Below are 137,500 nucleotides of genomic sequence, written 5' to 3'. Positions count from 1 at the left end.
GCCTGGGGTCATAAAAGTGATTCCAGAATGACATCTTCTTGCATCATCTAGGATATACAAAAAATCATCAAAGTTGACCATTACCTGCCCATATCCCGGTTGTCCTTGAGGAGCATACGACTGCTGGCCTGGCACCCCCACCTGAGCTGGGGGAGGTTGTTGTCCAGGGTAACCTCCTTGACTTGGCTGTTGTCCAGGGTAACCTCCTTGACTTGGCTGTTGTCCAGGGTAACCACTAGGCTGGGCAGGATAACTTCCTTGACCTGGGTATCCACTGGAAGGTTGTTGTCCTGGGTAACCACCTTGACCTGTATAACCTCCCTGCTGTTGCCCTGGTTGTGTACCTATACAATAAAGTTAATTCAAAACCATATGTTAACTTACGTACATTAACTTTGATGCTAACCTCAACAGTTTACTTGATACATGTAAATACCCATGGTGACGCTACATATATACGTAACCAATTTTCTCAATTGCTAATGTATATTTGTTAAGAAAAATATCAATCTTGAGTTGAAACTAGTCTTACTGCACATCAAATTTTACATATATATTAATTCAATCTGTACATTTACACCTTTAAAATGCTATCAATGAATATAGACCATCGATATCTTGTTTCAAAAGGTGCAGCTCTCAGATCTGGCTCAAAGTATTGTAGAAGTGGTATTTTTAGCGGTACAAAATCTTTTTAGCAATTTTTCAATAAATTATGAGTATAAATATTTATCGAGAACTAATTTTAGCAACTTTATAATTCTAAGAAAGATCTTTGCTAAACATTCTGCTTATACAGTGTGTCTGATATTCATTGAGTGAAAATTCTGCTTCGTCGTGTCATTCTATATATGTACCGTCATATATTCCAGCAGTTTCTTAATTTCTGTAAAATATCTGCACATAAATCACACAGAGAAAGAGAAAACTCACATATTAACATTTGTGAGAAATACAGCTAACCAATTAAAAAATTCATTAATCATTTAAAACTTGCATGGAATATAACTCACTTATCAAAACTTGTATTGAAAATAGCTAGAAAACTCACCAAAGTAAAAAAAGAAAAACTCATCAATCAAAACTTACACTGGGTATAACATCCCCCCCCCCCCCCCCAAAAAAAAAACCAACCCCTGCAAACCTCACTAATCAAAAGTCTAGTAGAAAACCACTAGAAAACTCGACTTGCAATGAGTATATAACACCAAGAAAAAAAATTCACTTCACCTATCAAAACTCTAGTGGGGTATACCTAACAGTATAATCAATAGAAAACTCAAAACTTGTGGGGAATATAACTTAAAACAAGAGGCCCATGGGCCTCATCACTCACCTTAGTTCTGCCATTGTTCAAGGTCAAACACCATACAAAATATGAAAGCCCCACCTTAAATAGTTCAGGAGATATTAAATATGTCAGGTATTTTTTAAAAGTAGGTCAACCCACATAGGTCGAATAGTATTTTAGGTAGGGCTTTCATATTTTGTATAGATTCTTTATGGCAAGACCTTGTGACGCAATGGTATTCGATTGGATCCATACACTTTAAGGTCAAAGGTCTTGCCATAAAGAAATTTATATACAAAATATGAAAAATCAAACTTTAAAAAGTTCAGGACATATTGTATAGGTCAAAATTTGATTAAACGTAGGTCAAACTTCCAGGTCAAGGTCACAAGATCATACACCATTGAACCACATGAAAGGTCTTGTCATATTGGCATAAGGAATGTATATACAAAATCATCTTCACTAGCCAAGGGTGACATGGCGTTTCTCTTTCATCATGTATCGTCACCCTTGGCTAGTGAAGATGATCGATACAAAATATGAAAGCCCTAACTTAGATAGTTCAAGAGATATTTTAAAAGAATTTTCCTATATATACATGTATATATATTAAAATACAAAACTTTGATCCCTACATTTCCTTAGAATCAGCTGATACTGCATAACAATCCAATGTTAGATTACCGAACGAATAAAGGTGAAAAAGCTAGAGGGAAGATCTTGCAGGAATTTGAAATGGTGTCAATTAATTAGCTCATCTTACCCCTGGAAACCATGATTTGAACAAACTTTAATTTACTCTGTCAGAAAGCTTTCATGTAATTTACACTCTGACTCTGTGGTTTTTGAGAAAAAGACTGTCAACAATTTTCCTAAATATATCTGAATGTAAAACTTTGATCACCTATTGTGGCCCCACCCTATCATCCCTGGATAACATGATTTTAACAAACATGAATCTAACACTACGTAAGGAGACTCACGTGGAAAATGATTACCTCGAATTTCTTTTGACTCCCATGGAGTATACATTGTAGCTAGATGACTCTTGTGGAGTATAACTAATGACGATCAATTCATGTTGTGTTACAATTACAACATTTAGTATTGTGAAGTTAACAAAAACAACAAAACACAATATCAACAGAATTATCTATCAAACTGAATTTATTGTTGAGATACTTGAAGACTATCTCTTAAATAAATATCAATTTCAAATTTCACAATGTAATATAAAATGCATTGAATGACATGTAAAATGATAAGCAGACTATTTCAGAGAAAGATAGTAAAATACATACAAATTTACTATTTTAAAATATACCTGAGATAAACTATTGCACTTGCTCAGGTCCAAATTTCTCAATGCAATTTTTTCTTCATACCTTGACTATGTGTATTATTCATGCATGTAAGCTCACAACATTACTATACACTGATAATGCTGTCACAACATGTTCGTTGTGAATAGGTCTCTGTGAAATAAATAGTATACCATGCATCCATCCACCCAAATGAACGAAGCATTAATACACATATACATTTTAGATAATTAATACATTGTATGAAAGCTGATAAAGACATGCTGCTATACATTTAAATTCATTCATATTGCAATTTAAATAATAACTATACCTTGCATCTTGATAAATAAATATCTACATCTATTGATGCTGAAGTTAAACATTAAAACATTTTAATTAATTTTTTCTGTATCTTTAAGATCTGTGTTTATCTGAATTTAAAAAGAAATTACGAACTATTTAACAATGAAAATGTTATAACTGCAGCTGGTTGATGAATATAAAATCATACCAGTAAATTCTAACAATTTTTTTTTATTTTTGATGTCACATCAATAAGAATTTAATATCAAATACAACTGTATATGGAACCAGTTTCATCTGACAATCATTAACCACTTGATGAAAAATGTACTGGTAACTTTTACAAAAATCAAAACAAAGTCTTTCAAAACTATCCACAGATAAACACAATCATAAATGACTACAGTGTAAATTTCATATTTAGATACGAAAGTACAACAGATATATCACAATAATTAAAAGTAACAACAGTGTTGTGTGGACTTTGTAGGAACACAAGGCAGCAGATAAAGTCTGTCACTCCCCACATACATGTATAGCATAAAGTCAATAACTAGGATAGCCTGCAACAGAAACAGAAACAACAGTTACAACACTACCAGCCAGTTTCTGGTTTCTATAGCAACCTCAATGAATTTTTTAAATTTAATTAAGGGATTGAATTCCCATGGCTCTAACTCCAAGCTATTGGAACTGGGTTTCTGTTTCTTCATTTGCCTAGCTGCTACGTATAGCATTGCACAGAAAATTCTATTCTAAGTCACTTGACCACATTATTTTCCTACATTCGGCATGCATGGTAATTGGTTATGATCCCTTTGCCAAAGAGTTAATGCGGGAATATAATACCTCATTCATTTGCTTATTCACTGGATTAACCTTGTGCACTAGATTCAGAGATTCTATTTCTTTTGAAGGTCAAATATAACAGGTAAAGGTCACTGGGAGGAAGATTCCGAAATTCATTGCATACAAGATTGTGAATGTATACAATATTTGGTTCAGATTTCAATGGCATTTGCAAGGATGCTATCTTACACTCATCTAGTTTTGTATTGGTTTCCAAGGCTACATGTCAAAGGTCAAATGAAGTTTAACTTAAATAATCCTTTAGTAAAATACAGTTAAGTTTACTACTACATACAAATCTATTTCATGCATATGGCATCTAATTTCACTCATACTCACCATACTTTTTTATCTCACACAAAAGAATTATGAATTGTTGGCTTCCAAAGTCAAAGGTCAAGGGAGAGTACTTTTGAGAGTATGTTACAAGGAGATACCATTGTAGAAGGAGCCATTATATTCTATTTAGGTGTACATTAATGTTCTCTACAGAAGTTACCTATTCTATTTACAACGATTCTATTTTCACATGTACTACAAAACACACTAATTGAAAATGATTTAATTTTTCAATTTTCGCATCATATGTTTTATAACTACAGTTTAAAAATAGTCAGTGAAGGGACTCGTGGGAAATTGTCAGTGAAGGGACTCGTGGTAAATAGTCAGTGAAGGGACTCGTGGTAAATAGTCAGTGAAGGGACTCGTGGTAAATAGTCAGTGAAGGGACTCATGGTAAATAGTCAGTGAAGGGACTCGTGGGAAATAGTCAGTGAAGGGACTCGTGGTAAATAGTCAGTGAAGGGACTCGTGGGAAATAGTCAGTGAAGAGACTCGTGGTAAATAGTCAGTGAAGGGACTCGTGGTAAATAGTCAGTGAAGGGACTCATGGTAAATAGTCAGTGAAGGGACTCGTGGTAAATAGTCAGTGAAGGGACTCATGGTAATTAGTCAGTGAAGGGACTCGTGGGAAATTGTCAGTGAAGGGACTCGTGGTAAATAGTCAGTGAAAGGACTCATGGGAAATAGTCAGTGAAGAGACTCGTGGGAAATTGTCAGTGAAGGGACTCGTGGGAAATTGTCAGTGAAGGGACTCGTGGTAAATAGTCAGTGAAGGGACTCGTGGGAAATAGTCAGTGAAGGGACTCGTGGGAAATTGTCAGTGAAGGGACTCGTGGTAAATAGTCAGTGAAGAGACTCGTGGTAAATAGTCAGTGAAGGGACTCGTGGTAAATAGTCAGTGAAGGGACTCGTGGGAAATAGTCAGTGAAGGGACTCGTGGTAAATAGTCAGTGAAGGGACTCGTGGTAAATAGTCAGTGAAGAGACTCGTGGTAAATAGTCAGTGAAGGGACTCGTGGTAAATAGTCAGTGAAGGGACTCATGGTAATTAGTCAGTGAAGGGACTCGTGGGAAATAGTCAGTGAAGGGACTCGTGGTAAATAGTCAGTGAAGGGACTCGTGGTAATTAGTCAGTGAAGGGACTCGTGGGAAATTGTCAGTGAAGGGACTCGTGGGAAATTGTCAGTGAAGGGACTCGTGGTAAATAGTCAGTGAAAGGACTCATGGGAAATAGTCAGTGAAGGAACTCGTGGGAAATTGTCAGTGAAGGGACTCGTGGGAAATAGTTAGTGAAGGGACTCGTGGGAAATAGTCAGTGAAGGGACTCGTGGGAAATTGTCAGTGAAGGGACTCGTGGGAAATTGTCAGTGAAGGGACTCGTGGGAAATAGTCAGTGAAGGGACTCGTGGGAAATTGTCAGTGAAGGGACTCGTGGGAAATTGTCAGTGAAGGGACTCGTGGTAAATAGTCAGTGAAGGGACTCGTGGGAAATAGTCAGTGAAGGGACTCGTGGGAAATTGTCAGTGAAGGGACTCGTGGTAAATAGTCAGTGAAGGGACTCGTGGGAAATAGTCAGTGAAGGGACTCGTGGGAAATTGTCAGTGAAGGGACTCGTGGTAAATAGTCAGTGAAGGGACTCGTGGTAATTAGTCAGTGAAGGGACTCGTGGTAAATAGTCAGTGAAGGGACTCGTGGTAATTAGTCAGTGAAGGGACTCGTGGGAAATTGTCAGTGAAGGGACTTGTGGTAAATAGTCAGTGAAAGGACTCATGGGAAATAGTCAGTGAAGGAACTCGTGGGAAATTGTCAGTGAAGGGACTCGTGGTAAATAGTTAGTGAAGGGACTCGTGGGAAATAGTCAGTGAAGGGACTCGTGGTAAATAGTCAGTGAAGGGACTCGTGGTAAATAGTTAGTGAAGGGACTCGTGGGAAATAGTCAGTGAAGGGACTCGTGGGAAATTGTCAGTGAAGGGACTCGTGGTAAATTGTCAGTGAAGGGACTCGTGGTAAATTGTCAGTGAAGGGACTCGTGGTAAATAGTCAGTGAAGGGACTCGTGGGAAATAGTCAGTGAAGGGACTCGTGGGAAATAGTCAGTGAAGGGACTCGTGGGAAATAGTCAGTGAAGGGACTCGTGGGAAATTGTCAATGAAGGGACTCGTGGGAAATAGTCAGTGAAGGGACTCGTGGTAATTAGTCAGTGAAGGGACTCATGGGAAATAGTCAATGAAGGGACTCGTGGTAAATAGTCAGTGAAGGGACTCGTGGGAACATTTAGATTTCTACTATGTATATACTGTAGATTCCTTATTTTATGCAAGTAGTTATTATTACGAAATGACTCATGGACGTCAAATTGCGAGAAAATGAATTCGCTAGTGCTCTGTTGATCAAGTTTTTGCATGTATTTTAGCAATATAAAAATAAAAGTGAGAAATATTTTTTCACAAGTGATGTTTCTCGCGAAATTACGCGATAATAAATTCCTTGCGTAAATTTAGGAATTTAGAGTACTGTATATAATTAAAATCTTTGACAGTTGTGAATCTACTACAGCTACAAAACAAATCATCTGAAAAACTAAATTCATGCAGATATTCATATTGTATAAAATGATTATTTATTGATATCTATTGTGTTTATAACTCATAAAATGTGATGGCAGAGTTAATTCAGATACACACATAAGTTAAGGCCAGTTACAGTCCTTTCCATGCAAATAAGTCTCTAAGAAACTCAGGGCCAATATTTTTTCTTTTAAAATCAATATGTTCTTAAGTGCACTACATCACATCATACGATGACATCATACGGACTGCAAAATATGAAATTTACACTGAATCGACCTAGCATATAAGACGTCATGCCCTCAGAATTTTTTGGCGATTCTTTCATAAGGTCATGTGGAATTAAATATGGTGGAATTAAATATGCATCAATGTTATTGCAGCTCCAATCCCATCCATCGTCCTGTTCGATGGTTATTTTAAGAAAATTATATCAGTCTGCGCACTTTGTTGATTGTTTCACTTGAAATATTTTAATCATTATTTATGCGATGAACTGATAGAACTTGTACAGCGATATTGTGTAGATAATTCTTTTTATTCTCATGCTAATATTATCAATTAATTCATCTAGTCCTCCGCCCAAGTCATTTTGTTGACATAAGTCTATTTTCCTTTGTAGTGAGCAATACATGACATCATAGTCAAAACTACACAGTGCATATGTCACATATAACCCTATAATTAAATGCTTAGAACATGTACAGGGGAAGTTTTAATGGATATTACACATCTCAATAATCTTATTTGCATAGAATTACTATAATTATCCTTAACTCACATGCGTACATAAAAAAAAAAGAATCATTCCACACTGATCTTTACATTATATTTACACGTGATACATGTATATCATAAAGTGTCCTTGCATTATTATTTTTTTCTCGGTCCTATGTGAGCCAGCAACATGGAATATATTCCTGACATTTTGAATGTACCAATAGTAGATTAGACTGGCATTGTAAATATTGAGATTTCAAAGCGATTGTTATTTTGGCCTTGTGATGTCCTTCACAGCAATCACATTTGAAAGATTTCTCTTCTGACAATTGTATTGGAATGTAAATACAACAAGAACAGTTATGATTGACTGCTTAGTAAGTGAAGTACATGAATTTGCTCATTAGGAATTTTAAAAAGGCATGCACTAGTACTAAGATTTTAATTTGTCAGAATTTACAAGTACTTACTTCCGGGGTACTGGCCTGGAGGAGGTACACCTCCTGTAACAGAAAATGTCGGTATTAGTCTTTTATAGGAAAATAAAATTATCTGCAGTACAGACACTGAAATGCAACAGGTTACTCCAGACAACACTAGCGCCTAATGCTTTCTATCAGCTTGTGTGACATCTCTATCAGCATAGAACCTGTTACAAACAACACTTACAGTCAAACCTCCTTGTGTCGACATTTCTGAGACTGGTTAAAAACCTTGACTCATTCCTGATGTCATTATTTCCCTATGACTTCATAATTTGTTACCAAGTATCACAAAACTATAATTCCATTCAATGAAGTGTTTCTATTCTTACACGTACTTCCATAAATATACCTGAATCTATACCTAAAAAAAATAAATAAATATACCTGAAACCTACATGTATGTTGTCATCATTACAACAATCGACATCTAATATGTCTGATAAACATTCTATAAAAACAAATGTGTTGTTAATATATGTATAATCATACATCTTTGCAATAAGCATGCATTGTGCACCTGATTCCTGGTACACTTGTAGAAATTGACAGTAATTCATGTACATGCATATGGCTTGCACTCTGTTTCTAATCCTACATGTATATGATAAATGTATTTTTGATGGCAATTTTAACTGAAACTAATCATTCCAAAGTGTAAGTGTATTTACTAGACAATAACTGTACAAAAACATGTTAGTATGATGTAAGCTGATTATTCTTCATTAAGGTGACATGATGGTCATCACTAATAAAGTTGATCAAAATTACCTGCTGGATAAGAACCACCTGGTGCCTGTGGATAGGCTGGCTGAGGTGCAGCAGGATATCCTGGGGCACCACCTGATGGAGCGAAACCGCCGGCTGAATATCCTGCAGGTGGTGGCACACCTGTACCGGGTGGCGGCATGCCTCCCATCGGATAGCCTGCTCCTCCAGCTGGGTAACCTGCACCAGCAGGGGGCATTGCACCGTGACCTGAGGGATACCCCCCAGCAGGTACCGCACCTGGGTATCCCATCCCACCAGCAGGTACCCCTCCTGGGTATCCCATACCTCCAGCAGGTACCGCTCCTGGGTAATTCTACAATAATTTTGGTCATTTCTGAAAATAACATAATCGTGGTTTCATCATTATTCATTGAAAACCAGTTTTGATTGTTTTCATGGTTAAGCAAGACCATGAAACCAAGTGGTCAATGAATTAGATTCTTCATTTCAGAGGAAAAATTCAAGGGAAGGTGTCTACGAATTTACATCCCAATAAAATTTTATTTGTTGGCAAAACTTTGATGCTAAGCAACAATTAATAGAACCACAGTCCATTACTTAAGAGATACATGCATTAAAGAATATCCTTAATATGTGTCTACTTTACTAAATAGGCTAGAGGTCAAGTTCCACATTTGTTCATGCATGAATTTTCAAATAAAAGTACAGTGCTGCTTTGGGCGGGTGTTTTCAAATGAAATGTACAGTGCAGTACAAATGACATTCATTCATTGTTGTAGTAAGATTTACTTACAGATCCATGGGCAGATGGCATTCCCATACCATGTGGCATCTTTCCCTAAAACATTAGTAAAAAGCATAAAACAGGTGTACAGAAGAGATGAAATAAAATATGTAGTGAGTAAATGACCATTTGCGGCAAATCAGGTAGCAAAAATTTACATGTGACCATGATTCAGGGCTCGAAATTAACATATGCCCGTCAGTCTGTGACTGGTTAAAAGTCTGGCGGACTGACATACATTTGTTTTAGTCAGTCCGATGGAACTGGTTAATTTTCTAAAGCATCATTTTGGAAAATATACTTATGAAATTTTATACACACATTTGGCATGCTTCGATATGTAGATATCAGACGAATCTGATTTGTAAATATAAATCCCACATTAAGTATTACAATATTGTCTGGGGCATATTGAGTTAAATTTCATTTTAATAACATTTAACGAAATATGTTTAATTATTTCTGGAAAACTCTGTCAGACTGGTAATTTTTCTGCGGACTGGTTGAAATTATACCCCATCAGTTCGGCTGGACTGGTGACACAAATAGATAGCTTCAAGCCCTGATGATTTATTTTCTGAAGTGAAATTCGCCTACTTTCTTCATCTGCTTCTTCATTTTCTTCCTCATCTTTCTTTCTGATTTGGGCAGGTGCTTGAATTCTTCATCCGAGCTGGAGCTGCTGCTACTACTACTGCTACTGCTGCTGCTGTGTCCATGCTTATGCTTCTTATGCTTGCCCATATTTATGCAGGTATCAGGAATCTCTACATTAAGTTCAACAAATACATTTGTATTACTATACTTGTGAACTTTCTAATTAAAAATGCCGTCTGTTGTAATTGTCAACATTGTATAAGTTAACTTTTCACATTTTTTATTTTTACTTTTCCAGGACCACTCAAGGTTTTTTAAGCCAATGGGTGAAAGGGATTTCAGGGAAATACTCCCTTCCATAGGAAAATAATTGGGAAATAAATTAAGAAAACACGTTGGGTTGTAGAAAAAATTTCTCATTGACAAAGAACCACTGAACTGGGGGTGGGGTGTGAGTGTGTGAAAACCTCTTATTCATTCAATAGGCTCATAAAATTGTTTCTTAAAAGGTGACAGCCAGCAAAAAAGTAATAAAGATTGAATTATGATTCAAGCTTTTTTCAGCATATTTCTATTTGTGAAACAACATACTGTCACAATCATTGGGGGAGGGAGAGAGGTCAGAAAATGACAAAGAAGGGAAAAGGGGGTGGTGCCCATAGGTTCTTGCTTAATATTTTTTCAAAATAAGTTAAAATGATCTTAAATTACATAAACATTTGTAAGAGTTATGTGAAACAGGATTTCCTGTTCTCTGTAATTCCTGCTTCCCTTTACAAAATACTACATACAGTATTTCCGTTGTCTCTTCTGATTTCCGTTTCGCATTTTAGCTAAACCGTTTTAAAACTGTGCAACAGCTTTCTAAGTTACTCATTGTAAACACAGGCACTCCCCATCTTTTAAACAAACAAATACTAGTAATCATTAAAGTTGATATTTATGCATGTCTGTATTTGTTTAGGTAATAAAAACTATGAACAGTGATAAAAAGGTTATTTACAAATTAAAATTGGGAACGCCTACGATCACTCAACGACTCCAACATATCATTTAACCATTACCACCTTATCAACTAAAGTGCGGTTTGATAGTGTATCATTTTCATGATTTGGGAGGACTTGAGTGGACACGCCTCAGTAGTCATGGAATACACGGATCAAGTGGCGCGACTCACACTTTGACCACTATGACAAATTGCACATCATTGTAAATAAAAATAGGCACCTAAAATTGACAGCACTCATATTTGTAATTTATATCTTCACATGACGATATGGGTAATCTAAGAGAATACGCACCGTTATGGGTCTACCTTCGTCCTGAGCTATCCAAAACAGGAAATAAATATCTGGAACTCTTCTGCGCAAGTAAGTTAAAAAAGGTGTTGATGGGATAAACAGTGAGATAGGCCTACACGTACAACGTTACAACAACTGAACAAGACGTACGGTACTCGAGCGTCTGTAGCAGTACCCTGTGTTTTCTGGTAATGACTAAGTGCTTTTCATAACGCAGACGCAGAGCTCTCAAAGCTCACTGTTGTCTGCATTAGTGAATGTTATTTTCTTTTTTTTAAAAAGTTCGACGGTGCAGCGTTACAAGGCGAGCACAGCGACATACAATTTTTGTACTACTAGGTCTATTTAGTATTTACTAAGCATTTTTACAAAGGATTTTCCCCTCAGTTATTATATGAATAAAACTCCCGTTTCTCTTATCACACGTAACATTAATGTACCGTATGCTTGTGTTACCATTTGTAAGTCATTGGTCATGTTGATCACAGGGTTTTGACACAATCTGAGCAAACTTGTGTACATAGTATGATAGTATTATATATACTATATATACCAGTTGTTCAGATTGTGTCAAAACCCTGTGATGTTGATAGGAAAATAAAGATTCTGATCGTATGTTTTGCTGTCCTCTTCCTCATTGTAAACTGTTGTTGCTCCTCAGGGTGCCCACTAATCTCAGCGAGATTCGTCGAGGCTGGATATTTGTACTGAAGCCTCTCCAGCCTCGACGAATCTCGCTGAGATTAGGGGTCCACATATTGGATTTAAGATAAATCTTCTAATTTCATAAAAGCTTGGATCCACATGGAGTGGGTTCCCAAAAGAATTTTTTTCCAGGGAATGTCCATACTTTGAACATGTTGAACTAGGCCTAACATCTTACAACTGGAAATGAATAGAAAGAAGCAGACATATTTATTTTCTTTCAATCGCAGGGTGGGGGTGATTCCCCTCATTTCCCTGACTAAATATTTAGTAAAATAGAGAGTTTGGTATTCAAAATATTATTGTACATATCCACCACTTTTCATCCATTATATCAATTTCCTCTGGTATGTTATTCCTCCTTAAATAGAAACAAAATGACTACAATATATAATGAAGATCATGCAATAAGAAAATAAATCTCCGAAAATCTCTATTTACAAGCAAAGTGGTGATATCTTTAAATTTCTCATATAGCATTGATGTACAGGTTTATAATGTTGGGAAGAGAATACCATAATTGTACAGAATCTGTCACACAATCATAAACTGTTTCAGCAATCACATCTACAGAAAATAAATGTAGATTCAAGTTTGTTATTTGTAGGACTTTTGATAATGATCCACTGAGGAGATCCACTCAAAATTTAAGCGTGAAATTAATAAAGCTCCTCATGATCATCAGTCCAAAATACTATGATCCACATTTTGATTTAGAGATAATAGATCACAAGCATGATGAAGTGCTATTTTTACACATTATGTCATGAAAAGTTCCATGGGGTCTCTGTTTCCCAAGCTCTAAATAAAAAGACTTGAAGTACATATCATATTTGTAACAAATGTAAAACTAGCATTTCCACTGCCTCATTTGAAATGGTGACATCATAATAATTAAGATTTACTTTGTATTATTTTAAACAGAGTGACTCTTCTAAGTTTTAATTTGCAATTATTATTTCCATCCCAGAATGTAAAAGGGCAGAAACTAGTAATCACTGCACATAAGGTTTTTTTGTAATATATGTTCCATTCACCACACAATCAGTCGTACTACGCTCACTATACACACAATTATAAAAGTGGATTTTAAAGGGGCATTAGCTGTGAAAGTGATGGCAAGCAATTTTTTTTTCAAATCCTCCGAGTCCCAATGACATGGGATAGATACACTGTACATTAATGACTGATAAAACAGTTAGAAGAGAAACTTAATAATACTACATTAGATAACCACTTTTAGTGTAAAGAAATATAATAGGGAAGAATTATAGACTTGCAAGCCAATAAATATTTAATCACAAAAATTACATAATTATGTGCCTGCTTTGAGGGTAAAAAGTGTTTGATTAATCATTAGATACTGGTTTTATTACTAAAATATATAAGATAGGGGCACTTTTCATTGAATTCAATTTTTGGCATCTCCACTCCCCATAATGGGGAGCGGAGTGGACCGAAAACCCTTGGCTAGCGAAGATGAATTTTTGGTGACAAAATAACAGCCATGCCCCTTTAAAAGATAATCATTTAAAGGGACTGATTCACGATTTTCCCCAAAATTTTCTTTTTCACTTTTAATGATCAAAATCTATTGTTTAATTGTTTAAAAGAGTTCACATAAAAATTAAGGTTATACATTATCACAGAAGCTCATTTTAGAGAGTTTATTATTTGTTTTGTAAACAGAGATTACGGTATGTTATTGTTTACAAAATTTTCAAAAGAAATGGATATCGATCTGAATTTATTATATCTTTCACATTTCAAGCATTCTTCGGATAAAATGTTTCATCTAAAAGTTAGAATGTGCGACTATGCAAAATTAAGATGCTTTATATTACAAAATCTATTGCTTTTATTCTTGCATTCAGAAGGTCAAATGTTTGGCTGTCCATATTAAATGAGTTATATTTTTAATGTTTACCATCAGAAATGAAAAATATTTTTATCAAAAATCGTGAACCAGTCCCTTTAATTTGTTCCAAACTCTTACAGGACAGATTGCGATGGTGAGAATTCTCAGTAATGGCGACATAGTGCCTGATGATGATCCCAGAGCCCAACAGGCAGCCGGTAACAGGGGGAGTAACTCTGCAAGACCAAGACAGGTTCAAGTCATTTTAGTCATTGAGGCTTGGCTTTGATTTTCAAACAAATGCCTACACAGAAAATCTCTCATAATTAATGTCTGGAAATTCTTGATAATTAAACACTGGTCAGTAGTTGCAATTCTGTTCAGGCATCTTGGTGACTAACCTTCTATACGGCAACTGTACAGCTTGAACATCCTTGAACTTTCTGATTCAGAGTAACTCTAATTAGTAAAATTCTCTGCTCTAGATACATGATGTACAAGAATTTCTGAATTATTTTGATGGGCTGTTTGGGGATTCGGTGTATAGATATCGGTCCCAATCTCACAGCACAAGCTGAATTTCACTGAGATTATATGACTATATACCATTGGAACAGCTGAATCTCACTGAGATTTCCATTAGGGCAACTGTATCTCACTGAGATCACTTTATAGTGAGTGAACAAGAGACACAAACAGAATCCTTCATTAGTAGGAGTGTGGGATAGGGAAACTCCACAGGGAAAGAGGTCGCAGTCTAGGACAAGGCTTTGCCGAGTCAACAGTGAATCTTGTTCCAGAGGTGAAATTTCCCTAACCCACACGAGTAAATAATGAAGGATTACTTTTCTCTCATTTTATCCACAGTTTAGTGCATTAATTAAGGAGCTTTGAGAAAATTCAAAATTATCAAAATCCTCATTTGAATGTATAAACTAATTACACAGTATGAAAAAGCATATTTTAAAATGGTTTACACTGTAAATGCAAACTACAAAACCCAAGGTTGTCTGCCAGAAAGCTATATCAAATTGAAATTTTGAAGAAAACAATACAAAATATTTTACTTTAATGTGTAAGGCCTAATGTAAATCATAGAACACATATGACATCACAATCAATGACACTGTACATAGTAGTGTAAGAGAGAAAAATCTCACATGGCTGTCTCACATGGCTAAAGTCAGTGTCGCACTGGTGATAATGTGAGACAAATTTCTCTCTGACTGCAAAGCAGAACTATTTGTTGATTATGATCCATGTGACCAAATTTAAATGATTATTATGAAATCTGCATGTATATTATAAATGTGATAATACTATATAAAACCAAATCATGATACATGTGCACAACAAGTAGAATGAAAGTACATGTTTATTTAGTAAACATGGGAAAGATATTCGAACACTGAATGGTTTTTTTCTCCTGAAATTTACAATTTGTACATTTCAAATAATTTCACTTGTCATATTGTTTGAATACAGGGTTTTGTGCAACATGATGAAAGCCACCAAGGACCAGGGGCAGGAAGAGGATTTATAGGCCAGGGTGATGGACAGGTGTCAGTGTTCACGTTAATCAATCAAAAACTGCTAGAGCTGGGAATTCCGCGGTTTAGTGTTGGACCTTATACAGTGGAACCTATTGCTTTGGTGGGAATGATTCTGGCTTTGTTATTGTTTGGACTTCCCGGACTATTATTTGGGGGAGTTTTATTCCTTGTTGTAATGTCTAGTCAGACAGCTGCACCGGCAGGGAATCAAAGAAGGGCAGCAGGGGGTGGGGGGCATAGACTCGGGTAGGAGGCCATTAGCAGCTGTGTTGTAGATGAGAAAACTTTCTTGAGCAGAAAATTCTCTGATGTATTGTAGATTGGTTTTCATTTGTGAGGTTTTTATTTTCGCATCAATTCTTGATATTACGAGTTTACCTAGTAAAATTGAATGCATGCAACAATTCCCGTTGCTTATTTCTATTTTGGCAAATACAGCTGTTCATGAAATGTCTTCTAACAATAGAATTGACATCAGTCATGTGAAAATAAAGTCTCACGAAAATGTATATATGTATTGCTGTCAATTATGCGAAAATAAAATCTCACGAAAAGTTCCAGTTGTACAGCACTGGTTACACTTCGAATACATACCTGTAATCAGAGTAAGGCATGAATGTAATTTATTTTCACTGTTTTCAGGAGGCAATAAAAGGAAAATACAATGCGTCATTATCAACATTCATTGAACTATTTTGATGGTTGTGTCTTTTTGTTATAAATATCAATGCTCACTTAGCAGGAATAATTATAGTATATAAATCAAGAAGGCTATGGATTAAAACACAGTCACCTTTGGTAGCTGCAGAACTCTAGCTCTCTGAAAAAAATATTTTTCAGAGAGCTACAGTTCTGCAGCTGCAAATTTGGCACAGAGTATACTTTTGTGAAGGGATTCAAGTTTAAACATATGAAGGGTCACCCCTCCCCCTCACCTTTTTTTAAGTGGAGATAATCAAACAAGGTGAAAAATAGGGTGGGGTAATTTGAAAATTGTTTCAAGAACCGCAGGACCAGAATAGACGAAACTTAAGTGAAATAATGGCCCTCTAGGTGTAGGATAGGGCCACAATAGGAGATGAAAGTTTTACATGTGGCTATGTAAGAAAAATCTTTATAATATTCTTAAGAATATTAGGATTGTGATAAGTCATATTGATATGCAAGGAACCTCAATCAGGTAGTATCAATTAGATTTGTTTAATTTGTAGCCCCCAGGGGTACAATGAGGTCACAATAGGGAATCAAAATTATCATTTCAAGAAAAGTAGGGCCAAGATTAATCATAGTGATGTGCAGTCATCCCCAAATAGTGAAGCATAGAGGGGAATAGGGCCTCAGTAGGGGAGTAAAGTGTTACATAAGAATATATAGGAATAAATCTTTAAAAATCTTGTTTATAGTTGTATCTTGACCATGACTGATAATGCAAGCATTATCAGGAAGTGCAGAATTAAGTTGCTTTGGTTTTTTTTCCCCTTCAAATCAATGCCCAGGGGTAGTTTAGGTCACAATTAAATGTTGGTTCAAAATTTACACGGGAATAATGTACATGGTGGAAATTTGAGAATTCCGAAAGCAACATGCTGGGTCATGCTGACATTCAAGTAATCTCAGGTAGTGCAAAATCAAGTTAGTTTGAATCACCTTGAGTAGGCTTGGTAACATCACAGTTGGGAATTAAATGAATCCATATTATATAAGGAATCAAAATTGTACTGATGAATACATATATAAAAATCTTCTTAAGAAAAACTGGTTATAATTAAGTCTTGATGCAAACATTTTAATGTAGAGCAGATTCATATTTAATCAAATCATGGCCCCAGGGAAGGAGAGTTAACTAGGGATTGAAGGTTTTACACCCAGGGAAGGGGAGTTAACTAGGGATTGAAGGTTTTACATCCAGGGAAGGAGAGTTAGCTAGGGGTTGAAGGTTTTACACCCAGGGAAGGGGAGTTAACTAGGGATTGAAGGTTTTACACCCAGGGAAGGGGAGTTAACTAGTGATTGAAGGTTTTACACCCAGGGAAGGGGAGTTAATTAGGGATTGAAGGTTTTACACCCAGGGAAGGGAGGTTAACTAGGAATTGAAGGTTTTACATCCAGGGAAGAAGAGTTAGCTAGGGATTGAAGGTTTTACACCCAGGGAAGGGGAGTTAACTAGGAATTGAAGGTTTTACACCCAGGGAAGGGGAGTCAACTAGGGATTGAAGGTTTTACACCCAGGGGAGGAGGGTTAATTAGGGATTGAAGGTTTTACACTCAGGGAAGGGGAGTTAACTAGGGATCAAAGGTTTTACACCCAGGGAAGGGGAGTTAACTAGGGATTGAAGGTTTTACACCAAGGGTAGGAGGGTTAATTAGGGATTGAAGGTTTTACACCCAGGGAAGGGAGGTTAACTAGGGATTTAAGGTTTTACACCCAGGGGAGGAGGGTTAATTAGGGATTGAAGGTTTTACACCCAGGGAATGAAGGTTAACTAGGGATTGAAAGTTTTACACCCAGGGAAGGAGAGTTAACTAGGGATTGAAAGTTTTACACCCAGGGAGGAGAGTTAACTAGGGATTGAAAGTTTTACACCCAGGGAAGGGGAGTTAACTAGGGATTGAAGGTTTTACACCATGCAGAGTATGTAGGGAATCTAGAATAAAACCATTTGAAGAGTATAACATGGCCACATTAAATCATATTAATATGCAAATGTTTTCAAGTTGTGTAGGTATATTTTTCCCCTACAAATTATGAACCCTAGGGTTAGGGTAGAGCTAAATTTTACATAAAACACAAATCTTTCAAAAGTATTCTCAAGAACAACAAGGCCATGATGGTCATATTGATATTGAACGATCACTACGTTGTGTGGATTCAGGTCTGACCTCATGGGGCAAGGGTAAGTCATGGGGGTAAAAACAAATCGAGAGAATAAAGACGGAAGAAAATCTTTTGGAGAACCAAGTGACTCAGGTGAACATTGTAGCCCCTGGGTCTCTTGTTTGAACTATGACCTTTACCTTAGTTCAAGTCAGTAACACTGCCTTGTCATACGAAACCTTTGCCAAGTATGAACTTAATTTTGAGGTTAAAACAGTACTTATAAAGATGTAACATGAAATGAACTCTAATCAGTTTATAAACTCATTGTAAATATGCGCTCAATGTACGAATTCACCAGCAGCAAGTAATATGGGAATTTTTAAAGATTACTGCAAGTTTTCATTCTGAGTTCTCCCTCGCTGCTGTCAGAGCTACTGAGCGCGAGGCCGAAATTTCAACGTTATAACACTAAGTAGAAAGGCGTACTATTTCATTAACACGAAACAAAAGGGCGTTGTAAAGCTGAAAATGACGTCATAACGCGTATAAAGTCGTAGTAAAGAGGTCTTTTAAAAACGCATTTGAAAACAGCACAATACCGCATTTCAAAAAGCGCCATTATGCGAATCAAAAGCCTTAAGTAATGCTCAAAAAAAGACATGTAACGCGATAAAAGGCGTTTTATCACACATTTCAAAAGGCGTTATTGCGCGACAAAAGGCGTTGTATAACGTATGTACCATTCCAAAGACATTTACATGTACTAATGTATATTGTGTAGTGAAAAGGCGTAAAACTATGGAGCGCCAAATTAACATAAACTCAAATAATAGAAGATATCTTAAATTATTTGAAGATATCATCGATTTATTTGATGCGCGGTAGTGGTTATTGACCACGACCCAAGTTGGTCAGATACCGAAAGAAAACAGAAGAAAGCATTGTGAATGCACATGTTGAAGTCATTCAAACATGTATCAACAAGCTAGCTTGCGGACTGTACATTGCAAGGATCATGTCCTCTGCATGTTTGTGAAATGCGTTTTAAGGATTTTACAAGGTTCATGTCCTCTATTTGTGAGATGAGTTTATGGATTTTACAAGGATCATACCCTCTGTTTGTGAGATGAGTTTATGGATTTTACAAGGATCATACCCTATGTTTGTGAGATGAGTTTTGAGGATTTTACAAGGATCATGTCCTATGTTTGTGAGATGAGTTTTGAGTATTTTTCCTTGTTTTTGGAAAATTGTATCGATATCTTGAATTAACAAGAGGCCAATGGGCCTTGATGGTCACCTGAGCCCATAACATCAAAAGAACTATAGACATAAACATTAACTCTCTTGACCATTTTACCCCCCCCCCCCCCACCCACCCCCCACCCACCCACCCCCCCCCCCCCCATCCTGAAACCCTGCAACCTGGTTTACAAAATAAACAATTTTGTTAGATCATGAAATTTACAATCTTGTTAGAGGTTTCCTTGCCCGTCATTACTACATACTCAAGTTTGTCTGTCATTTGCCTAGTAGTATAGAAGGTCACTATATGACTAATATGTCCATGCCCTAACACAGGAACCCCTCTCCCGGGGGTCATGACATTTACAATTTTGGTAGACTTTCTGGCTCATCATTACTATATATTCAGTTAGTCTGTTATATGCCTAGGAGTAGAGAAGATTTTAAAGAATTGCATAAATTTTACAGTTTTTACCCCAATATTAAGGCCCATTGGGATGGTGGGTCATGAAATTTACACTTTCTGGTTCCCTTCTCCTACAGATCTTATATATTAAATTGGGTAAAGATTGGTGCAGTAGTTTTTGAGAAGTTATTTACACTGGACGGACGATGAAAAAGGGACGACGACTGACGCAGACCAATAGCAATAGGTCACCAGAGTGACCCAGGTGACCTAAAAATGTTTATTATAAATGGTATTTTCAAGATGATATACTGAGTTCATTTAAGACTTTAAACTGTACCGGAGAACAGTTATGTAATTTATGTTCCAAAAACGGCTCCTCAAGTATCAAGGTATTAGCATTTTACAAGGAGACAAAATAGGGAGGAAATTATTGAATCTCTTAAATTCAGCTTTAGATGAATATTTATAGGATTTCCAGTTGCATTCTAGAAATGAGTTTGAAACATTCAATAATAATCGCTTTTTCATTTTATTTGTAAAAGAATATTAACAAAATTAGATAAAATCCACAAATCAGAGAGAAACGCACATGAATGTATGTGCAGGGCTGCAGTTTTAACACTTGAATAATTCTATCCTACAATTTTATAAAATTGTTATATGAAACTTAAAAAGTAACAAGAGGCCCATAAGCAACATTGCTCACCTGAGCAGCAGGTCCTAGCAATAAACAAGCTTGAGCAAAACTATCATTATACTAGTACTTTGATTCAGAAAAAAATTATAACCTTGAATCCCCATTACCCCAGGTAGCTTTGTGCCAAGTTTGGTTGCAATTAGTGCAGTGGTTCTGGAGAAGAAGTAAAAAATGTGAAAAGGTTACAGACAGACAGACGACGGACAAGAGGTGATCAGAAAAGCTCAGTTGAGCGAGCTAAAAACGTTTTAGGAATGCATACTAAAAATCAAAACTTTTCCAGATTATTTTTCGTATAGGAATGAAATACGTTGTCCATCTGTCAGATTCAAAATAAATTCATCTATGGAGAAATTCTGAAAAGAATATGTATAAATCAAAGTACTGACAGTACAGCTGGGACTGGGTTGCACCGCCTGGAATAATTACGATTATATCGATAACATATTCACATCTATTAGTCCACCAATGACCCGAGAACAGTTGGGGGAAAAGTTTCCTCTCAAAAACCACTGGGCCAGAAGAGCTGAGATTTACATGAAAGCTTCCTGACATAGTACAGATTCAAGTTTATTAAAATCATGGCCCATGGGGGTAGGATGGGGCCACAATAGGGGATCAAAGTTTTACATACAAATATATAGGAAATATAGATCTATAAAAATCTTCTCGAGAACCACTGAGCCAGAAAAGCTGATGTTTACATGAAAGCTTCCTGACATAGTGCAGATTCAAGTTAGCTAAACTCATAACCCCTGGGGCTAGGATGGGGTCACAATAGGGGATCAAAGTTTTACATACTAATAAAATAGAATTTAAAAAAAATAAATCTTCCCAAGAACCATTGGGCCGAAGTTTACATTTACACGAAAGCTTCCAGACATAGTGCAGATTCAAGTTTGTAACAATTATGATCCCCGGGGGTAAGATGGAGCCACAATGGGAGATCAAAGTTTTACATACAAATATATAGGGAAAATCAATAAAAATCTCCTCCTGAAGAATCACTGGACCAGAAAGGTTTACATTTACATGAAAGCTTCCTGACATAGTGCAGATTCAAGTTTTCAAACATCATTGAAAAATCCTACTTCCCTCTAATGAGGTGTAAAGAATCATGTCTAGCGAGAGAGCGAGTTGATTCCTTAGTAGCGGGAATTTGGAATCAGGGGTAGGCAACGAACAGAATGTGTACAATTTAAGTTTACTCCACTATCTGTATGAAAAGTTTTGTGTTTATCAATTGAATAGAGTCAATTTTGATTCCTCGAACGATGAATACTTATCCGTTTAATTAACAAATTCTGAGTTGCCTAAATAGGTGCTGTTTTAAAAGCACGAACCATTCTGATTTTACATTCTAAATACATGTACGTATATGATTGTTTTACATAACAGTCGACTGAATGAAACTATGTTTGTTGAATTAATATATATTTCCAAAAATCCCAATGAAGGGAATTCAGAAATTAACTATCCATTTAGGATATAAAAGAAATGAATAGCCAGAAAAGGATTAATTTCAGAATGGAAAGAATATGTATGGGAATGGTTCGCCGTAAACGTAACCGGAATGAAAAGAAGGGGGAAAATCTACTATATAGTAGGTTTTCCGTGGGGGTCATCTGACTATAAAAGGGAGGAAATCCTACTATATAGCCACATTTCATTGGGGGAAGATCTACTATATAGCCATTTTTTCAGTCTGATTAAAATCAAACCTCTCACTTCGCTCGATATACGGATAGTCGCTGCGTGGGAGCAGCGACTATCAGTATATCGAGCGAAGTGAGAGGTTTGATTTTAATCAGACAGCGACTATCCGTATATCGAGCGAAGTGGGAGGTTTGATTTTAATCAGACTGCCATTTTTTCGGGGGAAAAACTACTATATAGCCATTTTTCCTGATGGATAGATGGCTAGGGGGAAAGGCTACTATATACAACACCGGTGTTGTAGCATAGAATTTCCCCCCCGGTAAAACGGGCCCGGGATAGACATTCCCCCCGAAAAGATGGGCCTGGCATAGAATTTCCTCCTATAGGAAGAATTGACCCGGACTCAATCCCCCCTAGGAAAAACCGTCCTAGTATAGAATTTTCCCCCTAAATGACAGTACCCCCCCCCTTCTTACATTTTAGCTAAGTATCCGTTTCCAGTTCTATTACTAGAATTCTCTTGTTTATCTAGACCCAGAAATTCTTTTTTTCTTTCTTTCTTTTTTTTTTTTTTTTAATTTTGAGCAGAGTCTTGTGTGTCACAGTCATCATCTTATGGTTTTTTTTTCAAAACAAGAAAATTATTCAAGTCGTGTAACGGTATATCAAAATTCATTCAGACATTTCAAGTCTTTGCTGTTATCTACTAGTATTTAACATCTGAAATAGTGAAGTTGGGAACAAGTTAATGGTTTTTTAATCTAAAATTTCGAATTTAGATAAACGTGAAAATTAAATTACTTTTATTTATACAGTGCATCTATTTTACTTAAATATTGTAATTGTATATCTTTTAGTCGACTTTTTACGAAAACCGTCAAATGATATTGACCATCGTTACAGTCTGTTGGGAAGCATATTGTATTTACTATATGTAATTCAAAGTTTTCAGCGTGTAAACCCAACTTCAACATCCTTTATTTTATGAATATCGTAATATTAAGAGAGAGAGAGAGAGAGAGAGAGAGAGAGAGAGAGAGAGAGAGTAATGTTTCTATTCAATGAATGTTTCGTACGTACGTGTTTGGGGACTAACTTTTAGCCAGAGACTGTAGATCGATCAGTCTGGATATTCCAACTAGGCCTACTATCTCAGTTTCTGTACGGATTGAATTTGGGACAGTTTGCAAATCGCAAGTGATTTTTAGGATTAAAAATGGGTTAGGCCTAAAGGATGTGCTTTAAAAAATCCCAGTAGACTGTGATTATGGGAGACAGAGGAGTTAAAGGATGTGTAGGAGGCCTATGTATGTCAGTCCTGTTTAGTTTCGGTTTTGTTTTTGGGGTATGTATAATTGTGTATTTTCACACACACACACACACACACACACACACACATATATAGAAAGAAAGAAAGAAAGAAATGGGCGATAAACCTAAAAGCATACAATTTACATGCATTTAAAGTTATTTGAATGAGTCACAGACACATTCTTGACGTTTAAAAAATGTCTGCCTGTAAACAAACTTGTTTTATTATAGATATTTAAAACGTCGAGTTCGAGTAGATCTACAGTACATGCGCTATTTTGATTTCTACAAAAGCTTCTGAATGTTCCGCCCACACCAAATGACTTCAGTCCAATTTTCACCTTGAATCACTTAACTCTGTTGATAACCTGCTATCATATGTTTAAGCTTCTGAAGATTTGAAATGAAAGCTCCAAAGCTTTACTTAACGTCTTCGTGATCTTATTTATTTTTTTTTTTGTCTATACCTTTACAAAACATTGCGAAAAAAGTAATTATTCTCTCTCTCTCTCTCTCTCTCTCTCTCTCTCTCTTTCTCTCTCTCTCTCTTTCATTTATTAGCAAAGGAAGGTCAGTATATGACCCTCCCCCTCTTATTTACATTGTCATCTAGATCACTTATAAGTGTGAATTTTGTATATATATTTTTTTTCCAGTTGTTTGTGGCTTATGAAAATTAAACTATCTTGAGCCATTAGTCTGTCTACCTCCCATTCTTGATAACTGTATTTGATATTATATGTTACTTCTGTCCTAGATAAAGTGTGTATGACACCATTTTCATGACGAATACCTAAATATTAGGCCTATATTATGATCATGATCATATAACTCACTTGTTGTAGGACTTACTCCCCGGATACAGAGAGGGCCTGAATGTATCCGAGACAAAAACCTGTCCTACAAACGAGACAGAATGGAGGACAGCGTCTGATCGAATGAAATGTAACGCGAAGAAAGAGCCGCCAGACAATCACTATTACTGCCTACCTAACCAGGACAAATCGAAACTGGTAGAATTCTGCTATGACAAATACAGCTTAAAAACTGAAAAAGGTACAGATCATGTATACCATCAATCCTATAAATTCCATTCGATATTATACTGGGAAAATTACATTGCAAAACATAAACCATAATAGTGATATAATGTTATACAATTATTGCTGTTTTTGAGGTCAGCAATAATTGTTATATTATATGATTTAAAAAAACCTTCATTCTTTGCTTTAATTGTAAATCTTAGCCGAACCCAGTGAGAAACGCGGGATTTCATTGGACGGCAAAAATAAGTAAAATCAATCGCGTCAAAATGGAAGTTCCCGACCTATTTTTGGTCCTATGTGGAAAAAATAATTCCTTATGTTCACCTGGAAGGTCACGTGTAGGTAAACATAACGTAGTATGGTTTCTACATTGTTGGATCTCAGCCAATTAGAGAGCTAGGAATTATTCAATCATATAATAAAATATATGAGATAGTACATTATTTTGTTATATGGTCACCTAGGAACTAGAGTTATCTCTCTTAGACTATGTTACATATATAGTAATGAGGTGATTCGTCCCCGTTTTACCGTTTATGGTTCTGTAATTGATAGTTCGTAGTTCCTGCGCACGAGATTTGTTTGCTCCAAGCACACTTAAGTGACAGGGGAGATATTTTTTGGTTCTGAAACATGTGGGTAAGGGGTATACATCAAAGTCAAATTATGATAGACTAAAGTCACTTTTCTTTTTTATGTCAATAAAGTTTGTATTTCATATTGGTGATTTTTTTTATTGTTTAACGTTTCTCTCGTCACGGGAATTTTTCATTCATATGGAAAAATCACCATTGACGGTGAAGGACTGCAAAATTTAGGCCTATGCTCGGCGCTTACGGCCTTTGAGCAGGGAGGGATCTTTATCGTGCCACAGTCGACCTGACGATTCACCATAAGTTTCACAGCGTGGAAAGTAAGTTTCCTTCATATCGATCATAAAGAAACTTAGGCCACTACCCTTTAAGAACGTGATTTACTTACCAAGTGGTTGGCCCGGAGTCCAAAAAATATGCATTATCTATCAGAACAGCAAATGTTTGTGATCCACAAAGAATACTTAATTTGATACGGGATGGCCAGAAAGGGTTGAAGCATCATTAAAAACAAGGCTTCAAGATTTTCTTAAGATAACGTAAAATGAGCCCCGGCGGCTCTAAGCTTTGCTGGACATTCTATACAAGACTGAATCAAACAAGAGTGACACTAGATATTCATTACTACTCGCATATTGTGACTCGTCATCAGGAATTTTACCTATTATAAATAAACTTACGCATCAACTTCAAGAAAAGTGGGCTTCCATAGCTTCTCAGTACAAACGTATTCATAACGCAGCCTTTCCCCCATTCCTCATAACTTTCATACAGGAAAGGTGCGATCTTACGAATCGATTTACTTAAGATCGGTAAATCAGAAATTCAAATAGAGAAGACTACTCGTGTCATTACTTGTGATTCACACATTCAGGAGGAAAGTTCGCCTTCCAAGGGTCATGGTAAACGATGCCTAATACATAAAGCCATCATGCTTTGGACAAATGTAGAGTATTTCGCGACATGACTTTAGATGAAAGGGGAAGATAACGAACAGTTATCAATCTCATAACTCCTATACATACAATACAAAACAGAGAGCTTGGGCAAACACGGACCCCTGGATATACCAGAGGTGGGATCAGGTGCCTAGGAAGAGTAAGCATCCCCTGTCGACCGGTCACACCCGCCATGAGCCCTATATCCTGATCAGATAAACGGAGTTATCCGTAGTCAAAATCAGTGTGCCAAGAACGGCCTAACAATCGGTATGAAACACGCCAGGCAGGTGATAAGTTTTATTGACCAACTAGATCGTTATAACGACCACAGAATTGGCGAAATGCTGAATTCAATCGAGATTGTTGAAACCCCTGTACCATCAACTTGTTTGTCAGTAGCTTGCTTCGATTTAAAAACTGATTATACGCAGAACAAGCTTTTGTGTATCGAATCAACACCATATGCAGGTGATAATGGAATATTGCTACATAAATATGGGGAGTTGACGAATGAGAAGCTGAAATCACCCCGTTTGTCATACAGTTGAGTTTTCAGTTTGCTGTTAATGTCTACTTTCAATAAAATATCTAATTATGAAGCAGAAGTGGACGACTCTGTGGTGTCTTTTATTTCGAGCTCACAGGGATATATCGAATCGACATATGAATGGAAGTTAGTATTGTTAATAGACAAAACTGTCGTCGATATATCTAAATGTTGAATTGAAGGCCACAGCAAGATAGTTTTTCTTCTCACGTAGTTTTTGAATAAATTCTGCTTCATATGAATATAAAAACAGGTCAACTAACAAAGGAGCACAATTCATCCCCATGGGAATTCCAACAGACTGTTGGAAGACCTGATCACCAAAGACCACTAATGCTAAATACTGGCGGAACTGCTCCTTCATTCCCAATAATCAAGACCTCCCCATACATGTAACTTGACATTTGCAGGCATCTATACATTCCTCAGACCCCTTACATCATTTCCTTATTTGGCAGCAGACTTTTAGGTTCTTTTCAATGCGTAATTATTATACTCCATGTTACCAAATTCTGATAAAGATGATTTATATTTTAGAAATAAATCTTGTAAGTTAGTATCGTATTAATTCCATTCAGGTAACTGCTGGCAACTTGGGGGGCAAGGATATTTAAATCAAGTAAACTGCAGCAGATTTGTAAGCGGTTGCCCGAATGAAACCTATTTAAGTGAGGAAATATACAACTGTGAGTATGGATAGAACTTCTAACGGTATAGTAAAGTAATCGTTATAGGATAAACAACTAAGAGGAGGTTTATATGATAGAACTTGTATGGTACAATTTTGACTTTGAGATGAGTTATGTATTAAATGATTTTTATCGTACAGTATTGAGAGTGAAATAAATAATTAGAGTGAGTTATGTATAGGTTGTAGGATAAACAAATAGGATCTGTAATACATTGTAGGACTTTATTCTGATTACAAAACAGTTTGTGTAGCTGTTGCATGTATTTCCCTCCAGTCGGACAAGAAGCTGCACATGTACGAGTATGGTATTTGTGTGAACTTCTTATGTTATCCGTATTCATTTACTTTTTTTTCAGATCAAGATTGTCTGCAATTAAATGTGATAGACAGATGCTATGTAGCTGAGAGGAATTGCACTCCCAAAGATAGGTGCATTTGTTTGATCTACCTTCAAAGTCACAAATTGTGTAAATTCCAAATAACTTATTTACCTCCCCACTGTATATGAACAGCTTTCCTGATTGTAGTTACTGTCAAACTATGATTATAAGCGTAAAAATATCAAACATGAACATTTTGTCTTAAATGTAGAAGGATTTCTATATCTGAGATATTTTTTATTTCTTGTTGAATTTAGTAAAATCACAACTGTCAGCTCCACAGTTGTTCCTCTGATCTCCACTACAGAAGATGTGGTTTCTATGGAAAATATATCAACTACATCAAAGCCTTTGGGAACAGAGGGCGAAGGGGATAAAACTAATATAGTGGCTATCATTGTCCCAGTCGGTTTTGTCTTCATAGTTGGCATGGTGGTAGCTGTCATTTTATGTCGTAAATATAGACGATGTGGAGTGAGTATGCCTAATGCAATACTTTATCTTATATTTAAAAATACTAAGTGTAAGGAAAAATAAACAAAAAATAAACGAATCACTTATTTACAGTGCTTAATTGTGGAGACATATTGTATAATCTAAGCATACTTTTTGTTTCAATAGCACTGCAAGGAGCATTCTGATGAAGAAGAAAGGATGCCCCTTAATAAACGTAATTTGGTGTTAATCAATTATTTACAGAAATTTTATGCCATTCTTATTATCTTATTATCTAAATTTATCAGTTGTCCTTTAAATACATGTACTCACCAATTCATGTATTCAGAAGACAATGATCAAGTCTGCACTGTCCAAACAAAATAACACTAAATATATAGTTTTAGGAAATGAAACGGATCTTCCTAACAAAATTGTACTACTCCTACGCCAGTCCGAGGATGACAGTTTCACCATCACAACCACATTACCCCTAAACATTTCTCCGAATACTGATGTGAAATGGATGAAAAATGGCAAAAACATAAGTAGAAAAGATGAAAAATATGCGTGCAATACTGGGGAAGTTTTACAGCTGAAACTTCAGAGCTTTGATGTTCACGATGAGGGGAGATACTGGTGTGTTCTATCTACTAATTCTTTGAGGGTGGAAAGCAACCACATCAGCATAAAGTATGGTAATTATATAATTAACATAGAGAACAGTAATCATATTTTTAGCAGAGCGAACAGTGATTATATAAATGGCATAGAAAACGGTGATTATATAATTGGCATAGGGAGCAGTAATTATATAATTAGTATAGTGAGTGGTAATGATATAATTATGGGGAATGGTTTTAAACTGATTTGTATAAGTTACACATCCTCGATTCCTGACACCGTGGTAATTGAGTTCTATGTTTATATCAAATTATGATTATTTTCCCACAGTTTTTTTACAAACTATTCAGTGTTTGATGCATGAATTTCTGCTGACTATTTGGTATGATAAAACAGTTACGTTCTCTATTGATGTTCATCTTTTCAAATCTATATCTCCCTTGTTTTTTTGTTTTTTTTTTGTATATTTACTAAATGAACATGATAAAAGTTTGGATTTGGAAACAAGGAACATGCTTTGTATTCGTTGTAGGTTTTTATTGCAATGTACATTGTATGTTGTTAAATTAAGCCAGTTGCTTTTGCACAGGATAATGTAAATCTCCATCATTATTTGTTTGTTTTGCAGACAAGTTTTTTCATCAGCACTGTTTGAAGAATGCCTTGGTTTGCTGCATGTTGTTACAGAGTGGATATCAGGTTCGATTACACGAGGACGTATCAATAAGGGATTCTTTCAAAACCTTAGATATTTTCAAGATCAGAGAAGTTCCATCACAGGAAACACTAAAGGAATTGGCTTTGAGGGAAGCAGGGGTGTTCAGTGTGGACAATGATGTCATCAATTTCGTATCGAATGAGGAACAGACAGAAGCGATACAGAGATATTGTTCGTGGGCTGGTTTCATCAACATTTTCATCAGGCATGCATCGCTAGAAAACGTGAAGGGATACTGTCAGCAACATATGAAAAAAACTGAGATGGAGATAGTGATTGAAAGGCTTGGATATGATTTCTTAATTCATTGCCCTCTACATGACAAGTCGTTGTTTGCCTTAATATCACAACAACGTTAGTAATTATTTTTTATTTCATACATTTTTAGCTCACCTGAGCTGAAAGCTCAAGTGAGCTTTTCTGATCACCTGTTGTCCGTCCGTACGTCCGTCCGTTCGTCTGTCCATCTGTACACTTTTTACATTTTCAACTTCTTATCCAGAACCACTAGGCCAATTTCAATCAAACTTGGCCAAAAGCATCCTTGGGTGAAGGACTTTCACCTTGGTTCAAATGAAGGACCATATCCCTTTCAAAGGGGAAATAATCACAAAAATGCAAAAATAGGGTGGGTCATTAAAACATTTTCTTCTCAAGAACCACTGAGCCAGAAAAGCTGATATTTACATGAAAGCTTCCTGACATAATGCTGATTCAAGTTTATCAAATCATGGCCCCCGGGGGTATGATGGGGCCACAAGGGGGATCAATGTTTTGCATTTTGTGGCGTCGGTGGCCTAGTGGTTAGGACGTCAGACTCTCGACCGAAAGGTCGTAGGTTCGAGTCCTGGCCGCGGCAGGTCTGACGTTGTGTCCTTGGGAAAGGCACTTTACATGAATTTCCTCATTCCACCCAAGTGTAAAAGGGGTACCTGGCTATAGACAGTGAAAGATATTGTTAAAATGTTAGTGTTCTAGCGCTTGTAATGGCAGATTGCACTGTATGCTTCCTAGGAGGCTGTCAGAGAAAGTTCTAGATTGATATAAGGTCTGCCGGGGTAATAATGTACATTGATTATTGTAAAGCGCTTTGAGCAGCATATGCTGGAAAAGGCGCTATATAAAACCAATCATTATTAATATTATTATTAAATATATAGGGAAAATCTTTAAAATTCTTCTCAAGAACCACTGAGCCAGAAAAGCTGAGATTTACATGAAAGCTTTCTGAAATAATGCAGATTTAAGTTTGTTTAAATCATGGCCCCTGGGGGTATGATGGGTCCACAAGGGGGATCAAAGTTTTGAATACCAATATATAACGACAATCTTTAAAAAATCTCCTTCTCAAGAACCACAGAGCTAGAAAAGCTCATATTTACACGAACGCTTTCTGACATAGTGCAGATTCAATTTTGTTCAAATGATGGCCCCCGGGGGTACATGTAGGATGGGGCCACAAGGGGGAATCAAAGTTTTACATACAAATAGAGGGAAAGTCTTTATAAATCTTCTTCTCAAAAACCAATGAGCCAGAAGAGCTGAGATTTACATGAGAGCTTTCCGACATAGTGCTGATTCAAGTTTCTTCAAATCATGTCTCCCGGGGTTAGGTTGGGGCCACAATAGGGAATTAAAGTTTTACATAGAAATATATAGGAAAAATCTTTAAAAATCTTCTTCTCAAGAACCAATGAGCTAGAGTGCAGATTTGTTTGTCAAAATGATGGCCCCCGGGGTCATGATAGGGCCACAATAGGGGATCAAAGCTTTGCATACAAATATATGGGGAAATCTTTATAAATCTTCTTCTCAAGAACCATTGGGCCAAAGAAGTTGATATTTACATGAAAGCTTTCTGACATAGTGCAGATTCAAGTTTTTAAAAATCATGGCCTCCAGGGTTAGGTTGGGGCCACAATAGGGACTAAGGATTTACATGCAAATATATATGGAAAGTCTTCAGATATGGGCCAAGGTGACTCAAGTGAGCGATGTGGCCCATGGGCCTCTCGTTGTATTCAGCAAGAGATAAATTGCATTAGCCTCAGTGAAAAAGATTATGCAAGAATCATTATATTGTGTTTAGTTATCTTCACATGGCCAAACATTATTTGATTTACAATATATTTTGCGTCAGCTTGATTAAAATTATATAATTTGACCCAGTTACGTAGATTGTTACACAAGGTAGCGATCTATGTGGTTGGATCAAAGGATCTGATTTTAATCAGATTTGGTTTCCGTAGCTTTGAAATTTAATTGATTTGTTCCTGATTAGGATATACATGTGTTAAATAGGTGAATGTATATTGGAAGATGCGAAAGAATTGACAAAATATAATAATTGCAGATTAACTTTGTGTTTAATGTTGATGATTGATTGTTGTATTTGGGCTGTTTATCATTTATTTGAGTATTGATCTTTCATAGACGTGAAATATTAACGAAGTTTTGCAAAAACATTTACCAATGATATATTTAGAATTTTCTTTTTTTTGTTAATCATAAAACATGACGAATATAGTGACATCATAATACTTGGAATTAAAATGAATATAAATAGATATAAAATTGTATGTCATTTACAACAAGCATTTACTTTTCGTGATTACCAGTTTTATTATTTTTAGTGAAAATACCAAGGGAAGTTTTACAAATGGGCAAAAATGATCGACACAATTTTGTGAGAGACCTAAAGACAGGTGGAGTGCAAGTGTTTCACGGTCAAGGAACTGTTGTTGGCTGGGCAAGAGCAGGGAAAACCACTCTCATCAAGAAACTTCAAGGAGAGAGCAACCTAACTACAATACAGACAAAGTCAATAGAAATTCATCCAAATGTGTTCAAAGTGGATGTTGATGGAGAGAATCTGGAAAGTAAATATTTTTTTAATGTTTTTTTTTACCAGCATGGATATGATATGTACTTAGATGCCAAAACAAGTTGCATTATTCCCAAATGAATCAAAGGACATATTATTCCATGGTTGCAAAGATATATCTTTTGAAACATGTTTAGGAGGCCTCCGTGGCCGAGTGGTTAGAGCATCACGCTCAAAATCACACAGCCTCTCACCTCTGTCGGCACGGGTTTGAATCCCACTTGCACCGGTAAGTGAGAAAGTTTCCGAGTTTACTTTCGGAAGGTCGGTGGTCTCTTCCCAGGTACATTGTATCTGGGTTCTCTCTTCCACCAATAAAAAACTGGGCGCCACCAGATAACTGAAAAATTGTTGAGTGTGACGGAAATCATTAATCAATCAATCAATTTAAAACATGTTTAAAGTATAGAAATGAAATATATAGAGAAATGCTTGTAAGTCGATTTTTCGGTGATGGTATTGTGTATTAGAGAAGTGTAGGGTTTTGAAGTAGTGATTCAGCAGTAACTTATTATTTCTGCTGATGAATTCCTTTTCATTAATTGTTTGAAGTCATTGAAGTAAATATAACACAGTCTCCTCATTCACTTATTTTCTGTGCATCAGTATACAGTTAAAATACATCATTGAGAAAGTCTGCAAATTCCTGTCCCCTTGAGCAAGCATATTTCCCTGAGGCTTTACCTTGAAGGAAAGTCACCTTCTGCAAAGGGAACTAAAAGCTTGCTGACTCCCTAAAGGATATGCTTAAACCTTTTCACCATTAAAACCGGAATAAAACCTAATACAGACTAGATACTTGGATCTTGGTCTTAAAGGTCAAACAGTAATACTCTGTGATGGGTGGTTATCTAATTTGCCTACGGATTACTCCGTTTACCTGATCAAGATATAGGGCTCTCGTCAGATGTGACCGATCGAAAGGGGATGCTTACTCCTCCTAGGCACCCGATCCCACCTCCGGTATATCCAGGCGTCCGTGTTTGCCCAACTCTATATTTTTTGTATTGCTTATAGGAGTTATGAGATTGATCACAGTTCGTTATCTTAATCTTTCATACAATGTTTAAAACTTGGATCTGCACTGCTACCCTAAACTGGGTCTTATACGGGTATAAATTTACTATGTAATTCTATATTATAATGAATACTTATGATTCCACTTGAAACTTATCAGAACTTTTCATAAGATAAAATGATGTACTAATGAGTTGTGAATATGTGTGCACCAGTTCATCGAACTCGCACCTTTTTTCAGGGAATCAGTCATTTTACGATCAATTTCAGGAAATTAGCAAAATATCAAATTACGTTTATAAGAATTAGTAGAGGTATAATAATCCAATATGGTGGTCAGTTTAAGTCTTGCATTCATAAATCTAGCCCAGTACTTTGACCAGTATGATAAGATATTTCACGTGTACAGTCCTATGCTGCAGTCAAGTGTAGCCGTTGTTGTGTACCCCTATTTCTGATCTTTCAGATGCTACCTGACTAGATACTAGATCTTGGTCTTAATGGTCAAGCAATAATACTCTGTGATGGGTGGTGGCCTATTTAAACTTTAGTTGTTTTTCAATGATTATAAACAAGTTTTACAACTTGCTACAATGTATTTTAAAATATATCTTGTTGGGTCAGACGTTAATGTGCGACGAAATCGAAGTATCCCGAGGAAGTCTGCGAGTTCGAAAGGATAACCACCATACTGTCTCACACACTGCCAATCACGAGGATGGAACTTGGGTCACAATAGTTGAAAAAGGAATGTATTAAGCACTGTATTAACCAGGCAGCATTTCTTTCTTGTATACACCCTTGATAGACAAGTTGTATTATGATATGGCATAGCGTGTCTGTACATCTGTCAGTACATTATGATTGTGGGACAAATTTCATGTTTTAAAAATGTAGATTATTTTTGGATGAGTGTTTTCTTCTTGTAGAATGTCAAACTTTTATTTGCAGTTCCCCTAGCTCCAGAAATGATGGGACCGGCTCTGAATATTTCAATTAATTGTCTGAAATCAGAAAACGATCTCAGGGAGAGCAGGAAGAACCATTTGATCAGAGACCTGGGTACAAAGGCTATTGATGAGAACTCTGAAAATTCACCTGAAGGCAAAGAAAGCGATTCTCACGTTGAAAAAGCAGCAAAAGAAACTACAAATATTCTGCCAAGACAAAATACCAAGACAGTCTCCGTCATACCACCTAAACTGGTTATAGAAAGCAGCAATGAGGGTGAATCCTCACGTACTGGGCATCCATTCAAAGATGATGAACAAATGAATCAAGAGCTAAAATTAGAAAAAGTGCCTTTAACAATTAAAGATAAGCACTTGAAAATTGTCACTATTTTAGACTTTGGTGGTCAAAGTGCATATTATGCATGCCATTTTGTCTACTTCAGCCCACGTGCATTTCACATTCTAGTTATTGATATGTCAAAAGATCTTCATTCAAGAGCTGAAGACGCTTGTGAAACACCAGGTCTGATATACTCCGAATGGAAGTACCTAGGTACATATATATATCTAAATACAACATCTTACAATATATTCTTATGTCATGAATTTATTAAAAGAATTATTCAAAATTATCTACACGAGAAGAAAACATGTATCTTGCGGTGGCCTTCAATTCGATATTTAGATATATCGACAGCGTATTATCTGTTAACAATAATAATTTTCATTCATATGTCCCAGTTAACTCGAAATAAAGGACACCACTGAGTAGTCCACTTATGCTTCATACTTACATATTTTATTGGAAATAGATATTAACGGCAAACTAACAACTCAACTTTATGACAAATGGGATGATGTCAGGTTTTTCATCTTCAACATCCCATATAAATGTAGCAATATTCCATTATCACCTGCATATGTTGTTTATAATTCTCAACTGATTCGATGCACAATAGCTTGTTTTGCGTATAGTCAGTTTTTAAATCGAAGCAGGCTACTGACGAACAAGCTAATGGTACAGGGGTTTCAACAGTCTCGTTTAAAGTCAGTATTTCAGAAATTCTATGGGCGTTATAATGATCTAGTTTGCCAATACAACCTATCATTGGGGCAAGTGTTGTCTGACGTGTTTCCTACCTATTGTTAGGCCGTTCTTGGCACACTGATTTTGACTACGGATAACTCCGATTACCTGATCAAGATATAGGGTTCACGGCGGGTTTGAGCGGGCAACGGGGAATGCTTACTTTTCCTAGGCACCTGATCCTACCTCTGGTGTGTTCAGGGGTCCGTGTTTGCCCAACTCTCTATTTTGTATTGCTTATATGAGTTATGAGATTGATGACTGTTCGTTATCTTCACGTTTCATTTAGTAACCTTGTACTGCTAGGTTTTACCATGTTCTTATGTTATCTAATAACCTTGTAATGATATTTTTCTGTAGATTACATCCGATACTGGATCACTTCCATCCACATGTTTAGCTCCTCTGAAGCACCGGTTATCATGGTAGCCTCACATACCGAACACATTTCACGGGAAGAAGAGAAACAGGTAACACAAAGCATTCCTATCAGTGGAAATTAATGCTACGAGCGCCAGTAGCATCCGATTTGTATTTCATCTACATGGCATTGTTGTTGATTTGAGCTCATCTGAACCGTAGGTTCATTAGTTAGCTTTTCTGATCAAAACGTTATCTGTCATCTGTTTTTGTAAACAATTGTATTTTCTTCTTTTCAACCACATTTGCAAGAAATTAACATGCAATCATCCCCAGGTACTTGAGGTTCAATGTTCCTCAAAGCATGGCCCGGGGGTGGAAGGTGAAATAACCGCGGCTCCCTCAAGAGTTCTCACATTTCTTTGAAATGTGTCCTCATATATCGATGAACACACTCCTTAAACTCTTCTACTAGAATGAGTTGATGAAGGTTTTAAAAATTTTTCGTGAATTCTATTGGATTTCAACCAATGATCAAATAAATCTTCTTTCTCTTAACTAATCTCATGTATTTTCCCCAGAAGATTTAATCTTAAACGCGGAGTGTACAGCTAAGCTAATCACCTCATCATTTGTCTAAGTATCAAAAACCTGAGAGGCATGAAAATCTGATTTCAAATGACATTCAATAAATGAAATAAACCACAGGCATCTGAACTTTAATCAATAAATAGATATTAATAGAAAAAAGACACGAAAAATACTCTATCTGTTATATATTCTAGATATCTATATAGGTAAATAGATATATAATTTTTTTTGGATTTTTTTCTATTGTTATGAGATTGATCTCTGTTCGTTATCTTCACCTTTGATTGACTAAAATTCAGATACCTGTGAAGAAACTAGATACAAATCTTGAGAATGCATTAATCCTTTTCCAGAATGAGCCCCAAATTCTGTTATGGGTGATAACACACTCTTTAAAACTGACAGAAATCAATCACAAAGAATTCAAAGACTTATCCATTATTTTATCATCATTAACAGAAAAATGTATCTAGGATACTCCTAACTTACAATAGATTCAACCAAAGTTCACAAAACAGTGTCCGATACTGGTTTACTGCCGATCTGAATTCACAATAGAGTCGTCCACGTCTGCTTTATACTTGCATCTTCTATTGAAAGTAGATATTAACGGCAAATTTACAACTCAACTTTATGACAAACGGGATGATTTCAACTTCCCATATATATGTAGCAATATTCCATTATCACCTGCATATGGTGTTTAGGTCTCTCAATTGATTCGATACGCAAGAGCTTGTTCTGCGTATGGTCAGTTTTTAAATCAAGGCAGGCTACTGACAAACAAGTTGATGGTGCAGGGGTTTCAACAGTTTCGTTTGAAGTCGGCATTTTGCAAATTCTGTGGTCGTTATAACGATCTAGTTTGTCAGTATACCCTATCGTTGTGTTAAATGCTGTCTGACGTGTTTCATACCGATTGTTAGGCCGTTCTTGGCACACTGGTTTTGACTACGGATAACTCCGTTTACCTGATCATGACATAGTGCTCATGGCGGGTGTGACAGTTCGACAGGGGATGCTTACTCCTCCTAGGCACCTTATCCCACCTCTGGTGTATCCAAGGGTCAGTGTTTGCCCAACTCTCTAGTTGTATTGCTTATAGGAGTTATGATATTGATCACTGTTCGTTATTGTCACCTTTCACTAGAGAAAATACATTGTCTCAAATCGACTGTAAAGTCCAATTCTGTAGAGTACTTGTATAATGCTTAACGAACCCCTACGAGTGCTTATTCCCACAAAATTTACAGTAAATATTACCTGTGTTTCCTTTTTACGGCCCAAATAACAGGATTACATCTTAATATTGAACTGATCAACATCGTTCTAAAAATAGTACGTCTGGAATCTTGTCTGTGTCACATTTGTCAATCAAATCTAACGTATTACACAACACAGACAGATAAGGACAAAAATGTCCCCGACTATAATCGCAGGAATATAAAAAAAAAACTTGAATCCACACAACTTAGGAACAATTGCATTTGGATTTGATTTAGTGTGTCCCTGCTGCTTTTCTATCGCAGTGGTTCTCGAGAAAAATATATTATATTTGCATGTACATGTAAGACTTTGATCTCCTATTTTGGACCCATCCTACCCGTGGGGGCATGATTTTTACTGTAATCTGCACTATGTCCGTGTTTACCATACTATTAATTTTTTATTCTTTATAGTTCTAATAAGATTCATCACTGTTCGTTATCTTCAACATTTCATGTAGGATGGGGCTAACTTCAGGGGTCATATTTTACTGCATACATGAATGAATAGGTAGGGGGAATTCTGTAAAATCATTAAAAAAATCTTTTTTGCCAGAACAACGAATATTAATATGGAGGCATCGCCATGTTGTGTGGAGTCAACTTCACATAATTTATAACTATAGGGGGCATTTGGGGTCATAATATGGGGTCAAATTTGTCTCGGGATTAAAAAGGGCTTAGACCTTTAAAAAATCCTCCTCTAAAGAATAGGAGGGCCAAGGTGGTCGGGTAGCATTGTGGCCCATTTACTTCTAGTATTATCAATTTATTATTATTTTGTTATTACATATTATCTAATCATTTTTTCGTTAATTAGAAAATGAACCAGTTATATGAGAAAGTTATCAATGCACTACCAGATGTCCTGAGAAAACATTTACATAGAGAAAGGGTTTTTGCTGTTGCCAAATCGTCAAAAAAGAATTTGGATAACATAAAAAAGAGCATAGTTAGAATTCTCAAAGAGCAGGACCATTGGGGAAGAGCGATTCCAACATCCTGGCTGCGACTTGAAACTGTTTTACGAACAGCAAGAGATAGAAACAAAGTTATAATTACATCACTTTTGTGGGAAAATATAAAGAGTGAAGCGTCCATCGGAATTATCAGCAAGGGGGATCTGTTGTCTGCTCTCAAGTTTTTCCATGAAATTGGGATTGTCCTCTTCTTGAAAAATGAGTTTGTCATATTAGATGTGCAATGGTTCATTGATGCATTTCAGTGTATCATTGATCCAGAATGCCCTGCCAGATATGATAATCGGTGCGAGAAATGGACCGATTTCAACAGAACAGGTCTACTTGAGGAAGAATTACTTCTGTCAATGTGGAGAACAGAAAAGACATACATAGATCACCAAGCGCAAATACTTTATCATATGAAGCATCTTGGAATGTTAGCAGAAATTGGAAATAAGCGATGGTATATTCCCTTCATAAACAAGCAAAACTTTGAAGAAACAAATGAATTGCAGGAATGTGAAGTATCTTCTACATTGTGCTTTGTATTTGAGTTTTTCCCTGTTGTGGTGTTCTACCACCTGATTTCATTTTGCATTAACAGTTTAGGCTGGAAGATCTGGATTAAGAGTGGCAGTGAATGTGTTTATCACACGGCAATTATCTTAGAGCACGTGTCAAACCCCTCTCACAAAATTCTTATAAGGTATTTTGATGAAAGCACTTCGAAGATTTGCGGAAAAATTTGGCAGTACTCAATTGAAGTGAATGTGCTTGTTCTTAAGAACAACTTGATCAACGCAAAGCTTGCAACCGAAGTCAGAGTTGACGTACAGGGATTTCTCGAGAAGGCAGCATCCGAGGCAACACAGTACAGATTGAATTTTCATACTGGTTGTAGATGTAGAAAAGAGATTGGAATTGAATCATCGATAATTCTTGAAGAAAAGTTTTGCTATTCGGCAAGAAACCCCGAATGTTCAAACTGCAAAGGAGGTGCACACATCATCAATTTTCAAGAGACATACTTGTTCTGGAATGTGAGTATCATCTTTCTTGTGAAGAGGCATACAACATTTGAAAATAAGATTCCCCTTCTCCAACATCAATCTTTGCTTTGAATATATAAGTATTAACTCGTTTTTCACTAATTTGCAGACAAGGAAGAAAGAAGTACACATTTACAGGAGAACTGGTATATTTTTATTTTCATGTGATTTTAAAACACTCCTCTGAATATTTGGGCACAATTACTGAATTAAATAAAAAATTTCATATTGGCGTATAGATGTATGTAATTTGATATGTTTATTTTGTCTCACAGCTGATGCTGGCACTGAGGTGTTTGAATACTCGCTTCTAGAGAGATCAAAACAACTGAAAGTAATTAGAATTGAAGATGTAGATGAAATTCATCACATTGCTTGTAATTCGATGCAGAAAATATGGATCAGCGATGTTGACAACTGTCTTCTGCAAATTAGCTGTGATGGTAACGTTCTCCAAAATACGGGGAAGAAAGATACTTATACAACAGGGATTACAGTCAACAGAGAGGGCTTTCTGTTGTTCACAGATGATAAAGAATTAGCCCTGTTCAAAGTTGTAGATGGCATGCAAATTAAGTTACGGGAAACAGGCGAGTGGGTGCCGCGCTCTGTTCATTCTTCTCGTTATACTGGTAATATATTTATTGGTCTAACAAGAAAACTAGAAAACGAAGAGGAAGCCAAAGTTATTAGATGCAACGAAACAGGTGAACAGGTTCTGCAAGAAATCCAGTGGAATGATGGGAAACCACTTTATCGATGGCCTCATCACATAGCTGAAAACGAAGCGGGAGATATTTATGTATCCGATTACCATTTAAGGTCATTGATAGTGGTGAGCAAATTTGGAAAGTTTCAAATGGACATGAAAGTGGAAGATTTCTGGCCTCATGGAGTAACCGTTGATCGATTAGGAAATGTACTAGTGTGTAATGCTTCTTTTAAGTCGCCTTGTGTCCTAGTCTTTAATCAGGATGGCACTCTTCTTACACGAATACTCACGAGAGAAGAAAAGATACGAAATGTGCGGCAAATTTGTATTGATGACGAAGACAGGTTGTATTTATTGCAAAAAAATGCGAGTGAAATTAAAGTGTTTCAGTATTTAAAACCCTTAGAAGCTGATTAACTTTAATAACAAATTACTGTGCCAATACTTGAATTCTTAGACTGTAGACACTTAGACTGTATACACTTCTCTGCGTCAATTATTGCAGTATTCATAGACATTGTGTAACTAAGAGAAAATGTCCATGACCACTTCAATTTTATGTACAATATATGAAGAATAAATATACTTGTCGCTCGATATATGTTCCTTCATGAATATAAACAATGATTCACCTTTCTTCACGAATATTTTGAACTCGAAAAATAATTTTAATGGTGACCGTTATACTACTGATAAATACAATTGCATTCGTGGGTTCATAAATGATGTATTCCTAAAATATACAGTATGCTTAAGTTGATCTTTTAGTATCAATAGCATGCTATACATTTCCCCATGAATATAAATGCATATAAATTGCTACGTTTTATACCTTCGTCAATAAAGTTTGGGGGATACACTGTTATCACCTCGTCCGTCTGTTCGTCCGTAGACATCAATTGTCCAGAAGATATATTTAACAGTAATATATATACAGCCCAGTAGCTAAGTACTTCGTTACTAGCTTGAAAATACGGATGTATATTTAATTGCTGTTATAAAATTTAGAAATTCATTTCAAAATTAAGGATTATCTTCCTCATGCATAGCTCTTATCCTTAGACGAATTTGACTCCACTTTTTTGGCACGCTGTTTTTTTGTGGCTATGATAGCTCTAAAACTTCATTGCTATTTCGGATTTCAAACATTTCGGTTGAGCATCACTAAAGAGACATTATTTGTCGAAATGCGCATCTGGTGCATCGAAATTGGTACCGTATAAGTTTTACATATATATATATATATATATATATATATATATATATATATATAATATCTTGAAACTAATAACACTTCTCGAAATGGAAACAAATGTTAATAAGTTCCTTGAATATTTAAATATTTCAATCAAAATATCAGATGCACAACTTCATTATTTATAATATATATATATATATATATATATATATATATATATATATCATAAATAATTAAGTTGATATATAAATAAATATTATTATTATCCATGTAATATTTGTCGGAAATTATAAGCACATCTTCAATATTTTGAGTAACTCTCTACTTCATAATACATAGTCTTGGATTTACATTAATTGCTCTCAAGAATTTTCATGTCACAAGAATTTATTCTCCAACAAACACAAATTCACAATTTCCCACTATTCAGTGTGTCCTGCGGGGGCAATAGTCCCGCTAGGAAGTTCTAGTTGATATACCAGTACATGTATACAATTTGCATAATGAATTACACAAATATCAAAGATAACTAGGATGCATCTAGGAATCTTTAGGTCACCAAGCTTGGATTTTTTGGAAAACATTAACTCGAAACTGCGATTGAAGTCTTGAATTTGACTCCAATTTTGGCTCCTAAAACGAAAGAAAACTCAAAATTTGATAATGAAATTTTATCAAGATAGGTTACATTAGGAATATATTTTAATTCCAACCTACAAAGCTTGATTGTAACAACATTGGCTTTGTTTGTGAAGTTCATTACTATAACTGTATTTCAAACGAATGTGGCATTAATTACTGATTTGGTATCCCTACTTATACTCCTACTCTTCTTTCAAAACAAAATTCTTCAAAACATGCTTCAGATTTAAACACATTTGATATCACGACCCAGTCCATAAGACCGAATAAAACGAGGGACCGTACCTACACTAGATTCTTAAACTCATGAACACCCCTACAAACATGAAGGTGCCCTATGTCGAGGATCCAACTCTAAAAAAGATCGTTTCCCTGATTTTCGAAAACCTAAGCTCATTTTGGCCGTCGGGGAAACACCAACACTCGCAACCGAACATATTTCAGTAAGTTACCCGCCGTAAAATGGCTGAAATATTGCGAAAACGGCGTGAACATAGATACATTGCTGGATTCACTAAATGTTCTACCAAGCCCCTATATTTCTTTCTCAAGGAATTATGAACAGCTGTGAAGGAGAAACTTCAAACTTATTGTGCCACAAGATATGCCAGACGTGGTGTAGATGAAAAGTGGTTTCTAAAGAGCGATTAGTAAATTTCAAATCGCAAAACATTTCTTAAATCAATAACATCAATTTGTTTTTACTTTTCAATGCCTTAACACGATCATTCCTCACATTGCATTAAAAACTAGACGTTTTGACAATATAAACAGTTGATTCGTATACAAAAAAGAAACATTCATATATAGTGGTCAGTTATCCAAAACTTACTTTGTAAAACACCACTCTGATTCTACGCACAAGTACTCTGAAGTTGGTATTAAACGATGCCGAAGTTCCTTCCAGACAATATCTTTGTAGTCTTTGGTGAGCAGGTCTTCCAACACGCTCAGGTTTTCTAACACTTTGTTTGAATTTCCATAGGCACGAATTGTGCTCCTTTATTGGCTGACCTGTTTTTATATTCTTAACAGGCATTGTTTATTCAAAAGCTTTTACAAGAGAAGAAATATATTTTGTGGCTCTCAACTCGATATTTAGGTTTTTCGACGTCGTTTTATCTATTTAAAACAATTATCATTTTCATACATCTGTCGATTCAATATATCTCAGTGAACTCTAAATAAAAGACACTACAAAGTTTTTCACTTCTATTGAACAGAGATGTTAATGACAAACCAACAAATCAATTTCATGATAAACAGGGCGAGTCCAGCTTCTCCGTCGTCAACTTCCCTTATCCATGTATACTAGCGGAAAAAAGAAACTGCATTATTTGATATAAAAATAATAATAATAAAAAATATCAATGAACAAATTGTATTTTTTGTAATACTGTTAACAAATGTATTCGTTACAACATTTCATAATCCATTAATGTTAACGTCGAATAACGTCAATTTCAACACACTCGAAAGACACTAGTATTCGAATTTAAATTTAAAAAGTTAATAATGCGTGCGACCACCATATTACATCCAAACTTTTTAATTATAAACAAACTTTGCAGTGCTTAGATATAGACCATCTTATACGTAATCCACCAACATGTTCATGATCTTCTTTCAACTATAGTCCAGCTGGACATGTCATTACTAGTGATGTTAATATACAATGTAGTTGAAAATGAGGACCTCAAATCACTTATTCTAAAAGGTCCTAAATACAGAGAACCTCGGTCTTTTAATTGGCGATAGAACTTCATCTCTATTATGAATTATGTCGAAGATTATGCCAGACGATGGGCGCTAAATATGAAAAAGAAGAACTTGATACATTGTCAGAATGGGTTAAAAGCATAAGAGGGATATTAAAATCCCGCATTAGACAGATGAAAACAAAAGTACGTACCATCTATCCTTCTGTGTTTAGTAAACCAGAAGTGATAAAAGAATTAAATAGGTTACATGAGGAATATGTTTTGGTTCCAGCTGACAAAGCTAGTAACAACATTGTCTTTGTTTGTAAGACTCATTATTACAACTGTATTTTAAACGAACTTGGCATTAATTCCATTTTTGGTAATCATACTTATGCTCCAACTGCTCTTTCAAAAGATGAAATTCTTCAAAACCATGCTTCAGTTCTAGACACATTTAATATTCCAGTCAATGGGTCGAATGAATATAAGTTACCGTACCTATACTGGATTCCTAAACTACATAGAAACCCTGACAAACAAAGATGCATTACTGGATCCAGTAAGTGCTCTACCAGGCACTTATCTTTGCTCCTCATGAAAAATATTAACAGCTGTGAAGGAGAAACTTCAAACTTACTGTGCGACTACATATGCCAGAAGTGGTGTTAATCAAATGTGGATTCTAAAAAATTCTAAAGAACTTTTAGTAAACTTGAAATCGCAGAATTTTCCCCAAATCAATAACATTAAAACCTATGACTTTTCAACACAATACATGGTCATTCCTCACGATAAATTAAAGACTAGGCTTTTTGACATCAAAGACAGTTGCTTCTTCAACAAAAACGGAAATATTCATATCTAGTGATCAGTTATTCAAAAACTTACTTTGTTAAACACCACTCTGATTCCTTAAGCTCAAATTTACAAACAAAGGAATAGATGCCATCAACATAAGCAACATTCTTCGTCATAAAAGGGTTCAGTCGTGTATTCCAACTTATTTCAAGTTCAAGTCTACACCCTGTATTTCCTACAGCTATACTTCTACTATTGCATCCAAACTTTTTTAATTATAAACAAACTTTGCAGTGCTTAGATATAGACCATCTTATACGTAATCCACCAACATGTTCTTCTTCTTCATCTTCTTTCAACTACAGTCCAGCTGGACATGTCATTACTGGTGATGTTGATATAGTTGAAAATGAGGACCTCAACTCACTTATTCTTAAAGGTCCTAAATACAGAGAACCTCGGTATTTTAATTGGCGACAGAGCTTCATCTCTATTATGAGTTCTGTCGAAGATTATGCCAGACGATGGGCTAAATATGAAAAAGAAGAACTTGATACATTGTCAGAATGGGTTAAAAGCATAAGAGGGATATTAAAATCCCGCATTAGACAGATGAAAACAAAAGTACGTACCATCTATCCTTCTGTGTTTAGTAAACCAGAAGTGACAAAAGAATTAAATAGGTTACATAAGGAATATGTTTTGGTTCCAGCTGACAAAGCTAGTAACAACATTGTCTTTGTTTGTAAGACTCATTATTACAACTGTATTTTAAACGAACTTGGCATTAATTCCACTTTTGGTAATCATACTTATACTCCAACTGCCCTTTCAAAAGACGAAATTCTTCAAAACCATGCTTCAGTTTTAGACACATTTAATATTTCAGTCAATGGGTCGAATGAATATGAGTTACCGTACCTATACTGGATTCCTAAACTACATAAAAACCCTTACAAACAAAGATACATTGCTGGATCCAGTAAGTGCTCTACCAAGCCCCTATCTTTGCTCCTCACGAAAATGTTAACAACTGTGAAGGAGAAACTTCAAACTTACTGTGCGACTACATATGCCAGAAGTGGTGTTAATCAAATGTGGATTCTAAAAAATTCTGAAGAACTTTTAGTAAACTTGAAATCACAGAATTTTTCCCAAATCAATAGCATTAAAACCTATGAATTTTCAACATTATACACGACCATTCCTCACGATAAATTAAAGACTAGACTTTTTGACATCATAGACAGTTGCTTCTTCAACAAAAACGGAAAACGGAAATATTCATAACTAGTGATCAGTCATTCAAAAACTTACTTTGTTAAACAGCACTCTGATTCCACGCACAAGTACTCTGAAGTTGAAATAAAAAATATGCTAGAGTTCCTAATTGACAATATCTTCGTGGTCTTTGGTGATCAGGTCTTCCAACAGTCTGTTGGAATTCCCATGGGCACGAATTGTGCTCCTTTGTTAGCTGACCTGTTTTTATATTCATATGAAGCAGAATTTATTCAAAAACTTCTACGTGAGAAGAAAAATCTCTCGCTGTGACCTTCAATTCGACTTTTAGATATATCGATGACGTTTTGTCTATTAACAATGATAGCTTTCATTCATATGTCGATTTGATATATCCCTGTGAGCTCGAAATAAAGGACACCACAGAGTCGTCCACTTCTGATTCATACTTAGATATTTTATTGAAAGTAGACATTAACGGCAAACTGACAACTCAACTGTATGACAAACGGGATGATTTCAGCTTCTCCATCGTCAACTTCCCACATTTATGTAGCAATATTCCATTATCACCTGCAGATGGTGTTTATATATCTCAACTGATTCGATATGCAAGAGCTTGTTCTGGGTATAGGCAGTTTTTAAATCGAGGTAAGCTACTGACAAACAAGTTGATGGTACAGGGATTTCAACAGTCTCGATTGAAGTCAGCTTTTCGCAAATTCTCTGGTCGTTGTGACGATCCAGTTCGTCAGTACAGCCTCGCGTTGGGTCAGGTGCTGTTTGACGTGTTTCATACCGATTGTTAAGCCGTTCTTGGCACACTGATTTTGACTGCGGATAGTTCCGTTTACCTGATCAGGATATGGGGCTCACGGCGGGTGTGACCGGTCAACAGGGGATGCTTACTCCTCCTAGGCACCTGATCCCACCTCTGGTGTATCCAGGGGTCCGTGTTTGCCCAACTATCTATTTTGTATTGCCTGTATGAGTTATGAGATTGATCACTGTTCGTTATCTTCACCTTACATTCAAAAACTTCTACACGAGAAGAAAACATCTCTCGCCGAGGCCTTCAATTCGACATTTAGATATATCGATGACGTTTTGTTTATTAACAATAATAGCGAAAGCATATGTCGATTTGATATATCCCTGTGAGCTCGAAATAAAGGACACCACAGAGTCGTCCACTTCTGTTTCATACTTAGATATTTTATTTAAAGTATATATTAACGGCAAACTGACAACTCAACTGTATGGCAAACGGGATGATTTCAGCTTCTCCATCGTCAACTTCCCATATTTATGTAGCAATATTCCATTATCACCTGTATATGGTGTTTATATATCTCAACTGATTCGATATGCAAGAGCTTGTTTTGCGTATAGTCAGTTTTTAAATCGAAGTAAGCTACTGACAAACAAGCTGATGGTACACGGGTTTCAACAGTCTCGATTGAAATCAGCGTTTCGTAAATTCTATGGTCGTTATAACGCTCTAGTACGTCAATACAACCTATCATTGGGTCAAATGCTGTCTGACGTGTTTCATACCGATTGTTAAGCCGTTCTTGGCACACTGAATTTGACTGCGGATAACTCCGTTTACCTGATTAAGATATAGGGCTCACGGCGGGTTTGAACGGTCAACAGGGGATGCTTACTCATCCTAGGCACCTGATCCCACCTCTGGTGTGTCCAGGGGTCCGTGTTTGCCCAACTATCTATTTTGTATTGCTTATAGGAGTTATGAGATTGATCACTGTTCGTTATCTTCACCTTGTATGCACTCATGCATGCTTGACAACAGCGCCTCATTGATGCCACTAAAGTGTTCCGAAATGCTTAAGGGATGTCATTCCAGATGTTGGTTAAAGCCTGGCCTAAATCATCCAATGTCACTGGCTGATTTGGTAAACGGTAAATTAAATGACATCATAGAAAATGTCCTTTTTATAGGACTTTATATTTGTACTTATTGCAACCAAAGCCAAAAATTTATATGTATCAACCTATGCAAGAATTCTTTATTCACTTAAATAAACTCAGGTGACCTATTGTAATTGGTCAGCGTCTGTCGTCGTGCGTCATGCGTTAACAATTGAACGTTTTAACTTCTTGATAACTACCGATCCAATTCTTTTCATATTTGGTGTGAAGCATCTTTAGGACAAGGGTGGGGGTGGGGGGTGGGGGTTAAATTGTAAATTTAAGGACGTGGGAGTCCTGCACCCCTGTGGCCTTATAGGCGCGGTAAAAACAGCCGAAAATTTACAAATTGCTAAAATCTTCCATTTTATAACTGCACACGTGCAAAAACATTGTTTTAAAAACCAAATAAAAGCAGGAAGGCCTCTATCAAAATTAGAAATTTCATGATACTCGGGGTTGAGGTTCTGATCCCAAGGCATGGACAATCTTTTTGTATATAATGTATATGTGCAAGACATTCAAATAGATACGAAGATCGAGTGATAAGTCCTTTACAAAAATTGTAAATTGATGATCCCAGGGGTACGGATTTTGTTTCCAGGGTGAGGCCAAATCATTATAGTGATTATTGTTTTAGTTATTTGAAAGACTTCTTTAAGTTTGCTGATACGGTATGAAAACTAGATATGGATTTAGGAAAAGCAGAAAAGGATGTACCAAAATGTGAAATTTGCAATTCCAAGGTTTTGAATCTATGACGTTTCCAAATTACTAATTATCATGTTAATATTGCATATTTCATATCATGTAAAGTCATGCGTCAATATAGGCACTTTCGGGGGGGTGGGGTGGGGTGTGTGTTAATGTTTTAAGAACACGCCTAATTTTATACTGCTGCTGAATGTAAAACTTATACGGTACCAATTTTTATGCACCAGATGCGCATTTCGACAAATAATGTCTCTTCAGTGATGCTCAACCGAAATCCGAAATAACAAAGAAGTTTTAGAGCTATTTTAGGGGGAAACAGTGTGCCACAAAAAGTGGAGTCCAAGTCGTCTAAGGATAAGAGCTATGTGTGAGGGAGATACTCCTTAATTTTGAAATGAATTTTTAAATTTTATAACAGCAATTAAATATACATCCGTATTTTCAAGCTAGTAACGAAGTACTTAGCTACTGGGCTGTAGAGACTCTCAGGGACTAACAGTCCACCAGCAGAGGCCTTGACCCAGGGGTCATATGCAAAATTTATACGGTACCAATTTTGATGCACCAGATGCGCATTTCGAAAAATAATGTCTCTTTAGTGATGCTCAACCAAAATGTTGAAATTCGAAATAATAAGGAAGTTTTAGAGCTATTTTAGGGGAAAAACAGTGTGCCAAAAAAGTGGAGTCTAGTTCGTCTAAGGATAAGAGCTATTCGTGAGAGAGATAATCCTTAATTTTGAAATGAATTTCTATGAATATTAGAATTTAGCAAAGATATGGAGAATTGGAATTTTTCTAGATTTCATAGCCTTTGGAATACTCGGTTGACAATGTCAAACATCATATTCCCATTAGTAAACAACAAAACAAACCCTCGAAATCTATTGAAAATATATCATCAATGACAATACAACATTTATATCCATTTCATGTTCGATATTTAATAAAATATATCATCAATGACAATACAACATTTATATCCATTTCATGTTCGATATTTATTAAAATTGGTAACTAACATTGCAATTAAACAACACTCTATTCTGATGTCCTTGAGAGGAGTGTGTATGCAGGTCATTTTGCTTCTGATACACAAGACTGTACGACAATGACGGTAGGAGTATCGTGAACTATGCTGAGCTCATTCATTTCGTCGCTTCCTTCGTCGATCCATGCGTGATGCAATCGTCCCAGTCTGGCCAGAACTCCGTCTTCATGCGATCACAGTAGCCACACAAATTAGGATATTCTGTAAAACAACATTCACACTTAATATTCTGTAGAGGAATAATCACACAGATTAGGATATTCTGTAGAGCAATAGTCATACAAATTAGGATATTCTGTAGAGCAATAGTCATACAAATTAGGATATTCTGTAGAGCAATAGTCACACAAATTAGGATATTCTGTAGAGCAATAGTCACACAAATTATGATATTCTGTAGAACAATAGTTACATAAATTAGGATATTCTGCAGAGGAATAGTCACACAAATTAGGATATTCTGTAGAGCAATAGTCACATAAATTAGGATATTCTGTAAAGCAACAGTCAAAAAGTAGGATATTCTGTACAGCAATAACAATATCATTTTCTGTGAATTTATTCACCCATGGACGCGATATCATACTATTAGTATTTCGTAATTCAGATTTGTCATCAGTGAAAAGTAAAACAAAAAGCATCATTGGTTAATGATATCATTTATTTTTTGATAGTGTAGGATTTCATTTCTTAGGACGTATTATCGGAAAGTGTGGGAGAATCCAAAACAATTACTCCGAGAATTGAAATAACTCCTTTTGGATCAATATCTAGGCATGCATGAATATGCAAGTGCGTATGACCATAGTGTATTTTCGTGAGAACGTGCTTGTATGTACGGTGACAAAGCAATAGTGTGCACATTTTCAATTAAGTACATGCACTTGGAATTCTATTTTTGATATATGTCATTTGTCCCCACTGAGGTATATAAACAGATTAGCGTTATGTCATTTTGTCTTATAATCTACTTCAAACAGCATGTATATAGGCTTCGTCGCGACCCATACGGGTGTTCTTTTCACACCATGTATTTTTCCGTATCAGGTCACTAACTAACTGTGTAACTTTATCACATCGTGAACAACTTAGTCAAATGTCTTTCTTTTCTTTTCTTTTTTGTTGTTGACACGTTGCAAGTCGAACTCGACAATGAATTACTCGCTCAATACGGATTTTTCTTGCATGATACATTTTTTTCACGGCGTCATGTGACCAAGATCTGACCAATTAGATTTCAACAATTTTGTCTGAGCCGTGATAAATCTGTTTATAAGGTCATTTCCGAGACCCGTGACATTCACACCTAATGCCGAGTGTTTGGTGATGGAGCTGCCACTACAATTTAACGACGTACGTCTGCAGCGGCCGGGATTCGAACCCTGACCTTCCCTATGCGGGGTGAACGCTCTACTTCTAGACCACAGCGGCGGTTCGTTTAAATGAAATGAAATGACCGGAAATTATTAGAAATACTTCATGGCTGTTAGATGTCTTTAAAAATGCAAGCTTCCAATAATGAAAAGGCGCTTATAAAGGTCGATTAATTCAAAATACATTAATGGTAGTTTGGTGCTTGCCAATGATTTAATCACCAATGCAGCAGTGTCACATAAGTGGTTAATGGTGTACACAGTTAGCATATAATGAGTTGTTAATCAAAAACGCAGAGGCTTTTATATTTCAAATAACATTTCGAGACCAAGGAGGTTATCCTGTAACATACTCGAAAACAAGAACTTCATTTCCATTCTACAATGTACCTGGGAAGAGATCACCGACCTTCCGAAAGTAAACTGGGAAACTTTCTCACTTACCGGCGCGATCAGGGTTCGAACCCTCGCCGACCAGAGGTGAGAGGCCGTGAGATTTTTAGAATAGGCAGAATAATATATAACATATAGTTAGTGGGTTTATAGTATAGTTACATATAATAAGAGGTTGTTATACAACTTACCATGGATGGCTTTTTCTCCATATCCACCAAACGAGTGCCAGTAGAGCTGCGACAGCATTCCAAACACTGCACAGTCAGCCTGACACGCTTTGTCGCCAAGCAGGAATTTCTTATTTCCTACAAAAAAGAAGGAATACAATAAATGTTTATTTTCAATCTAATCTCTCTCTCCCTTCCTTCCTCTATCTCTCATATTGAAAGTCATAAGTAAAGTAATACTTTTATTATGTACAAGTACTTTTGCATTATTATTTACTTGTCTAGAGAGACAAGTAATAGTTATTGTATATCTACGAAAGCGAGTCAATAAATAACCAGCCTATCCCATTTCTGATTGACCGAAACGGTCACGATTTTCATACCTTGTTTCAATACGTTTTATACCTGGATACAAAATTACATGTGTATCGAGGTATTCTTTAATGATATATTGAATGTCAGCCATGGCTAGTGATGCAAAGGCATGCTTTTCATCTAAAGTTGAGTACCGTGCTGTGAAAAACAGGCAAGGAAATACACGGCGAATTAGCCGATGTTTATGAGTCTTCTGCACCATCTTATGCTCGGGTTAAATTCTGGGTAGGGTAATTCAAACTCGGTAGAACGTCTTTAGAAGATGAAGCCAGGTCTGGATAACCACTGTTTACCATCGACGAAGAAATGTATAAGAAAGTTCGGGATCTGGTATTCTCTGAGAGACGAATTCAGGTGGAAGAATTGGCGCAGGCATTAGGGATTTCATGTGGTAGCGTTTCAACAACCTTACATGATCGTTTAGGTATGCGCAACCTAACAGCTCGTTGGGTCCCCAAATCCTTTAGCGATGAGCAAATGGCAACCAGAGCATCAGTATGCAGCGCCTTGTTGAAGCGTTTTAGGTCAAAAGATAATTTTCTTTTGGGTTTGGTGACTGTACATGCATATGAGACTTGGATTCATTATTATGACCTAGAAAATAAAGCTCAGAGTCGTCAGCGGGTAGGGCCTGGGTTCCCGAGGCCAAATAAGTTCAAGACGCAACCAACTGCTAACAAGGTGATGATCACAGTATTTTGGGACGCAAAAGGCGTTATTATGTTGGACCTTTTACCCAAGAGAAGTACAATAACTGGAGTGTACTATGCAAACTTCCTAGAACAGCTGAGAACCGCCATCTGTGAAAAACACCAAGGTAAACTCTCTAAAGGTGTTTTGCTGCAACAGGACAACGCCAAACTAATTTAGAAATTCATTTCAAAATTAAGGACCATCTCCCTCATGCATAGCTCTATCCTTGGACGAATTTGGCTCCAGTTTTTGACATTCTAGTTTTCCTTTTAGTTCTTACAAGTTTACTGTTATTTCGAATTTCCAAAATTTCGGCTTGAGCATCACTGAAGAGACATTATTTGTCGAAATTCGCATCAGGTGTATCAAAATTGGTACCGTATAAGTTTTACTTGCAAAGTTGCAATGGATGCTGTAGAGCGAACTCGGTATGAATTAATACCACATCCTGCCTATGTGCCTGACCTAGCTCCTAGCGACTTCTTTCTATTCCTAAACTTGAAAAAGGATATCCGTGGACGTAATTTCCGGTCTGACGAAGAAGTCGTGACGGTAGTTGAGGAGTGGGTCAATGGAAAGGACCCTGACTTTTTCAGTTCTGGGCTGATGGCACTTGAACACGGTTGGTCTAAGTACATCACACTAGAGGGCAATTACATCGAAAAAAGAAGAGGTAGATCTCAACCGGAAATAAGTGAAGCTGGTTACTTATTGACTCGCCCTCGTATTTCGGTGTATCTTAATTTATTTGGACAAAACATGGTGATGAGTGCAAAGCACGAGTTTCCACCTTTCGTCCAAATAAATCAAGATACACTGAAATAGATATTCAATAACTTATTTGTATCATGGCCATTAAAAAATATTAGATCTGTCGTGTGACCAGGGTTATTGCGTGATTTTTAATTACTCCAATGAAAAGTAAAGTCATGTGTCCGCTTGGGTATTTAGAACATATTCATCGCGCACTATTCGTCCGATTTTTTAGTGAGAGTGGATAAGCAGAATGTCTGATTAGAGCACCTCAACTAAAAATATTAGCGATTTACACGACTTGGGTCTATAGCTTTTATCCAGTAATGCTCATGAGGATTTGATTTTATCACAAGCATGTCATGAAATTGAAATAAATCACACATTTCGTGAAATGAAACTGGGAGATGATACATGTAAAATGGATATCGACACGGCCGCTGGCCTAGACCTCGTGAATTTCACCAATTTAAAAGAGGAATGTGTTGAAATTGTCAGATGGTGTTCTATAATTTATTTACGCAGCAGTTAAAAAAAAATATGCAAATGATGATTCTGCCCAATGGTGTATCTTCAGTTATTGTACACTTTTGTAAAAGGAAAAACACCACAACTATGATACAAATGATGTAATAATAATAATAACTAGAAACTTGTTGCCATGGCAACAAGAAGGTCTTCCGTTATTTCCGTGTCCAGTATATAACCTTAAATTCTTCATTTGTTATAAAGTGGGAAAAAAATATTCGAGTAATCTCGGGGATTGAACCCGGGTCGCCCGCATGAAAATCCACCACGCTAACCATTAGGCTAGCGAGGACCTCGCTTCAAAATTAAAATTACGAATATCTAGAGTTTGGTTTGATCAATTTAAAAACAAATATCATATTCAGCATTTTATAAAGAGTCTCTATTTATCTCAACTTTATCAAAGAAAAACATTAAAAAACAAAATAGTTGAAAAAATCCATTTTTTTAAATTCGCTTCCGGTAACGACCGGAAGTGATGACGACGTACGAAATAGTGATTCTGCAAATCTATATTTCATGTTCTATCATCTCTAATAAGTCTCCAGTTCATATCTTTAGCCCTTCCTGTAGATCACCCGCGGACAAAGTTCCATTTGAAAATCAGGAAATTGTCCATAACTTGGAATCGAAATAGAATTTTCCCAATTTTTTTTCTGATAAACAAATTTCATAATAAAATGCATTTTCCCTGAATGTTTCACTGAAAACCACTGTATAGTTTTCGAGAAAACTCCTGCACAAAATTTGGTCAAAATAATAATAATAACTAGATTCGATCTCGTTGCGAGCAACGAGTGGGTCTTCCGTCCAATTTTAGATGTGATGAGATAAGAATTTGACTGAGATTTTCGTTGATAAATAATGATACAAATATATTGTCTAAACGTACAATTTAGCTTTGGTAATGTTTTACAAATATTGATCATTTAAGTGTTATAAATTAAAGACTCTCTGCCCCTCTCGGCCACTAATTAAAGGGGTCAGCCTTTTTTCGAGAAAAAAGTCAATAATGTTATTTACTGCGATACAAATTCGACTGATCAGGCTAGTCATGTCGCCCGGAGGCCTATTTTTTTTTATATATATCATTCTAGATATATCTCGCAAAACTGAACAAATTTTGTTCTACATGTCCTATCAAAATTTTCTTGAGGAAAAAGTTATTGATTGCGACATTTATCAGACTGTTAAGACGAGTCATAAGGCCCGTGGGCCTTTTTCTTGATATCGTTTGAAAGATCTTGCAAAACTGAACAACTTTTGTTCTATATGTCTTATCAAAAATTTCTCCAGAAAAAAGTTATTGATTGTGACACTAATCAAACTGTTCAGGCGAGCCATGAGGCCCATTAACCTTTTTCATGATGTTGTTCGAAAGATCTTGCAAAACTAAACAACTTTTGTTCTAGATGTCTTATTAAAAGTTTCTTGACAAAAATGTTATAGATTGCAACAATAACCCAACTGTTCAGGTGAGCCATGAGACCCGCACGCCTATTTCTTAACATCGTTTGTTAACGCTTGCGAAACTGAACAACTTTTGTTCTACATGTCTTGTCAAAAGTTTCGTGAGAAAAAAGTTAATCATTGTAACAGAAATTCAATGGTTCAGGCGAGCCATGAGGCCTATGGGCCCATTTCTTGATATGACACGAACGATCTCAGTAAACTGTACAACTTTTGTTATATATGTCTAAGCAAAATATTTACGAGTAAAAAGTTATGATTTAAAACGTGGAAAAAAATGGGACATTTTTTAAAACTCCATTTTCGACCCCTACCGAGCTTCCATACTAGGCACTTCCAGAAATTTTTAAAACCCATGTGCACAACTACAACATGTCGTCTAACATCATTGAAAATTTCAGCACTCTAGCTTTTATCGTTTTTGAGATTTTGGCCGGACAAAATGGTCATCTGAAAATCGATAAAAGGGGGATAACTTCCAACCGGAAGTAAATTTTCAAAAATCCAAAGAAAGATATAAACTTCAGTTACCAATACATCAACCCTAAAAATTTGAAGTAAATCGATCAAGCCATCTCTTGTAAATCTTCTGCACAAAATCGGTAAGGAAAAAAAAAAAGAATAACTAGTTCTAATTGTAACGGGGACCGTTACAGATGTTCCCCAAACCTCCCCCAATTAAAAAGTGATGTCCTTGTGAATCTATAGGAAAAAATCATTTTATTTTAGCCTTTAATTACATGTAGTACGTTCAATATGGTCATTTCAGTACCAAGAAATGAAAGAAAGCGTTGCACGTGCATACACGCGCACGCGTGTATGATTCCGAATTTTTGTTGATGTCGTTCAACAGGCATTTGTATCATATACCCACAGTATGAATTTCATAACGTTTCCACCAAATATAAGGAAGTTATAGCGATTTTAAAATCGTCCAATCAGAAATCAGCACACGTGCATGCACGTGCTGAGCAGTAATTCTAACCACAGCAATTTGTAAGGAGTACCAAGATACATCTAAACCCCTAATATGAATAGAATTTGATGAAAAACAAAAACGTTATCGTCCTTTAAAAATTGAAAATTTAAAAAACGTTGCACGCGCATGCGCGTGTGCGTTCGCATTTTTTGTTACACCAACATATAGATACACATATTGTCTACGTATGCTGTGAATATCATCTCATTCGCTTCATAAATAAGATAGTTACAAACGTTTTAGCATTATCCAATCAAAATGAAGCGCACGTGCATGCGCGTGCAAATTGGTAATTTTGACCATGTAAATCAGTTAAGGGTCTCAATATCTACCTATGATATGAATTTCAAGCCATTTCAATGAACAACAAAAAAGTTAGACTGATTCCAAAGTTAGCGTACAAATTTTGTAATGCGCGTGCTGGCAAAATAACTATTATTTTTCATATGTACAAATGATATACTATCATCCTATTTAGGTTTTATATCGCTTCCTTCAATATTCTGATTTTCCATTTTTTGTACCAAAATTGCAATGCACGTGCGCAACAAAATGACTATCACTATGCACATCTACAAACGCTATACTATCATCCTGGAAAGTTTCATATCGATCCCTTTTGTAGTTCCTGAGAACACTACCGGACAAAAAAGTACCGGAGAAAAAGAATAATAATAATAAGAAGAAGAATAAGAAACAGAGTAAAAACAATATGTTCCCAAACTTTGTTTGGGGAACATAAAAATAATAAGAAAAGTGAAAAATCAACAATAGAATAATAAGAAACAGTAGAATCACGGAAGACCTTAATAATAAAAAACAGTAGAATCACTATAAGGTCTTCCGTGAAGAACGGAAGACCTTAATAATAATAATACCATATCTATATAGCACCCTTTTCATACACTATGTACGCTCAAAGGTGCTTTACAAATGTAATGTACATTATTACCCCGGCAGATCTTATATCAATCTAGAACTTTCTCAGCCTCCTAGGAAGCATACAGTGCAAGCTGCCATTACAAGCGCTAGAGCACTAACATTCTTACAATATCTTTCACTGTCAGGTACCCCTTTTACACTTGGGTGGAGTGAGGAAATTCATGTAAAGTGCCTTACCCAAGGACACAACGTCAGCCCTGCCGCGGCCAGGACTCGAACCCACGACCTTTCGGTCGAGAGTCTGACGGCCTAACCACTGGGCCACCGACGTCACATCAACGTAACATCAACGTTAAATTGTTAATACTCCAAATTTCTCAAAATTTACCTATAAACTTTGACAGAGCCTTTAGATCCTCGTGCATGACGTGATGAACTTCCTCCTCTGTGTGTCGGCCCACACCCTGGGCGAAGCTCTGTTTGTTGATCACTCGCCGTATCATAGGAGGAACAGTCAAAGGAAAATTGAAATTTTTACTAACATTCATTCCATCCTTAGGATCATACACCCAACGCTGCAATGCCAGTGCCCTGCAATATTGATCATCCAACCTTCAGATGAATGACTGAAAAGGACAAGGCTTGATAAGGCCTAGTTTTGTCCCGTAAAAGATTTTTTCGAACAAAGTCTACTGACTAGGATTGTATGCGACAGCCTCATGGTATAAACTATTTATGATATGAGAACATGGTGTTGTTAATGCTCGACACCCCACCCATCAAGGTCTCTGTATGATCAAAATTTACCATTAAAAATGTTCATGAATGTACCATTCTCTGCATGTACAGCCAGTTCTCACCAATATAAATGTTCATCCACCATTGTCTGTATAGTCAGTACTTACCAATATAAATGTTCATCCATCATTCTCTGTACAGTCAGTACTTACCAATATAAATGTTCATCCACCACTCTCTGTACAGTCAGCACTTACCAATATAAATGTTCACCCACCATTCTCTGTACAGTCAGCACTTACCAATATAAATGTACATCCACCATTCTCTGTATAGTCAGTACTTACCAATATAAATGTTCATCCATCATTCTCTGTACAGTCAGTACTTACCAATATAAATGTTCATCCACCACTCTCTGTACAGTCAGCACTTACCAATATAAATGTTCACCCACCATTCTCTGTACAGTCAGCACTTACCAATATAAATGTACATCCACCATTCTCTGTACAGTCAGTACTTACCACTATAAATGTTCATCCACCATTCTCTGTACAGTCAGTACTTACCAATATAAATGTTCATCCACCATTCTCTGTATAGCTAACGCCGCTGCCCTGTCCTCGTCAGAGAATCCTTTGTCGAGATCAACATTGAATTTATTGTTTACATACTGGATACAGAACTCAGAGTCCGCGACCTCCTCCCCATTATACTCAATCCACGTCACTTTCTTCTTTGAACTACCGTTGGTGAGACTGTCGTGCTCATTCTTCAAATAAATCCATAAGTTATCGTGACAGTGTGATAGTGTGCTGTTTATTTACGTGATCATGGCCAAACATTTTCACAGAAATGAAATTAAAATCCAGTCTAAGATATGCGGTATTGATTTAAATTATCAAAAATGATAGGCGACTTAGTATTTCATCCACCTATTTTGATATCAAGAAATGAAGGGAAAGGGCTAAAATATACTGTGCCTGCTGCCCAATCCTATTCATTTTTAAAAATAAAATAGTGTTTAAATTAAATATCAAGAACTGTTTTTGTCCATTCCATACATATTTACCAAGAAAGGAACTTTCGCCATCCGGAGATAGGTTTCTAATTTCACAGCAAAGGGAGTTAAGCTAGGGGCGTACGGTCCTCTTCCCATTTGGTGGTGAACAATCGTATTTGGCGGGTAGACCTTCCTGTAAAAATATTAAAATTTTCATGTTAAGAATCTTCTATAAATCTCTCTCTCTCTCTCTCTCTCTGTGTGTGTGTGTGTGTGTGTGTGTGTGTAACACTAATTTCCAACAACACTTCATACCTCAAACTGTCAGATCAACAAAGTAGATACAAGGTCAAGTAAAGTACAAATATTATATGAAGTTCTGAAGTGATCAACGTCACGAAAACGTACATGTAGAATGTTGTCTCTCTCTGGACAAATCACACTCTCACACACACGCGCGCACACGCACACACGTGTGTGGGACAAATGTTGAAGTTTTACATAACATTTGATTTAATCTTATCTCTCTCTCTTTCTCTCTCTCTCTCTCTCTCTCTCTCTCTCTCTATCTCTACCTATCTCTGTCTGACTATATATATAACCACACCAGGCCACCTTAAATAAAATATTAATATTATTAGAAGTGAAACCGATTTGAATTTGTGTAGTGAGTAGTCTCACTTTTGTATCATCATAAAGTTAGGATGAACTCATGGCGAGACCTCAGATATGCACATGTAGGAAGGCGAAACCGACTTCGGAAGTCCTGAGATGTGCTTTAAGGTATTCAATGTATAATGACCATATTTCATATCTAATAAATGGATGGTGGAATTTTTGTAACCATGGTATCATTTTGAAGGGTTCATGAAATAAAAATAATCCACCATAGGAATTTTCAAAATTTTGTTTTCTGCTTGATTTATTTCACCTAAAATTTAACATTGAAGTATATGGGAAAAACATGTTTTATTGCAATATTTTAAAAAGAAATTATATTTTCACAAAAATCTCTTGGTAGAAAGTTAAATACACTTTCTCTTAATGAAAATATGAAATAAAATTAATCATTGACCACACACATTTTTAGAAAATTAGATTTTTCTTATTTTTACAAAGGGCAGGCAACTCTTCCAAAAAGTCTTAAGTGCAAAAAGGTCAGCTTCTAATCATTTACCAGTCATGTGAATTTCATCTGCTTCACTTTCATCATTATTTAACAATAAACATTTATGTTGATCTAAATCCTTCAAAATTGTTCATTATCCTTTCATTATACATGGAATACCTTAACATATTTTAGATTAAAGATTCGTGAACACACCTGTTGGAATCGTAAGCACGTAAGTCATCTGATTGTACGAAGAAAGATGATCACTGATTTAATGCTGTCAATATAATACAGCTATTAAAAAAAACATATCCAAAGGGAAGTCACTCTAAGGACAAATTCTCTCTGAAGACTTTTTCTCCATTCTGGTTCTAACTGTACTGTCAATCAGACGAAAATAAGCACTTCATTTTATAGTCTCAACTAAATCTTTCACGGAAGCAGAATTATCAATAACCTGGTACGATTAAAAAATATCAATGTGCAGCTATTAACTGTCATTCTAAAAAATGTCACAGTTACACTGAGGTGATTTTTTAGTGCGATAAAATATTCAGCAATATTCAAATTCAAGTAAAAAGAAGTTTTCCCACTTGGGGATTGCCGTATGAAAATTAACAATAACGATACAGGTACCCTCAAGCAGTAAATTATCCAACTCACTTCTCCCGCTTCCGTCTCCTCCTGATGACGGTGATTAGCGCCACCCCCACGACGGCCGTAATGCAGATTTCCTTGGGGTGCGTCTTCACGAAACTCTTTATTGTTTCCATATCTGTGATGCCTGTTAACGCCGTACTACTATTCTACTAAATAATTTTCGCAGATCACCTGGAAAGGTATGAGTGTGTGAAGGGGCATCCAAGGGGTGGTATTTAAACTTGATATTTTAAAACATGACGACATAATATGCAAATGTTGCGCGGAGTTTTGCTGATTTACAAATGTATTAATTAACACAATTCATGAAGCGTATTGATATCCGGGAAAGGCTTTATGAAATAGCTGAAATATTTTGATGATTATAGAAGCTAATTAGATTTCACTGTGTTTTTGTTTTTGTTGTTTTTATTTATTTATTTATCTTTTGTTTTGTTTTTGGTGGTTGAATTCATAATTACACTAACAAAATGCACATTTCTTTATGACACACATGTATAATAAGAATTAAACAACTATTAAGCTACTCGTCATAAATCCGTTAATATTGACGAATAAATGGTGCTAGCGCCCTGAATAACAATACCGAAAATACGCAAAAATATACACAAACATTCGCATTAGGCTAAACACCTATCAAACAACGGTGTGACCTGGATGCATTCAGGCAAAACTTTGTTTTCAATCAAAGTACTGAAAGGTCTGATAAATAGAGTGTGGAATTGATCAATGACTCGTTTTTTATTAGCTCACCTGAGCCCAAGGCTCAAGTGAGCTTTTCTCATCAAAAGGTGTCCGTTGTCTGTCGTCGTCGTCGACGGTGTCGGCGTCGTTGTAAACTTTTTACATTTTATCTTCTCCAGAACCACTGGGTCAATTTCAACCAAACTTGGCACAAAGTATCCTTGGATAAAGGGCTTTCACATTTGTTCAAATAAAGGGTCATGCCCCATTTAAAGGGGAGATAATAATAAAAATGTAAAATTAGGGGTAGGGTCATTAAAAAATTTCTTCTTAAGAACCACTGGGCCAAGGAGCTTACATTTACATGAAAGCTTCCTGACATATCCGGTAGTGCAGATTAAAGTTTGTTCAAATCATGGCCCCCGGGGGTAGGATGGGTCCACAATAGGGGATCAAAGTTTTACATAGAAATATATAGGGAAATCTTTTTTTAAAAAAACTTCTTCTCAAGAACCACTGAGCCAGAAGAGCTGGGATTTACATGAAAGCTTCCTGACATAGTGCAGATTCAACTTTGGTCATATCATGGTTCCCGGGGGTAAGTTGGGGCTACAATACGGGATCAAAGTTTTACATAGAAATATATAGGGGAAATCTTTTAAAATCTTCTCAAGAACCAATGAGCCAGAAGAGATAAGATTTACATGAAAGCTTCCTGACGTAAAGCAGATTCAAGTTTATTCAAATCATGGTCCCGGGGTAGGTTGGGGCCACAATAGGGGATCAAAGTTTTACATGGTAATAAATAGAGAAAATCTTTAAAAATCTTCTTCTCAAGAACCAATGAGCCAGAAGAGCTGAGATTTACATGAAAACTTCCTGACAAAGTGCAGGTTCAAGTTTGTTCAAATCATGGCCCCCGGGGTAGGCTGGGGCCACAATAGGGGATCAAAGGTTTCATAGAAATAGATAGGGAAAATCTTTAAAAATCTTCTCAAGAACCACAGAGTTAGAAGAGCTAACATTTACAAGAAAGCTTCCTGACATAATCTGCATTATGTCACTTGAGCTTTTCTGATTTGTCCGTTGTCTGTCGTCGTCGGTGTTGGCGTCGTCATCATTGTAAACTTTTCACATTTTCATCTTCTTCTCCAGAACCACTGGGTCAATTTTAACCAAACTTGGCACAAAGCATCCTTGGGTGAAGGGCTTTTACGTTTGGTCAAATAAAGGGCCACGCCCCCTTCAAAGGGGTAATAATCACAAAAATGCAAAATTGAGGTAGGGTCATTAAAAAATTTTCTTCTTAAGAACCACTGGGCCAGAGGGGCTGTCATTTACATGAAGGCTTCCTGACATAGTGCAGATTCAACTTTGTTCGTATCATGGCCCCCGGGGGTAGGTTTGGGCAACAATACGGGATCAAAGTTTTACATAGAAATATATACACTGTAGGGAAAATCTTTAAAAAATCTTCTCCAGAACCAATGAGCCAGAAGAGCTAAAAATTTGCATGAAAGCTTCCTAACATAATGGATATTCAAGTTCGTTCAAATCATGGCTCCCGGGGTAGGTTGGGGCCACAATAGGGGATCAAAGTTTTACAGGGTAATAAATAGGGGGAAATCTTTAAAAATCTTCTTCTTAAGAACCAATAAACCAGAAGAACTAATATTACACGACAGCTTCCTGACAAAGTGCAGATTCTAGTTTGTTCAAATCATGGCCCCCGGGGGTAGATTGGGGGCCATAATAGGGTATCAAAGCTTTACATAGATATAGGGAAAATCTTTTTAAAAATCGTCTTTTCAAGAACCACAGAGCCAGAAGAGCTAAGATTTATCTGAAAGCGTCCTAACGTAGTGCAGATTCAAGTTTGTTCAAATCATAGCCCCCAGAGGTAGGTTGGGTCCACAATAGGGGGATCAAAGTTTTACATACAAATGTATAGGGAAAATCTTTAAAAATATTCTTCTCAAGAACCATTGGGCCAAAGAAGTTGACATTTATATGAAAGCTTTCTGACATAGAGCAGATTCAAGTTTGTAAAAATTAATGACCTCCATGAATAGGTTGGGGCCACAATAGGGACTAAGATTTACATGCAAATATATATGGAAAATCTTCAGATATGGGCCATGGTGGCTCGGGTGAGCGATGTGGCCCATGGGCCTCCTGTTACACCATGTAACACTTGATAATATCCATATAGTACTTTCAGCCTTTGTAGTTTACTATTAATGTTAGTTTGTAATTATTTTTATTTCATTTTTGTTTAGTTTTCCTTTATATGTAAATTTACTGTTGTCTTGAAAAGGGTACATGTTCCCAAAATTTCATTTTGTTCGAGTCCTTACAATAATATACAGAAAATAACAATATTGTGGGGACATACATGTAACGACGTCGGCTCATGAGAAGCCCAAGGCAGATCATTTAGATGTCAATAAGACTTGCAACAGAATCTTGAATCATTTTTATTGGTCTAAGTTGAGAAAGGATGTTTCTGAATTTTGCATGTCCTGTCATGTTTGCCTGATGGCAGATAAACCATCATCGGATACTGATTTTGTGAATTTTGATTAGATCTACTGTAAGTTAGTAATAATTTCATTGCTATATTTTTCTGAAAATATATTTGTTAAATCTCTGAAATGGATATGCTGAATTTTTCAGAATGAAGTTTTCATTGTCATTCAAACTTTTTAAGTGAATACATTTATATTTGATTGACACATGTGACCTAGAAAAGATTCTAGGTGTTCTATTTTTAGAACGATGTTTGTCCGAGTTCAATATAAAGATAATGTAACACCTGGAGTATCAAATTGTAAAAAAAAAAAGGCTCTGGAATCTTTATTTCAGTATAGATACACTGTAAATTGTGTGATAATAAGCACTTGTCCTTCATTTAATTGTGTTTTATCGTTTCATTCCTCTTCTTACCCTTGTAAAGCGCCTAAGAGTAATTTGTTTTTATATAAGGCGTTATATTAAATTTATCATTATTATTATTATCATTATTGCTAAGCATTCTATAAATACTCTGCAGAATTATATTTGGAATTTTGCATCTTGGGATTGGATTGGACTTTACAGCTGATTTGTGAGTTTTTATTGTCGTGTGTTAATTCAGATCGGCGGTAAAGCAGCATCTGACACTTTGATCAGACCTACTGTAAGTTAATTATTTATTTTAATTATTTTTCCATTGATACATTTTTCTGTACATAATTGTATATAAATTGTTAAATCTTTGTGATTAATTTTTGCTGGTCACGATAAGGGTTATTTTGACTCATTACAAGCATCCTGGGGTGGATGGGTTGCAATTATTTTCCTTCACACATGAATTACCTCTGTGTAAAGTAACATTAGATCAATATTTTTACCTTTTCCTTATATGCCTGTTGTTTCATGGTTGATTCTTACATTTACATCATTCAAAGAAAGTACCGAACTTATGGGAGAAAACACGATATGGTTGGGATTCCAATTTTCCAGAACCAAATATAGTACTTTGAATATATCCTCAGATTGATCACTGTTCGTTATCTTCACCTTTCATTGTAAACCAGAGATCGGAGTAACTCAATCGTTAGATCATTCGCCTCATAAGCTGGAGGTCGTGAGTTCGAACCCTGCTCGTGTCATGACCGCGTCAAACGCAAGACGTAAACATAGGTAGTGACTGCTCAGTCGCCTAAAGCTCAGTATTTACAAGTGAGAGTCACGGGTCTTTCGTATATGACCATACAACCGAGGTCCCGTTTCGCTGCAGGCTTTGACACGTTCATCAACTTTCACTTTTATGGTCCTAAGCGCTAACGATATGTCAAAATTTGTGGTACTTTACCTAGAGCTGCAGGTGACGTTTCAATATCAGTGAAAAATTCTTCAAGGGACACAAAACCAAAAATATGAATGACATCTTTTTAATGCTGTTGATACTAAATTGAAACTAAATGGATATTCAAAAGGAGAAGGTAGCTCTTTATCAAAATTGTATAATTCTGAAGGGTTTTAGTACGAGGGTGGGACCAAAATGGTCATAGTGATTAATTGTCTTTATCACTTGAAAAGCTTCTTTAATTTTCTGATGCTATATAAAAACTAATTGCATATCGAGGAGAAGAAGAAAGGGACAATCATACACAATTTGTGAATTTCGCAATCCCTGAGTTGTAGTCTTAGTTTTAATAACACATTTGATAAATACTGTTACTGAATATTAGAAGTTAGCTTAGATATGTAGAATAGGTGCGTTGGTGGTGTTTCACCACAGAGTAGTGACATGCGTCTAATGTGGCGGAGATCAAAATTGTAGATCTACTACTGCCGCTGGTTAGCCCACTAGTATGTGAAAGGGAAAGTGGAATGCGTAAATCTTACTTTGCCAGTACAAAGCCTTCAATGCTTTCCCGCGACAATGCACGTCAACTGGGATCTAGTATCCAAGGCTTAATTGACGGGGATCTCGGAGCAGCAAGGGCTGCAGAGATGCAGTGTATATGCCCACCGGCGTGTCGAAATGCCCTAGTACTTATCAAGCTTGCTCCAACTATGTGTCAAATAACTCTGCTGCCTTGTGGATACCCTTTTATAGGAAACGCTTTGGGAGAAACCCCAGGGGAAAATCCTGTCTGGTACGTGTAAAGTCCCTCCTGTGCGTCAAGGAAAAGTTTAATACCAATCTTATTAAAATCTTCTCACGCTGTTACACTGGAGAAGGATCGGACAGCATTGCGTTTGAGGTCGTGTTATTTCACCTTTTACACTTGACCAATCAAATGACAGCTTTCGCTAACATGACAATTTTGCCGTGAAGCACGGGATGATAATCATCGAAGATGACGGTGGCCATGAGCGATGTTAGAATACCACATACATTATATTCTAACGATAATGGATGTATAGTATCTGATATTTGGAATTCGTTTAAGAAGGTACTCCACATCATCATAATGGCTGACTTCCTTTAAAAACATGAATGAAAAAATAAATATCAGCATTATTTGTCTATCAATTTAGAATTTTATTGTCTAGCTGAGTAGATGTAGCTCAGTAGGTTAGCACTGTAGTTAAAATGTAGATTGTGGGTTCAAGATCAGCGGAAGGTTATAATTTATATAAGACTGCTCTCTGCTAAAACTGCATTTTTGACCAAATAAAGATTTGAAAGTTTTGTACATATCCTCCAGTTTTCATCCATATCAAATTTCTCTAATGTAGCATTCCTCCTTAGGTTTTTCAGGGATCGACGCCTACAGTCCAAATACGCTTCAGTAAAACGATTCCTTGTCAAGCTATTGTTATTGATCGACTATTTATTTAATTATTCATGAGACTGGGGTCAATAACATGACCTCAAATGCAATGCTGTCAGATACTTCCCCAGTGTAACAGTTAGAGAAGATCTGAACTTAATTAGATTGGGTTTTAATACCAGAAGCTAAGAGAGAGGTAACCTAAATAGAAACCCTAAGTGCTGAATTCGGAGGTGTTTCGGCCGTAACTGGCGCACTTGAACAGACCACAACACCATGCATTTACAACCATTATGACATTTAGAATCACAACCAACCGCTATGTTGCTCGCCCTGAGAGGACCCACCAGGCAGGTACAGTGTCGGGCTCCCTGTCTCGAAGGAGCCCAACCACTGCTACTGGAGATATCTTAGTTTCGTATTGTGGAGTCAGGAAAGCTACTGGCCGAAAGAACAACTAAAAGCAGAAACAACAACCAGATATTAACATCTTGCACTGGAAAGCTAAGGGAATATCTAACAAGAGACCAGAGTTGCAGCACTTTCTTCATGAAAACAACATCAAAATCTGTTGTATACAAGAGACACACGTCCAGTAACCCTCATTTCAAATGTTTAATGCATAAATTACTGTATACAGGGAAATGTTCACCCCATTTTATTTTCGCTTTTTTCGTCCTCGCTGTAAGTGGGCAAATTTAAGTCTGTGCGAATTCAAATATGATGAACTTACCTTGTTTAACATAACTATGTCTAGTTGAATTTAAAACGTGACGAATATCTACACATATAAAGGACGAAAGTAACACGGGGCGAAAATAACCTTATACACAGTAAACATTGTACCTATTGACGGTGGGTTGTTTTGTTTTACAGAGCTTTTGTGCTATAATATGATTAAAGTCTTACCTTGGACTTTGATCAGATCATGCTAGAATACCCACTTGATATATTTTTTAACATCGAGATAACACCTATTTTCATGTTTGAAATACTACCGGTATATTCCCATCAGGCTTTCAAATAAGTAAATTGTTGAGTTTATGACTAAATTAAAAACAAACAAACTTGCAAAGAATAATCTCGAATTTAGTTGAAAGCATATTACTAATGACAAAACAACATATATATCTATTCCATGTTTTATATCTATTAAAATTGGCAACTAATGTTACAGGTAAATTTACACCATTCTGTACTGATGAACTGAGAGGAGTGTGTATGTAGGTCATCCTGATGCACACGACTGTACGACGATGACGGTGTGGGGGTATCAAGACCTATACCGAGTTCGTTCATTTCGTCGCTTTCCTCGTCCATCCATGCGTGATGCAATCGTCCCAGTCTGGCCAGTATTCCGCCTTCATGCGATCACAGTAGGCACATAAATTAGGATATTCTGTAGAGCAATAGCCACATAAATTAGGATATTCTGTAGAGCAAAATTCAAACAAATTAGGATATTCTGTAGGACAATAGTCACACAAATTAGGATATTCTGTAGAACAATAGCATTAACGTTATTTCTGTGAATTTATTCACCCATGGACGGGATATCATACTATTACTATTTCGTAATTTAAATGTAAAACTTATACGGTACCAATTTTGATGCACCAGATGCGCATTTCAACAAATAATGTCTCTTCAGTGATGCTCAAGCCGAAATTTTGGAAATTCGAAATAACAATAAACTTGAAAGAGTTAAAAGGAAAACTAGAGTGCCAAAAACTGGAGCCAAATTCGTCCAAGTATAAAAGCTATGCTTGAGGGAGATAATCCTTGATTTTGAAATGAATTTCTAAATTTTATCCCAGCAATCAAATATACATCCGTATTTTCAAGCTAGTAACGAAGTACGTAAATAAATCTGTATAAATGCTATGAAGTCACCAGTAAAAAGTTAAAAAAAAAAAAAAAAAAGAAAGAAAAAAAAGAGCATTGTTATCATTAATTGATAACATTTTTAGACTGTTTGAGTTACATGAACTCGTCAACATGATTTTCTCTTTCTACACGTACTATTTCATTTCTCCGGAGTTTTTATCTATTTATTTTTTTCTGACGAAAAATCCAAAACTACTCTGAGGATTGAAATAAAACAATATTCGTGAATATGCAGATGTTTGGAAGAACATGGTGTATTTTCTCGATGACGTGCATGCATGAGCAATTACAATGGGTATTGCATGTTAAACGTTGTCGTATTTGATCTTTTTGCTTTGTATTGTATAAATTTTCATTTGTATTGTATAATTTTTCATTTGTATCGCATACGAAGGGTTGGTTTAAATCAATGAAACCCATTGTAACAACCAAAATAATTTGGTTTTTACATATGTACAAAGGATTTCATTAGTTTAAACCAATGTTCACTTATCCAGCCATAGGCTATGTCTTTTTTATTTCCACTGGTTATCTACATATATTTTTTCCAATGATATCTCTACAAATTGTAATGATAGCCATTTCCTCATGACTGCGATACGGTTGTGAACAATGCGTACGTGAATCTTGATAAATACACTACGTCTATTTCAACAGCTGGGGATTCTAACAGAAATGAAACTAGAATGTGAATTTGATTATTGAAAATTCATGGGGGGTATAAAATGCAATGCTTCATGCCGACTTTTCCGGAAACGCTAGTAAACACACTTTATGAAGTACGTCGACAAGAAGCGTCGCAGTTGATACCCCTCAAGGAGACATACTTCTGGACATCGCCACAACGGCTGATTTCCTTTTCAAAAATGAATGGAAGTATAAACAGCATCAATATCTGTCTATTCCATGTAGATTAAATTCCCTAGCTGAGTAGCTCAGTAGGTTAGTGTCTCGACTGCAAAGTTTTTAAATTTTTCCACATTGCTTTCTACTAATACTAATTTTTTTTCAATTTCAAAATGTTGTTGTATACATGTATATCCTTTTTTTTCATCCATATGAAATTTCTCTGGTGTAGTAGATTCTATTGAACTTTCCCTAGCTTATCAAGTTTAAGTTGTCCTGCACTGAAATAGGGGACCAGTTTATATTCTGGTTACACATCTTGAACATCTCGCTCGTTTGCAACATGATAATGGCCAAATTTTGACAAATAAAATCCCTCATAAGAAAGCAAAATATACAATCCCTCGGATACAATACAAATGAAAAATTATACAATTAAAACATTATTGGAGTTCATTTGCCGTGAAAGGCTAACGAAGGGTAGCACTAAAGAACATTCAGTGAGCATACTAATTTCAATCCCCACTATACAATACAAAACGTAGGACACCGACAATCCAATCATTTATTACCGAGTGAATGAGAATGATTTACAAAAAGGTTGGGGTAAAACCCACCCGCATAATTTATAATACTTATGACATTTTTTTGGGTACACAAATGAAATGAACGGGAATTATTTGAAATAGTCTTTGTGGATGTTAGATGTATTTGAAAATTCAGACTTCTAACGATGAAAAGGCGTTTATAAAGGTGGGACGATCCAAAATACATTAGTGTTTGTTATGTTGCTTCACAATGCAACGATATCTCATTACATATAGTTAGTGGTTGCAACATGGCTTACCATGGATGGCTTTCTCTCCATATCCCCCATAACTCTGCCAGTATAACTGGGACAACATTCCAAACACAGAACTGTCAGCCTGACACACCCTATCGCCAAATAAGAATTTCTTATTTCCTGTAAAAATAGAATGCATACAATTAATACTCTTGAGTAACACTGAAAGGATCAAATGTTTGTTTTCAACATATAGAGGTACTTGTATATATAAATACGAGTCGCGTGAAGCAAAAATGGACCTTGATGACGTGCTTAGAATATTAAAATTCATAAATTAAACGGTGTTCAACCCCAAACATCAATCAATCAAGAAAGAAAGCATGAGTAAAAGTAAAGATATCTTTCTAAGGGACAAAAACAAAATATCAAATGAGGTTACATCAACATGAATTATATGATAATCCTCTAATTTCACAAATTTTACCTATAAACATTGACAGAGCCTTTAGATCCTCGTGCATGACGTGATGAACTTCCTCCTCCGTGTGTCGGCCCACTCCCTGGGCGTAGCTCTGTTTGGCAATCATCCTCCGTACAAGAGGAGCCAAGGTCCACGAAAAATTCATATTTTTACTTACATTAATGCCATCTTTAGGATCATACACCCATCGCTGTAATGCCACTGCCCTGCAATATTGCAGAAATAAAGATCGCGTTTTGTGTATGTTGCAGGATACATATGTAACATCCAAGGTCGACAATTGTTGTTTTAAAATATATAATAAAAACATTTCGAGACTGGGGAGGTTATCCCGCATCATCCACAATACTTAAACGTTAGATATTCAACATACTCATCCCCATTGTCATTTCATCAAATCTTATATACATAAATTGGTAGGTCTTTTGGCATTACTTTTTTCGCGTTTAACTATCATTCTTTGTATTTCAAGTGTCCATTCTCTGTATAGTCAGTACTTACCAATATAAATGTTCATCCACCATTCTCTGTACAGTCAGTACTTACCAATATAAATGTTCATCCACCATTCTCTGTATAGTCAGTACTCACCAATATAAATGTTCATCCACCATTCTCTGTATAGCTAACGCCGCTGCCCTGTCCTCGTCAGAGAATCCTTTGTCGAGGTCAACATTAAATTTATTGTTTACATACTGGATACAGAACTCAGAGTCCGCGACCTCCTCCCCGTTACACTCAATCCACGTCACTTTGTTTTTAGAGCTTTTGTTGGTGACACTGTCGTGCTCATTCTTAAACAAATTCATAAAAATCCATACGTTATCATGTAGTAGTTTGCTACTTTTCATTGTTATCGTGGTGAAATCTTTCACAGAAATGAATTTAAAATCTAATCTTACATATTACATCAATTTGTATACGTTACTTTTAATTATCAAAAAACGATATTTGACTTAGTATTTCATCCACCTATTTTGATATCATCAATAACTGGTTTAGTTTTGGTCCATTCCATGTATATTTACCAAGAAAGGAACTTTCGCCATCCGGAGATAGGTTTCTAATTTCACAGCAAAGGGAGTTAAGCTAGGGGCGTACGGTCCTCTCCCCATTTGGTGGTGAACAATCGTATTTGGCGGGTAGACCTTCCTGTGAAAATATTAATGTCGACATCTTGAAATTAACTACAAACAGCACTTGTACAACTAAATTTATAAGTTATTTAACTCTTCAATTGTTCTCTCTCTCTCTCTCTCTCTCTCTCTCATAGGAGTAAAACTTGAAATAAAAAACCACTATAAACACGTTAGAAATACTTCACCTGTATTTTAAGAGGATCATACAAGATATACATTGCATTTGAAATATTATATATAAAGCACGGAAATAGTAATGAACTCTTAAATGAACATAACTACCCTAAGTGAAGAAATATCTAATATCAAGCACAGAAAATTTCACTTTATTTCGATGATCCTCTTAAAAGTACGTTAAATAACTGTATCCCATTTCCATTCTCAATGACCGTGTAGCGTGTGACAACGTTGCGAGAATATTCCATCGTCATCGAAAGCAAGTTTTATGACTTAAATATGACGAGTAGTCTAGCGCACTGGTTACATGCTGCTGGGAGATTTGGTTCCGCAGGTCGTGAGTTCAACCCCGAGTAGGGGCGGAAGTGGGTATCCAAATAAAGTAAAATTTCCTGTGCTATAGCTATATATATATATATATATATATATATATATATATCTGTGTGTGTGTGTGTGTGTGTGTGTGTGTGTGTGTGTGTGTGTGTGTACAACTCGTACGAAACTTAAGTACATCTACCAGTAAACGTATACATGAACTTCAATCATATGTCTGAATCAATCATGCAAAAAGGTTCGCAATTATGAAAGTCATTTTGTCATTTCAATTCTCAGTGCGCAATGTATTTATTTCAAAATTGAGTAATGTGTTCAACAATCGTATAATACTATAACATTTGCTTTTAAAAGAAAAGGGTGCCTTTTATTTATTTATTTTTTTGCATTATGTGCAGTATATTAGCTACTAAGGTAGGTCGCTTGTTTGAGAATGATTGGCACTCGACATTCGCTCTGTGTTCGTTCAGCGTTCACTCACCGGTTTTAAAGTGAGAAAGTGTAACGTTTCAGGAACTGTATAAACAAAATGTTAAACGCCTTGCTGGGAAGTCTGGCTAAAGGATTAGTATGCATAAGAACCATGTAATTAGAGAAAAAAATGACAAAATTTGTTTATTTGAGAAAAATCTTGAAATAACATGCGAGCAAACACTCAAAATAAAATCAATAGTGCTACGTCCAAGGGAGGTAACTCTAAGTACATATTCTCCCTAGTGAGCATTACATTTGTTGTAACTCGATCGATCCTCGATGTACGGTGAATAAATTAAGGTGTTTTTATCAAACATTAAGATGTTATCGTTACTCTGAAATGATTTCTGTGCACTTAAACCTTCAAATTGAAGTAAAAAGAAAGGGACTGTCGAATGAAAATTAACAATAACGATACAGGTACCGGAAAACAGTAAATCATCTAACTCACTTCTCCCGCTTCCGTCTCCTCCTGATGACGGCGATTAGCGCCACCCCCACGACAGCCGTAATGCAGATCTCCCTGGGGTGCGTCGTCACGAAACTCTTTATTGTTTCCATGTCCATGATGCCTGTTTAACGCCTGCACTCCTATAAATGCCTGGAGGGGCACCCAAGGGGTGAAGTTCATACTTCATGATAAAGTTAAGATATAGGACACAAAGACAGGCCATGCAAATTTTGCACATATTATTGCTAATTTATTTATCTATACAAAGAAAACAAAAAAACACCACCGTTTATGAACAATTGACATTCTGGAAAGGCTTTTACTAGTTACAATATTCTGCAGATCAAACAATCTTTGATTTTACTGTTTTTGTGGTTGAGTTTATGATTACACTATTTTTGATACTATGGTTGTTCCCATTTCATTATATCGTTCCAAGTGAAATTTGGGGACTTTTTAAAAACCTGATTATAAAGAATCCGAATCGTACGAAAACATTCATATGAAATTTATAAAAGAAATTCTGGGAGTTCATAGTAAACTTGAGTTTCTAATGATGCATGCCGATCGAGCAGAGCTCAATCGTTTACCTTTAGGACATGTAATCTTACAGTCTTGTGATAAATTCTTATAGATCATATTCAAACTCGGGATGAATCTTTATAGTTAATAAGATATATCAAACAACTAAACTATCAAATTCATGGGCAAGAAACTAAATACATAGTATAGGATTTGCTTTCATCATGAATAAAAATAGTGATGTAAAACCTTATATATCAATTCTATTAAACAAGGAATTATATATATACTGATCATTCTATTAAACAAGGAATTATATATATACTGATCATTTTTTTGCAAAATGCAAATATCCATAATTATGACAAATTAACATTTTTCAGTAAATTACATAATATGAATAAACGATCAGACTATGTTAACAAATTTAGATTTGATAGATCAATGATTTGTAAAATTAGAATAAGTGCTCATGAGCTTGCTATCGAACAAGGAAGATTTTTAAACATCCCAAGATGCAATCGTTTTTGTGAAGTGCCAAACTTCAAATTTTGCTTAATGATTAACTAATGAAAGAAATAAAAAAATGAAAACCGTTTTATTGCCCCCCCCCCCACCCTTGTCATAACTAATTATGTCTTCCTGTGTAAATCTTTCTGAGTGTAAGTAAACCCGATAGTTCACATTAGGAAGATAACACACTAAAATATTTTATCACATATTTACCCCTTTATCTAGTGGATATCAACTTTCCAACCCCATGCCCCGTATGCAGGAGGCCGGGTTTCGAATCCCGGCCGCGACAGACTTAAGTCGTTAAAACAAGTAGTGACAGTTCCATCGCCAAACGCTCGGCATCAGGTGTGAATGTCACGGGTCCTCGGAGATGACCTTACAAACGGTTGTCCCGTGTCACAGTAAGTGTGGCACGCTAAAGAACCTTCACTGCTCAATGGCCGTAAGCGCCGCGAGCATAGGCCTGAATTTGAAGCCCTTCACTGATCTTGGTAACGTACATGTACCTCCATATGAGTGAAAAATTCTCGAGAGAGGCGTTAAAGGCCAGCAGTTGGGTATAAAAGCAGCCAATCGGTGAAAATGGTGGAATATATGAATTTTCTGGTCACATTCAGATTGCAGCACTTATTTTGCAAAAATAAAGATTAAGCTGTTGTACTGAAATTTTAAAATGGGTATGCTTGTTCCCCTCATAACTGTGCATATATTGGTCATATCTATTTTAGATATAAATTCTCATGAAGTTTTAATTTTGGCCTCAAAAATCTGAAGCAGGGCTAAATTTGTATTTCAAACTAGAGATTGGCAGTTTGTGGGTGTCATTATCTTTTGTTATTGTTTACACCGGATGTTGACTCACATATTGCGCGAGCATGTTTGTCTAGTTCTAGATGAGCGGGATTGCACCAAAGGAAACATGTAATCAAATCACTGTACAACGTGGAAAAAAAAGTACTTACTCATATATCATTGGTAAATCCAGATTTTAATTTTTAATTATATATAATCACATTCCTTTAAAAAAAAAATTGGTTAACTTTATAAAAATAACTCATTAGGACTGTTCAGTCTGATCTCTGTTTCAGAGTTTTGCAGGATTGCTGGTACCTTTTCTCGAAAAATGTCAAGCATGGTGTTTGTCTGATTAAGCAACAATCTCCTAGGCCAGTTGTGTAACTCCCATTGTCTCTCATCAATGATGACAAATATGTCCAATTGTTCAACCATCACTCTAAAATTACTCTCAATCTGGACTCTTACGTGTGGACATTACAATGTCAAAAGAAACAATCACAGGTCTCCAAATATCATAATGGACAAAGTGTTTCTTAATAATCCTTCAATGCACATGTCCTCCATTGCACAGCTACAATTTCCCCCCAAATTCTTCTCATAATTGAAAGGTACCAAGAGGAAAATCATAAGTATTAGTATATCAAATATACCAATATATGTGTATATTATCAAAAAACTACATGTTTTAAAAGACATGGATAAAACAATGATGAATTCATCTTGTAGTTCCTAGGGTGAAGTTTTGTTAAAGTAAAAACATATCCTTTCAGTGCCTCACGGATCGAGCAGAGTGGTAGAAAAATGCGGGAAAACTTTAGTTTATTTTGATAAATCATGCCAGTCTCCCTGTTCAAAATATCGTCTGCTACAGAGCACGTGTAGAGTCAAGCATCAGACTGCTGCTTATTCTGATAACACTGCTAAGCCCTGCCCTCTTGCCATATATGCTTAATTGCTGTAGGGGTGTACATTTTTCTAGGTTACTCCCGGCCTTTAAATTAAGCAAGATACAATCAATCAATCAATCCATGCACCAAATGAACCCGGGATACGTCACATTCAACACCACACAAAACGCTTCCATCACTTTTTTTATACTGATGTACCGACATACATTATATGGGGCTGTAAGAGTCTCTGCTTCACTGACCACAGTGGTGGTCTAGAGGTTAGAGCATGCGGAAGGCTGGGGGTTCGAATCCAGTCCGCGGCAGACGGAAGTCGTTAAAACTGGTAGTGACAGTTCCATCGCCCTCGGAGGAAGAATGTCACGGGTCCTTGGAAATGACCATAAAAACGAATGTCTCGTGTCATAGTAGGTGTGGCACGTTAAAGAATCCTTACTGCTCAATGGCCGTAAGCACCGAGCAAAGGCTTACATTTGAAGGCCTTCACCGGTCTTGGTGACGTCTTCACATAAGTGAAAAATTCTCGAGAGAGACGTTAAACAAGATACAATAAAGTTAGCGCAGTTTGATATCTACCGGTATCGTACGATACAAACCATCAGATACATCTGGTGCATCAAAATTGGTACCGTATAAGTTTTACATTATGACCCCTGGGTCGAGGCCTCTGCTGGTGGACTGTTAGTCCCCGAGGGTCTCTACAGCCCAGTACCTAAGTACTTCGTTACTAGCTTGAAAATACGGATGTATATTTAACTGCTGTTATAAAATTTAGAAATTCATTTCAAAATTAAGGATTATCTCCCTCATGCATAGCTCTTATCCTTGGACGAAATGGCTCCACTTTTTTGGCACGCTGTTTTTGGCTATATTTAGCTCTAAAACTTCATAGTTATTTCGGATTTCAAACATTTCGGTTGAGCATCACTGAAGATACATTATTTGTCGAAATGCGCATCTGGTGCATCAAAATTGGTACCGTATAAGTTTTACATACACAAACCAACTTCAAAACTAGATCTAACATGTAGATTATTGACTTATTAATGGTGTATTTCTTTTTATGCCCCCGAGACCGAAGGTCCTGTCTGTCATTCTGTCTGAAACTATAACGTTGCTAATAACTTTTGACACTGTGACCTTGACCTTGGAGTTTGACCTACTTTTTAGCCGAGTTGCGTAGCAAATCTCAGCTTTTAAATTGGCGAAGGATGGGCGTCCAGTCGGGCGGCGTCTACAATTAGCTTGTCCGGTCTCTAACTTTCATACTACTTGGTGCGTCTTTGTCAGACTTGCATTTTGATCACATCCATAAGAGAAAGGTTCCTATCTATTTTGAGGTCAAAGGTCAATGTCTCTTTTTCACTATATACTGTGGATTTGAGCTTGCCTCTAACTTTTATACATGTACTTGCTGGTGTAATGTTTATCAGACTTCAAATCCTCATGGCATTCAAGATTCATGTTGCTTTTGAAATCCAAACGCCAAAGTCAAGGTTATTATCACACTAAATACCTATTGCGGCCATTCAAAGCTTCATACTTATATAAACTATATTAAATACGTGCATGTTTTTACTTCGTGAATGCAAGCGTGCATAATTTTCCAAACTGCAACTCGGCCATATATACGCATCTTTGATGCGTTTTTAATACTTTAACCTTGCTAATAACCTTTGAACAGTGAGTGCTAGAGCTTTGATATTTGATATGAGTATTCCTTGTGACAAAACCTTTCCATGGGTACTAAACCTTTTGACCTTGACATTTGACCTACTTTTTAAAAAATGACATTGGTCATAGCTTCTAAATGGTAAATATTAGATATTTCATATTTCACATGAGCATTTCTTGTGACAAGATTTTCTACTGGTCCTTGTGACATTGGCCATCTATGGAATTGACCATTATCAGGGGCATTTGTGTTTCACAAACAGATCTTGTTCTTAGACATGGAAGTTAATTGTAAGGCATATACAACATAAACCTGCAATGTAACGTTATGGCAGGTTGAGAACATTTAAATGCATCATGTTTTAAAGGAAATCTGATGTATACAACACACTTCCATGTTTAAAAGAAAAGCTAAATCAATCTATTCTGTCAGTTTATTCTGACTTGAGGTAACTTTCCCCTGTCTGCATTACAAAGCGTGGATCGGAGATGGCTGGGGTCAGAATCTTTCTGAGAGTGAGATAACTTCTGTCTGCATTACAAAGCGCGGATCGGAGACGGCTGGGATCAGAATCTCTCTCAGAGTGGGACTAGCATTACAAAGTGTGGATCGGAGACGGCTGGGATCAGAATCTCTCTCAGAGTGGGACTATGTAAGAGGAAGATAACGCCCATTTCGTAAAATGTTTCTAACTTTTGATACATGGATATCTGTTACGCCCCAATGACTTTTCCTACGAACATGTTCACTGGATTAAAAACAATTGGAAGGTAACCGGTATATGCGCATTGCATCAAGGATTTGAAACAAAACCAAACATGTTGAAGCAATGTTTATTGGTAACCATGGAGTTGAAGAACTTTCTTGAATTCTCCAAAATAATATCGTTTTCATGAAATAAGAACACAGTAATTCGTCAGAAACAATTTCTTTCAAAATATTAGTTGTGACATGGACCATGAATATTCTTACCTTCATGATCTGGATAAAATACATTCCATGATTGTTGGTTTCCCATCCGACAGCAATGAACTTGAAATGTATTCAGTATTGTTTCTCTCCAACAGTGACGGAATGGCAAGTTCTCTACTTGACGGTGTGAGAAGTTGTAATATGACAAATCCTGGGGGAGTATCAGGGGTCTCCATATAGGTAAGTGTATGTCTGGATAGGCGATAAAACGAGGACTGGTACATATCACAAATCACCTTATGACCAGGGAGCCGACACTTGTAATCTCTGTCAGATGATTTAAACCTGAATCCCTCCTTATGACTGCCACTCAGCATCCTTATCTCTCCTTTATATAAATGTGAAGGTTTTAGTATCATACAGCTTGTGTCCTCTATTTCCCTTCTGAAGGTCACTTCTGTCGGTGTCTCTATTTTACGACACCCACCGACATACAGGTCTTCTGATACATGGGGGAATATATGAATATATATATATATATATATATATATATATAGCTATGCTAGATGGAACTCCGCGCAATCACAAACCCTTTCTTCTACCTGTAAATGCTAGGAATCTAGTGAAAGAGTTGTCACTGTCTATTTTACATGTCAGATTTGATGCAATGAAGTGAAATCTCTAATCATAAAGTCAATGTGACCGGTAGCATTGAAAATATTGTTAGTGGTTGGTTAGTTGTATATAGTGCTAAACGTCCTGTTCGAGAATTTTTCACTCATACGGAGGCGTCACCATTTCCGGTGAAGGGCTGCAAAATTTAGACCTAGGCTCGGCGCTTACGGCCTTTGGGCATGGAGGGGTTTATATTGTGCCAAACCAGCTGTGACACGGGGCTCGGTTCTTCCGGTTTCATCCGAAGAATCACCCCATTTTAGTCGCCTCTTACGACAAGCAAGGGGTACTGAAGACCTATTCTAACCCGGATCCCCATGGGAGGTGTAGTAACGTTGATGTTTCAATTATGGTTGCTCGACTTTAAACAATAGTCTTCTACGTTATATGCCTGCTGTGATACTTCGGGTCGTGATGGACGTTTTATCTCTGATGAACCAAATAAGTAAAAAAGCAGAAACTAATACTAGTATGTACATCGGTTATTGAAGAATGGGTAAAATATTCTGAGATTCATTTGCCTGAGCTTAAACTCACGAATTCAGTGATGTAGATCAATATATCCTTGGATTTAAAAAAAAAATGAAGATGAATCACCACGATAGAATACTAATCATCCCTAAAACTATCGCTTATTAGTCTTTAGTGGAAAACGAAATTTCCACAAATAAATATGATAAAAAGTCTTATTTATACCAATTGTTAGGCTGTTCTTTACACACCGATTGTAACTACGTATCACCCCGTTCACCTGATCAAGATGTAGGGTTTACGGCGGATGTGATCGGTCGACATGGGATGCTTACTCCTCCTAGGTACATGGTCTCATCTCTGAAATATCCAGAGGTCCGTGTTTATACTTTTGTATTATTTATAGGAGTTGTGAGATTGATCACTGATCGTTATCTCAACCTTTGCATTCCAGAGATGTCTTGGCATAAAGATGCATGCATTAATTATCAACTAAATTCACAAGAAAATATGAAAACCACTACCCAAAAATAAGTAAATTTCCATTTTGTCAATTTCATTTCAAGGGCGGAAAGGTCACAAAAAGCAATTACTACTAAAACGTCTCAATACTTAATCTAAGTTAAGAAGTTTTATCAGATTTTTAGAATTATTGAAACAGTCTTAGTTAATAGATTTGTATAAGCTGCTGAATATCGAAGGCACACAGCAGGTGTAACCGTTTAACATAAGATACATGCACACCCTAAACACCTGATCCAACCGCTGATGTTTCCAGGGGTTGGAGTTTGCCCTATGCACAATTTTGTAATATATTATTAGCCGAGTTGCAACGAAGTTGAACTCGGCTATTGGTTTGGTGATGCGGGCGGGCGGGCGTCAACAATTGGTTTCCGGATGATAACTCGAAAAGTTTACAATCTAATCAAATGAAACTTTGATATATTGTTGGGTACCATGTAAGGAAGACCCCTATTGATTTTGGAGAAAAAAGGTCAAAGGTCAAGGTCACAGTGACCGAATATAAAATGAAAATTTCAGAAATATTTGGTTTCCGGATGATAACTCAGAAAGTTTAAATCCGAATCAAATGATACTTAAATATATTGTTATGTACCAGGTAAGGAAGACCCCTATTGATTTTGGAGAAAATGGGTCAAAGGTCAAGGTCACAGTGACCGAAAATAGATTTAAAATTCCAAAAGGATTTTGGTTTCCGGAGGATAACTAGAAAATTTTAAATTTCAATCAAATGAAACTTGGATATATTGTTGGATACCAGCAAAGCAAGGTCCCTATTGATTTTGGAGAACAAAGGTCAAAGTCACAGTGACCGAATATAGATTGAAAACTTCAGACAAATATGGTTTCTGGACAGTAACTCGAAAAGTTTAAAACTGAAATTAGTTCTTCACAATTATAAATATACCACGTCATTCCTGGCTTTACAATGTATCCCATGCAACTCGGATCATGCACCCCTGGGTGCATATACTGATTTTTTATTTATTCATTGACCATGTTAAATTCGCCACACAGAACAGCAATGGTCTCCTGTGTACATTTAAGTTTGAATTAAGTTTCACCACTAAAATAAGATCGTATAACGAATTTTCCCCCGGAAATCTCTATGATCTTTAATGATCGACACGGAATTTTGAAATGTCAGTAAGAATATGTGGTGTCTGTTACAGAAGTTGTCGGCATAATTACAGTAAAACATACATACAGCGTATATAGTTTTACTCGCAATATATATCCAAATACGAACTCAAATTAGAAAAAAAAAACACTTTTAAGCATCATAACATGCAACTATAGTATAATCGGTAACTAAAGACTATCAATATATAAAACCGATCTGCATTGTTTTCAAACTGATCTAATCTATGTACATATATGTAGCGGGTAAGTACATGTAACACCGCTCAGTAACAATACTAACATCAGAGTACTACAGTAGTGTGAGTATATACTTTGTTGTAATGATGCAAACTGGAAACGTTATCGTTGTACGTACATCTCTGAGTAGTATGTTAGTTTTAATAACAATGTGTAGATTAATCAATGTTATAAAACGTGTAGATCTAGAAATGTTTTACACTGTGCACATCTAGCAATGCTATAAAATGTGTAGATTTAGCAAAGTTATAAAATGTGTAGATCTAGAAATGTTATAAAACGTGTAAATCTAGAAATGTTATAAAACGTGTAAATCTAGAAATGTTATAAAACGTGTGGATCTAGACATGTTTTACACTGTCCACATCTACAGTGTAGCAATGCTATAAAATGTGTAGATCTAGCAATACTATAAAATGTGCAGGTCTAGCAATGCTATAAAATGTGAAGGTCCAGCAATGCTATAAAATGTGAAGGTCTAGTAATGATAATCGACACTGTGACTTCATTTTGTTGCTTTCTTCGTCCCTCCATGCGTGATGCAGTCGTCCCAGTCCAGCCAGAATTCCGCCTTCATGCGATCACAGTAGCCACACAAATTAGGATATTCTGAAGAGCAATAGGCACACAAATTAGGATATTCTGTAGATCAATAGTCACACAAATTAGGATTTTCTGTAGAACGTTAGCCACATAAATTAGAATATTCTGTAGAGTAATAATCACACAATTTAGGATATTCTGTAAAGCAATAGCCACACAAAGAATATCATGTAGAACAAAAGTCATACAAATTACGATATTCTATAGAGCAATAGCATTAATGTTATTTCTGTGAATTCATCCATGCATGAAAAGGGTTATTCTATAACTCAATTCCCCATTAGATATCCTGTATAACAATAAACTTCAAACTATCACATATACAACAAACTGCAACCTATCAAATATACTATTACATCCAAATGTAGAAATGTACTCAAATTAAGTTTATTCTTTTAAATGTCGATTGATTGATGTTTTCCGCTACACTCAACAATTTTTCAGTTATATGGTGGCGCCCAGTTTTCATTGGTGGAAGAGAGAACCCAGATACAATGTACCTGGGAAGAGACCACCGACCTTCCGAAAGTAAACTGGGAAACTTTCTCACTTACCGGCGCGAGCAGGATTCGACCCCGCGCCGACAGAGGTGAGAGGCCGTGTGATTTTGAGCGCGATGCTCTAACCACTCGACCACGGATTTAAACGTCGATATTTGATTGATATATGTTGTCATTACCTCCATTTAAAAATTCTCCGTTGTTATCAAAACACAATTAAAAACATAAAGAATAACTTGCTTTGGATGGATTTTTCTCCATATCCCCCAAAACCGTGCCAGTAGAATTGAGCCAGCATTCCAAACACTGCACCGTCAGCTTGACACACCCTATCGCCAAGTAAGAATTTCTTATTTCCTGTAAAAGGAAAAAGTCTACATGAAAGCGACATAAAGTGAACCTACCCTAAGCATTGTCTTTACAACTTGTAACCTCATGAAGAATACACAATTAAGAGTAAGGCAAACACGGACCCTGGAAACACTAGAGACGGAATCAGGTGCCTAGGAAAACAAAACATCTCCTGTTGACCAGTAACAACCGCCGTGAACCGTACATCTTGATCAGGTAAACGGTGTAATTCGTTGTCAAAATTAATATGTAGCGAACCGCTTAAAGTTTACCTAGTCCAGACAGAGGGATCACAGTGGATGTGACCGGTCAAGCGTCCTCCTAGTTATACAATCAATGTCTTCAATGGTCCATGTTTGCTCTGCTCTCCATTTTGTTCTTTTTATAGGATTTATGAGATTGGTCACTCTTCTTTAATTTTGCCTTTTTCAGACATTCCAAATATACCATCATCGTGAAATTGTATATACTTCAATTTCTCAAATTTTACCCATAAATATTGACAGAGCCTTTAGATCCTCGTGCATGACGTGATGAACTTCCTCCTCCGTATGTCGGCCCACTCCCTGGGCGTAGCTCTGTTTTTTGACCAAATTCCTTATCATTGGAGAGATGATCCACGGTATATTCAACATTTTACTGATGTCAATTCCGTCTTTGGAATCATAAAACCATCGTTGTAATTCCATTGTCCTGCAATTTCAGGGAAACTTTCGAATGTACGTTGAAAGATGTGATTAACATGTAGGTGATAATCACGATATAAAGAAACCTTAAACGGTGTGCTATTAACGTAAGGTAAAATGAACAAGAGACGCACAGGCCTCATTGGTCACCTGAGTATTAGTTATAAGTATTCAATAATCCCAAGGGCAATGGAATTTAGAAAACAAATTCCTGTTCTGAATACTAGTATTCAACAAAAGTACATGTATAAATTTTCAGATTGCATCTTTCTTTTAAATGCCCTTGAAAGTGCCTATAGTGATGAAAGGCTTTACATGATATAATATGTTTAACATTGATCAAATATGACTACTTTGGACCCATCTTAGGATCAATTAATACCATGGGTTGCGAAATTTACAACTTTGGTACATCCTTTTCTGCTTTTCCTAATTATGCATTTAGTTTTTATACCACAACATGCAAAATTCAAGTATTTCAAATGATAAATAAATATATAATTACTATTACAATAATTTTGGCTCAACCCTGGAACCAAACCCTTAACCCTAGGTTGTAAAGTCAGTACTCACCAATATAAATGTTCATCCAGCATTCTCTGTATAATCAGTACTCACCAATATAAATGTTCGTCCACCATTCTTTATACAGTCAGTACTTACCAATATCAATGTTCATCCACCATTCTCTGTATAGTCATTACTTACCAATATAAATGTCCATCCACCATTCTCTGTACAGTCAGTACTTACCAATATAAATGTTCATCCACCATTCTCTGTACAGTCAGTACTTACCAATATAAATGTTCATCCACCATTCTCTGTATAGTCAGCACTCACCAATATAAATGTACATCCACCATTCTCTGTATAGTCAGTACTTATCAATATAAATGTACATCCACCATTCTCTGTATAATCAGTACTTACCAATATAAATTTTCATCCACCATTCTCTGTATAGTCATTACTTACCAATATCAATGTTCATCCACCATTCTCTGTATAATTAGTACTTACCAATATAAATGTTTATCCACCATTCTCTGTATAATCAGTACTTACCAATATAAATGTTCATCCACCATTCTCTGTATAATCAGTATTTACCAATATAGATGTTCATCCACCATTCTCTGTATAGCCATTACTCACCAATATAAATGTTCATCCACCATTCTTTGTATAGTCAGTACTCACCAATATAAATGTTCATTCACCATTCTCTGTACAGTCAGTACTTACCAATATAAATGTTCATCAACCATTCTCTGTATAGTCAGTACTTACCAATATAAATGTTCATCAACCATTCTCTGAATAGCTAATGCTGTCGCACGGTCCTCCTCAGAGAAGCCTTCGTCCAGGCTAACATTAAATTTCCTATTGACGTACTGTATACAGAATTCAGAGTCTGCTATCTCCTCTCCATTAACTTCTATCCAGGTTAATTTTCCTTTAGAACTTCTGTTAGATCCACTATCGTGCACATTCTTTAAAAACAGTCAAGCAAATTTGATTGGAGTTTAATTGGGTTGCTTTATCTGTGTGAATAAAAATATCTATAAGGTGTATCTAATAAAAATATAAAACTATTTGCAATGAAAGAAAAATATGAAAATATCAACAACATTTTAGAAAACTAGATAATTTGCAACTTAATTGAAGCCTTCGGTTTTTCTTCTGTCATTATCTCCTGTTATTGCTACAATTCTACAGTAGATGCAAGCTAACAGAATTCAAGTATTTACATGTAAATATAAATACACACTGTGCATATTTCCATTACCCTTCCAATGTACAGAAAGTAAATGTGTACAGATGTTTGAAAATTCAAAATTATGTGTTTAAACAATTGTGTTTCCTTGTTCTATTTTTCACAGGTTCAAAAAATGGGAAGTAAAGATATCGAAATTATCTTAAAGGGACCAGTGATAAATCTCATAATTCTATCAAGAATACAAAATCTAGTGTAGGGTATACTTGGACCCCCCGGAAAAACTAGACGTGGGGTCCAGGACTTAGGAGCAAACATACCCTTTCGACCGGTCGCATACCGTTGTGAGAGCTATATCTATGTAATACGTTGTCACAATTTTTCAAAACAGATGTACGGAATTTGAAATAGGATTCATATCCAAATACGTTTATTAGACCCTGAACAAAAGATGTTTGTTTTAGAAATTTTATCATAAAACCTTGTTTGTTGCACACCATAGATAGATAACAGTTTGTCTGTAAAGTGTTGCTCATCATCATGTAGTGTAGACTCGTTGAAATTACTCAAGCATTTAGTGGTGAGTCACAGTTAGCATTAAATATAATTGACATCCCAGTTTGAGCATGCTGATCCACGTAAGTATTGCATCCCCTGGACCTTTTATTTGAATTAGACATAATGAAGAATATATATATATATATATATATATATATATATATATATGCGCATCTGGTGCATCAAAATTGGTACCGTATAAGTTTTACATATATATATATACCAAGTAAGGGAGCTTTGCCATCCTCAGATAAGTTTCTAGCTTCAGAGCAAACGGCGTGGCACTGGGTGCGTAGGGACCTCTATCGGTCTGGTGGTGAACAATAGTATTTGGCGGGTAAACCTTCCTGTTAAAATATTGAATAGTCACTGATCGAATTTGGCGGGTACACCTTTGTGTTAAAATAGAGAAAGTTGTCAGTTCAACGTTATTTTGAACTGAAATGAAAGTATTGATTAAATTTTACTATGTTGTTTAACGTCCCTCTCGATAATTGTTCAATGATATATAGACGTCCAAATGAAAGTAAATGAACAGTAACGCATTCCTATCGTGCATTTTAGAGATATTCACAGTAGCTTGATAACAAGATGCACGGATGGGACCTTCAAAATCAAAGTATCTCATCACGGCAGACGATGGCACCATAAAGAAAACATGCTGACCAAAAATTTGGACTTATACTGAATATCTATATTCGATAATCTTGTAATCTCTATGCGAAAATTTTGTTCATATGCAACAAATCTTTATTTATATTCGATCATCTTCTTATTTCTTTTCGATAAATTGAACAAGATTATCGAATATAAATCAAGAGTTTTCGAATGTAAATCAAACTTGTCGCATGTTAATATGAAGATTATCAAATATACATCAAAATGTTTGCATATAGATATCAAAATTCTCGAATATACATCACAATTTTTGCATATAAAAATCAAGATTATCGAATATTAATCAATATTTTTGCATACAAATATAGATTATTAAATAAATATTCATATCCAGTGATCAGTTATCCAAATCAAATACTTTGTTAAACACCACTCTGATTCCATGCAAAAGTACTCTGAAGTTGAAGTAAAATATATGTTGGAGTTCCTCATTGTCAATATCTTCGTGGTGTTTGGTGATCAGGTCTTCCAACAGTCTGTTGGAATTCCAATAGGCACGAATTGTGCTACTTTGTTAGCTGATCTCTTTTTATATTCCTATGAAGCAGAATTTATTCAAAAACTTCTACGTGGGAAAAGAAAAAATATCTTGCTGTGGCCTTCAATTCGACATTTAGATATATCGACGACGTTTTATCTATTAACAATTGGCGTTTTCGACTGGTACGTTTCCGATGAATAAAAATAAGCTCCGCCCACTTGCGCAGAAGAAGAAATTTACTAAACGGAGATGTTCCAGTCGAACAGAAATTTGACTAAACGTCGATAATCTATAAAAATGAAAGTAGGTACGTCACTTCCGCTTCATAGACTATATGGATCTGGTAGAGAAAACAGCATCTTTTTTAATTATTGAAGACCCTGATACCAGCGATGAGGAAGATAGCGATGAAGAAAACATTGGATCTTCGTTATTGCTACTTTTGTAAGTATTGTAGATTCGTATGTAGTCTTGTAACAGCTAATGCGTGTTATTCCGAAATTCCTCAGTCTTACCCTTTATTTCATGAATGCCAGTAATGGGAATTACAGCCGCAAACAGCAAACGTCCATAGATAAAAGAACGATTGAGAGTGGGTAAGACAGGAATTTCTGTTTAACAATACTTTCAGCATCGGATCTAGCGTGTCTGACCCATTTCTTTTTTTCTTTTCTTTTTTTTTTATATTTGAGTAATTTTCGCATGTCAAATAATTCTGAGGCATTTTTTAAGGGGTGTCGGTATGACCCCCCCCCCTCCCCAGTTGACAATAACAGTTACAACTTACAAGATTGGGCAACAGTACTTTTAGGATAGAAATAGAATGGAAGCCTACTTATTCAGTTTTTAAATATTGGATACTCATAAATAAAATCCTAAACTATTAGGCTTAATTCTGAAGTATTTCATATTCTTTTAGTTCATCAACAAACCAGTGTATCCTACCACAAGACAGACACAGACAGAAGAATTACACAGGCAATGTTGCATTGCACTTTCGTGTTGATGAATTTAAAACTTTCTTCAGGGTCTCCAGAATAAGTGTGGAATGTCTCCGAGGTAAAATTTCTGAGATATGTGTTGAACAGAATGTATCAGGGATTCTATGCAGACATTCTACAGGAGGATCGCCACAAATACCTTTAGAAGATCGCCTCTTGATATTCTTGTGGTACATGGCTAGCATGGATAAATATGCAGCCATAGCTGACAGATTTGGTGTGAGTGAAAGTACGGCCTCCTACGCAATACGTAATTTGATAACATTTATACACGATTATCTATTGAATATAATTATTTTATGGCCTACACCTCAAGAGCAACAAGAAATGAAGGATATGTACATGGAATTAAAACATTTCCCAGGTGTTGTTGGAATGATTGATGGAACACACATTTCCATTAAAAAACCATCAATCAGAGGAATAGACTACTATAATCGTAAGGATTATTATTCCATTGTTCTACAAGCGGTAGTTCGAGAGGATTTAAGATTCACCAACATATTTGCTGGATTTCCTGGGAAAGTGCATGATGCTCGAGTTCTACGACAATCACCACTCTTTCAGAATGGTCAAGCATTATGTGGCGAGGGACATTTACTAGGGGACTCTGCATACCCTAACATGTCTTGGTTATTGACTCCTTTTAGGGACAATGGTCGTCTTACAAATGTGCAGCTGCATTACAACTATACACACAGCAGTATACGCAGCACTGTTGAGCGGGCATTTGGGCTATTGAAAGGACGTTTTACTCGACTGCAACACATCAATCAAAATGAAGTGGAGAGCATCATACACACAATAGTTACAGGATGCATTCTGCACAATATTTGCATCATGAACGATGATAACTTTCGAGAATTTTTGAATGATGACCCAGTACCTCAACAATTGCCAGGTGCAGAAAATTTTGATGAGAATTTACTCTACCGGGGATCAGTAAAAAGACTTCAGATAGCAAGAGCTTTATAATTTCATTCTCAACATGAATAAATGTACTATATGGGGTTGAAATGTGACAATTGTCAAACAACACGTGTTTTGTGTATTTTGGAAAACTGTCCAAATAGAGAACAAAACTTTATTATATCATATTTCACTCCATTTTAACTATTTCCAGTATGTAACATTTTAAGTGTACATTGAATTCCAAGATAATTTTTTTTATTTGAGATGAAAAAGCATGTTCTTTTAGCAGATATTGAATGTTAATTTTCACTTAACCAACATTTGATGAAAATAATAAAACTTCAAAATACTTTGTGTCTTTTAAATTTTTCTCATTCACATCAAGGAGATAAAGATCTATGTGCAATTTAATATACATGTACATATTCAAATCCAAGCAGAATGCAGGTTCTTTCATTGCCATCTTTGAGCAATTAACACTGGACTATGGTTCTTGCGGTTTCATCCGAGACCTTATTCGCCTTTCTTACACTTGATACAATGGAATTTAAACCCACAAAGTAAGGTTTGAGCACTCTAAATGAAAGCAGGGTTAAGGAGGCGTACTACATCATTATAATGGCCAACTTCCTTATAAAACTCAAATAAAACTATCGGCAATATTTGTCTATTCATGTTGGATTTAATTGCCTATTAAGGTAGTACATAATCTGTCGATCGCTGGTTCAAATCCAGGAGGAGTTTTAAATTTTATTCATATTAATTTGTACTAAAACGACATTTTTTGACTAAATAGAGTAAATTTTGGAAGTTTTTCAATATAAATCCCCCATCTTTTTTTTATACTATCAAATTTCTCTAGTGTAGTATTCCTCCTTAACTGCTCTGATTATTTTGCCATACAGGCAATATTATCAAAGTTCACTGAACTTACAAATACATGTTAATGTACAACTGTACAGTAGCATACACAGATGGTAAACATTTACAGTCATGTGCACAAACTTGGTTGAGACTATCGGGACTTTTTTACTTTCATATCCTATGAGAAATGAGAACTCTGAAAATGGCATAAAATTGTAATTCTTTAATAAGAAATATAACTAAAAATGGCATAAGAAAATGTAAACTCTACTTGAGCAAAATTTGTAAAAAGAAAAATTGTAGAAAAAATATAGACAATGTACATTTGAATAATCTTATTCATATGTAAAGTAATATAAACAAGTGAAACTGAAAAATAATTAAAATACAAAAAATCAACAATGTAATGTTTATACATGAGTAAACTTTCAAGTATAAAACAACTGACCAGAAAATACCCAGATGATCTTTTCTGCATTGACTAGGAATTCACAGCAAACATTTCAAATATTAAATAAACATGACTGCTAAAATCTAGTAAAATTCAGCCACAAATGACCCCAATGGTAAGTGATCTTTTCTACATTGAATAGCAATTTACAGCAAACAATTCAAATGTTCAACAAATATGACTTTGCTAAAATCTAGTAAAATGCAGCAAATCCAGCCTAACAAACAGCTGCCCTGTTGGCCACTTAGCTCTGTACTCTGCTCTTTTGTGTCTGAGCAGACGTGATGGCACCATTTCCAAAGTATTCAGATTTAAGTTCACCTGACCAACCAATTCATTGGCTATTTCTGCAAAAACATGATAGTCCAAAACAGTTTCCAAATTGCATGCAACATCACAATATCTAAGAGTGGGAAGTATTTCTAGAATACATTTCAGTTCTCCAACTGTTCTGTAATCACACAACACAAATTTCAAAACCCGTAACTCTACATGTGACAAAGAACTCAGTAACTGAAAAAAATTATTCTTTAAAAAAAATCCTTTCAGGACAAGACTTTCAAGTTTTTGAAAGTTCACATCAAATAAGTTGATAATTGGCTGTATATTACTGGTTTTCTGCCCACCACTTAGTCCAATTATTGTCACTTTTTCCAAGTCTGGCATCAACTTCATGCCACAGTCAATTGTAAGTGTTTCAATGTGAATGATTATTTTAGTTCTTGTGAGGTAGACTACATTTCTGAACTTTTTACAAACTAAAAACAATTTACAATTAAGATCATCCCTTTGAACAAACTCAAAAATTTTCTTCAAAATGTGCAGTGGCAATTCACAAATTTTATAGCAACCTGAAAAAGAAAATATACTGCTGATATAGTCCTTTTCAATACATGAATATCATTCTATTTGTTTTTCATAATTTCCAAAAATTGTCTTAAGAGGTCATTTTTTTCTTTTGCTCGCTCGTCTCTTTTTCTCTCTCTTTCCTCCCTTTCAATCTTTCTTTGTTTTTCCATTTCTAATACAACTTCTATCAACTTTGTACCTGATTCTGAAGTACTAGCAAACTTTCTTTTTTCACGTCGTCTGCATGCTGATGCAGATGTGCTTTTTCTGCTATTTTCGGGAGAAGTTTCAGAGGCCACCCTTTCTTTGTCTGAAGTGCTGGAGTCTGTATCTCCCTTGAAATCATTCTCCTCCTCTTTCGACTCTAACAGAGAATGATCAACTTTGGTGCTAAATTTTGTAACAGTTGCTGTTGATGTATTTACATCGGAGCCCGATAACAATAATGGATGAACATCATGACGCTTAGCCAGAATGGCATCTATTCTTTCAAAATGTTGAAAAGTTTTACGTTTCTGCCCAGTTTTAGTTTTATTATCCCTCAGAGTTTTATGAGAAGCGATTAAACTTCTCCATTTGCCTTCCACTTTGGTTTGCGAAAATTCAAAGCCACCATTTTTTAACCCCTGTGTAATTAACTTCCAAATATCTTTTTTCTTCTTTCTTGGATCCTCCATTTTCTCTTCATATTCTTCATACAGATGAATCAAAAGCTCAGTGGCTTCTCTACTCCAGCATGCATTGTTACATGACGTACTAGTAGTCTCACCTAAAGAGGTACTGGCAGAGGAATCTTCAATATCGCCTGAAACAAAAATGTTTACTTATGTAAAAGGAAAAAGAAGGTTAAGAGTTTTATTCTCATGGAGGGGGGGAGGCTTTTGCTGTCTTGAGGTCCCAAGTGCCTTCTGATTTTATAGCACTTGAAATATGTCTCCTATGTAGTCAGTTGTACTACTTTTTCTGTCCTTTTTAATGAGGTAAAATGAAAAATTCAAAATGACACAATTTTCAGGATATACGTTCTCCCATAAAAGGTAAATATTTTGTTTTATATGTCTTTGTGAGTGGAAAAATTATTACTTGCTTCTTTTAACGACCACGATTTACCTTCAATTTGAAAATTTTAAGGGGGGGGGGCGTGTTCTGGGTAACACCAACCTCCCAAACAACTATAGAAAGTACCAAATAGTTTAAAATATCCAATCATATGTATACATTGAGTGTTATGATTAAAAATTCTGCAAATGCCGTCAGTTCTGCATTTCCTTGAATGCAGACACATATCTACAATGGAAAATTTTTTGAGGACTGCCTAAGTATATATATGTCCAAGCAAATACAGTGTATTCATTAATTCCCTTAACATCATGAATTGTCTAAGAAAAAAATCCAACCAATTAACTTGCTAAATTTACTTCCTACAAATCCTTTAAATTTTAGCAACAACCCCCCCCCCCTTCTAAACATTTCAATATTTTTTTAATAAATCCAGTTTCTAAAATAGTAATTTGCACCTTTCCTTTACTTACTTGCTTCATCCTCAAGAAAATTTGTACATTCTGTTGCCATGGTTGCATTAACTTTAGATGCCTGGCTCTCCTCATAATTTTTTCTCATTTGTGCTAGTAATTCTTCATCTGGAGATAAGTGAATTATAATAGATAAAAATGCAGTGATTAAAAGATAGAATATCCTATTATTTATATCAGAAAATGTTTTCACTACTTTGAATCTGCATGACAACCGAGATTATAATATTATTCTTATTAATTAAATTCGGCAATCTTTTTGTAGTAAAATACAACAGCTAAATGCCTGAAATCAGTGATATCATATGGACAAATGTGTTTGGATTCAACTATAAAAGTTGTACATTTCATCTGCCATTTCAAAGTTTAATTAATCTGCATAACACTTACAGTACCTATCACTTTCATTTAGAATTTTCAAAAATTACCTCCATTCTCTAATCTTCTTATTGTGTTTTGGTCCAACACTTGCTTAAAGGAGAAGCCATCCGGATAATTTAGCTGAACTTCTTGCCAGAACCTGTAACAAAATGCTATGCAGTGAAGAGTACAATACAATATGATATAATATATATCATATGCACGTGACGAAACAGCCCGTTACTGTTGGAGGAATTTCGGACTCACTCAAAGCAAGTCCATAGTAAAAGTTCTGAGCGTCTGTTTGACGTCATAAGCTCAGGGGGGGGGGGGGAATCCTTATCTATTCTTATTTCAAATACATCTATTTTATTATGAAATACCTCTAAAATAGCATGAAAAAAAGCCAAGTGAAAAATACTTACGACTTGTGCTCGTCTCCCTCCGCCATTTTTTTCGATCACATGATCCTACTCATCGCGCCTTTTTCCTCGATGAGATTTGTACTCTACGGATTTTTGTTACTCATCACGAAATACCAGTCGAATGAAAATTTATCTAAACAATTTTCTGTTACTTCAGAAAAACGACCAGTCGAAAACGTCTATTAACAACTTTCATTCATATGTCGATTCTATACATCCCTATGAACACGAAATAAAAGACACCACAGAGTCATCCACTTCTGCTTCATACTTGGATATTTTATTGAAAATAGATACTAACGGCAACCTAACAACTTAACTTTATGACAAACGGGACGATTTCAGCTTCTCCATCGTCAACTTCCCATATTTATGTTGCAATATTCCATTATCACCTGCAAATAGTGGTCATATCTCTCAACTGATTCGATACACAAGAGCTTGTTTTGCCGATAATCAGTTTTTAAATTGAGGCAGGCTACTTACAAACAAGTTGATGGTGCAGGGGTTTCGTTTAAAATCAGCATTTTGCAAATTTCATGGTCGTTATAACGATTTTGATTGCCAATACAACCTATCATTGGGTTAAATGCTGTCAGACGTGTTTCATACCGATTGTTAGACCGTTCTTGGCACACTGATTTTGACTACGGATAACTCCATTTACCTGTTCAAGATATAGGGCTCACAGCGGGTGTGACCGGTCGGCAGGGGATGCTTACTCCTCCTAGGCGCCTGATCCCACTTCTGGTGTGTCCAGGGGTCCATGTTTGCCCAACTCTCTATTTTTTATTGCTGATAGCAGTTATGAGATTGATCACTGTTCATTATCTTCGCCTTTCATTATCGAATCGTTTAGTTTTACATGTTACACTCTTTTTCATTGGTTGAAAAATTATATGATATATCGTATCAAACGAAAGAAATTGCCGAAACTACTTGGAATGTTGGGGATTCCTCTGAATGCTTCGTATCTATAGATATATATTTATAGATTGGGAATCTTGAAAGTAAAACTTAAGAATTATATCAATCTATATAAGTTTATTCAACAAAAAACAAATATCAAATATAAACAAGAGGTACTGTGAGCAATGCTCACTAAGAATACCCCCCGCTTACCCCAATCTCCCAAAGGGTGTTGTTAATAGGTATAAATTACCTCTTTCCTGAGTGTAAAAATATGGTATGCCTTTGTAGAAGAAAATGTAAGATATAGTTCGAACACAAATCCATGGCATAAATCTATAATTTTGACCTTGAGATCAAAGGCCAAGGTCATAAAGAGGTCATGAATGTACATGACACATAGTCTCATGGTGATACACCCATGTCTTATGGTATGACTATGTCAAAACCCTATAATCAATTTTGACCTTGAGGTCAAAGTTCAAGGTCATATAGAGGTCATGAAGGTACCCGACACATCGTCTCATGGTGATACACTCATGTGTCAAATATGGTATGCCTATGTCAAAGAACAAAGAAGTCATGGCCCTGACACGAATCCATTGTAAAAACCTTTAATTTTTATCTTAAGGTCAAGGTCATATGGAGGTCATGAAGGTACATGACACATCGTCTCATGGTGATACACTCATGTGTCAAATATGATATGCCTATGTCAAAGAACAAAGAAGTTATGGCCCGGACACTAATCCATTGTAAAAAAAAAAAACAACCTTTAATTTTGACCTTGAGATCAAGGGTCAAGGTCATATAGAGGTCATGCAGGTACTCGACACATCGTCTTATGGTGATCCACCTGTGTACCAAATATGGTATGCCTAAGTCAAAGAACAAAGAAGTTATGGCCCGGACACGAATCTGCACAGACAGACAGACGGACAGAGTGATTCCTACATGTATATACCCCCCTGAACTTCGTTCGGGGGGGGGGGGTATAATGATAAATAATTAATTAAGGAGAATGAAATAAACATGGCTATTTGAGGACCAAGAAAGCAAGACAATTCTTTTCCTGCAATTCTGAGAGTCAAATGTATTGAACCGGGGATGACAATCAATAATCCAGTTTCCACCATTCGACAACTTCTTCATGTCTCAAACCCGAATGCCAGATACACCACGCTCTGCCTCAGAGATACTGCAATATCGTAGCCCTTAAGGACTATGGTTTCGAACTCCGGCATAACTAATTAACATGTTTATGAGTGGGCACCGAAACGAGGCTTCTGTACGACGTTACAACAGCACTTGCGCCTTAGAAATTCACTGGTAAAACTCGAAAAACCCTCTGTAACACTCACTTGTCCACCTGGAAGTCGTAACATCCCTCAAGAAAACCCTACTATCTCATTCAACATCACGATCCACGATTCCCACGTTTGCCTTTAGTATCGACATCGAACCTTGCATTTAATTCCAGTTCCAATCAACAAAATTCCAGCAATTTTCTCTCAACATGACTTATTTCTAACTCATCCATCTAAAACTGCATTCTTCAGGTCACAAGAAACCCGTTTGATTATGAAGGAAGTTGAGGAGGTGAAAAAAGATGGAAAGACGCTAGGATGAAAATGAAAAAGATTGATTGATTGATGTTTTCCGCCACACTCAACAATTTTTCAGTTATTTGGTGGCGCCTAGTTTTTATTGGTGGAAGAGAAAACCCAGATACAATGTAACTGGGAAGATACCACCAACCTTCCGAAAGTAGCTTGATGTACGTTATATCCAGGATTCCGTATTTGCCCAACTCTCTATTTTGTATTGGTTATAGGAGTTAAGATATTGATCCCTGTTCGTTATCTTCACCTTTTATTATAAAGCATTAAGAATTCACATAAATTAAATAAACACAATAATATTTTTGAAATGATCACCATATGTAAACTTGTAAAAATATGACCTACTCTTATGCAAGTAAAATAAAAAATACTTTTGCATATAGTATGGTGACAGTTACAAATTATATATGTATACCATAATGTTTTCGTTATTGTTCTACAGATCTTATCTCTTATTCATGTGGAAACAAATACTGGGCTGAAGGGGGCTGTTAACACTGCTGTCGGACCCCAGTCCGGTGAAAGCAAAACCTTTATGTACTATGTACCTGTATTTTTCATAAATGCACGTATAGTTTATCAGGTACACATCATTCATAATATTTAAGGATATTCCTCTTTCACAGTCACAAGAGATCATGTCAAGACTGAGCCCAGACCCAAATCTGTTTGGCGAGAGGTAAACCTCTTTTAGAAACATGTATTTATAACCTAAACTAATAGTATATGTTTGCGTGAAAGACAGACATAAAGTATTTTTGAAATACACTGTATGTTTATTTGGATTTAAGATCTAGTATACTAAGCTATTTATTGCATGTATATTATATGTACATGTTATCTTTATGAGTGCATTTATACATGTACTTTATTGTGTACATATTTATCAATACCGTCGCCATTGGTTGTTTTAGTTGTTTACAGAAAAAGAATTGCACCTACACTGTAGTCATTAGCAGGCCTAAAGTTAAGCCACTAATTTAGTCGGTAGCAAATGTCTGTATTATGAAACGCATCTTAGTACGATTTTATGACTTCGTCCTGTTCTTATACCCGACTAAGCTTACATGTACGTCTGGTTGTAGGCCTTTTTGTGATACGGGCCTCTGGATTTAGCGTCCGTATTGAGATTTTTTGGATTCTGGATTCCCCCTTGTGTAAATATAGAATACGTACATGGTGTCGAATTTCTATAAGTCAAAATATTTGTGACGAGCCTCTGTGCACAACCTACAACTCTAAAGGTCTCATACGAACGACCTGCGACTTTCACTTTCGATGATGAGGATTCGCAAAGAACCCTTGGGTTTCCACTTGTGCAAAAGTGTGATAGAAACTGCTGTATAAATTTTGAGGAATTTGACCTACATACAGAATGAACCTTAAATGGAATCTAACAAACAATCCATATACCGGTGTGTATATACAAAACATTTGGTTGCCTTACTTTACTCGCTTCCTCTTCCTTCTGATGACAGTAATTAGCCCTACCCCCACGACAGCTGTAATACAGATCTCCATGGGATGAGTCCTCACAAAGCTCTTTATTGTTTCCATGTTTCTCTCGCTACTACAAAACAGTACTGCTTAAACTACCTTGAAAAGTGTGGTTGATTGGCAAGGACATCCAAAGCGGTCGATTTAAAGGTGTACTTTACGATGCTCGATATAAATAACCCTCTTTTTATAAACATAATGAAACGTAAAATAATTACAATTTGGTGTATGTAATGTAATCTCTTCCTATGATTAATCAATTAAGTCAGAAAGAGTGCGGAAAATTTGTATAGAGTTTTATATATATGGAGGACTACTTTTGAACATCATAGAAAAGTCCCTTATCTTTTAGGATTTAGTATTTGTATTTATTTTTAAAAAAAAATACAACCAAATGTAACAAATATTGACAGTAAAGGTTGTTATCTCTCTGAATTATAAATCCATCTAGCTTTAGATTATGATAAGTCCTTCCATTTTTTCTTTGTTAAGTTTTCTAAAATTAACCTCATTTCTTCAAAACCCCAGTTTCTCCCACACATACAATTTTGTTGCATTTCTTGCAAAACACTCCATAAACTACATTACTGGATTTACAATTGATATAATTTTTGATATATTTGTTACCGTTGCAGTCCTCAAATTGATTGGTTTTAATGACATATTGACATAAAGTACACTTTTTAGCACCACACGGCTCGCATAAATTTTCTTTTCTAAAAGATAGATTATTGTGTTTCTTATGTACCAGAATGTCTTTTAAATGTTTGTCTCTTTTAAAAACCTCTATGGGCATATCTCTAAAAACGTTTTTGAGGCGGTCAGAATTTTCAAAAAAAAATTGACAGTTTTTTAAAATCTTATGAATATTGGGAAGCCCTTTAGAATAGTCTACCACGAAGATAACACGGTTACCCTACTTCGTCTTTTTTTCTGTAGTTTAGGAGATTTTATCGGTCGAGTTTATATACTTTCTTAAGTTCATTTTCTACATCATTATCTAAATAACCGTGTTTTCTTAGATTTTTCTTTATTTTCTTCCGCTGAATTTAATATTTTTCTTCTGTGGAACAAATTCTACGCGCACGGAGTCCAAGTCCAAAGGGAATATATTTTTTGTAGATTCGGGGTGGCTAAAGGTTTTATTAAGGTACATATGTTTATCGGTGGGTTTGCAGTATAAGTCAGTGCAGAGGATTTCGTCTGTTATTGAGATTGTTACATCAAGGAAATCGATTTTGGTGTTTGATAGACGTACATGTAAGTCAAGCTGAATGTTTGAATGTATTTCATCCGCGGTTTTATGGAATTGTTTAAGTTCTTTTTCTGTACCCGTCCAGATGCAAACCATATCAATATAACGTACATAAAATAATGGTAGTTGTTTTGATTTTTCGAGAAGAATCTGTTCCCACCCCCACCCCACCTCCATGTAAACACAAGCGTAGTTTCGCCCAAGTTTTGATCCAATCGCGGTCCCTTCAGTCTGCATGTAATGTTTGTTATTGAAACTAAAACTATTATTGTCAAGAACAGCATCCAACATTTCTAATATACTTTCCGTGTCTACCTCTTTTTCGTGACGCTCTTGTAATGCTATTTTAATGATATCGCGAGCTTCTTTCCTAGGTATACTGGGATAAAGTGTTTTCACGTCCATACAAAATAAAATAGAAGAATCTGGTAACGGTTGCTTTACACTTGAAAGTTTTAAAAAAAAATCTGTAGTATCCTGGACATAGCTACCAAGGGATCTATTCACATTCTCAAGTTGCGACTCAACGTACTCGGCTAACTTTTCTCTCGGGTGTTGTCGGCCATTTACTATAGTCCTGAGTGGATTGTTATTTTTGTGTATTTTTGGGTTAGCTTGGAGTTTTCCTGATGTTACTTCGGTGGGTAGTAGATAATGTCTTAATTCAGACGAAATGGATCCCCCTATTTTTTTTTTTATTTTTTTATTTTTTTTTTTTTTTACATTTCATTAACTAATTTTTTCATTTTGTTGGTAATTTATTTGCTTTTATCGCACTCTACTTCACTGTAAAATGTGCTGTTAAGCATTTCATTCTCTACTTGGTCAACGTATTTATCCGTATCCATAACCACTATCCCAGATCCCTTGTCTGCAGGTCTTATTACTATATTCTGGTCTGTCAGTAGTTCGTTCATAGCCTTTTCTTCGGCGCTTGTAATATTACTAAAAACATTTCTACTTAGACCTCTGATAACGTCTTCTCTGACTTGTCTAATATATTCATCAAGCCATTTATCTCTTCCTTCCTCTGGTGTCCAAATCTTTTTCAAATTATTATTTTTGAAATTTTCATCATTATTGAAAGAAGATTCATTCTTTGACTCTTTATCAAAAAAATATTCACGCAGACTTATCCTACGTTCCCATGTTTTTAAATCCCGTTAACAACTGAGTAAAATCAATATTTTTCTTTGTGGGCAAACCTTTTCCTAACAAACTTAACTGTTCATTTGTTAATTTCTTTGAAGACAGGTTGATTACTACTTTTCTTTTGTTATATTTGATTTCATAGCTTCATTTTCTAACTCCTTGTCTTCAGGGGGTAAACTGTTCACATTGGTACATGTAGAATACAGTAGTTGTCGGCCCTCATTTTTGGACTGAACAGAGTTACAGACACATAGCCTATCCGAAATTTTTATGTAGTCAAAATGATTTGAAGAAAAGTTCAAACCCATGAAATCGTTTTTTGTGATTGCACTCGTCAGGTGGGTATTTTTGCCATTGGGTGTGATCATTCAAACTAGTTTTAACAAAAATGTCCATATCAAAATGAAACGCTGTTGCTATCAATTCTGCCTCCGTGGCCCATGAATCAACACTACCATCTAATAATTTAACATTTTCCAAATGTTTTTGAAAATCGCCATCCATAAACTCTTTATAAAAATTGCTATTGTTGCCAAGTTCTTCTACAATTGCCGTTCTAATTTTTGCATGTTGCTCTTGATCTTCATGGAGATGGTACGCGACACTGCGATAGAAACAATTTCCATCCCCTTTAATTTGAATTAGTTTTAGTTTTTCATTGAAACCAGGTTATACTCGTATAATTTGCCCATGAATTAAAGTCATTCCTTATAATTTAATGCAAGAGACAGAGATGCTAACCTTCGTTTATCAAAATTTACATAAACTCAAGTCAACTGAGCCGCGTAATGATTTACTTAGCAACAACGACGAAGCGTCTAGTTGTAAAGGTCGCCATCTTTAATCTTAGTTCTACGAAGCCTAGCCTTTTTATCAAAATATTTTATCGAAGGTGAAGTTTTTCATGATAGAAAATATGTGTAGACTATGCATGCAATACGTATTTCCCTGCTCTTTAGAGATAGTGATCGACTTTGAAGTTTGAAACTTACCCTTGGATGTAACGTTGTCGCTAATAGTAAATCCAACACAAGAAAATATGCATAAGCAAGTGACAAATTGCGATCCACAGGTCAATGTCACTAACGTCATGTGATAAAATGTGACGTATGAATTTTTGACTGCTTTGTTGAAAGTCGGATCATCCCCCCCCCCTTTCCCCAATGAGAAATGTATTTCAAAATGAATAGAGCAATGCTTACTTGGTAAATCATTATTTCCAATATAATATCTTTGTTTTAATCTATTATTCGACCACCATACAGAGAAAGACGTTTTACAACAGTGATTTACGTACAAGTAAATGCTAATATTGACAACGAGAAAATAATATGTGTATCAAACCGAAGTATCTTATTGTACACATTGACCATAGAAGGCTGAAAACAGTGCTACGATGTAAATGTAGAGAGAGAGAAATTAGTTCCGGCATCTGGTTGTCACGGGGGGGTGTCCCCATACCAAACAGGTTATACAAAAATAACCTACGTTCCTCAATTGGAATTTGACCAATCAGAAACAAGGATACAATAACAATTAAATCATTGTTCTTTAACTGATTGAGTTTCTTAGCACTAACTTTTACATTGGCATTAAAGAAGTGGAGGGCATCTGCAAACCCCTTTACGCCGAGTTTTAATTTTAGATATGCAGATAGTTTCTCTCTCTCTCTCTCTCTCTCTCTCTCTCTCTCTCTCTCTCTCTCTCTCTCTCTCTCTCTATATATATATATATATACTATCGGAAAAAAGAAACTGTGCATTATAAAATTTAGTATAATTTTTCTATATTTATTAATTATATTCATAAAATCTAAACAATCGATAAAGATGATGTTTTTGAACAATATCGAATAGTACCCGACTCAGATGCACGGACTTTTTCATGGTTAGTGAACACATGTTGTTTATTAAAGTGTTTGTACGCACGAGTTTTACTGACCAATACTGTTTGGAATAAGAAGTGTAAAACTATTCGTTAAGGAAAGCACTTTAGTTTTGACAAAATTTACCCTTCTGTCATGCCACGACTCAGCGAAAACCAACGTAATCGTGCTGTTGGGATGCTTCAAGCTGGAATGGCACCAAAATATCGTAGCAAGACAATTTGGAGTTCATCGGAACACCATCCAGTCATTATGGAGACGTTTCCAACAATCTGATAACACTCGGGATCGACCATGTTCTGGGCGTCCTCGTGTGACGTCGCCTCAACAGGACAACCACATTAGACTTGTGCATCTTAGAAATCGTTTCCAGACAGCAAGTTTGAGTGCTCGTAACATTCCTGGACTTCGACCAATCAGTCCAAGAACTGTGCGTAATCCTCTGCGCGAGCACAACATCAGACCAAGACGTCCAGCGGTACACCCCATACTTCTTCAACGTCATCGTTTCACTAGACTAGCGTAGTGCAGATGACATCTGCAATTCAGAATACAGGACTGGACCAATATTCTGTTCACGGATGAATCCAGATTTCATTTGAATAGCAGTGACGGCCGTTGTAGAGTGTATCGTCGCGTTGGGAAGCTGTACCAGGATGCGTGTCTTGTGCAACGTCGACAATTCGGTGGAGGTAACGTTGGTGTGGAATTGTTATTTCGGATTTCAAACATTTCGGTTGAGCACACTCGCGCGGGCGAGCTGTTCCTATATTTGTGTTTGAATTTTAGTTTATATATAATCTTTGTTCGTTTGAAAAGGTAAATTAGAACATAAATGAGAGAATACTGAATATAAAGAGACTCATATCCATTGTTGGCGCACATACAGCAATTGGGTATTTTCTTTGTACCACGAAATTAGATGAAAGAAAATAGTTTCATATTGAATATATCGAATTCAAATTTATATCACTGTCCAGAATCAGTCAAGTTTTTCGCGTATTATACTGACTTGGTTATACAAGCACAGGACATGATTTACGAGAAAAATGGTGTCATTTTAAACATTTTAAAAATACCTGTGATGAAAGCAATACGGTGACGTCAACGGCATTTTCGGCGCATGATAAATTATTAACTATTGTGTAGATACAAACAAAACAAGAATTGGAAAGCACATCAGATCACCGGAATGTTAACAGGGCATTAGTGTTTAAATGGCAAAAGAGATTTGTGCACTGGACAGAATAACATTAAAACCAAAGATGGGATGACCGAAAAAGAAAATAACGACTGCGAAATCCTGAAGGTAAAGAACGCCATGGATGAAGCTGAAGTTTGAGTGCCAACAGCTGTGAACATAAGTTTTTATTTGTGTTCTGTCATTAGGAAAAGGGATATTATTATGAAACTTTGTACAAAAACACATTTTGCTTTTAGATAACAAAAGAAAATTGATATTTTTTTCTAATGAAAAAGGTATTTATTAACATTGTCTACGACTTATTGGGAAAACCCTCATATACTTCTGCAACCGTAGCCAAACGTTTTTACAAACAAACTTTACAGTGCTTTGGCATATATAACCTGATACAAAATCCACCCACATGTACTTCATCTTTCAACTATTGTGCAGCTGGACATATAAAACTAACGATCATAGATTTGCAAAATGCTGACTTTAAACGAGGTCAAAACCATTGTAACATCAACTTAATTCCTAGTAGCCTGTGTCAGTTTACTATTTCATCATACGCAAAACATGCTCGAGATCTCGCATATGAAAGGTGAAGATAACGAACAGTGATCAATCTCATAACTCCTATAAGCAATACAAAATAGATAGTTGGGCAAACATGGACCCCTCGACGCACCAGAGGTAGGATCAGGTACCTAGAACGATGTTTTAAAAAGTAATATTAATGAAACATTCGTCGATATAATCAGCATCCTGTCTGCAGCTTTGCCTTCGTGAAGAGACAAATTATTTTTCAATTGTTCTTTGCCGTACTTATGCAACTAAACATGCCATCTCCATATACTTTCAACACATGTCTGCCGGGTGCACAAATAAAATTAAATACAAACAACAACATACTTTCATTTGTAAAACTATTCTGAGGTATTTAGGTGTGCTTTTTCAATCTGCAAGATTAAAAGAGTATTTAACATAATCCATGTACTATATTTCATAATACGATTGCCGCTTCTTTAAGGTAGTCCAAAGGCCACGAGTTCCACAATTGGGTGGTTGTCTTTATGCTCTTCATAACCATACATGTTGTATTTTGTCACAATACATCGAAGTAAATAAGATGATTTTACTAGATAAAATGTTTGCCTGTTCTTTACATACTGATTTTGACTACGGATTACTGGTTTACCTGATCAAGACATAGGGCCTTGTCCGGTCATATTCGCCAAGAGCAATTGAAGGCCACAGCAAGAGATTTTATCTTCTCACGTAGAAGTTGTGGAATAACTTCTGCCTCATAAGAATATAAAAACAGGTCAGCTAACAAAGGAGCAGAATTCAGACTGTTGGCTTATCACAAAAGACTACGAATATATTGTCAATGAGGATCTCCAGTATATTTAAAAACTGACCATACGTAGAGCAGAGTCGTCCACTTCTGCTTCATACTAAGATATTTTATTAAACGTAGACATTAACGGCAAACTGACAATTCAACTGTGTGACAAATGGGATGATTTCAACTTCTCCATCGTCAACTTCCCATGTTTATGTAGCAATATTCCATTATCACCTGCATATGGTGTTTGTATCTCTCAACTGATTCGATATACAAGAGCTTGTTCTCCGTATACTCAGTTATTAAATCGAGGCAATCTACTGACAAACAAGTTCATGGTACAGGGGTTTCAACAGTCTCGATTGAAGTCAGCATTCCGCAAATTCTATGGTCGTTATAACAATTTAGTTCGTCAATACAACCTATCATTGGGTTAAATGCTGTCTGATGTGTTTCATACCGATTGTGAGGCCGTTCTTGGCACACTGATTTTGACTACGGATAACTCCGTTTACCTGATCAGGATATAGGGCTCACAGCGGGTGTGACCAGTCGACGGGGGGTGCTTACTCCTTACTAGACATTTGATCCCACCTCTGGTGTGTCCAGGGTCCGTGTTTGCCCAACGCTTCAAGTTAGCATTTCGCAAATTATATGGTCGTTATAACAATCTAGTTCGTCAATACAATCTATCATTGGGTTAAATGCTGTCTCACGTGTTTAATACCGATTGTGAGGCCGTTCTTGGCACACAGATTTTGAATACGGATAACTCCGTTTACCTGATCAGGATATAGGGCTCACGGCGGGTGTAACCGGTCGACAGGAGATGCTTACTCCTCCTAGACACCTGAGCCCACCTCTGATGTGTCCAGGGGTCCGTGTTTGCACAACTATCTATTTTGTATTGCTTATAGGAGTTATGAGATTGATCACTGTTCGTTATCTTCACCTTTCATGAGAACCGAACGATAGTATTGCCTCAACTTTAAAAGAAATGTAACATTTTCGACCTTTGAACAAATGTTGCACCTATAACGCTGCAAATTGCTCTAGCAAAACTGAGTAGATTAAGAGTTTTAAACGATGTTGCATTTTCAATGTTGTTTGAACATCAAAAAAGGTGTTTTGTTTTTCGTCGCTTTAAGAAGTTTTCATACACATTGAGACATCACTAGCTGTAGCTAAAATTCACCAATCTGGATCTATGTGTGGTAGTCAGAACCTTAGCAGGGACGTTTCTTTATTGAGTCAAAGACTCTCGTAGTACCTGGCGTCTCATCCGAAAGACCACACCTAAATGCTAAGAATTCGGTGAAAGAGTAATCATTGTCAAGATTACATCTTGATATTGTTTGAACCCGGTATTGAAAGGTGAATATAACGAACAGTGATTAATCTCAAATCAAACTTGAATAATCTAACCACTAAGTCAATATGACTGCTAGCATTGAAAATATGTTAGTGTAGCAATTTTTATGTTTCAATGTAGAATAACATGGAAGTAGGGTTGTTCGAGATTTCAATCACAGTTCAATATATCTTCTACGTTATATACCTGCTGTGATAAATCGGGTCTTGATGGACTTTTTAGCTCTTATGGACCAAATGAGTTAAAATGCAAAAACTAGTTTGATTATTTGTAAATGGGTAAAACATTGTGAGCTTCATTTCTCTGAGCATAAAGTCGTGAATGCATTAATAACTCTTTATTTCATCCACGGTAATGTAGATCACCAAGTTCCTGGATTTTTAAAAATGAAAATGATTCACTACGACCTACTTTAAAATACTTAGCATCTTCAAAACTATCGCTTAAAGGCCAGCAGTTGGGTATAAAAGCAGCCAATCGGTGAAAATGGTGGAATATATGAATTTTCTGGTCACATTCAGATTGCAGCACTTATTTTGCAAACATAAAGATTAAGCTGTTGTACTGAAATTTTAAAATGGGTATGCTTGTTCCCCTCATAACTGTGCATATATTGGCCATATCTATTTTAGATATAAATTCTCATGAAGTTTTAATTTTGGCCTCAAAAATCTGAAGCAGGGCTAAATTTGTATTTCAAACTAGAGATTGGCAGTTTGTGGGTGTGATTATCTTTTGTTATTGTTTACACCGGATGTTGACTCACATATTGCACGAGCATGCTTGTTTAGTTCTAGATGAGATGGATTGCACCAAAGGAAACATGTAATCAAATCACTGTACAACGTGGAAAAAAAGTACTTACTCATATATCATTGGTAAATCCAGATTTTATTTTTTAATTATATATAATCACATTCCTTTAAAAAAAAATTGGTTAACTTTATAAAAATAACTCATTAGGACTGTTCAGTCTGATCGCTGTTTCAGAGTTTTGCAGGATTGCTGGTACCTTTTCTCGAAAAATGTCAAGCATGGTGTTTGTCTGATTAAGCAACAATCTCCTAGGCCAGTTGTGTAACTCCCATTGTCTCTCATCAATGATGACAAATATGTCCAATTGTTCAACCATCACTCTAAAATTACTCTCAATCTGGACTCTTACGTGTGGACATTACAATGTCAAAAGAGACAATCACAGATAGTAGGTCTCCAAATATCATAATGGACAAAGTATTTCTTAATAATCCTTCAATGCACATGTCCTCCATTGCACAGCTACAATTTCCCCCCAAATTCTTCTCATAATTGAAAGGTACCAAGAGGAAAATCATAAGTATTAGTATATCAAATATGCCAATATATGTGTATATTATCAAAAAACTACATGTTTTAAAAGACATGGATAAAACAATGATGAATTCATCTTGTAGTTCCTAGGGTGAAGTTTTGTTAACGTAAAAACATATCCTTTCAGTGCCACACAGATCGAGCAGAGTGGTGGTAGAAAAATGCGGGAAAACTTTAGTTAATTTTGATAAATCATGCCAGTCTCCCTGTTCAAAATATCGTCTGCTACAGAGCACGTGTAGAGTCAAGCATCAGACTGCTGCTTATTCTGATAACACTGCTAAGCCCTGCCCTCTTGCCATATATGTTTAATTGCTGTAGGGGTGTACATTTTTCTAGGTTACTCCCGGCCTTTAATAGTCTTTGGGGAAAGGAAATGATGTGAAACATAGTCTAATTTTGACTACACATTACTCCGTTTACCTGATCACGATATAGGGCTCATGACGGGTGTGAGCGGTCAACAGGGGATGCGTATTCCTCCTAGGCACCTGATCTTACCTATGGTATATCCAGAGGGTCTGTGTTTGCCCAACTCTCTATTTTGTATAATTTACAGGAGTTATGAGATTGATCACTGTACCTTATATTCACCTTCCAGAGAGATGTCTTGGTAAAACGTTGCATGCAGTAATCAAAGGTGATCATACCAGAGGTGTTGGTCATACCAGAGGTGGGATCAGGTACCCAGGAGGAGTAAGCATCCCCTGTTGACACCCGTGAGCCCTATATATCAATCGGGTAAACGGAGTAATCCGTTGTCAAATATAATGCAGTTATAGGTCTAATCAGTAACTAAAGACTACCAATACATAAAAGCAATCTACATTTTACCTTAACTGATCTAAGATGTGTTATTGTTAACACAATACATGTACTAACATCAGAGTACTAGAGTAGTGGGGGTATATACTTTATTATAATGATGTAAACAGGAAAGGATGTTGTTCGTTAGGTCATGAAAAAAGTGAAGATAACGAAGTGATCAATCTCATAACTCCTATAAAGTATATGAAATTAAAAGTAGGGCAAACACGGACCCTTGAACATAACAGATGAGTAAGCACCCCCTGTCGCTCCGTCACATCCGCCTTGAGCCCTATATCTTGATATCGATTTGAAACCTGACCATATCCAGTATAAACTCTTGGGTATCGACTTAGTTGAGAGATATAGACAGCATATGCAGGAATAATGGAATATTGCTATATGAATATTGAAAGTTGACTATAGAGAAGCTGAAGTCATCCAGGTTGTCATAAAGTCTAGTTGTTAGGTTGCTGTCAAGATATATCTCCAATAAAATATTCAAGTACGAAGTAGATTTAAAAGACTGTGGTGTCTTTTACATGTAAATGAAAGTGATTATTGTTAACAGTTAAAAACGTTGTCAATATAACTAAATGTCGAGTTGAAGGCCACCACAGATTTTGTATTCTGATATAGAAACATTTGAATGAATTCTATTTCGTAATAATATAAAAACAGGTCAGTTAATAAAGGAGCATAATTCGTGCCAATGGGAATTCCAACAGAATGTTGGAAGACTTGATCACCAATTACGACGAAGATATTCTCTATAAGGAACTCCAACATCTTTCTAATAACTTCAGAGTTCTGCATAGAATCAAGTCTAGATTTCTAAAACAAAAAAACAAAAAAAAAAACAAAACTTAAGTTTGGGATTTTATCGAGAAATCCAAGCCATAGTGATGTTCAACAAACTCATGTTTGAAATGAGTGATCACAATATATGAGTATGTCATTTTCCATTTTTATTCAAGAAGCAATTTTCTATGATGTCAAAAAGTCTACTCTTTAATTTATCGTTAGGAATTGTAATGTAAAACAGTGATCACGCTTTGATGCTTTTGATTTGAGAAGTAATGTTATGCGCTGTGTAGTTTTAGTAATTTAATACACTATCAATGTACATCTAGCAAAGTTATAATTAACACTATGACTTCATTTCGTCGCTTTCCTCGTCCATCCATGCGTGATGCAGTCGTCCCAGTCCGGCCAGAATTCCGCCTTCATGCGTTCACAGAAGCCACATAGATTAGGATATTCTGTAGAGCAATAGTTACACAAATTAGGATATTCTGTAGAGCAATAGTCACACAAATTAGGATATTCTGTAGAGCAATAGCCACACAAATTAGGATATTCTGTAGAGCAATAGTTACACAAATTAGGATATTCTGTAGAGCAATAGTCACACAAATTAGGATATTCTGTAGAGCAATAGTCACACAAATTAGGATATTCTGTAGAGCAATAGCCACACAAATTAGGATATTCTGTAGAGGAATAGTTACACAAATTAGGATATTCTGTAGAGCAATAGTCACACAAATTAGGATATTCTGTAGAGCAATAGCCACACAAATTAGGATATTCTGTAGAGCAATAACATTAATGTTATTTCTGTGAATTTATTCATGCATGACAAAAGTTAGCCATTAACTCAACTACCAAATAGATACCCTGTATAACAATAAACTGCAACCTATTAAATATACTATTACATCCACATGTAGAAATATACCTAAGTTTGTCATTTTAAAGCTCCATATATATATAATAGCGATATATGCTGTCATTACCTCCATTTAAAAATTCTCCTTTGTTATCAAAAACACAATTAAAAACATAAAGGATAACTTACTTTTAATGGATGTTTCTCCATATCCTCCAAAACTGTGCCAGTATAACTGAGCCAGCATTCCAAACACGGCACCGTCAGCTTGACACACCCTATCGCCAAGTAAGAATTTTTTATTTCCTGTAAAAGGTAAAATTCTATATGCAAACGACATGACGTCAATATACCCTACGCATTGTGTATCCGACTTACGACGTATGAAAATGTGAAGATAACGAGCAGTGATCACTCTCATAACCTCTATAAAGAATACACTAAGAATAGGGAAACACGTTCCACTGAGCAAACCAGCGGTGGGATCAGGTAACTAGGAGGAGTTGGCGTCCCCTGTTGATCGCCCACAACCAGCATGTACCCTATATATTGTTCAGGTAAACGGAGTAATCCGTAGTCAGAATTAGTATCTAAGGAACGGCACTGTACTACAACCGGTTTATCAGCGAAAAAGAAGTTTTCTTGAGAAACTAACAAGTAGTTTGATATATAAATGATATTATGTGTGGATTAATCGTGTATTTTATTCAATTTAAATCGTTCATTTCATAGTTGTGGAGGATGACGGAAACAGGACTTGGCCTGTTTTAATGTGGAAAACCATGTCCAAACAGCAAATAGACTTCACCCGTGTTCTATCAGACCGGGTTTATCTGCAGCGAAACAGAAGCGCTTAGAGAAACTAACAGGTAATTTTATATGTTAGTGAAATCATGTGGATATTAATCGTGTATTTCATTGATGAATATGTTCAGAAGTGGAGAATGACAGCAACCTTGCGGTCAGTGATACATGTATCTGTTTTAGTGCAACAGAATTATAATGTGCAGCAGTAAATGATTTTACAATGAATATTCCAGCAGGTAGATTTGGTCGTTAAAGGCGCCCCAGAATCCGACAGTGAGTATGATCATTGTAGTGTTGTTGAATGAAATAAACATTAAATATATTCATTTTAATCCTTTTATTCAAGTTCCTCGGTATGAAATACAAATTAAGACGAGTAATTAAAATCAGAAGTTTAGATAAATGGTATTAATCGACTTAATAAAGGTAAAATCTTATACCTATCTTGGTGTACATAAATGAGCATTGAAGTAAATTAAAATGCACATCTACGTTTTGCAAATATACCGGCAAATTCCCAACAGGAGTTATATGAAAGGTGAAGATAAGTAACAGTGATCAATCTCATAATTCCTATAAGCAATACCAAATAGTAAATTGGGCAAACACGGACCCCTCGATAAACTAGAGGTGGGATCAGGTGCCTTGGAGGAGTAAGCATCCCCTGTCGATCGATCACACATGCCGTGAGCCCTATATCTTGATCAGGTAAAGAGAGTTATCCGTAGTCAAAATCAATGTGCTAAGAATGGCCTAACAATCGGAATGAAACACGTTAGACAGCATTTGACCTAATGATAGGTTGTATTGGCAAACTAGATCGTTATAACGACCATAGCATTTGCAAAATGCTGACTTTAAACGAGACTGTTGGGATCCTTGCACCATCAACTTGTTTGTCAGTAGCCTGTTTCGATTTAAAAACTGATCATAAGCAGAATGCGTATCGAATCAGTTGAGAGATATACACACCATATGCAGATGATGATAGAATATTGCTACATAAATATGGGAAGTTGACGATGGTGAAGCTGAAATAATTCTACACTCATCCATTGGACATTGCACCACCTACAATGTATAATGTTTCAAGGGTCCCTGTTTGCTCTTTTCTGCATTTCGAATTATTTATAGGATTGATGAAATCGATCACTATATGTTAGCTTAACCTTTTTTACACATTGCAAATTACATCAAAGTGAATTTGTAAATACTTCAAATTCTAAACTTCTACCTAAAAACTTTGACAGAGCCGTTAGATCCTCGTGCATGACGTGATGAACTTCTTCCTCCGTGTGTCGGCCCACACCCTGGGCGTAGGTCTGTTTGTTGATCAAATTTCTTAACATCAGAGTTATGACCCATGGAAAATTAAACATTTTACTGATGTTAATTCCGTCTTTGGAAGAATAAACATATCGTTGTAATGCCAGTGTCCTGTAATTTTAACGAAACTTTCAAATGAACGTTGAAAGATGTGATTAACATAAAAGGGAGGATCACGGTATAAGGTTGGTTGGTTGTATAATGTTTAACGTCCCGCTAGAGAATATTTCACTCAGATGGAGACGTCATCACTGCCGGTGAAGGGCTGCAAAATTTAGGCCAATGATCGACTCTTACGGCCTTTGAGCAGGGAGGAGTCTTTATCGTGGCACAATATAACGAAAACTTACATGGTGTGCTCTAAATCAAACCGTTTTAAACTGATGACGTAGATTAGCAGTATTCCTTTATCATATAGGAATGCAAATTATTTATCGAGAAAATACTCTATTTGTATTGTAAATATACTTCTTCGTTGAGGTTTATTTTCAATGCGTTTATAGTACGAGTTTAAACCAATGGGAAAGGCAACCAACATACAGATAAATTACACATTTCTTTAATCTTGACATGGAGACTCCAAGAATATTTAAAATATTCTAAAGCATGATTATATAACCTCGTGGAAGGATTGCTAAAGTAGAAGAAGAGTAAGATTAGAAACACTGGATACAAGGATTATGAGACCCATACTAATAATGATGATAATAAATTATATTTAAAGTATCATAACTATTCTGTATTTTTGCCCTTTAATCAAGAGAATCTGTATTTATCTTGATTCGTGCAATTGTGTGTTGACTGAGTTCGATAATTTGTACCCATGGGGGAGTTTACCTGTATTCAACAGCCAGGTGAGGGTGCACAGTGAGTAGTTTTCAAGAATGATTAGGTTTTGTCTACACATTCAAAATATTTCAAAAGTATTTGCAATGTCTTTTCAAATGGTATTAGTTAGGAACTTATAAATACCATTCTTTGGGACACTTTCGAGCATGAAGAAAAAATTCCATACGTTTTCTAGATATCACTTTTGAAAATGATCTAGAAAACAGAGAATATGTGGTGGGCCTGGGCGATCAACAGATCAGACATGCTGAACTGTCCCTGTGGGTTTTTTTTGTTTCACATTAATCAAAATAAACGACGAGTTACATTGCTGGATGAGTCGCGTTGTGGCCGAAGACCGACAAGATGGTGAGTACATATTTTATACTATTTACATGAAGTCTTACTGATCGGGCAGATACGTCTGAGAGAGAGAGAGAGAGAGAGAGAGAGAGAGAGAGAGAGAGAGAGAACTAATTACATTGATATTCTATAAGCATGTTTGATCTGTTTCTGTTGATCGCCTTATGCATCAAAACTTTTGAGGTGTTTTCTTTTATATATTCAATATTCCATACCAATTGTGTTGATTGAAACACAAAGTTTAGAATACGCGACACATTGACGTTGAATTTTAACAATCAATGATTAATACACATTTATGCAACCAAGAAACTTGGACTTGGGGACAAAAATATATTGTTCCAGGTGTGAAACATGCCCTCGTAATGGGAATTGAATGATGATACATTCCAGATAATCTCTAAATAGTCAGTATATGTAACATGTCCAAAATCTAATACGTCAATAAGAAAGAAAATAACTGCTGTTCACTCGAGATCGTCGTCCATTTCAAACTGACATCTTTTTATAAGAGTAGCGAATGGACTGCTAAAGCTCTCTCAAGCATGAATAGCATACATGGCTTAGTGTTTAAAAGTATGGAACACTGTTGTCATCATTTTTAGTAAATATGAATTGGTTGGTTGGTTGTATATTGTTTAACGTTACGCCAAAGAATTTTTCACTCATATGAAGACGGGACCATTGCCGGTGAAGGGCTACACAAATGTAGACCTTTGTTCGGCGATTAGAATGTATAATAACATGTACAAAATCATATTATCTAATGTATAATAACATGTACAAAATCATATTATCTAATGTATAATAACATGTACAAAATCATATTATCTAATGTATAATAACATGTACAAAATCATATTATCTAATGTATAATAACATGTACAAAATCATATTCTCTAGATATGGAGAGGATTTATATATTTAGATTTATCAATTATCAGTACTTACCAGTACAAATGTTCATCCACCATTCTCTGTATAATCAGTACTTACCAATATAAATGTTTATCCACCATTCTCTGTATAATCAGTACTTACCAATATAAATGTTTATCCACCATTCTCTGTATAGTAAGTACTTACCAATATAAATGTTTATCCACCATTTTCTGTATAATCAGTACTTACCAATATAAATGTTCATCTACCATTATCTGTATAATCAGTATTTACCAATATAGATGTCCATCTACCATTCTCTGTATACCCATTACTCACCAATATAAATGTTCATCCACCATTCTTTGTATAGTCAATACTCACCAATATAAATGTTCATCCACCATTCTCTGAATAGCTAATGCTGCCGCACGGTCCTCCTCAGAGAAGCCTTCGTCCAGGCTAACATTAAATTTCCTATTGACGTACTGTATACAGAATTCAGAGTCTGCTATCTTCTCTCCATTAACTTCTATCCAGGTTAATTTTCCTTTAGAGCCTTTGTTAGATCCACTATCGTGCACATTCTTTAAAAACAGTCAGATTAATTATTTGAAATTTAATTGTGTTATCTTATCTTTGTGAATAAAAATATTTACAAAATATATCTTTTAAAAAATGAAATAATTTGCAATGATAGAAACAAATTGAAATATATGCACAGTTTTTGAAAAACAATATAATTTACAAATTGATTTAAGTTTTCGACTTTTTATACTTTAAGGAGTTATCTTCTTTTATTGCTACAATTGTACAGTTAATGCAAGCTAACAGATTAAGTATCTAAATATAGACACACACCGTGAATGTTTCTTTTACCCTTCAAATATGCAGAAAGAAAATTTGTACAGATATTTGAAAATTCAAAAATGTTTAACATGCCTTGTTTTTGTGTTTTATTTTTCATAAAGTAAGACCATCGAAATTGTCAAGCTTTAAGGGAGCAGTGATTAACCTCTTAATTCTATAAAGAATACAAAATGTAGTGTAAGTCATACTGGGACCCCTGGAAACACTAGACGTGGGATCCGGGAACTAAGAGTAAAGATATCCTGTCCACCGGTCACATACTTCGCGAGAGCTATATCATGATCAAGTAAACGGAGCAATACGTTATCAAAATCAGTCAAGATTATCTTTTTTCCAGAATTGAATTTGAAATAGGATGCATATCTAAATATGTTTATTATAGTACCCTGAACAAATTAAGATTTTTGTTTTAGAAATTCTATCATAAAACAATGTTAGTTGCAAACCATTGATAGACAACAGTTTGTCTGTAAAGTGTTGCGCATCCTCATGTAGTGTAGACTGAATGCTGATATTGTTGTTTGTTGTTGAGTCATAGTTAGTATTGTATACTAGCTTGAAAATACGGATGTATATTTAATTGCTGTTATAAAATTTAGAAATTCATTTCAAAATTAAGGATTATCTCCCTCATGCATAGCTCTTATCCTTGGACGAATTTGGCTCCACTTTTTTGGCACGCTGTTTTTGGCTATATTTAGCTCTAAAACTTCATAGTTATTTCGGATTTCAAACATTTTGGTTGAGCATCACTGAAGAGACATTATTTTTCGAAATGCGCATCTGGTGCATCAAAATTGGTACCGTATAAGTTTTACAATATGATTGATATTTCTGTTTGAGCATGTTGATCCAGGTAACTATTACATTCCAGTGATCCTTTATTTGAATTAGGCATATAAACAAAATATATATACAAATACCAAGTAAGGGAGTTTTGCCATCCTGAAATATGTTTCCAGCTTCAGGGTAAACGGTGTGATACTGGGTGCGTAGGGACCTCTACCGACCTGATGGTGGACAATCGTATTTGACGGGTAAACCTTCCTGTAGAAATATCGAAAGCGGTCAGTCTCAAGTTTCGATTCAGGTAAAAATGAAATGGAATAATATTACTATTCTGACATCATTGTATAAATATTTGCGGCAGTGTCGTGATAACCGAGGCTTCTTGTCACTAGTGTTGACACAGTAAAGGGCCTTACTGATCAAACATTGTGACACTCCGCCTAGTGCTGATAACGCCCGCATTGTGAGAGTCAAAAATTGTGACACTGCGCCCAGTGCTGATAACGCCCGCATTGTGAGAGTCAAAAATTGTGACACTGCGCCCAGTGCTGATAACTCCCGCATTGTGAGAGTCAAAAATTGTGACACTGCGCCTAGTGCTGATAACACCCTCATTGTGAGAGTCAAAAATTGTGACACTGCGCCTAGTGCTGATAACGCCCTCATTGTGAAAGTCAAAAATTGTGACACTGCGCCTAATGCTGATAACGCCCACGTTGTGAGAGGAAAGATCACAAAGGAGACATAAAACAACAGCAAGAACGAAACAGAAAAGAAGCGAAGAAATCTTGAATAACAGGCAAATGATACAAGTTTTAGTGATGCTTCTCTTCGGCTCAAATATTCACGATATAGGGTCATTTATGTGGGATACCCGGAGGAAAATTCCTTCCTTTATGACGTCATATTATGGTAATGATTCGTGATTGATTATAAAAATGGTAGATCACAAAGACTGAAAATCAGGAAGTGAGTCTAACAGAGAATGTTTGGGACAAGATGAAATGCAAAGTTCGATAGACATGTGATGAGGAGGGGAAATGGAGGTGAAATAAAGAACTTGTGAATATCACTAGGAATAAACGTTCCCATGAATTATGATTACTTAAAACTAGGAACCAGATATTTCTATAAGATAATGCTATCATATGATACCTTGATAACTATTTTCTACATGAATAAAAACATATTACAAGGCAAAGTTAACATGACATACAAGTAATTATAAGTCGATCCAGCTTAAAAACATGCACCGTGAAACTTAATCATCTTTCATGTTATCAGTTACTAAATAAATGAAACATAATAAAAAGTGTTTCGTGTATACTTCAAGTGTATGAAATCGTATCGAAAGAAAATTACATCAAATTCTGATTTGTGAATGCCATTAGGCTCTAGTGTTTCATACATTTTGACATGTTATACAACATGACACATCAGTTGTTTCAGTTTCTGTTTCAAATGTGTACCAATTTTCCCCCCCATAGAAATCGTGTTTATCTCTGGTTTGATATTGTCTAAATAGAAGGGCATTCTATAAACAAGATGTGTTTGTGAAACACAAATGCCCCCGATAATGGCCAATGTCACAAGGACAAATATATTGGTAGTTGGTACCAGTAGAAAGATTTTGTCACAAGAAATGCTCATGTGCAATATGAAAGCTCTAATATAAATTTACCATTTAGAATTTATGGACAATGTCAACTTTTTAAAAAGTAGGCCAAACTCCAAGGTCAATGTCACAGGTACCCACGGAAAGGTCTTGTCACAAGAAATACTCATGTGAAATATCAAAGCTCTAGCACTTATTGCTCAAAAGTTATTAGCGAGGGTAGCTCGCGTCGCGAAGCGACGCGACGAGCTCGCTCCAATGATTACGCAATTGAGTCACGTAATTTGCTCTTCATCAGCTGAAAAATGATAGGGACTACCCATAATGCCTCCGGAAAAATGTCGCCGTCACTGCGGTATACTTCATTGACAACCCCGTAGATAAAACAAATAAATGGTTTGGAAAGTACCACAAATGATTTTAAATTCCAAACAAGCTTTCCCATACCTTCGTATGTTTTGTTGTGGGTAACTGATTGATTTGAAAGAAAAAAATATCGCAGCTAATGATGACGTCACAATGCACTGTTTACATTAGCCTAGTACCCGAGGCCTTCCGAGTGCAAGCACCGCGTTATATTTGCCGCGTTAAATGAAATGCCGAAAGTCGTGTTGCAAGATGTCATGGGTCTTCGCTCGTCTCAACGGTCACACCGTATACATATTAGCAAGGTTTAAAGTTTTCGAAAGGTAGGTCAAACTCCAAGGTCACAGGTTCAAATATGTTGGTACCCATGGAAAGGTCTTCTCACAAGGAATACTCATGTGGAATATCATAGCTCTAGCACGTACTGTTCAAAAGTTATTAGCAAGGTTAAAATTTCAGACAAAATGACAGAATTACAGACAGGACAAAAGCAATGTATGCCCGTCGATCTTCAATCTCAGGGGCATAAAAATATTATATATTGCTTGCTTGGTTAGTTTGTTTGAGTTGAAGTACGTTTCATTGCAAATAATTTCCTCTTGCCTAATGACCACCAACTCTACTTGAATTACCGCAGGTTTAGACAACACCGTCTACAGCCACTTTGTGTAGTGTTTTATGTCCCATCAGATCCTTCGTACCATGCACAGAACTACAGTTCTTTTAAACGTCTCATACGAATGACCTGCAGCTTTCACTTCGGATGCTGAACATTTTGCAAAGATCACAAGACTTTCTACTCGCGAAGACGTGTGTTGAAGACAAGTACCGAAAGTCTGAGGCATTTAACCTGTACATAAATCGGAAAACTACTAAAGCTTCCACCGGTGTGTATAATTGTATATAAAGGATTCTGTTCTTACTTTACTCGCTTCCTCCCTCTCCTGATGACTGTAATTAGGACCACTCCCATAGAAGCAGTAATACAAATCACAAAGTTCGTTATTGCACCCATATTTCATTGGATACTTTAAAACAGTATTGCTTAATCACCTTGAAAAGTATGGATGATTGTCGGAGACATACGAAGAGGTCGATGTAGATAAGCCCAAAAGTATTTAATACGCAACTCGCTCACAAATGTGAGGCACTCATTCACAAATGTGAAGCAACAATGTTTAGCAAAAATTTGATTGCAATTAGCAGCAACAATAGACACTAGATACGAAATCAATTAATGCCCAAATGTAATTACATGTATACAAGAATAAGTACAAGCAACTTTAACCTCCCCACACGTGCACACAATGGGAATAATATACTAGCGGAAAAAAGGAACTGTGTATTATAAAATTTAGTATAATTTTTCTATATTTATTGTTTATATTTATAAAATCTAAACAATCGATAAAAGTCATGTTTTTGAACAATATCGGATAGTACCCGACTCAGATGCACGGACTTTTTCATGGTTAGTGAACACATGTTGTTTATTTAAGTGTCCGTCCGCACGCATTTTACTGACCAATACCTTTTGAAGTAAGAAATGTAAAGGTTTATTTGAACACTATTTGTTAAGGAAAGCACTTTAGTTTTGACAAAATATACCCTTCTGTCATGCCACGACTCGGCGAAAACCAACGTAATCGTGCTGTTGGGATGCTTCAAGCTGTACAGAATGGCACAAAATATCGTAGCAAGACACTTTGGAGTTCATCGGAACACCATCCAGTCATTATAGAGACGTTTCCAACAATCTGGTAACACTCGGGATCGAACACGTTCTAAACGTCCTCGTGTGACGTCGCGTCGACAGGACAACCACATTAGACTTGTGCACCTGAAAAATCGTTTCCAGACAGCAAGTTTGACTGCTCGTAGCATTCCTGGACTTAAACCAACCAGTCCAAGAAATGTGGGTAATCGTCTGCGCGAGCACATCAGACCAAGACGTCCAGCGGTGCGCCCAGTACTGCTTCAACGTCATCGTATCGCTAGACCAGCGTGGTGCAGACGACATCTGCGATTCAGAATACTGTGCATTCACGCATGCTTGACAACGGCGCCTCATTGATGCCACTAAAGTGTTCAGAAATGCTTGAGGGATGTTGTTCCAGATGTTAGTTAAAGTCTGGCCTAAATCAGCCAATTTCACTGACTGATTTGGTAAATGGCGTAGACGTCGTTCCATTTCATCCCAGACGTGCTTGATCGGCGAAAAATCGGAGAAAACAGCTGGACAAGGCAAGACATCGACATTCTGTTGAACAAAAAAGTCAAATAACGCGTTATTAAATTTGTTAATTCAAGTTCGAATACCAGTGTCTTTCGAGTCTGCTGAAATTGACGTTATTCGACGTTAACATTAATGGATTATGAAATGTTGTAACGAATACATTTGTTAACAGTATTACAAATTCATAGTTATTTTTATACCCGCACTTTCTAAAGAAAGTTCGGGTATATTGTTTTTATCCCGGTCCGTCCGTCCGTCCGTCCCGGTTGTTGTCACTAAAACTGTGTCCACATTTACAATGCAATCCAAATGATATTCTAGGAGCTGAATAGCAAAGTCCTGTAGATGTGCAATAAGGTTTCAAAATTTTCATATTGGCCCCAGGGGGCAAATAGGGCCTGAAAATGACGTTTTCTAACATAAAGCTTGTCACTTAAACTCCATCTACATCTGTAGGAGCAGTCACATGATATTCTAGGAGCTGAATAGTAATATCCTGTAGATGTGCAATAAGGTTTTGGAATTTTCATATTGGCCCCAGGGGGCAAATAGAGGACGAAAAATGACGTTTTCTATCACAAACCTTGTCACTTAAACTCCATCTACATCTTTAGGAATAGTCACATGATATTTAAGGAGCTGAATAGTAATGTCCTGTAGATGTGCAATAAGGTTTTGGATTTTTCATATTGGCCCCAGGGGGCAAATAGGGGCCGGAAAATGACGTTTTCTATCATGAAGCTCCATCTACATCTTTAGGAGTGATATTCTAGGATTGTTGACCTTGAATGACCTTGAAAGTGGGTCAAGGTCAAAGGTCAAGATCACTTTCTCCTCCACAAGGTCTTAGGTGGTTGACCTTAAAAAATGGGGTCAAGGTCAAAAGTCAAGGCCACTCTTCAAGATGTGGGTCTCCACAAGCGACACAACATTGAGTATGTACGTCATTCCAAAGGAAGTCTATATCCCCTTCCTTCACGGGATTCAGCATGATAGCTGTCTACACCAAGTACTTGCGAGACACAGATAGATGACCGATACTCTACGCATAACTTGGAGAAACAGTCTCCATGGGAAACCTCTGTCAATGTCAAGGAGGATTGCATGAACCAACCAAGTGCAAATTTACATATCTGCCCAATGTTCAACATTAGGACACTGGTACTGATCTTTAAGCAATACACAAAATTGACACTCTACACAAACTGAACCCCCCTCTCTCCCCCCCCCCCCAAAACAATTAAAACAAATATACATACACAGAAAGAGTTCAACATGTACATTTCACCTTCTGCAATATTGTAAAGCAATAAATGAATAAAAAAATAATTCAAAAAAAAAAAAAAAAAAAAAATTATAAATAAAATAAATGAACAAGCTAGACTTGCCTGATCAGGAATGATGCAATATCCTCTGTTCAGACTCTATACTCAGGAAACATTTTCTTTGTGCTTTTGCTCAGCCTCTTAAATCCAAGTGAACTCGCTGAAATGACATCCACGTTCACACATGTACACAAATCATCCAACGAGGAAATGCGCAGCTTCACCTCCTGTCGTCCGTTTACTGCATCCTCAAAAGTGAAAGTAGAAATCCCCGCCAACCAACTCTCTCACATGTCACTGTTTCGGATCCTATAAAAAGCCACTTTATCAATTGTACAATGATCACCATCATGCATTCAAACACAAATAAACAACATTGATATCATTTAAACTCCATTATTTCTTCTCTTTGAATCATCTAGTATTTTAACCCTGGTCACATTACCTTTTCGTAAATATTTTTCTCACTGCAGGTTGCACCATGCACCACTCTATTAATTTTGCCTATATGTTCTTACCAAAATTACTCACCTTTGACCTGACCCTGCTTCCTTAAAGTAAACCTTTCAGAAGTTTTACTGTCACATAATGTAGTACAGTTCTTAATGAGCATTTTCATACCAAAAAATACATACCCATCCAGCAAGGCGTGAGAGTTTGTTTACATCGAAGTCAAGCACGTGCAAAATCAGCTGGTCAAAAGCCAAATCACCCACCTCTACAACAAAAATTCAAAAAAATATTTAAATCCTTCTTTCATGGTTTTTACTCACAAAATTTCAAACACAATACTTGAATTTAAATCTCACAAAAAATTGGAGAGCCTACCTCATAAGGAAAGTCCCATAAAACATGCAAAGTTCCAAGAATTATTTTCTTTCGGCCACGAACCTCCACATAAATAGAGTGATGCAACCTGCAACGGCATATGACGATGGCTGATCATCAACTTTTATCACATTTGTTTGAGCATGTAATTCACTAAAAATTAAACTTGTAAAAAAAAAACCCACTGAAGTAACTACGACGAGTTGCAGAAAACCTGGATACCAATAGCTACATTTTCGAGTTATTGCAGGATTCTATCTCTGTAATTTGAGCTTGTGAAGTAGATCTTGTACAGAAGCAGATGCAGGAATTTTTGAAGGGGGTGGGTTAAGCACTTGATCTTTTAGATACTTTTCACAACGTCTATCCGCTATCTTTTTCTGATATCGCAAAAGGAGAGAGAGAGAGGGGGGGGGGGGTTACTCCCAGTAGGCTGGGGGTGGCCTAGGCCCCCAGAAGCTGTAGGGTAAATGGTGCAACTCCTGCATTCTGAACATTTCCTGGCATGCACTTCCTTTTTCACTTTCAAATTGTCTACTTCTTAAACAAATTTTTTTATGTTACATATACAAATGTACTTTTTAAGAATTCTTTTTAAAAGCGATACTTGCATCTGACGAAAATATCGTAAATATATTATCAGTGTGTCGTCTTATTTATCCTAGAATTAAATGATAATTATACTAGTGTTGATAAATTTGAATGAAGCAATTAGTAGTACATATACATGTAAGTATCTACCGTTCATATCATTTGGACTCAAAGTCTCGTTAAAATTGAATAATTCTTACACCCTGGACCCCCCCCCCCCTCCTTCTGGATCCGCCCATGTCTTATGTGTTGTTTCTGCTAGGAACTTTCATTTGCGATTACAGTCACTTGCCCTTTAAAACCATCCCTAGGCGAAGTAATATGAGCCCCGTCGGTTTTATTGACAATGCAATTTTTTTCTTTTGCAATGGTAAAGAAGTTCTCTCTCTCTCTCTCTCTCTCTCTCTCTCTCTCTCTCTCTCTCATGGTAGGCAGTCGAAACGGTATGTAGTGAGATGTAAGTTTAAACGATGAATTCTTCAGTCATGTTTTGAAGATTTGGTATATCGAGGTTTGGCTTTAAGTACGTACTTTGTTTTAATAGCGTTAGGCCTAGTTGTCAAATTACTGAGTCAACTTCCTCATCACCTCTTGGAACTGAGGATGCAATAACGTAGCCAAATCACACTGTGGCTTCTTTGCTAGTTAAACATTATAGGATTCAGCAATATAAAAAGGGGGGTGTTCCAGAAATCAAAAAAAAAAAAAATAATTAATCGCTAAAAATTAATATACGTGTATCATCCAGTGCTAGTTAATCTTTTATTTAACTTGTACATTAAAAATAATTGCCTACAAATGTTAGCAGTATCATATTTTAAAAGAAACAACTACAAAGATGTCCCACAGAAAGGGGGGGGGGGGTGCCTATTCCCGGATTCCCCTCTGGATCCGCCATTTGGACGGAGAGTATATTTAAAGGCAAACACTTACGTGCGGGTATTACTGTCTCATGACAGCATCTAGTTTATTATTTTTTCATATATATAGTAAATAATGCACAGTTTCTTTTTTCCGCTAGCATATAAATAACGGTCATTACAATGCGCCAATAGAATATGATGGTTTTAACCTTTAACCCGGGGGCAACAAACACCAGCTAAAGAGCGACAGCACTTGAAAGAACTGTGAAAATTGTGACGTAATGCGCAATATTAATTGTGGGACAAAACGCTGTCCCATATCTCATTCATACATTCAGTGTACGTTTTGCGTTCATTTCCGCATTTTGTCCTCTGATTCCACAACTGTTTTGAAATAACACCTTCACGTGGGCAGGTAAAATTTTATTTCCTCATAATTTATTATTAAGTCCAGGTGTAGCCCCACTCCGGCTCCGGTGCCACATGGCTAATGAAAAGAAATTGCAATCTACACGATATATGATGCTTGCATATTAATTTCACAAATCATACCTTTGTGGTTCTGAGAAAGAAAGAATATAAATTTCCTATACATTTGAACCTAGAATTGTGTTCAGGTTCCAGTAATGAAGTCGTAAACAAATTTGGATCTCTGCTATGTATAGCATCTTTAAACGCCTGTTGTGACCCAGCCAAAGCGTGAACAAATGAAATATATATTACATGAGGATGGTTATACATATTAAGTTGATAAATTGTATGCTTGTTATTTTTGAGAAGACATTGCTTAAACAATACGTCAATTTATTCCAATGTAAAACTTATACGCTACCAATTTTGATGCACCAGATGCGCATTTCGACAAATAATGCCTCTTCAGTGATGCTCAACCGAAATGTTTGAAATCCGAAATAACTATGAAGTTTTAGAGCTAAATATAGCCAAAACCAGCGTGCCAAAAAAGTGGAGCCAAATTCGTCCAAGGATAAGAGCTATACATGAGGAAGATAATCCTTAATTTTGAAATGAATTTCTAAATTTTATAACAGCAATTAAATATACATCCGTATTTTTAAGCTAGTAACGAAGTACTTAGCTACTGGGCTGTAGAGACCCTCGGGGACTAACAGTCCACCAGCAGAGGCCTCGACCCAGGGGTCATAATGTAAAACTTATACGGTACCAATTTTGATGCACCAGATGCATGTAGAGTTTACAACCCTGACTGCAATCCAGATCTGACCCAAGAAGTCATAGTGAGAATAACTTGAATCTTCATTATTCCCGATCAGGCGAACCCGAAGGGGACTTGAGGTTTGCTCTTTGTCTGTCCTTCCTTCAATTTATCAGTCCTACAAATCATTTTTCCGCACATTTTTCGTCATATTTGCAGATATTCATTTGGCATTTGGTACATTGCTCTACCAAGACAAGCAACAGGTCGTATTCCAATTTTATCCCGGTTCATTCATTTTTTTCGATGAGTTACTTGAACTTACAAAATGACCTAAAATAGTGAGTTTTCCTTATTTTTCCCGGCATGCTTGCAGATGTTCATTTGATATTTGTTACAATGCTTTACCATGACAAATTACAAAAGAAGTTTAAATTTTGTTCCGGTTCATTGATGTTTTCGCTGAGTTATGGCCCGTAGACTTAGAGAATGAGATCAAATACTCAGTTCTTCGCACTTTCTTCGTTATGTGTGCAGATGTTCGTGAATTGATTTGTGGTATATTGCTTTACCATGTCAAGTTACAGATCAAGTTCTTATATTGTTCTGGTCCATTTATTTTTTGCCGAGTTATATAGCCCTTGAACATAGATAGGGGACATGGTTGTTTTTACAAGTGCATAAACTGTTAAGTTGCTAACGTATGATTATTCACGCTGAATATTACACAGACGAATTGACTTAGGACCGGTAGGGGACTTATATTGTTAAGCAATACTTACATATTGTTTGTTGTATTTGAAAGATTTCATACAAATTTGGTGTTTAGGGTTGAGTGGTTTAAACACCATACTATGTTGAACTATTTGTTTAATTTTCTAAATTAATTCCCTTTTTTTAAGAAAGGTTGATTGATTTGTATATTGTTTAACGTCTCTCTCGAGAATTTTTGACTCATATAGAGATGTCACCATTGCTGGCGAAGGGCTGCAAAACGTAGGCCTATGCTCGGCGTTTACGGCCTTTGAGCAGGGAGTGATTTTTTACGTGCCACACCTTCTGTGACACGGGGCCTCGGTTTTTGCGATCTCATCCGAAGGACCGCCCCATTTAGTCGCCTTTTACGACAAGCAAGGGGGTACTGAGGACCAATTCTAACTCGGATCCCCACTGGAAAAAGACGGTGGATCATATTTATCTAACACTTATAATTAAATTCTGTTTCGCATGTAATTATTTTAAGTACCCTCGTAATATCAGAATCTCTATGCTTTTCCTTGCTTGCCAATCGTCAGTGTTTACCAGCCATAGAAAGAGCATTAATTATTTTCTGTTGTTCCTTACATTATCGTCGATCCGGCATTAGTCATTCTAAGACAGGTCTTTCATAGGAAATTTATTACGAGAGTGTTTGCATACTAATGTTGGAAAGTATACCTACACTATAAGAGAATGTTCGCGTATCGAAGATGGAAAGTAAATACAAGAGATTGTTTGCAGAAAAAAAATGACTTTCAAACTTTTCCTAAGTGTCCCGAATAAGATTGTTGAATCTTGTTATAGTTTCCAACTATTTCTCACAGGCCATGGTTTTAACCAATGGTAATTTTATAAACAATAAATTAGCATTGTAGAAAAAAACATAACCCGCGTAAGCAGGGTTATGAATCTTTTTTCTGCAATGATTGCTACCTCCATCACCCGATAAAACAACAATGAGAGAAATTTTCTTCTTTATATATTTTTATGTATTTTTAGAAAATATAAACTAGACTTATGTACTGTAATGTCCATCTTCGCCAGCCAAGGGTTTACGATCGTAAACCCTTGGCTAGCGAAGATGTGTAATGTCATACATCTGACCTTGTCGTTAATTACTTTAAACGAAACTGCCAATGCAAGCTTTGACCTTGACGACACTCCATACATGTATTTGATAATGATTACGCGGACAATCGGATCGAACCAGTTTACAACAAACATCCATTCATTGTCTATGATAAAAGCAATGTCAATTTCCAAAGAAATATAAGAGAAAAGATTCGGTGAATGTAAATATGATACATAGAATATTTGTAAATCAATAGGTATCCCTGTAATTCCTAACAATGAAAGTTTATGGAGAATATTAAGTATTTGTATTCATGAATATTTACCCTTATTGTGATCATGAGTTAATACCAAAGGTCAACAGCTTGCAAAATATCCATCAACCGCATTTAAATCTGCGCTACATCTGGTGCCATCATATGTGGATCCTTGTGATGATTGTAAAAGATCTTTACAGAATTGTCTTATATGTGTATATAAACCGAGGGAGGCTACTGACAAACAAGTTGATGGTGCAGGGATTTCAACAATCTCGATTGAAGTCAGCATTTCGCAAATTCTATGGTCGTTATAACGATCTAGTTCGTCAATACAACCTCTCATTGTGACAAATGCTGTCTGACGTGTTTCATACAGATTGTTACACAGTTCCTGGTATACACTGATTTTGACGACGGATAACTCCGTTTACCTGATCAGGATATAGGACTCACGGTGGATGTGACCGGTGGACAGGGGATGCTTACTTCTCCTGGGCACCTGATCCCACCTCTGGTGTTTCCAGGGGTCCGTGTTTGTCCTACTATGTATTTTGTATTGCTTATAGGAGTTATGAGATTGATCACTGTTCGTTTTCTTCACCGTTAGTATTGCCTCGGCTTTAAAAGAAATGTAACATTTTTGACCTTTTGAACAAATGTTGCACCTATAACGCTGACAATTCCTCTAGCAAAGCTGAGTTCATTAAGAGTTTTAAACGATGTTGCACTTTCCATGTTGTTTGAACATCGAAAAAGGTTTTTCGTCGGTCTCAGAAGTTTTCATACACATTGAGACATCACTAGCTGTAGCTAAAATTCACCAATCTAGAAGTATGTGTGGTAGTCAGGGGTGCGTTTTACAAAAGAACTTACGACTTACGACCAACATTACATACTGGAATTTTCCAGTTTATTTTAAGATACTAGTAATTCGCTCTAAATGCAAACTATTTTTTTTTAAATGTGGATAATTAAGCCTCAGAAAAGCTTTTCTTCATTCATTTAAAGTAACATCTGTGTAATACAATTTAAGACTTGCGACTTTGTCGTAAGTTGTTTTGTAAAACGGGCCCCAGAACCGTAGCAGAGACGTTTCTTTATCGAGTCAAAGACTGTCGTAATACCTGGCGTCTCATCCGAAAGACCACATCTAAATGCTAAGAATTCGACGAAAGAGTAGTCATTGTCAACATTACATATTGATGTTGTTTGAACCCGGCAATGAAAGGTGAAGATAACGAACAGTGATCAATCTCAAATCAAACTTGAATAATCTAACCACTAAGTCAATGTGACTGCTAACATTGAAAATATGTTAGTGTAACAACGTTTATGTTTCAATGTAGAATAACATGGAAGTAGGGTTGTTGGAGATTTCAATCATAGTTCAATATATCTTCTACGTTATATACCTGCTGTGATAAATCGGGTCTTGATGAACTTTTTAGCTCTTATGGACTAAATGAGTTAAAATGCAAAAACTAGTTTGATTATTTGTAAATGGCTAAAACAATGTGAGCTTCATTTGTCTGAGCATAAACTCGTGAATGCATTAATACCTCTTTATTTCATCCACGGTTATGTAGATCACTAAGTTCCTGCATTTTAACAAATGAAAATGATTCACTTCAATATACTTTAGAATTCTTAGCATCTTCAAAACTATCGAACCTCTGATGGCGCGGGTTCGAATCCCGCTCGCGCCGGTATGTGAGAAAGTTTCCAAGTTTACTTTCCAAGTTTAAGGTTGGTGGTACATGTATCTGGGTTCTCTTTTCCACCAGTAAACAACTGGGCGCCACCAGATAACTGAAAAATTGGTGAGTGTGGCGGAAAACATTAATCAATCAATCAAAACTTTCGCTTAATTGTCTTTGGGGAAAGCAACATTCATTCGAAAAGATATGAAACAGTCTAAATTTGACTACGCATCACTCCGTTTACCTGATCACGATATAGGGCTCATGACGGGTGTGAGCGGTCAACAGGGAATGCGTACTCCTCCTAGGCACCTGATCTTACCTATGGTATATCCAGAGGGTCTGTGTTTGCCCAACTCTCTATTTTGTATAACTTATATGAGTTATGAGATTGATCACTGTACCTTATATTCACCTTCCAGAGAGATGTCTTCGTAAAACGTTGCATGCAGTAATCAAAGGTGATCATACCAGAGGTGTTGGTCATACCAGAGGTGGGATCAGGTACCCAGGAGGAGTAAGCATCCTCTGTCGACACCCCGTGAGCCCTATATATCAATCGGGTAAACGGAGTAATCCGTTGTCAAATATAATGCAGTTATATGTCTAATCAGTAACTAAAGACTACCAATACATAAAAGCAATCTACATTTTACCTTACCTGATCTAAGGTGTGATATTGTTAACACGATAGCAGGTAAACAACACCATTCGGTAACAATACTAACAACAGAGTACTAGAGTAATGGGGGTATATACTTTATTGTAATGATGAAAACAGGAAAGGATGTTGTTGTTCGTTAGGTAATGAAAAGGGTAAATATAACAAAGTGATCAATCTCATAACTCCTATAAAGTATATGAAATTAAGAGTAGGGCAAACACGAACCCTTAAACATAACAGATGAGTAAGCACCCCCTGTCGCTCCGTCACTTCCGCCTTGAGCGCTATATCTTGATATCGATTTGAAACATGACCATACCCAGAATAAACTATTGGGTATCGACTTAGTTGAGATATAGATACCACATATGCAATTGCTATATGAATATTGAAAGTTGACTATAGAGAAGCTGAAGTCATCTCGTTTGTCATAAAGTATCATTGTTAGTTTGCTACTAAAATATATCTTCAATAAAATATTCAAGTACGAAGCAGATTTAAAAGACTGTGGTGTCTTTTACATGTAAATGAAAGTAATTATTCTTAATAGTTAAAACGTCGTCAATATAACTAAATGTCGAGTTGAAGGCCACAAAAGATTTTGTATTCTGATATAGAAACTTTTGAATAAATTCTGTATCGTAATAATATAAAAACAGGTCAGTTAATAAAGGAGCATAATTCGTGCCAATGGGAATTCCAACAAAATGTCGGAAGACCTGATCACCAAATACTACGAAGATATTCTCTATAAGGAACCCCTACATCTTTCTAATAACTTCAGAGTTCTGCATAGAATCAATTCTAGATTTCTAAAAAAAAAAATTAATAATAATAATAAATTTTATACGCTTAAATAAAAGAAAACTCAAACTTAAATTTGAGATTTCATCGAGAAATTCAAGCCATAGCGATGTTTAACAAACTGATTTTTGGAATGAGTAATCACAATATATGGGTATTTCCCTTTTCCATTTTTATTCAAGAAGCAACTTTCTATGATGTCAAAAATTCTAGTCTTTAATTTATCGTTAGGAATGGTAATGTAAAGTATTGAACAGTGATACACTTTGATGCTTTTGATTTGAGAAGTTATGTGATGTTAGGTTTGATTACGCCATATACTTTGTATATCCAGCAATGCTATACACGAGGTAAATCTAGTAACGATGTACATTGTGCAGATATTATATTGTTACACACTGTGTAGTTTTAGTAATGTTATACACTGTGTATACACTGTGTAGATATAATAATGTTGTACACTGTGTAGATATAATAATGTTGTACACTGTGTAGATATAATAATGTTATACACTGTGTAGATAAAATAATGTTGTACACTGTGTAGATATAATAATGTTATACACTGTGTAGATATAATAATGTTATACACTGTGTATACACTGTGTAGATATAATAATGTTGTACACTGTGTAGATATAATAATGTTATACACTGTGTAGATATAATAATGTTATACACTGTGTATACACTGTGTAGATATAATAATGTTGTACACTGTGTAGATATAATAATGTTATACACTGTGTAGATATAATAATGTTATACACTGTGTAGATAAAATAATGTTATACACTGTGTAGATAAGTAACGTTATATGCTGTGTAATGTAATACAATGTGTAGATGAAAGGTAAAAATAAGGAGCAGTGATCAACCTCATAACTCCTATAAGCAATACAAATTAGATAGTTGGGCAAACACGTACCCCTGGACACACCAGGGGTGGGATCAGGTGCCTAGGAGGAGTAAGCATTCCCTGTCGACCGGTCACACCCGCCGATATGATAATGTTTTACGCTGTGTAGATAAGTAATGTTATACGTTGTGTAGATAAGTAATGTTATGCGCTGTGTAGTTTTAGTAATTTAATATCCTATCAATGTACATCTAGCAATGTTATAAAATGTCTAGTAATGCTAATTAACACTGTGACTTCATTTCGTCGCTTTCCTTGTCCATCCATGCGTAATGCAGTCGTCCCAGTCCGGCCAGAATTCCACCTTCATGCGTTCACAGTAGTCACATAGATTAGGATATTCTGTAGATCAATAGTCACACAAATTAGGATATTCTATAGAACAACAGTAACACAAATTATGATATTCTGTAGAGCAATAGTCACACAAATTAGGATATTCTATAGTACAATAGTCACACTAATTAGGATATTCTGTAGAACAACAGTAACACAAATTAGGATATTCTATAGAGCAATAGTCACACAAATTAGGATATTCTGTAGAGCAATAGTCACACAAATTAGGATATTCTGTAGAGCAATAGCCACACAAATTAGGATATTCTGTAGATCAATACCCACACAAATTAGGATATTCTGTAGAGCAATAGTCACACAAATTAGGATATTCTGTAGAGCAATAGTCACGCAAATTAGGATATTCTGTAGAGCAATAGCCACACAAATTAGGATATTCTGTAGATCAATAGTCACACAAATTAGGATATTCTATAGAACAATAGTCACACTAATTAGGATATTCTATAGAACAATAGTAACACAAATTAGGATATTCTATAGAACAATAATCACACTAATTAGGATATTCTATAGAACAACAGTAACACAAATTATGATATTCTGTAGAGCAATAGTCACACAAATTAGGATATTCTATAGTACAATAGTCACACTAATTAGGATATTCTGTAGAACAACAGTAACACAAATTAGGATATTCTGTAGAGCAATAGTCACACAAATTAGGATATTCTGTAGAGCAATAGCCAACACAAATTAGGATATTCTGTAGAGCAATAGTCACACAAATTAGGACATTCTGTAGAGCAATAGTCACACAAATTAGGATATTCTGCAGAGCAATAGTCACACAAATTAGAATATTCTATAGAACAATAGTCACACAAATTAGGATATTCTGCAGAGCAATAGCCACACAAATTAGAATATTCTGTAGAGCAATAGTCACACAAATTAGGATACTCTGTAGAGCAATAGCCAACACAAATTAGGATATTCTGTAGAGCAATAGTCACACAAATTAGGATATTCTGTAGAGCAATAATCACACAAATTAGGATATTCTGCAGAGCAATAGTCACACAAATTAGGATATTCTATAGAACAATAGTCACACAAATTAGGATATTCTGTAGAGCAATAGCCACACAAATTAGGATATTCTGTAGAGCAATAACATTAATGTTATTTCTGTGAATTTATTCATGCATGACAAAAGTTAGCTATTAGCTCAACTACCAAATAGATACCCTGTATAACAATAAACTGCAACCTATTAAATATACTATTACATCCATAAGTAGAAATATACCCGAGTTTGTCATTTTAAAGGTCCGTATATATGAAAGGCGAAGATAACAAACAGTGATCAATCTAAGTGATTAATATATATAATAGTGATATATGCTGTCATTACCTCCATTTAAAATTCTCCGTTGTTATCAAAAACACAATTAAAAACATAAAGGATAACTTACTTTTAATGGATTTTTCTCCATATCCCCCAAAACTGTGCCAGTAGAATTGAGCTAACATTCCAAACACAGCACCGTCAGTTTGACACACCCTATCGCCAAGTAAGAATTTCTTATTTCCTGTAAAAGGGAAAACTCTACATGAAGACGACATGACGTCAATATACCCTACGCATTGTGTATCCGACTTGTGACGTATGAGAAAGTGAAGATAACGAACAGTGATCTCTCTCATAACCTCTATAAAGAATACATTAAGAATAGGGAAACACGGTCCACTGAGCACACCAGCGGTGGGATCAGGTAACTAGGAGGAGTTAGCGTCCCCTGTTTATCGCCCACACCCACCGTGTGCCCTATATATTGTTCAGGTAAACATAGTAATCCGTACTCAGAATTAGTATCTAAGGAACGGCACTGTACTACACCGGGTTTATCTGCAGCGAAAAAGAAGTTTTCTGAGAAACTAACAAGTAGTTTGATATATAAGTGACATTATGTGTGGATTAATCGTGTATTTTATGCAATGTAAATCGTTTATTTCGTAGTTGTGGAGAATGAGGGGAACAAGACTTAACCTGTTTTAATATGGAAAATAATGTCCAAACAGCAAATAGACTTTATCCATGTTTTATCAAACCGGGTTTATCTGCAGCGAAAAAGAAGCGCTTAGAGAAACTAACAGGTAATTTTATATGTTGGTGAAATCATGTGTAGATTAATCATGTATTATATTGATGAATATGTGTAGAAATGGAGAATGACAGCAACCTTGCGGTCAGTGATACATGTATCTGTTTAGTGCAACAGAATTATAATGTGCAGCAGTATAAATGATTTTACACTGAATATTCCAGCAGGTAGAGTTGGTCCTAAGTCGTTAAAGGCGTCCCAGAATCCAACAGTGAGAATGATCATTCTAAGTGTTGTTGAATGAAATAAACATTAAATATATTCATTTTAATTCTTTTATTCAAGTTCATCGGTATAAAATCGAAATTTAGACGAGTAATTAAACTCAAAAGTTTAAATAAAAAGTATTAATTTACTTAATAAAGGTCAAATCTTATACCTATCTTGGTGCACATAAATGAGCATTGAGAAGGCTGAAAATTACATTAAAATGCACATCTACGTTTTGCAAATTTACCGGGGGATTCCCTACGTACCATCCAACAGGGGTTATATGAAAGGTGAAGATAATGAACAGTCATCAATCTCATAACTCTTATAAGCAATACAAAATAGAATTGGACAAACACGGACCCCTGGATAAACTAGAGGTGGGATTAGGTGCATAGGAGGAGTAAGCATCCCCTTTCGACCGATCATACATGCTGTGAGCCCTATATCTTGATCAGGTAAACGGAGTTATCCGTAGTCAAAATCAGTGTGCTAAGAACGGCCTAACAATCGATATAAAACACGTCAGACAGCATTTGACCTAATGATACGTTGTATTGGTAAACTAGATCGTTGTAACGACCATTGAATTTGCAAAATGCTGACTTTAAACGAGACTGTTGAAACCCCTGCATCATCAACTTGTTTGTCAGTAGCCTTCTTCGATTTAAAAACTGACCATCAGCAGAATGCGTATCGAACAGTTGAGAGATATAAACACCATATGCAGGTGATAATAGAATATTGCTACATAAATATGGGAAGTTGACGATGGAGAAGTTGCAATCATCCTGTTTGTCATAAAGTTTAGTTGTTAGTTTGCCGTTCATATCAACTTTAAATCCTGTGTTTGATGAATTTCTAAATAGAGGCAGAGATTTCAAAAGTCTTATTTACAGTCAGAAGTTCGCATACCAGTAGATGTATTGCATGGTTCTTATAATGATTGTATTTGCAAATTTGGCACACTATTAGGTCCACTACTGTCTGATGTGTGTTTTAGCAAATTGTTAGGCCGTTCTTAGCACACAGATTTTCACTACTGATTACTCTGTTTACCTGATCAAGACAGGGGCCTTGTGTACCGGTCAAGAAGGAATGCGTTACTCATCCAATGGACATTGCACCACCTACAATGTATAGTGTTTTCAAGGATCCATGGTTGCCCTTTTCTCTATTTCGAATTATTTATAGGATTGATCACTATTTGTTAGCTTAATCTTTTTGATACATTGCAAATTATATCAATGTGAATTTATAAATACTCCAAATTCTAAACTTTTACCTAAAAACTTTGACAAAGCCGTTAGATCCTCGTGCATGACGTGATGAACTTCTTCCTCCGTGTGTCGGCCCACTCCCTGGGCGTAGCTCTGTTTGTTGACAAAATTTCGTAATGTTGGAGTGATGACCCATGGAAAATTTAACATTTTACTGATGTTAATTCCGTCTTTGGAATCATAAACCCATCGTTGTAGTACCAGTGTCCTGCAATTTCAACGAAACTTTCGAATGAACGTTGAAAGATGTGATTAACATAAAAGGGAGGATCACGGGATAAGGTTGGTTGGTTGTATAATGTTTAACGTCCCGCTAGAGAATATTTCACTCAGATGGAGACGTCATCACTGCCGGTGAAGGGCTGCAAAATTTAGGCCAATGATCGACTCTTACGGCCTTCGAGCAGGGAGGGGTCTTTATCGTGCCACAATATAACGAAAACTTAAATGGTGTGCTCTAAATCAAGAAGTTTTAAACTGATGACTTAAATTAGCAGTATTCTTTTATCATATAGGAATGCAAATTAGTTATCGAGAAAATATACTTTTTCGTTGAGGTTTTTTTCCCCAATGCGTTTGTAATAAAAGTTTAAACCAATGGGAAACGCAACCAACATACATAACGGATAAATTAAACATCTCTTTAATCTTGACATGGAGACTCCAAGAATATTTAAAATATTCTAAAGCATGATTATATAACCTCGTGGAGGGATTGCTAAAGTAGAAGAAGAGTAAGATTAGAAACACTGGATACAAGGATTATGAGACCCATACTAATAATGATGATAATAAATTCTGTTTAAAGTATCATAACCCTTCTGTATTCAAGAGAATCTGTATTTATCTTGATTCGTGCAATTGAGTGTTGACTGAGTTCGATAATTAGTACCCATGGGGGAGTTTACCTGTATTCAACAGCCAGGTGAGGGTGCACGCTGAGTAGTTTTCAAGAATGATTAGGTTTTGTCTACACATTCAAAATATTTCAAAAGTATTTGCAATGTCTTTTCAAATGGTATTAGTTAGGAACTTATAAATACCATTCTTTGGGACACTTTCGAGCATGAAGAAAAGACTTCCATACGTTTTCTAGATATCATTTTTGAAAATGATCTAGAAAACAGAATATGTGGTAGGCCTGGGCGATCAACAAATCTGAAACAGATCAAACATGCTGAACTGTCCCTGTGTTTTTTAATTTATTTCAAATGACGAGTTACATTGCTGGATGAGTCGCGTTGTGGCCGAAGACCGACAAGATGGTGAGTACACATTTTATACTATTTTCATGAAGTCTTAGTGATCGGGCAGATACGCCTCAGAGAGAGAGAGAGAGAGAGAAACCCAATTACATTGATATTCTATAAGCATGTTTGATCTGCTACTGTTGATCGCCCAATCCATCCAAACTTTTGAGATGTTTTCTTTTATATATTCAATGTTCCATACCAATTTTGTTGATTGAAACACAAAGTTTAGAATACATGACACACTAACGTTGAATTTCACCTATCATTGATTAATACACATTTACCCAACCATGAAACTTGGACTTCAGGACAAAAATATTTTGTTCCAGGTGTGAAACATGCCCTCGTAATGATAATCTCTAAATAGTCAGTATATGTAACATGTCCAATATCTAATACGTCACTGTGAAAGAAAATAACTGCTGTTCACTCGAGATCGTCGTCCATTTCAAAGTGGCATCTTTTTATAAGAGTAGCAAATGGACTGCTAATATAAAAGCTCTCTCAAGCATGAATAGCATACATGGCTTGGCGTTTAAAAGTATGGAACACTGTTGTCATCATTTTTAGTAAATATGAATTGGTTGGTTGGTTATATATTGTTTAACGTTACGCCAAAGAATTTTTCACTCATATGGAGACGGCACCATTGCCGGTGAAGGGCTGCACAAATGTAGACCTATGCTCGGCGCTTAAAAATGTATAATATGATATACATGTACAGAATCATATTCTCTAGAAATGGAGAGGATTTATATATTTCGATTTATCAATTATCAGTACTTACCAATATAAATGTTCATCCACCATTCTCTGTATAGTCAGTACTCACCAATATAAATGTTTATCCACCATTCTCTGTATAGTCAGTACTCACCAATATAAATGTTCATCCACCATTCTCTGTATAATCAGTACTTACCAATATAAATGTTTATCCACCATTCTCTGTACAGTCAGTACTTACCAATATAAATGTTCATCCACCATTCTCTGTATAATCAGTACTTACCAATATAAATGTTCATCCACCATTCTCTGTACAGTCAATACTTACCAATATAAATGTTCATCCACCATTCTCTGTACAGTCAGTACTTACCAATATAAATGTTCATCCACCATTCTCTGTATAATCAGTACTTACCAATATAAATGTTCATCCACCATTCTCTGTACAGTCAGTACTTACCAATATAAATGTTCATCCACCATTCTCTGTATAGTCAGTACTTACCAATATAAATGTTCATCCACCATTCTCTGTATAATCAGTACTTACCAATATAAATGTTCATCCACCATTCTCTGTATAGTCAGTACTTACCAATATAAATGTTCATCCACCATTCTCTGTATAGTCAGTACTTACCAATATAAATGTTCATCCACCATTCTCTGTATAGTCAGTACTTACCAATATAAATGTTCATCCACCATTCTCTGTATAATCAGTACTTACCAATATAAATGTTCATCTACCATTCTCTGTATAGTCAGTACTTACCAATATAAATGTTCAT

General features: G+C 36.0%; 9 protein-coding genes across 15 annotated transcripts in view; 3 read left to right on the top strand and 6 right to left on the bottom strand.

The window, feature by feature from the left end:
- LOC125668419 (annexin A7-like) overlaps nucleotides 1-10,119 on the bottom strand; it is a 21,943-nt gene extending 11,824 nt beyond the window's left edge. The window contains exons 1-5 of the mRNA XM_048902572.2: nucleotides 9,973-10,119; nucleotides 9,385-9,429; nucleotides 8,631-8,943; nucleotides 7,848-7,880; nucleotides 85-344 (exon numbers count right to left, since the gene is read on the bottom strand). Of these exons, the coding sequence (XP_048758529.2) occupies nucleotides 85-344; nucleotides 7,848-7,880; nucleotides 8,631-8,943; nucleotides 9,385-9,429; nucleotides 9,973-10,119 (798 nt within the window). The remainder of the gene's footprint in view (nucleotides 1-84; nucleotides 345-7,847; nucleotides 7,881-8,630; nucleotides 8,944-9,384; nucleotides 9,430-9,972) is intronic.
- Nucleotides 10,120-11,325: 1,206 nt separating this feature from the next.
- On the top strand, nucleotides 11,326-16,056 carry LOC125668421 (protein FAM241B-like). The gene is made up of 3 exons (XM_056163656.1): nucleotides 11,326-11,461; nucleotides 13,977-14,089; nucleotides 15,322-16,056. The coding sequence occupies exons 2-3, from the start codon at nucleotides 13,988-13,990 to the stop codon at nucleotides 15,637-15,639; spliced, it is 420 nt and encodes a 139-aa protein (XP_056019631.1). The 5' UTR covers nucleotides 11,326-11,461; nucleotides 13,977-13,987; the 3' UTR covers nucleotides 15,640-16,056.
- Nucleotides 16,057-22,772: 6,716 nt separating this feature from the next.
- LOC125669531 (uncharacterized) lies at nucleotides 22,773-40,980 on the top strand. The gene is made up of 14 exons (XM_048904095.2): nucleotides 22,773-23,562; nucleotides 24,374-24,584; nucleotides 27,234-27,341; nucleotides 27,703-27,775; nucleotides 27,984-28,200; nucleotides 28,348-28,396; nucleotides 28,563-28,859; nucleotides 29,414-29,857; nucleotides 32,137-32,382; nucleotides 34,356-34,910; nucleotides 35,805-35,914; nucleotides 38,481-39,662; nucleotides 39,781-39,817; nucleotides 39,947-40,980. The coding sequence occupies exons 1-14, from the start codon at nucleotides 23,485-23,487 to the stop codon at nucleotides 40,798-40,800; spliced, it is 4,461 nt and encodes a 1,486-aa protein (XP_048760052.2). The 5' UTR covers nucleotides 22,773-23,484; the 3' UTR covers nucleotides 40,801-40,980.
- Nucleotides 40,981-49,535: 8,555 nt separating this feature from the next.
- LOC125668502 (failed axon connections homolog) lies at nucleotides 49,536-61,060 on the bottom strand. The gene is made up of 6 exons (XM_048902721.2): nucleotides 60,797-61,060; nucleotides 59,092-59,215; nucleotides 58,589-58,791; nucleotides 57,667-57,869; nucleotides 51,620-51,736; nucleotides 49,536-49,863 (listed from the first exon to the last, which is right to left on the bottom strand). The coding sequence occupies exons 1-6, from the start codon at nucleotides 60,904-60,906 to the stop codon at nucleotides 49,760-49,762; spliced, it is 861 nt and encodes a 286-aa protein (XP_048758678.1). The 5' UTR covers nucleotides 60,907-61,060; the 3' UTR covers nucleotides 49,536-49,759.
- A 6,755-nt stretch (nucleotides 61,061-67,815) lies between these two features.
- On the bottom strand, nucleotides 67,816-75,737 carry LOC130046260 (failed axon connections homolog). 4 transcript variants are annotated; one of them, XM_056163654.1, is made up of 7 exons: nucleotides 75,320-75,737; nucleotides 73,320-73,469; nucleotides 71,774-71,897; nucleotides 71,337-71,539; nucleotides 70,749-70,951; nucleotides 70,325-70,441; nucleotides 67,816-68,176 (listed from the first exon to the last, which is right to left on the bottom strand). In XM_056163654.1, exons 2-7 carry the CDS (start codon nucleotides 73,433-73,435, stop codon nucleotides 68,040-68,042), a joined length of 900 nt encoding a protein of 299 aa, XP_056019629.1. In that variant the 5' UTR covers nucleotides 73,436-73,469; nucleotides 75,320-75,737; the 3' UTR covers nucleotides 67,816-68,039. The 4 variants fall into 4 exon arrangements, with proteins under 4 accessions (XP_056019629.1, XP_056019630.1, XP_056019628.1 ...); XM_056163655.1 differs by lacking the exon at nucleotides 75,320-75,737 and adding an exon at nucleotides 74,568-74,870 and having other exon boundaries at nucleotides 67,816-68,143; XM_056163653.1 differs by lacking the exon at nucleotides 75,320-75,737 and adding an exon at nucleotides 74,568-74,832.
- A 4,598-nt stretch (nucleotides 75,738-80,335) lies between these two features.
- On the bottom strand, nucleotides 80,336-97,826 carry LOC125676862 (failed axon connections homolog). Of its 3 annotated transcripts, XM_048902723.2 has the most exons (6): nucleotides 97,648-97,826; nucleotides 86,340-86,463; nucleotides 85,132-85,334; nucleotides 83,643-83,845; nucleotides 83,042-83,158; nucleotides 80,336-82,307 (listed from the first exon to the last, which is right to left on the bottom strand). In XM_048902723.2, exons 1-6 carry the CDS (start codon nucleotides 97,755-97,757, stop codon nucleotides 82,204-82,206), a joined length of 861 nt encoding a protein of 286 aa, XP_048758680.2. In that variant the 5' UTR covers nucleotides 97,758-97,826; the 3' UTR covers nucleotides 80,336-82,203. The 3 variants fall into 3 exon arrangements, with proteins under 3 accessions (XP_048758680.2, XP_056019627.1, XP_048770690.1); XM_056163652.1 differs by lacking the exons at nucleotides 80,336-82,307; nucleotides 83,042-83,158; nucleotides 83,643-83,845; nucleotides 85,132-85,334; nucleotides 86,340-86,463 and adding exons at nucleotides 90,261-91,354; nucleotides 91,552-92,157; nucleotides 92,885-92,992; nucleotides 93,313-93,404 and having other exon boundaries at nucleotides 97,648-97,772; XM_048914733.2 differs by lacking the exons at nucleotides 80,336-82,307; nucleotides 83,042-83,158; nucleotides 83,643-83,845; ... (1 more) ...; nucleotides 86,340-86,463; nucleotides 97,648-97,826 and adding exons at nucleotides 90,261-91,354; nucleotides 91,552-92,157; nucleotides 92,885-92,992; nucleotides 93,313-93,404; nucleotides 93,670-93,872.
- On the top strand, nucleotides 87,441-89,538 carry LOC125660662 (putative nuclease HARBI1). Its single transcript, XM_048892388.2, has 2 exons — nucleotides 87,441-87,719; nucleotides 88,195-89,538. Exons 1-2 carry the CDS (start codon nucleotides 87,610-87,612, stop codon nucleotides 89,249-89,251), a joined length of 1,167 nt encoding a protein of 388 aa, XP_048748345.1. The 5' UTR covers nucleotides 87,441-87,609; the 3' UTR covers nucleotides 89,252-89,538.
- An 11,318-nt stretch (nucleotides 97,827-109,144) lies between the features above and the next one.
- LOC125668504 (failed axon connections homolog) lies at nucleotides 109,145-118,689 on the bottom strand. 2 transcript variants are annotated; one of them, XM_048902725.2, is made up of 6 exons: nucleotides 118,494-118,689; nucleotides 115,724-115,847; nucleotides 114,315-114,517; nucleotides 111,766-111,968; nucleotides 109,914-110,002; nucleotides 109,145-109,314 (listed from the first exon to the last, which is right to left on the bottom strand). In XM_048902725.2, exons 1-6 carry the CDS (start codon nucleotides 118,583-118,585, stop codon nucleotides 109,279-109,281), a joined length of 747 nt encoding a protein of 248 aa, XP_048758682.1. In that variant the 5' UTR covers nucleotides 118,586-118,689; the 3' UTR covers nucleotides 109,145-109,278. The 2 variants fall into 2 exon arrangements, with proteins under 2 accessions (XP_048758682.1, XP_048758681.1); XM_048902724.2 differs by having other exon boundaries at nucleotides 109,914-110,030; nucleotides 118,494-118,684.
- An 11,313-nt stretch (nucleotides 118,690-130,002) lies between these two features.
- The window catches only part of LOC125668505 (failed axon connections homolog), an 11,593-nt gene continuing 4,095 nt past the window's right edge, over nucleotides 130,003-137,500 (bottom strand). The window contains exons 4-6 of the mRNA XM_048902726.2: nucleotides 134,730-134,932; nucleotides 132,545-132,661; nucleotides 130,003-131,105 (exon numbers count right to left, since the gene is read on the bottom strand). Coding sequence (XP_048758683.2) covers nucleotides 131,002-131,105; nucleotides 132,545-132,661; nucleotides 134,730-134,932 — 424 coding nt within the window. The 3' untranslated portion in view covers nucleotides 130,003-131,001. The remainder of the gene's footprint in view (nucleotides 131,106-132,544; nucleotides 132,662-134,729; nucleotides 134,933-137,500) is intronic.

Source organism: Ostrea edulis, chromosome 4 (genome assembly GCF_947568905.1).
Source record: "Ostrea edulis chromosome 4, xbOstEdul1.1, whole genome shotgun sequence".
Lineage (NCBI taxonomy): Eukaryota > Metazoa > Mollusca > Bivalvia > Ostreida > Ostreidae > Ostrea > Ostrea edulis.
Note: the sequence above shows the minus strand (reverse complement) of the source record. Positions and strands in the feature narration are given on the sequence as shown.

Coding starts and splice junctions, on each gene's coding strand:
- LOC125660662 (XM_048892388.2), top strand. CDS start 87,610: ATGGATCTGGTAGAGAAAACAGCATCTTTTTTAATTATTGAAGACCCT. Junction 87,720..88,194: donor TCTTCGTTATTGCTACTTTT/GTAAGTATTGTA, acceptor ATATTCTTTTAG/TTCATCAACAAACCAGTGTA.
- LOC125676862 (XM_056163652.1), bottom strand. CDS start 97,757: ATGGAAACAATAAAGAGCTTTGTGAGGACTCATCCCATGGAGATCTGT. Junction 93,405..97,647: donor AGGAAGAGGAAGCGAGTAAA/GTAAGGCAACCA, acceptor ATTTTGTTACAG/GTTCTGGCAAGAAGTTCAGC. Junction 91,355..91,551: donor TGCTAGTACTTCAGAATCAG/GTACAAAGTTGA, acceptor TTTCTTTTTCAG/GTTGCTATAAAATTTGTGAA.
- LOC130046260 (XM_056163654.1), bottom strand. CDS start 73,435: ATGGACATGGAAACAATAAAGAGTTTCGTGACGACGCACCCCAGGGAG. Junction 71,540..71,773: donor TGGCGAAAGTTCCTTTCTTG/GTAAATATACAT, acceptor AATTTGTTTAAG/AATGAGCACGACAGTGTCAC. Junction 70,442..70,748: donor GGCTCTGTCAATGTTTATAG/GTAAAATTTGTG, acceptor CTATTTTTACAG/GAAATAAGAAATTCTTATTT.
- LOC125669531 (XM_048904095.2), top strand. CDS start 23,485: ATGGGAGACAGAGGAGTTAAAGGATGTGTAGGAGGCCTATGTATGTCA. Junction 32,383..34,355: donor TGATGGAGAGAATCTGGAAA/GTAAATATTTTT, acceptor TTTTATTTGCAG/TTCCCCTAGCTCCAGAAATG. Junction 39,663..39,780: donor AGACATACTTGTTCTGGAAT/GTGAGTATCATC, acceptor ACTAATTTGCAG/ACAAGGAAGAAAGAAGTACA.
- LOC125668502 (XM_048902721.2), bottom strand. CDS start 60,906: ATGGAAACAATAAAGAGTTTCGTGAAGACGCACCCCAAGGAAATCTGC. Junction 51,737..57,666: donor GGCTCTGTCAAAGTTTATAG/GTAAATTTTGAG, acceptor TCTTTTTTGTAG/GAAATAAGAAATTCCTGCTT. Junction 49,864..51,619: donor TGGAGAAAAAGCCATCCATG/GTAAGTTGTATA, acceptor GTTGTTTTACAG/AATATCCTAATTTGTGTGGC.
- LOC125668504 (XM_048902724.2), bottom strand. CDS start 118,585: ATGGGTGCAATAACGAACTTTGTGATTTGTATTACTGCTTCTATGGGA. Junction 115,848..118,493: donor AGAGGGAGGAAGCGAGTAAA/GTAAGAACAGAA, acceptor ATATTTCTACAG/GAAGGTTTACCCGTCAAATA. Junction 109,315..109,913: donor TGGAGAAACATCCATTAAAA/GTAAGTTATCCT, acceptor ATTGCTCTACAG/AATATCCTAATCTATGTGGC.
- LOC125668421 (XM_056163656.1), top strand. CDS start 13,988: ATGGTGAGAATTCTCAGTAATGGCGACATAGTGCCTGATGATGATCCC. Junction 14,090..15,321: donor ACTCTGCAAGACCAAGACAG/GTTCAAGTCATT, acceptor GTTTGAATACAG/GGTTTTGTGCAACATGATGA.